The following is a 144,179-nucleotide window of genomic DNA, read 5'->3' on the forward strand; positions in this document are numbered from 1 at the left end:
GCATTGAAAAGTCCGAAGGGCATGACCTGATATTCAAATAGCCCATACTTGGTGCGGAAGGCCGTCTTCCATTCATCGCCCTCTTTTACTCGTACCAAGTGGTAGGCTCCTCTAAGATCCAGCTTTGTATATATGCATGCTTTTCTGACTTGGTCCAGGAGTTCAGGGATCAAAGGTAACGGATATCTATTCTTAACGGTGATCTGGTTCAGGGCGCGATAATCTATACAAGTTCTAAGGTCCCCTTCTTTTTTTGGAACGAAGAACAAAGCTGAGGAAGCAGGGGACTTGGAAGGACGAATAAACCCATTCGCTAGGTATTGATCCAGGTATTGTCAGAGGTGAAGATTCTCAGGCTCGGTGAGGGCATAAATTCTACTACAAGGAGGAGTAGATCCAGGTATCAGGTCTATCTGGCAGTCATAAGACCTATGAGGAGGTAGAGAGTTAGCCTGATCCTTCCGGAAAACATCTTGGAATTCTAGGTATTCAGGAGGTAACTGAGGAGCCTCCGAGGAAATTGCTGCCAGTGCAACAGCAGGTCGAGGGTGACAAGTAGAGACACATTCTGGAAACTGAACCGTTCTTGCTCGCCAATCGATCTGAGGATTGTGCTTCTCTAACCAAGGAATTCCTAGAATAATCTGGAACTGGGGGGCCTTGATCACATCGAACACGATCTTCTCATGGTGTCCATCTTGACTTACTAGCGTCACTTCTTGGGTGGTATGCGTTACTGGTCCGGAGGCTATCTCCGTACCATCCACCGTAGTAATGACGTCCTTTACAGCCTTTGGACAAAGAGTCAGATTCATCCTCAAAACCATTTCATGATCCACATAATTGCCGATGGCACCGCTGTCAACGTAAGCTTCAATCGCATGTAATCGAACCGGATGTTCAGGGCTAATGAGGACCATAGGTATCACGAAATGCGAGGTCACGGAACTGGTTTTAACGCTCGGCAAGAGGACCTCTATTCTTGTCGGGCGAGGTTGTTTCCCTGCTCAGAGTTTGTGACCCTGGTAACTGCAGCTCCTACTGCCTTCTTGGCTGGTTTCACCGGACAGTCTCGAAGAAAGTGCCCCGAGTTTCCGCAATAGAGGCATAATTGCAGCTGTTTTCTCCTTTCCCGCTCCTTTTGTGTTAGTGGTCCTTTCAGGCCCCCTATTTGCATGGGTTCCCCGGAGTCTACTCCTTTGGTAGGAGTTGGTGGTTTGGAAAATACTCGAGCATCAAACTTGGAACGATAGGCCTTCCTGTTCTGCAGTCTGTGGTCAATTTGAACGACTAAGTCAATATAGTCCGAACAGTCTTGCGGGGGATTCACTACTTGGGCTAACACATCTTTGAGCTCTCCACTTAGACCTCTATAAAACAGCGTAATCCTTTTGTTCTCAGGCCATCGAGTTTCCACTATCAGTCTGTTGAAAGACGCAATATAAGCCAAAAGGTCTTGATTACCCTGTCGCAATGAAAGGAGCTCATTGTCTAAGGCCTGCCCCTGTGAATGTCTTGCAAACAGTTTTTCCATACTGAGCTGAAAAGCTTGAAAATCATGGAGAACCGGATCATCTTGATTAACTAGAGGGATCGACCAGTCTGCCGCATTGCCACTAAGGTACGAAAGCACGAAAACTACCTTAGCTTGATCAGTTGGAAAGGCTGCTGGCCGGCATAAGAAGTGCAACCGGCACTGATTAATAAATACTGCAAACCTCTTTGGGTCACCAGAAAATCGTTCGGGCGGAGCCAGAGGTACATTCCCAGGTAGGTTGATCTGCACTGGGTTCGTAGAGGATGTTGAAGGAAGATTTGTCCCTGATGCGGGTAACGGAGTTTGTCCGGCTTGTGACTGTAGCAATTGTCTAGCGAGATCGTCTGTTCGCTCCTTGGAAATAATCAGTTCCCTTCTTAGAGCATTCGTTTCCTGACGGGCTGCATGCACTTCTGCTCTTAGTTCCCCAAGTAACTGGGCTAGCTGGTCGGTATCCGAGGTTTCCATAGCGCCTGGGTGGGAGTTTTTCGATAGGCTTTGCGTTCTGTAACGCTCACCTGATTCCCGCAGAGGCGCCGGTCTTGACTGGGTGAATGCCGTATCTTCAAAGGTGATATGTAACACACGGTTGGCTCTTTGGGCTGGACCTCTGTGCACTGTATGTCTGACTCGAAGAGTAAGATGTCTGCAGACAGAAAATATGGGATTAATGAACTGGGGTTATTGGGTGCCTCTCTCCTCTTCCCTTTCTCTTCTCCTGTAGAACCCCAAAGGTTAACACCCTCACCTTAGGTAAGTGAACGCCGAGCTCTCCATCTGCCTCGGGGCAGGGTGCCGTAACCAGTTTCTTCACTGGATAAGGGTGCAGGCCTCTTGACCTCAGAGGACTGCTGTCCGTCGTTAACTGCACGAACGGTAAGTTCTGGGCACTTCAAATGTCTTAAAAGTCTTTTGTAATGATATCTCTTGTTTTGCAGGGTTCCGGCGATGGCGGATGGCGGGCTGATGAGAGTTGAGGATCGAACCCGCGTGAGGAATAGAAGCGCCTGGAAGCACGTAAGTAAGCGCTTGTAGCCTGCTTCACGATGCGCACTAACTGTCCCTTCTATCTTGCAGGTACAAGTTCGGAGCTTTAGAGAAGCTGAAGGGTGCTGGAATACCCACTGGATTCGGCGTGGGAAGGAGTAATGGCACGTGAGTAATAAAGTTGCCCAATGTCTTTAAACGCACCTTCTTTTGTCTTTCAGATGCGGGATGCAGCGCCGAAGGCCTCCGGAGTGTGCGAAGAGCTGGTAAGCTTTTATCTTTCAGATGCCGGAATGCAGTGCGAAGACCTCCGGAGCATGCGAAGAGTAGGTAAGCCTTTGTCTTTCAGATGCCGGAATGCAGCGCGAGGCGTTGTTGACAGCCGATGGACCAGGTAAGAGATGCGCTGACACTGAAGACCGTAGTGCTAACCTGTTCTTTCTTTGTCTTTACAGGTGCTGCTGAAGACTGGATTCCAGGATGGTAAGCCTTTGTTCCCTTAGGCCCAGGATCAGAAGCAGAAGACACGATGAGCGTTCTGCTGCAGAGAATGCAGAATAACGCAAAGCAAGATTCATCCATCGGGTGTGGTTTAAATAGCCTCCTGTAGTGCTTAGGTGTCTCCTTCCACAGCCACGCCTAAGAAAAGAGTTCCTGCTTTCCAGAAGAGTTCCAGTGTTCTGAACCTAGGGAGTGGCTCCTGCCCCACCCAACAAGAAAAGTAGTCCCAAACAGAAGAGGATCAGGGGTTCAACTGGCAGGTAAGTAAGCAGCATGGTCTGCTGCAGGTAAGTCCACCCAAGCGTTATGAGCCCGGCGCTTCCAGCGCTGGGACTGGGCATCTTTATGAGCCTGGTGCCACTGGCGCCAGGACAGGGTCCAAAAGGTCCCAATTGGGACTGGCTGGCACTCGGAACCGGGGTTATGGGTCTGCTTCCAAGGGAGTCGGGCAAGTCCTGATCTTTTGGAAGCAGAGATCATGACAGTTCTACCCTCAGGGCTTCCCTCTGGCCCTGGGACTCTAAAGAAATGGCTTCCCGCAGAGTGTCCAGGGCCGCCCGTCTGTCCCTGTTGGACGCCAACATGTCCTCCCTGAGTGATTGGCAAATGGAGTCTGTTGCCTGCTGTAGTTGCTCCATCTGCCTTTCTGGGGGGACAATGGAAGTGGCCACCCTCTCCATTGCTTGAGCCATCATCTCAGATGATGATGCCTGTTGGTTTGCCATACCGTATATGGATTGCTCCCATGCGGTATTGCCTGGTGGCGTACGGCCACTGCGTTTGTGGGCACCACACCTGTCTGGGGTAAGGTGAACTGTGCCTTGCTGTGTCGGCACTGCTTGAGGCTGCAGGACTGCATTCCCCCCTCTCATCTGCTGGCCCAGGAACAGGATCAGATGTTGCGGAGTGTGGCCCTGCATCCGTATTCACCAAAGGCGGACCTACCAACACTGACATCCCCATAGTGGGCTGTACCCCTGGTGTAGGTGGGTCGTACAGAACAGAATCCCTTCCAGAAACACCTACCTGCGAAGCCACATAGGTCTCATCATCCGAATAAACACCTGAATAGAGGTCTGGGGAGGTGCACCCAGAGACGCCCCTGGAGGGAACGGTCTGCAGCAAGAGTGGGTTCTCACCCACCACCACACCCCGTCCCCCACTGGTGCCCGGTCGTGCTTGAGATCCCTCCTGGGTCTGCACCATCTCCTGACCCTCAACAGCAACAAGTGCGTCATCCCCTGCAAAAACATGAAAGACAAAAAATGGAAACAGGCATTAGCACCATGGCACACAATTAGGCCTGACAAGCTTCAGAACCAGTACTAGATTGACACATGTCCCATCTGACTATAACCCTCCCATGCATGCACTGTCACTGAGTTTGAAGGGGAGGAAAATGTCAGACACTGATGACACCAAGATGGAAGAGCAACACATTAGCTGCATGCTGGCTAGCAGTGACATCACACATTGGCCTGTGAGTGGCATGTCCAATAAACATACATGACACATGCCATCACACAGGTGGCATATACCATAGGCATGTCACATATTGTTTGACAATAGGGCTGAGAACTGCGTAGTGAAATTGTGGGAATTGAAACAATCAGCCTGAATGAACACTGAAAAATACGGAAAAATGTTGTTGCAAGATGCCACTCCAAGGGCAACTGGCGTGATGTTGCACACAATCTCTACTGTGGGCAGAAGGGATACTGTAATACCCAAATCCTGGGGCGCAGAATGTTTTGGATGAAGCACATGGGTGGCCCAAACCACTCAGGCACACACACCCTCACCTGGCACTCAATCAGAACCCCTCACACACACAACATACACATGGATCACACACACATGCATGTGAACTCACCGGACAATGCCTCGTAATCTGGCAGTTCTCCCACACCTTGGATCTGTTCCTCTGTGACGGAGGTCCCAGCAACAGACTCATGTACCGTGAGTTCAATGTCCTCTTGTGGAGACCCACCTCCAGTCACCAGAGTAGCGGCATGACTTGAGGCCAGCTTTTTCTTTGCCCTGCGCTTAAGGTCATTCCAGCGCTTGTAGCACTCACCAGCTGTGCGCCTCACAAATCCAAGGGCACTTATGATGTCCGCGACGGTCTGCCAGTGTGCCTGACGTCGAGCAGGTGTGGTCTTGCTCCCTGAAGTGATCAACATTTCGCTGTCATGTGCGGACACATACTGCACAAGTGTATCACGTTCGGCATCATTTAAGCTAGGCTTCCTTGGCGTGCCGGACTGCGTAGCCATGTCTGAGGTATCAGCCTGTACTGGACGAGCACTCTTCCTCTTTCTTTTGGAAGGTGGTGGGGATCCTGAGTGGCCTACGCCGCTCTGGCAACTAGGGGCAGGAGCACCGGTGGACTGGGTGGTTGGAGTGTGGGAATGCACACTGAGCATGGGACTTGGTGCAGGCATTGGCTGAAGTGTGACGTAGTTGGGGGGAACGTTAGCAAGATGGACTGGGACCAACACTTCCCTGGCTGGGAGAGTCAGAGCAGGGGTGGATGGAGCTGCAGCTGCCCCTGCAGCCTCCCCACCCTGCCTACTCGGGGCAGCAGATGACAAATCTCCCCCTGATCCACGTGGCCTGGTGACACCAACTTGCACCGCCACACGTGGCCTAGACTTGGCGACCTGGAAGTCAGCCTGGGAGTCACCCTGTGCCAGGTCAGGTGCCACAATGGGCCGGTCCAACAAGGGCTGAGCAGAGATGGTGTCAGCCACGTTTCCCTCAACCATGGGGGGGCATGGGTGTCCCTGACTGGTCCTCCACAAATGGGGGGCTAGGGGTACCCTGCAAATCCTGGCCACGTCCCCTACCGCGCCCACCACGCCCCCCTCTTGAGGCTCGGCCACCTTTGCCACCCTTACCGCTTGGTCGCCTCCCAACCATGGCACTGATGATGTTGTGAGTATGGGAGTTGCAGTAAACTATTGTCCTGGGCAATTGGGGGTCAAAGGGGTAGGATACTAGATGGAATTCGTACCCTAGTGCTCTAGCAAGGCTGTATGTGACCCCTGTGGAAAGATGACGGATCACGCAATACACAGGCACCCCAAAAACAGAAAATAACGTGCACGCAACCCCTCGTAGACCACGTGCGTGGAAAAAAACCTGCACTACGCTGTGGCACCCAGAAACACAAAAATTAACGTACGCGTGTTACACGCAGCCTACAATGACATCTGAATGGGTACGCGACACAGGGGGCAAGCACAGTTGGTAAATACGTGCGCGACTCACCGTCTGCCTGTAAAAAGAGCGTGAAAAATACATGCGTGTGCGTGTTGGCAATACCCCCACCAAAAGACGAATTGTAAGCTGTCTGAAGAGACAGGACAAAAGAAGAACTGAACGCTGTTTGAGAAAACAGGCCCAACAGAAAATCAGAAAAAGCTGTCAGAGGTAACAGGGAGTACGAACTAGAAACGCTGTGAAGTAAATTGCGTGTGAACCGACAAGAAGTACAGAATTCACCCACTCGCTCTCCACGAAAAGCACGTACAAGGAAATGACGTCCTACACGCACCTTTTGAATGCTAAGGCCCTATCCTCCAATTACACGAACTGACACTCGGACGTGCAGTTCTTGGACATGTAACATGCACCCGGGTTCAGGGAAACGCCCGCGCACGCACGTCACAGACGTGCTTACGCACTAAGGGCCTTTGGTCCAATGAAATAGCGTATGCGTGCTGACGTGCTTATGCGCTAAGGGCCTTTCCTCGAATTACACGCTGACGTGCAAGATTTTCACGTGCCAAATCACTCCGTATCAAGCTGGCCACGCGTTCGCACATGGAAGACCACGCTCCTGACCAGAAGGCCGAATTACTGCCCCCCCAGACCCCCGAGCACGCTCCCACCTGCCATCTGCTGCTGCCTGATTGCCTGCTGCCCACGTGCCCTGCCATTTGCTGCCTGCACGTCAGCCCGGGGTGCTGTTGCTTGGACCACCCCTGCTGGAACCGAAGACTCCCGACTGCTATTCCATCGCTCCACAGCCCAGCCCCAGGACCCAGTTGCCCACCCACATCTGCCTCTGGGGTTGCCATGTCGGGCACTACACCATCTGGCACCACTGGCAACCCCCAGCCAGAGAGGCAGAGGGCCACCAGCTTCACTGCCACTGAAGTTGGTGACCTGGTGGAGCATGTCCTGGGGCATTCTGATGCCCTCTTCGGAACATCACGCGCCAATAAGGAAGGACGGGAGAGGATCTGGGACGACGTAGTGGTTGCCATCAACGCGGAGGGGGTGGCAATCCGCGACATCAAGCACGTCAAGAAGCGCTGGGAGGACTTCAGGTCCAGGACCCTCCACAAGGCCCGGCGCCTCGCGGAGGGTGGCCGGGCATGCATGAGTAACATCCAGATGAGGGTCCTGGAACACGTAGGCCCAGCGCTCCACGCCCAGATCCTTCGGAGGCAGACCCGTCTGGAGTTGAGCGGTAAGTAGCCAAGCATTGCTGTGTGAGACAGGGCATGTTGCAGTGTGCTGGTAGTCTGATGCTTGCCTGTATGTGTGACATAGGCCATGTATGGATGTGTGTGTGCAGGGACATCATGGTCATGCATGTGAGACCAGTTATGTGTGAACCACATGGTTGGTGCATGTGTTTTAATGCAACATGGGGAGCTCTATGTGGAATGCACACACGAAAACATGGCTGTCTCTGTTCCTGGACATGGAGGGGGGTGAGGAATGGGTGCTGATGTCATGTACATGTATGGTGCACATGTGTGTGTGTGTGTGCCTGAGAAGTGTGTGTGTGACTTTGAAACGCCATGGTTTACAGGGGCCCTTCTACATGGATGTTGATTGCAGGCGCCAGGACTGTTTCTGCATGTGTGTTGTGTGCATTCACCCATGTGTTGTGGAATGACAGGATGGAAGTGACATTTGACAGTGCCACTCATGTGTTATTGCTTCCTGTCTAGGGTAGGGTATTTTGTACTGTACCCTGATGCTTGTGTTCTATGTCTCCCTCTACGCAGCGTCAAGTGAAGAAGAGGGCGCTGTGGAGCCAAGCGGCGGGGATGCCTCCACTGGGCGGCGACGCAAGGCCCAGCCACCCTCCCAGGAATTACCATCATCCGGGAGCGAGGGGGCTGGTGCTGCGTCTGCCACAACAGCTGTGGCGGAAGGGCCGGGTGAGCCCCCACAGGGGCTTCCAATGGCGGAAGAAGGTGTGGAGACATCCAGGTTGGTGGTCTCCACAGAGGAGGAGGAGCCCGCTACTGAGCCGCACATGGGGACTGGTGGGGGTAGTACCACTGGTCCAAGTGGTGCAGTCCAGCGCCAGGGTCAGGAGGCAGCACAGGTCACCGCGGAGGGGCCTGTGCATGTCACTGTCCGTGACCCTGTGACTGCACCATCATGCACCAGCAGGGAGGCCCCGTCCCAGGCCTGTCCGCAGGTAGGGGAGAGTGCCATATCACCTGCCTCTCCACTACCTGCGGGCGAGGGGTCCCGTGACCGTATGGGATCCGTCCTGGTGGGTGTCGCGTTGCGCACGCGTGTCATTCGGAGAAAGCACGCCATCACGAAGAGCAGCGTCGTGACGTGGCACTGCTGGGAGGGGCCCTGGTCGGTGGGTTCCTACATGTGACGCGCACTCTGGCGGACCTCTCCTCCTCTGTGGAGGCTATGCGCCGGTCGTTCTCCACATCGTCTTCCGGCCCAGATTCCACCAGGGCCCCCTGTGGACATGGCCTGACCAACACATGCCTCTTCATTTCTGTTGGAACCCTCCATTTCTTGGACTGACTTTATGTCAACATACTCGGGTTTATTCTGAACCTCTTTCATGCACTTTTCACCAAGTTCAATTGACCTGGCTATATCCAGCGCTTGTTCTAGCGTCGGATTCTTGGCTTGCCATAGTCTTTGCTGGATCCTGGGATCAACTACATGCAGGACAATCTGGTCTCTCAAATATTCTTCTGCAACTCCTGTAAATTCTCATGTAGATATCAGACCTCTGAACGCTGCAACATATGTATCTACCGATTCATTCTTGCCTTGCTTCCTGGAAAATAATCTGTACCTCTCAAGTACAATGTTTGTTTTGTTCCCAAAATGTATGCTCAATTTAGATAAAGCTCTCTCATATTTCCTAGTACTGCTAGCAGAATCACTTGTCCCTTCCTCCGCATCATTAGGATTTGGCAAAGTTCTGAATATCCTCAAAGCTTCTGCCCCCACACAATTGAGTAAAGTCGCCTCCTTTAAATCATCATTAAAGTTAGCCCCTCCAATTGCTCTTAAATAGACTTGAAAGTTATGAAGCCACTGCTCCCATTTGCCTACTGGACTCCCCGTCAGTGCAAGAAACTTTACAGGGGCCACAACGTTCTGCATGGCCATAGCAGCCTTTTCGTTGCTGTGGTGGGATGTGTGTCTATTGATACAGTAACATGTCTTTATTAAGTGTCTGACTTCAGTTTCTCATTCACTTTAACCGATGCACATCATCCGCAGTCCGGCTTATGCACGTTACTGTTTCCCAGTACTTTTTTTTTATGGTCCAAACACGCTCCTCACGTGTTCACAGCATGGCGTGTCAATTTTCCCCGTAACCACTAGCTTCCTGCAGTGTTTGCAGTGTCTGTAATGTACTTCATGCGTCGATTCGTAACACAACACTTTTAATATATGCCGTTACTATGGCACCAAAGTCACACAAGATGGCGGCACGCAGCGCATGTACCAAAGTCCTTTCCTCTGTAGTGAGCGGTCTGCGTACGCGATGATGCGCCGATTCACCACGCGTTCTCCGCAGCTCCTGTAGACACCAGCTCGCGCACCTTTTCAAACAATGCCGGTCTCCTTCAGGTAACAGCTCGCGCACAACATTTAAACAATGCCGTCTCCCTCTCTATTCCCTCCGGTGAGTGTTACTCATTCACCACAGTATATATCAAAGTCTGACCTCGTCCTCTGTGAGGCGCCGTCCGCATGGGCTCAGCTGTCTTGGCTGGCACTGCAACCCCAAACTTCACACTATCTTCTCCAGTAGTGTACATTTCAGCTCGCATTAACGCCCACCAACACACATCCAGGGACTTCCTTAAGCAGCAGCTCCTCATCGCCAATTGTTCTGTAGTTTCACCAATAACGATGTGACACTACTAATGAGTTTCATAGGTTTATTATAAGGAAGTCCCTCACAGCATATCTTACTCAAACTGCATCTTCTTCTTCGGTGGTTCTCAATCTCAATCTAGATTCTAGAATCACACAAGATGAACACTCTAATAGAATATGGAACATGCATAGTGTAAGTCCTACATTATAACACCCTTGCTTCCCTATTCCCACCTCCCCAGCCCTCCCACCTCCTCTGATTGTCCTGATACTTCCCCTGCTTCCAGGGCCTAGCGGCCCTCCTCGCTCCCTGCCCGCACTCCCCATCGTGCTGAGCAGGTGAGCACTCCATAGCAGAAGACCCTCTGGGCCTTTTGGTAATTTTCTTTGCTTTTTTCTGTGCCCCCAGGCCCGTGTACAGCCCTCTCCTTCCCAACCCGTTACTTCCCTATTCCCGCCTCCCCAGCCCGCCCACCTCCCCTGATTGGTCCTGATTCTTCCCCTGCTTCCTGGGCCTAACAACCCTTCTCGCTCCCTGCCCGCACTTCCCATCATGCTGAGCAGGTGAGCGCCCCATAGCAGAAGACCCTCTGGGCCTTTTGGTCATTTTCTTTGCTTTTTTCTGTGCCCCCCAAACCCGTGTGCAGCCCTCTCCTTCCCGACCCGTTACTTCTCTATTTCCGCCTCCCCAGCCCTCCCACCTCCCCTGATTGGTCCCGATACTTCCTCTGCTTCCTGGGCCTAACGACCCTCCTCGCTCCCTGCCCGTACTTCCCATCGTGCTGAGCAGGTGAACGCTCCATAGCAGAAGACCCTCTGGGCCTTTTGGTCATTTTCTTTGCTTTTCTATGTGCTCTCCAGGCCCGTGTGCAGCCCTCTCCTTCCTGACCCCTTGCTTCCCTATTCCCGCCTCCCCAGCCCTCCCACCTTCCCTGATTGGTCCTGATACTTCCCCTGCTTCCTGGGCCTAACGACCCTCCTCGCTCCCTGCCCGCACTTCCCATCGTGCTGAGCAGGTGAGCACTCCATAGCAGAAGACCCTCTGGGCCTTTTTGTCATTTTTTTTGCTTTTTTTCTGTGCCCCCCAGGCCCGTGGGCAGCGCTCTCCTTCCCGACCACTTGCTTCCCTATTCCCGCCTCCCCAGCCCTCCCACCTCCCCTGATTGGTCCTGATACTTCCCCGGCTTCCTGGGTCTAACAACCCTCCTCGCTCCCTGCCCGCACTTCCCATCGTGCTGAGCAGGTGAGCGCTCCATAGCAGAAGACCCTTTGGGCCTTTTGGCCATTGTCTTGGCTTTTTTCCTGTCTCCCCATCCCTCCCACCTCCCCTGATTGGTACTGACACTTACCATTCGAAAGTGGCTGAGCAGGCGAGTGGTGGGCCTGTGAGACCCTCTGGGCCTCTGTTGAAATCCTCTGTGCTCCGTTGTGCCGGTTAGCCTCCTCTCCCACCCCCCCGCTCCATCGTGGCTCCTTTCCCCTACCCGCCCACCCCCTGTGATTGGTCCAACTGCCCTTCATCACCAGTCTCCCCAGGGCAGCCCCTCGGCTAAGGGCGGCTCCTACAGTAGCGGCTCCACAAAGTGTCTGCAGGTGTCAGCAGGGGAAGCCAGTGAAGCCAGCAGCGAACAGACACCAACAAAACTGTAAGTGTGGCATGGGTGGGGTGTAGAGCAATCACTCTACTCCGGAAAGCCCCTGCCACTCTACCTTACCTTCCCATAATGTAAACTGCCAAAGAATTACACCATGCACACCTAGAAAGATCCGAGCCTAAACCTAATTCAAGACTGGAATGTAAATGTTGTCTGCATAACATTCTAACATACTTGCATTACTTACAAGTGCCACTCTCAGAGACAATAGTGAAAATTAGCCAGCTTCACATTGAGACGGGTGTAACAATGTTAGCATTTCCCACTCTTAGCTTGTATTATGAATAATCGCTTGTGCGACACCTGGGTGGAACTGCGAATAATAGCATGTGCCTCTCCTGGATAGAATTATGACTGGTAGCATATCCCTCACGTAGGTACAATGTGAATGATAGCATGTCCCATTCCCAGTTGAATTGCGAATGTCAGCATGTGCCACACTTGGACTGAATTGTGAAAATTAGCATGAGCCACACTTAGACTGTATTGTGGAAAATAGCATGTGCCACATTTAGACACAATTGCGAGAAATAGCTTATGCCCTAATGGCGTCACTGTGTTAACGTTGAATTTAAAGGGTATTCCCAACATCATTGAGTGTGCCCTAATAGTGTCACTGTGTTAAAGTTGAACTTAGAAAGTGTGCACTAATAGCGTCACTGTGTTAAAGTTGAACTTAGAAGTGTGCCCTAATAGCGCCACTGTGTTAAAGTTGAATCTAGAAAGTGTGCCCTAATAGCGTCACTGTGTTAAAGTTGAACTTAGAAAGTGTGCCCTAATAGCGTCACTGTGTTAATGTTGAATCTAGAAAATATGCCATAATAGCGTCACTGTGCTGATATTGAATCTAGACGGGATTCCCAACATCACTGAGTGTGCCCAATAGCGTCACTGTGTTAAAGTTGAATTAAGAAAGTGTGCCTAAAGCGTTACTGTGTTAAAGTCGAATCTAAAAGGTATTCCCAACATCATTGAGTGTGCACTAATAGCACCACTGTGTTAATGTTGAATCTACAAAATGTGCCCCATTAGCATCACTGGGTTAAAGTTGAACTCACAAGGTGCGCTCTAGCAGCGTCACTGTTTAGAGTTGAGCTTGGAAAGTGTCCCCTAATGGCATTACTGTGTTAGAGTTGAACTTAGAAGGTGTGCCCTAATATGGTCACTGTGCTAATGTTGAATATAGACGGTATTCCCAACATCACTGTGTGTGCCCCAATAGGGTCACTGAGTTAAAGTTGAATTTGGGAGCATGCCCTAATAGCATCACTGTACTAGAGTTGAATAAACATGGTATTCCCAACATCAATGAATGTGCCCTGAAAGCGTTACTGTGTTAAAAGTTGAACTTAGAAGGTATTCCCAACATCATTAAAGGATAGTTCCGGGACTTTTTTTTTATTGTTCCTATGGTTCGGCCATGTGTTTTTAAGCATAAATCGGTAGATCGTAGAAAACTTTCCTATGGACCTTACCCGACTTTTCGTCCATTAACGCACTCGAAAACATCCGCCATTTTATGATAATCCTCTCACTTGCCGCATCGCCCTGGCTCACCTGCTTTTGCGGCACTAAATCAAATCCCCCGCCCCTGAAACAGACTTGATCAAAACATTCATATTCCCCGCCTCTATCCGTGACGTGACTGAGCTGCGTAGGCAAACGCGCCCAGGCGTCTTCTACGCGACTCCACACAGAACCAGGAAATCAACACAGATGAGCTCAAACAACACAGCGCGCCACAATTGGGAATATGAAACTGTACTTTTAAATTAAACCGCAAGATTGTAAATTTGGTAAAGTACATTTATTTGACATCAAATGTTTTGAGAATATTCAGCGATTAGCATTTTTATTTGCTCACGTTCCAAAAAGTTCGTTTCGAGGCACACGATGTTCCTTTGCTGTACACAGGGTCTTAGATCATCTCACAATACAGCGCCACAATTCGGAATATGAAACAGTGGTTTAAAAGCAAACGGCAAGATTGTACATTTGGCAAAGTACATTTATTTGACATCAAATGTTTTGAGAATATTCAGCGATTTGCATTTTTATTTGTTCACGTTCCGAAAAGTTCGTTTCGAGGCACACGATGTTCCTTTGCTGTACACAGGGTCTTAGATAAATGAATTTTTATTTGCTCTCGATCCAAAATATTTCGTCTTGAGGCAAGCGATGTTCGTGTGCAGTAGACAGGGTGTTGGTTTACGATAAAATAAGCTCTTCGGTCGCACTGATAATCGCATGGCTATTCCAACAACGAGGCACTAGGGCACCACAACGGTCTGTATGTTGCATCTAGCCGTTAGTACCGCGTAAGGGCATACTTGTACTTGGCGATCGTCCCACAAAATGGTCAGGGTGCTAACGTTGTTCATGCGGAGAAGCAACTGGCGATTATAGAAGCCATCCGCCGGTGTCTGGTACTCGTGACACAGACAATAATGGACGATGTATCTATTTGAAAAACATAAAAAAAGGAAATTAGTCTCACCATCAGATCTTTATTAAAATGATTCATTTTATATATTAGGTCTGGAAATTATTTCATAGCTAGGACAGTGCAACTGGGTTTTATACGTCAAGGGGGGCTGTAGGATACTGAGACAGTCCCCCAGTGCAGGGGTTGACAGGGAGTGCAGGTGGAGAGTGGAAGGGCCCAGGACCGAGGTTGCAGACAGTGGACAAGTTGTAGCAGGGGAGAGGGAGAGAGAAAGCAGAAGCAAAGAGGAAGGTTTGGAGGTGCTTCCGTAAAAGGAGACGGTTCTCCCCAAGATAGTGCGCGGTACAAAACAATATGTCACATAGAATGAACAAGTACAACTTAACCCGTCTTTAAAGCTACTGTATAGTAATTAAATTGCGGTATAAACTCATCTAAAGAGTTACTTACATTATATTTGCATTTTCCATTGTGTCTGTGCGTAGGGCAGCCCCGAAATACCACTCCTTCTATGCCGACGTTTTATTTCTTCTAATGAACGAACATGAAATGGCTTTCGTTTCTGAAATTATATTCATTATCGTTTCTTACGTGGTCCCGGCCTGTCAAGGTCAAATAACAATAGAAACTTATACTGAGTCGTGGGCATTCTGGCACCCGAGAAAAAATCAAAGCAGCTGACCTTCACTTTGAACGAACACACATTCCTAGTTAGCTACATTCAGTGTAAGGCCGTCTTACAGGACTTGAAATTTACACTCCATCTTTGCATTTTGTCTGCGTGCTTTGCTGCCCCACAGAACCATAAATTCGGAGACATTCTATATTTTTGGAAAAATCATTTATATTACTGTTTGGTTTAATTTAATGCGCAAATGAACAAGGTTGGATATATAAACATATTCAATGGGCCTGCGACATGAGGAGACTCGAGAGAACAGACAATCAAATTACAATCATTTAAACCGTGATGTGTATTTCTCAATGAGCTCTTCTTTAGGTGGACATGGAACAGAGGCAATGTTGGGTGGCAATGCAGTTGTCACCTGCACAGGTTCGTTCACAACTCCATTTATGTGCCTATCTAGGACGTCAACAATAAGTCTCTCAATAAACTCATATTGCATATCCTCAAACACTGGTTTGATCACCCATTGTTTACTTCTTTTAGTGAAGGCCTTATTGTAGCGAACCGTCCCTAAAGTTCCGGTCGTCCTACTTTGTTGACGGACGACATTATGGTTATGTGCCAAGACCGCTAAAAGAGTCCGATTTATCATGCCCTCCATGCCAAAATGCAATCGTTTTGGCCTGTACTTTAGGCACATATTGTGGAACACCTCCAAATCTCCTGTGTGGCAGAATTCCGTGAGTCCCCTCAAAGCTTTTGTTATAGTTTTATCAAATACAATCTTTTCAATGGCTTTGTGAGTGGGTGATGAAGGAATCAACCACTTCTTCTTCCGTGCCTCCTCTGTGGACAAATGGCCATGTTCACAATTGTGGAAATGTTGGTTCGTGTTCCAGCTGTGCACGTTTGTACAGTGTAGCATTACTGACCGCCATTTTTCCAGTAGAATTTCCAACGACCCTCCACATGTTTTTGAGCTCCACCAAAGATGGTTGCTGATTGACTTGGACCACTGTGAAATACCTTGCATATCTTTTTTTTTTTACCTGCAGCCGACAATTTTTTATTGATTGTTTTTGCAAGATGCCAAACGTCAAATTGGTGATTTATATTTTTGTACTCTTCTCTCATTGTCTTGGCAATTGAAACGTGTCTGTCCGTGGCTATCAGGTCGATCACCATTCCCCGCGATTGTAGTTCTTGCAATGATGCTACAAAGCCAACTTTCTCCATGGCCACTGAGGATGTACTTTGTGACACCTGCACAACCACCGAACTCACAATTTTCTTACTTTCCATGTCCTGAAAGTGGTAGGTGCAGTACTTGGCTGAAAATCCTGGGCTGTCGCACTGTCCATCACCGGCTAGCCTGAACCGTTTGCCCGCGAATGTACTATCAATAGACATTTTTTCCATTCTCCAAGCTTCGCTAATGGCTGGAAATAGATAATCGGTTTGGTATTTGTAGAACTGAGTTTTCGCAATGAAACGGATTCCCAAAAACTGAAAGAAAGACTCTAATTTTTTAAAACTTGAACCACTAAAAAGTGCAGCCGCTGCACAAAGTAGATTGCCTGCTGGCAGTTGTCCCAGCGTGGGTTGTGCAGACCATGAGAAAGGATGATATTTTGTACAGGTGGCATGTATTTTAAGGTTAGTGCCTCGAATTGCATGAGTCACATTAATCAATGGCTCCCCACATACTTCCCCACCTACCGAATGCCCACATTTCAACCGAATAATAATATCAATCAAACAACTATCGAATACAATGAATTTGGCCTCTTTCCTTATACTGTCACTCTGCATCCCAGCTGGTTCGGCCTGTAACGTTGAGGACATGTCACTCACATGAAAGGTAGAATCTCTGATATCGTCTTCCGCTATGTTCAGTGATATTGAAGGTGTTTCATTGTAGTCCACTTCATTCTCTTCCATTACAACATCTGTTCCTTCTCCGGCAATGGGTGAATAGGACAATTTCTTCAACTTTCTCGCGGTCTTAGTTTTTGCGGGTGTGGATTCTGTGAATTTATCTCCAACTGCATCCGAACTACCAGGAGGACATTCACTATCAATGGCTGGTGGTGGTATAGCTCCGTTATCAATCACTTCATATTCTTCCCATTGGCACGATGCATCTCCAGTCTCAAGTCCCTGCCAAAAGGTTTGACAAGCAACATCTCTTGTTCGCTTCACTGTCTGTGTAGATCTAGTTCGTACACCCACTCACAACTAGAGGACAGATTGGAAAAGGGATGTTCAGTTTAAACACAACTTACAGTATTGAACTATTAACAGTGAAAAACAACATAATATAGTGACCAGGACACTAACCTTCTTTTGCTTTCTTTTCTTTGAAACTTTCTTGCCTCGAACTTCAACATCAGGACGCTGTTTCTCCGACTCGTGTGTGCATGTCTCCACTTCCTCTTGCGCTGCAACGACTACATTTTCATGATAAGCACATCCATCACGCACTAACGCTCCATCGACTCCCTGAAACATAGAACTTTCATTAGTATGTATAATAATATCGAAAACATAAAATATACTTGGGGACCAATACCCACGTACATCTCAATAGCAAAACACGAATGAACGCTTTGTGTAGAACATTCAAACGACAATTATTCACGCATTGTTGATCTAGTTAGATGGAACTGTCAAGATCCATACCTCGGGCTCCTCATAGACTTCCATTGATGATATTATTGAAGATGATGCTTCAGTGACTCCCTGAAACACAGTAATTGCATTAGTATGGTTTTCTATTTTGATAAAAAGAACAGAAACTTTGTGCAGGCGTGAACGGCTCATCTAAATAGACCTGCACAAATGATCAGTTGTCTAAAATAAATAATGGATATGTAAATATGATTCGATTTGCTTGATCGTTGGAAGTGTCACCACCCAGAGATCTGCATCAACTACTAGGGGTGATGTTCTTGTAGAAGAAGCTCCGTCATCTCCCTGAAACATAGTACTTGCGTTAATAAAGAAGGAAGTATAGCGGATGTAATCACGTCATATGATTTCGCTTGATCGAACTGTCAGTATCCATACCTCGAAATGCATAAGAACATCAAGGGACGATGTAACTGCGGTGCACACTTCTGCAAGCTGTTGCGCCGACCCGTAACTGCATGCTCCCCCTTCTTCTTGGACTAATGCTCCATCGACTCCTTGAAACATAGGACTTTCATTAGTAATGAACACAAAATTGAAAAAAGAAGACACATAGGAACTGTCCTGAAACGTACCTCAAGCATCTGAGTGACATCAACGGTAGTCGTCAATACGTTGGACTCCTCAGCATCTCCCTGAAAGACAGTACTTGCATTATTTTGGATAACAATAATTATAACTGAAAACAAAGACTAGAGGACGAGTACAAGGGTGTACCATTAGGTAACATAATTACACGATAAATTAAAACTATTGATTTACATGCCTAAAACAAGTCAGTGGCAGAATAGCCAAGTAAGATTACCCGATAGGCGCTTGAAGTGGCTGATGACTGCAATAACGACACGGATGGAGAATCTTCCGCCTTCATATTGAGTGGATACATAAATGGGAAATTATTGTTAGCTAATGCTACACACTACCGCAAGGCCAAGAGATAAATACGTAAACTTGACTCACCAGTGTAGGGATGTGGACGAATAGAGTGGGAATAGCGGTTGAGAGCAATTTTCGCCTCGCTCGCGGTGTGTTCTTCTTTATTAGCAATGATGTGGAGTACATGTCAGAGGTAAAGTGCCTGCTGCAGATGCGGTATCGATCACCCCTCTTGTCCGCAAAGACCTCTAGGACTCTACTTTCAAGCTCAGACGGTGGATATCCGCAATATCGGACCCATTCTCTTATCTGATCTATTGTCTTAGGGAAAACATGCATTATAGTACCTTCAGATTTATTATGGGTCTTCGAAGGGCAACCGCCAATGGAACAGGCAGGCATTGTGGAAAGTTCTGAAAAGTAAAGATCAACAATTCTCTATGAATACCAATGTAAACTCAGAACATGTGACTAGTTCCTTGCATGTACTGTCTTGAACGAAAAGAAATTGGACGCAAAATGATTATGGTACATGGCCTTACCTTGACGAACAAACAGTTAGATGCAGGGATCAGAGTAGTTTCTTGTCGTAGAACAGGGAGCAGTTCACAGGTTGCAAACTGACGAGTTTCCTCGAAGTGGTCACGGAAGTTCACAGAGACGAAGAGCAGATAACCAGCACCTTCACGGGTTGACTAGCAAAGCGCAAAGAAGTGCTCATTAGAAATATGAAGTGGGTTATAAAGAATTCGAAACAGGGGTGTGTTTGTGAATGAATGACGTGTATATGTCGTGGCATTATGTGGATTGCATGGGGCCGTCCAGCGTGAGGGGGGATGCTTGGCAGGAGACACGGGGTCTGGAGGTAGACATGGGAACAACAACCCATGCTCTATAGACCACTTTGAAGTGTACATGGTCTTTGGCACCTCTTGGCCTTTATCGCTCCCTGACTGCTCCAGTTACCCCGGTGTGAACTGCCTTTGATAGGGCGGGGGTGGATTGGGGCGGTGGTCGTGCAGACAAGACTCGTTTGCCGCAGGGCCTCACCAAGGAGAGGCCATCTAACTGCATGTAAGAGGCTGGCTGCAGGATCTAGTACATGGAAGGCAGGGGGGTGAGTTTATAAATACCTCACCCTCCCAGGAGAATATATGGGTGCAGTTCACCCTGGAGACCCTGGATGCCTAGGCAGTTAGTCAGCAGCAGGCTGGCCTGTGGTGGCAAGGCGGCACGGGCCAGAGGTGGTCATCTCTGTACCCGGTGCCCAAAAGGATGATTTATTATGATCAACCATATTTACCTATAACCATGTTTTGTATCAATAAAATACAACGGCCTTCCTTTTATTGCCAACGCTTGAACAAATCAAAACAACCATTGTTAAAATATATATTGGGTTTTATTTTGGATCTTAATTTCAATTGAACATAAATAATAAACATTACACATTGTAAATTTGCGGTTGCAGCACATCCAGGGAAAATCCGCGGTATTGTCCACTGTCGCTGGGGAAATGTTGTCTAATGGCAAGTACCGCACAGGCAGGTATTACTCTCCGAACGCGGTGTCCGAGCCTCCCGTGAAGCCACCAAGTGAAGCAACGATAGGCCACCAGCCTGTACCACCTGTGAAAATGAAAGATGCAAACTGTATTAAAATGACAAAACTTTCTTATCACTGTCGATTCAGGTAAAAAATGTCATTCTGCTTTGAAAAAAATTCTATCTAGCAAATGCACAATATGGAACCAATTTACATGCATTCGAATGATATGTAGATGTAATTTTATATGTGGGAGACGACCATGACATAGTAGTGGCATCACTGACATCACAACCAGAGTATACTTACTCGTTACTCGGATTACGCGGACGAACAGTGCCGCGAAGTTCGTGCATAAGCACCATCATCATCCTCAACACGGTCCGTGAGAGGCAGGCTTCCCTGAACTCTGGCAGCTCAGTGATGCATTGCGGACTTGGCTCGCCTTCCGAAATGTAGGCCAGGCATCCCGAGTTTTCTCGGCAGCAGCAGTTCTCCTCCTCAGTTGGCATTAGCTCGCACCGATTGCACGTGCACCAGGTGGAGACGCCGTCCATGCGACATGGTCCAGGCTCTTCATCCGTTGACTGGTCCTCCCAACTGCCGTCCGAATCCCCATCGTTTTCGCGTGCTTGCCTTTCCAGTAGTTCTTCCTCGGTGTACTCGGGCTCGTACATATACGGCATTATTGTAGCCATTATGTGGTAAAGAAAGTAAAATAATTTATAGCGGTGGTACTGGTATCTGTTCACACGGGCTACAATCAACGAAGGTAGCTGACCAGAGCACAGAAACGAGTCACAGAATACTCAAAGTAACACAGAGGGAGGAATGGATTCGAAAATCTGCTGCTGTGTGTTGTGAAACGGTCTGTTTATACTTATTGAGGAAAGAGGCGTCCTGCCATTTCCATGGCGACACTTCATTAGCTGAGGCGCAGCGATTGTTGACACGAAACGGGAAATGGGCGGTACGCGTCTGCTGATGTCGGGCTCAGGGGCGGGGGATTTGATTTAGTGCCGCAAAAGCAGGTGAGCCAGGGCGATGGGGGGAAATGATAGGATTATCATAAAATGGCGGATGTTTTCGAGTGCGTTAATGGACGAAAAGTCGGGTAAGGTCCATAGGAAAGTTTTCTACGATCTACCGATTTATGCTTAAAAACACATGGCCGAACCATAGGAACAATAAAAAAAAAAGTCCCGGAACTATCCTTTAAGTGATCCTGGTCGCATACACTTTACTGATTACCACAATATCACACAACTACGCTTACTCTCTCCTATACACCACCATTCAACTAGAACACAGCAGTACTATGACACATTCAGTAAAGCTGTTCTCATACTAACATGACTCATCAAACTACCCATCATCCTAATAAAACACAGCTAGCTAGCACATACCGGCTAGCTTAGGAGTCTCCTCAGGCCTAACGCAGCCAGAACTCAGTCTGGATGTCCACCCTCCAGGCTGAACACATTCAACTGATCTCCTCAGCACACCACCTATCGCTAATAAGCAGCTATTATACAACAACCACATCAGCTGCACACATACCTAGTGCGCCCATGCACTTTATGACACTCTCTCTCTCAGCTGACTTGAAATGCGGTTCCCGAGGGCGTTCAACCTACCAGTGCCTTGAGATCATACCAATGATACAAATGCAAAATAACATAACATAAACATATACATTGTCCCACACGCACGTCTAAACATGTGCACATTATAGCAGTGGCTCTCGGGTCAGTAGTATCAGACGGAAGGTGATTGGCCCAATCTAGTGGTTATAACTAAGGAGATCATAAAGGCTCTGCAATGGTGGACAAGGGAAAACCTGTTAAAAGGCAGACCATTCAGACAACTGCCAATCTAAATAACACTGACCACAGATGCCTCACTGCTGGGGAGGGGAGCACATTGCCAAGAACTAACAGCCCAGGGAGCATGGTCACAAGAGGGAAGGAAGTACCACATAAACATAGTGGAACTCCTAGCCATCAGGATGGGATTACTATCCCTTTAGACACGGTTAACCAACAGCAGTGTGTTGGTCAACGCAAACAACACCATGGCAATGCCCTACCTAAAAAAGGGGGGAAACACTCCATAGCTTTGTCCAGATTTGCACCAAACATATGGAGCATTAAAAGAGGTGTTTACATTCAAGTACATGTTTCTGGGTGAATTACTCCCTAGCAGACAACCTAAGCAGGGTGTTACGACACAATCGCGAGTGGGAGTTAAACACAGACACACTAAAACAGATCTTCAAGAAATTGGGTCCTTTTCGCAACAGCACAAGTGGACCTTTTCACAGCAGCCCAATACCCGAAGTTCACAACAGGGCATCCAGAGAAAGTTTCACTAGGGAATGCACTATGGATGAATTGGTGAGGGACATGTGTTCACAGTTTTCCCCCGACCCCACTCCTATGCAAAGTGGTACCCAAACTATTACACAAGCAGCTTACCATCATTCTAATCGCCCCAATGTTGGCACAGCAGATATTGCAACCACATATCCTAAAAATGGGCAAAATTCTAATTGTTCATTTATAACATGCTTAATACCAGCAACTGGTTTCTAATACAGCCCCCCAATTAAGTTACAGAGCAGACACAACTTGCTGACAGAACTTCAAGGGCAACTTAATGCATCCTTGCCCGCATACTCTGAATTTAGCAGATTGGCTCCTGAAGTCATAGAGCTTTGGACACTTGCAACTCCAAAGCAGATGCATGAAAATTCTAAGGGAGGCAAGGAAACTTAACACAAGACATTGCTACTCCAACAAATGGAAGTGTTATCTCGTTTGGTGTAAAACAAGGCCCATTGACCCCATCATCTGCACACCAACAAATATAGTAATATATCTATTACATTTACTGGATTTAAGGGTGGGTGTACAACTCTATCAAGGTACATCGCGCAGCACTATTATAATGAAAAGGTTGCCATCACAAATTAACCTGTTGGCGAGTCCAAGTTGGATGTTGTTGATATTTGTCTATTGTCAGCAAGGCGAATGACCCTGTATTGTGGCTGTCCAATAATTAAATCTAATTATATCTGTATGGAGACAGAACACAACTAAATGAAACTCAATTTGTGTATTCACAGGGCATGATTAATCTATTCCACCAAAATGTTATCAGGCCCTACACAAAATTGTGTGGTAGGAGATGTCCGTATTTCTTGATTAACATGCTTCTCTTTCCCTCCTGAAAGGGAGGTGGCTGAGGGAAGGGCACTTGTAGTAACATTATCACCTCCCGGTTTACGGTCTGGGGTAACAGCCCCTGTGAGGTCCAAATTAGATATCTGAATGTCCAATTCCTTATTTATAAACTTGCGAGGAGTAGCCGCACCATAGATCTCATCAGTGTCAGGGAGAACATATGTTTGCACATCTTGCAGCCTCTGTCTCCTACAATTGCTGAGGGCCAGGACCTCGGATAAGCGGTCCCTATCGGCAGTTGGTGACATGACCACTCTACTGCCTTCTGCAGATGTCAGCTCAGGCACACTGCTTATCCTAAGGGTAGGGGGGGTTTTAACAGCACATTTTTTTCTTTCCGGCATGTTACACACTGGTGTCCACAAGTTAGGAGAAAGGAAACCCTAGTTAATAATAGCCAAAGTCAGGGCAACACTTATCTTGAAAAATTAAGATCAGCCCATGTGCACTAATAACAGCACAAACTCACCGGGGTAGGAGGCCAAAGATGGAATCAAGGCCTCCGAACATCAAACATTCCTCCATACTGGAGTCAGTGCTGGCACTTCCCTGAACCGGGCCTATCTCTGCAACAACTGGCAAACGTCCGCCTGACTGCGCTTGGGCGATCAACCTGTCATGACATGGAGCATTGAAGAGTTGCAGTAATTTGTGGCTCTTACCTGGTGGTGCCCAAGGTGAGGGGCGGGCCTTCAGTGACCAGCCGTCTGCCCTTGGCCCTCGGGGTGCTGAAGAAGGTGGCAAGCAGTTGCACCATTGTAAGGCACAGTGCATGAGAAGCCAAAAGAGCCTGTGGTGGTTGCCGGCTGGCACAAAATTGTGGGGCTTGGAGCAGATGGGAAGGAGTGCCGGAGCTCCGTTCATACGGGGAGCAGGAGATCGTTTGATGAAGTCCCTGGAATGTGACAGGGCAGCACGTCCCCAAGGACGTTGCGGGAAAGAGAAACGGGCCTTGCTGCATGTGCTTACGTTGCACTCCAATCCAGTGAGGTAGGAAGTGCGGAGGTTCACAATGGAGCTGCCGGAGGGCAGAGTGCTGCACTCAGCAGGTTTTGCAGGGCAACAGGTTAAGCTCCACTGGTGTTCCTTCGGGAGTTTAAGGAAATGGAGTTTGGTTCCGCCGCATCCCAACTCTGTAAAAGGAGTTTTGCTTCGTCGCACTCCAGGTCTGGGGGTGCACTGTACATTGTAACCAAGGTACGGTGGGCTATATGGCCAATATTTCCCTAGTTTCAGAATCATCATAGGTCATGCTTGACAGTACAGATTCCTGTCAAGATTGTTTTGGCATTAATTGTAATTGGAAATGTGTTTAATTTTTATTGTTCTGTGCTGGCGTTTGGGGGATTGTTGGTTCCACTCGTGAGACGCTCTGCTGTCAAGATCAGAAGTATGGCACTGGGTGCGCAGTACTTAATGTTAACAGACGGTAGAAACAGGGTTTCTCTCCTCTTCAGTAAATTTGAAAAGGCAAACAATAGTTTGAAGAATTGGTGGGATAAGTTGTCAGCTGAGGAGAGAATTCAGCCCATGCGGAATTCCCAGACTTATTAGTCAGACTGGGACAGTGGGATACTGAAAAACCCGATTGTATACAGAGACGGTTCACCTTGTATAAGAGAAAGAATGGGGATAAAGATAAGAACCTGAAAAAATTTGAATTTCGGAAAGCGATCAAACATGCTCTGATCTCTCGTGAGAAGAAAGAGGGAACGGAAAGAAGTGGCTGAAACAAAAATATAAAATGTGGCAGAAGAACTCCACAATTACATTAGTAAGAATCAGGATATTTTTGGGAAAATCATCAGAAAAGATTCTATGGGTATTTGGTGGATTCTTAAAAGTAAGGATTAGAAGGGGCATGCTATATGTAGGTTTCTTAGATCTGGCCAAAGCATTTGATTCTATCGATCGTTGTCTTCTCTGGAATAAACTCCAGATATTGGGAGTTCCTGCCTCTCTATTTCAACTGATTGTCCATCTGCACTCTGACACCAGTGGCTCTGTTAGAGGCAATCCAAGAGGCGGCCCTACACATGTGTTTTCCACCAATAAAGGTGTTCACCAGGGTTGCCCATTGGCTCTGCTTTTGTTTATCATTTTTCTCTCAGACTTTTTGTCTGCCTCACATTTGCCAGGCCTATTTCCTCCATCTTTGAATGGGTAGGCTGCCGTACTCTTTTCTATGCAGATGATGCTATATTATTAGATCTGACCCCAAAGGGACTTGCTAGCAGTCTGAATTATGCATCAGATTATTTTAGAGACAGCGGTCTGATATAAAATATGAAGAAAACTAAGGTTGTTGCTTGTGGTCAAAAAAAGAGAACAACTATAACTGGTACATGGATAATGTGAACCTAACTGGTTGATTCATATTGCTACCTGGGAGTTATGTTCTCAAGCAACTGTTTATGGTCCGCACATCTAACATCTGTTGAAAATCGCCTTAGGACAAGTTTGGGAGGGATTAGGAGATTTTACCAAAAATTCAGAGGGTTTCAATTTGATAAATGCATTCAGGTGCTGGAGGCTAGGATTTACTCAGCCATATTGTATGGCAATGAGATCTGGGGGAGTGTGAGTTGCACCTCCTTCAATCGCATCTTACACATTTGCCTGAGAATGTTGTTGGGTGTGTCACCCAGCATGTCGGGATCTGCCCTAGCGTTGGAGTCCGTGGTTCCAAATATTGGTGTCCAGTCTGAACGCAGGTTATCAGAGTATTTTTGTAAATTACATTCTAGCCCAGTGGTGAATCCCAATATTGTGAATGCAAAGGAAGTATTAGCAAATGCAGCAACATATGTTATTTACCTCTGGTATAAGAAGGGTTCCGTCTTGTGCAGAAAATGGGGTTTTGTTTTTGATGATCTAATCAGTGGCCACATTACAAAACGTTATTCGTTTATGAAAGCCAGAAGGAGAGAATTTGACTTGGTGATAAATGGCATGGAAAATGTATGCTCATTCGGCCACTTGTCGAGGGCTCATCGCATTTACTGTGAGAATTTCTCGCTGAGTGTCATTCGCTCTCCGTTTCAAAGACGTACCGTTGCAATAACACGTCTGAACGTTTTACCACTGAGGGCTCGGATGACATGGGAGTTTAACACAAAGTTTTGGATCTGCGGAAGTGGGGCAGATGAAGATCTAATTAATTTTCTATTTATCTGTCGACATTTTTTAGATTTGAGACGCTTATGGCTGAGGAGACATTTTCATATTAATGTTAGACAAGTCAAAGAGGCAATGAATTTTGTTTTGTCCCGTGTCAATGCCTATTTTATTAACGATTTATCAGAATATATCACAGAGGCTTTCAAACGTATCGTTAGAAAATGTTACGTATTTAATAGGTTTTTATTGTATATTTTAACATGCCTTCTTTTGAACTATGAATGTACTGTATTTTACTTGGGGTTAATGGTGACCTCTTTGTATTTTGAATTGTACAGTATTTTATTTTATTCATGTAAATGGTGAAAACCGAATAAAAGTATTTATCTAAAAGCAAATCCCAATAAAAATGTCAATCCTGTTGTGTTGCAGAAGAAGAACTTTTTTTCACAAACAAATTCAAATGTAATTAAGCCCCATTAGTATCACATAATAAGGATAGAAGTACATCAACTATGCAGGCCTTCAGATTCGAGAGGTTGGATATTGAGACGGCCATCAACAATTTGAAGAACTCACAAGCTTGTGACCCGGATGGTGTGGTGAATGGTATCTACAAGTGTAGCCCCAAGATTTGGGCTGGCATTCTGTTTAGATTCTTCTCACACATTACTGCAGACGAGCAATGTCCTGAATCTTGGCTAGAAACGACCTTAGTACCCATATTTAAGAAAGGCAATTTTTCTAATTGATTGCTTCTCAACATTTTTTGCCACGTTGGTATTGAAGGAGCTTAGGTTTTGGCCAGAGAAGACCCACAGATTTCACCCGTTGCAAACAGGTTTTTGAAAAGGGGTGGGAACGCTTCTGAGTGGTTTGGCTATTTCGGCCTGCACCTTGGACATCAGAGGGAATTTTGGTCAGTCAATATATGTTGCAGCAATAGACATATCAGTGGCTTTTGATAATGTTAACATAACACTACTATGGAACAAACTAAAGCATTGGGGCTAGACTCAGGCCTGGTACACATGATACAGATGCTTTACTCCGGCAACTCTGCTGAAGTCTGACTAAACACCCTGGGGGACCTGTCACACAGTTTTTGTTTAGAGAAGGGAGTGCACCAGGGGTGCATCCTTGCCCCAACTCTGTTCAACCTATACTTGGCAGACTTGTGGGACGTGGCTATTCACCCAAGTGGTCAAATTTGAAGGTCAACTGCATTCCTTATGCAGACGACATCATTTTAATGGACTACACCCTGGCGGGACTCCAAAGACTGCCAGGCGGTATTGAGACTTACTTTGAAACTAATCACTGGTCATTAATACAAGTAAATCTTATATCATGACCTGTTCGAATCAAAGTAAGTCTCTTGTGGGGAAGTTGAACAATATAAATATTTGAAGAGTCAATTCACTGTTATTTGGGGTTTGTTATTGCCTCAAAAAAACAGATGTAAAAATGTAAAATTAGGATGGAGGCTAAGACGCGGTCATGTAGATCCCTGATGAAGATGGTAAAAAGTAAGTTGTGTGCATACTTTTTGAAACCTCTGACCAAATTCCATAAATTAAAGGTGACAGCCATAGTTTATATGGGATTGAACTAGTGAATCTTAAGAATAGAAAATGTTTGGACGTGCTGGAGGGTAGAATTTTAAAATACATGTTATTGATACCAATATCAGTCCCAATCAGTGTTATTGGGTTAGAGTTGGGGCTGACCTCATGGTGGACACAATATGTCATCAGGAGTGTCTCACTATGGAATAAGTTAATGAAGGCAGAAGATATGAGTTTGGGCTCCCATCTAAAAATATCTTTTACTGAGGGGCTTCCACCCCTGTCTGAGAAATTTTCAAAAGAGACATGACCTATGCTCTAAGATGGTGGATATAGAGGGCACGGAGCCTGACTATGTGATAAAGAATAAAATAAAAAGATGGGACAAAATGATGGACATCCAAAACTTGGGAATATTGATCCTATACAAGGACAAATAAATTGTCTACACTCCAGCACTGGACCAAAGAATGTATTTCTCGCAGGTGTATCGGGCATGGGGGACTGGTATTTCAAGTTTCGCCTAAACCGTCTTCCAACGCTAAAGGTCATAGGACCTAAATTGGATGTACCCAGAGAATTGTACAGGTGTTGGATGTGTGGTGTGGCCCCGCTCAAGTCTTTATTTCATTTGGTAATGGAATTTCCCAAGTTTGGGAACGATAGGATTCGGAGATTGGGACTATTCATACATTCGACGGAATGGGTACTAATGGACAGCTTATGGGAGAGGTCTCCAATGTTACGGACTTTGTTGCTCAGTGCAATCGGCTCGATTAGAGTAAGTATCTCGTTTTCCATGCCTTTGTATGCTCAATTTGCTTATACTTGTGTGGTGAGGCCCTAACTTTTGTATGTCTTGTTTTGTAAAACCCAGCCTGTGGCATAGCAAACCACTTGTTGGGTTTGTTGAGGCCCAACCCATGTGTGTATGTGTTTTACAGTACAATGTCCGGTACTGGGCTTGAACTGACTGTGAATGTTGGTGGTGCAGTGTCTGCTGGAGAGCCTGACCTGGCCATGGGCCGTATGGGTTGTTGGACACCCAGCAGTTTAGTGGTCATGGACCTGTGCTTCGTTGTTTATGTAGGTGGTGGGGTGTTTGTCACCCGCACTTGGGGGGCTTCCTGCCTGTGCTCCTGGGGAGTTGGACATCTGTAACCTTGAGAGGGCAGTCATCTCCGCCAGTTAGTGCCTCGAGTGGGTGCATGTGCCCTGTGCTCTAGAACATTGTTTAGGATTACATTAGCATTGTTGTAGTTGAGGGGTGCAATGTAGTTCAGTACACCGCAGCTGTTGGTGGTGCGATGCTTGATGGTTCCATTTGGGGTTTTGGGGTTTTTAGGTGAGTTGTTGAGGATGGGCTGGTTCCCTTGATCAGAGTGTCTGTTTTTGGCCAGCAGCTAGATTATGAGTGTACTTGTGTGGTTGCCTGGGTACGTTTTAGGCTGTTGAGGTGATGAATTTGGTGGGAGCGTTGCTCCTTGTTCTTAGGAATGTAGTGACACGTGATGGGTGTTTGTAGGTTGGTTGGAAGTGCAAGAGAAATGGAGTAGTGGGCATTCGAGATGTCAGTTTTATGATGCGGATAGGAAAGGAGGAAGTTGTAGCGTGATTGGAGCAAGGTAGACAGAGGTGAGAAGGAAGAGCAGCAGGAGTGAATGAATAATAGGTGAGTACCGCAGAGCGGAGAGACAGAACAGTAATTGTCAACAGAGGCGTTGCTGGGGGGGGCTGAAGGGGCTATAGCCCTGGGTCTTTTGGTTATAGCCACGGATAGAAGCTCAGGAGCTACAACCAAAAGACTAGCTAGCCCAGAGTCTCGACAGTCCTGACATTAGTGTAGCCCCAAATCTTTTCCAGACCTAGCAACACCCCTGATTGGCAAGCTAGGTGTACTTGCATGTGCAGCAGGGAGTAAGGCAAAAGCAAAGGCTCATAGGTTTCACTGTTCCGCCCTGAACTGAGGCACCCTTGGCTTGATGCCCATAGGGAGTTCGCAAATCATGTCACACGCTCTTGTCACCTAGACCAGGGGTGCACAACTAGTTTTGCCAGAGGGATGAACATACCTTACAAGCTGTCTACAGGGGGCCGGAGAGTCTGTGTGGGGTAGCCGGGAGGGGCATGTGGTGAATTTATGACCCCCCTCCAGACGCCCACCAGACATTTTTAGTAAGCATGTGGCGGAACAAATAATCTTTTTGAGGTTTACTTCTTGTCTTTATTGCTATTTGTGCTTTCAATTCTGCATCACATTTATCAACCAATATAGTTTTTCTAGTGCCTATTTACATACTTCACAGTGCTGGTGTTTACCATGCCAAAAGAAAAACTGATTTGGCCCTGAGCTTGAACATGTTATCTATAGTGTGAGAACAAAATGATCCCCATACCCCCAGCAGCAATAACCTAACAGAGAGCTAGCTGTCCTGCAGGTGAAAAAGAGCTGTGCAGATGTGGCTGACAAGTGATCTGCCCACATTAATAACTACTTGAGGAAATGTTGACTCTGGACCTTAGAGGAGAATGCAGCCTCTAACCCTTTGCACTTTACAAAATTGTAGTATGGGCAGACTGAGAGGCCACCGGCAGCATAGGACACCATCACATTTCAAAAACAAAAAACTTTAAATTTGCATCCTCCACACACCACCACTGCATTTAGAAGCACAGCCACAAAATACTACAATATCCACTGTCATACGCAGATAAGACCACATCACCACGGCCCTCATTGAACTTCACTGGCTCCCCCTGCATGCACAAATCACCTTCAGGTCTTGCTGCATCATCTATAAGGCAGTCCCCCTCAAGTCACCCAGCTACCTCGTGTAGAAACTCAGCATCTCTGTTGGACAGTGCACCACCAGAACACAGAACACATGCAGACTTCAAATCCGCTGTGCAAAAGGAAAGGACCACAAAACAGGCCTTTTCTGCCTACACTCTAAGACTATGAAACCTTCCCCTGCCAGCATCAGACTTGCCCCCACGCTCGTCCAATTCAGAAAAGAACTCAAGACTCACCTCTTCAAGGAGTCCCTCCTCCTCCTCCTAGGAATCACATCGGCCCTCACACCACCTGACTCGCTAGACGCTGCCTGCCCCTCTCCCCCACACCACCCGGTACAGCTGTTCCCCTCCTCTACGCCCCTCTGCGTCCTACCCCCCAATGCACCTGTACTGTTGTATACCTCTTTAAAGCGCTCTGTTATGTATCTGTATTGTTGTATACCTCTGTAAAGTGCTGTGTTGTACCTCGAAGCTAGCTCCGCGCTCAATAAATACCATAATAATAATACAACAAAGGTGGTGTGCACAGGCCATGGAAAAAATATATGACTGATATAGTTTGTTTTCTATACTGCTTATTACCTTGCTTTACAGCACTGGTGTTCGTAAAAGTATGTACTAAACCCAGAAGAAAAGAGTTGTTACTGAGTTGTTACTGAGCTTGAATATTTCATCCACAGTGTGAGCACAAACACTCCCTGGCACCCCAGCAGCATGTACATGACACAGCAAGCCAGTTGTCCCACATGTGAACAACAGCTGTGTAGACCGCAAGCATGAGTGAAAGGGGTAATGGTGAGGCTCTGTATTTGGGCCTTCCAATTGAAATGGACCCCACACATTGGGGGGCCCTTAATGACTTGGACAAATACATTTTTAAGTGGTCATTTAGGTTTTGACCACCCCCACTGGATGCTTTCCTTTGCTCTGTCATGCAGGGGATAATAAACCTGTTTGGTGATACTCTGCAGCTGTTAACCCCCTCTCTGCATTGCTTTATCTCGGTCAGATCTTTGCCACAGTATGAAGTCCTAGGTGAGGCTGGTGGTATGCACATATTCTCTGAGGAGGCTTCAGTGTTCACAAACACATGGCTGTGTCACTTTAAACATCCATTTGCTGGCCAAAGACAGACATCTTCAGAAGGTATGCAATAATCACAGACGCCTTTTACCCTGCTTTCTGCTCTTTGGTGTGAAACAGTGAGTATAATTGGAAATTGGCTATTTTGGGATTGTGTGTGTGTGAGATTGTGTGGAGTTTTGCCTGTGCATAGGTAGTTACCTGGTTCCATGTTCATTGAGACTTGTGTAGAATACTATTCGATTTGATCATAAAAACTACTTTCACACCCCTCTTTATTGCGCTCGCGGCTGATGAAGGTCACAGTATTTTTTATTATTTGCACATATACAAAAGGTACCAGCACAGTGAATTTAAATCTCACATAAATATGCAGATCCTTTAATAGTATTTTCAAACTGTGCCAAAGTTTAAAAATCGGTAAAATATGAATCCATCTGTTAAGAATTCTATAAAAATTGATTAGTCAAAGTATTATCTGACATGTAGTACTTTGACTTGGTCATGGACTGTGGCACTCAGTAGAGAGCTATATTAATTTACAACCATCCACCTCCCACCCACCTCCCATGATGTTCAAATAGATGTGAGCATGTCTGCACTGTGCAGCACAGCCTGAGCTCCTCTCCGCACCCCCAACCCTCCAGCTTCAGCCACAGGCAGGTGAGGGCAGACAGTTAAAGCATGCTATGGAACAAGGCGAGACATGGAAGGGTCTTCCATTCTGTTAACAGTATGTCTGGAAGAGTCTGTTTACCCAATCCCAGCTGTGGTTCTCACATTACTGGTCCTCTATTGGCTGAGCACACGCACTATGTGAATCATTAGACATCCAGCTATGTAGTGCATACGCTGTGCCAATAGAGGGTCAGCACTCAGTGGCATCACTAGCAAACAATCAGTATTAGGGGGGTGGCACATCAAATAAGGCTCAACAGGCCAAACTGGCTTAAGCATAACTATATTGTACCAAACTGGTTAAAGAAAAGTGACATAAAGCATGTTCAGAGTAGGTTTAATGCAATAAAAGTGAATATACATCCTAAAAAGTCAACTCATGTTCAACAGCTGTGTGTTGCAAAAATGCCCTATACACTCAGCAAGAGACTGCATTCTTTTAACTCAAGCAGACAACACTCCAGCACAGGTTCAAATAATGTGTAGTTAGAGGTGGTATTTGGCAGTAGAGCCATCACTTAAGCTCCGCTTTAAATAATAGCCAGTCAAAAAGAGTCTGTTTAACAGAAGAAATATCACTCATATCTCCATTTCAAATGAAAGTCAAGAAGAGTCTGTGTAACAGGTGAAATATCACATAAAGGAGCTGAGTACAGGGAGAAAGGGACAACTGCTCCATTGGTTCCTCGGGCCGTACATACCAGTGGCAGCTCGTGATTTTGTTTTAATTGGAGGGGTGTAAATATTCCCCCAAATATGCCAGTGTGATGGAGCGTAGCGAGGGAGTCCGAACCAATCAAGAGGTATTGGGGGGCTTTCTCCCCCCTCCCAAAAGCCCCAAAAGGACATTTTTAAAACACAAGCATGCACACATACATGCACGCATTTAAATTAACGCACCTTCTACCCTGGTCCTGATGTTTCCTCCCAGTGTTCCAGCTCTCGCGTACCACGAACAGGAACCAGGAAGCAAAGAGCGCTGCGTGGTTCATGCACATGCGCGCAACAGACTGAGCGCTAATGACGAAGTGCCCTGCTCTGTTTGTGTGTGCATGGAGGCGCAGGAGTGCCTCCCTCACACATACAAACATGCAGTTCCTCGGCCAGCATCCCCAATGGGCCATGCAAGGTTGGGGACACAACGCCCCCGGCTTTGCATGGCTCCTTGGATATGCAAGGCTGAGGAACAGAACTGTCAAACGGAAACCGCGTTTCCCTTTGACCGTTAAAGCTAGCCGAGAAGAGCTCCCTCAGCCGCATAAGGCAGCTGAGTGTGTGCTCAGTGTTTACAATGGGCTGGCTCCTCCATTATGGGTGAGGTTGCCCGTGGGTCAGTGCAACCATGTCCATTATGGAGAAGCCACCACTGGTACACTTTCAATGGATGTATGCACAGTCAGTGTGGCTGGAGATGAACTACTGTTGATTTTGAAGTTATGTACACGAACTGCACTGTTGGTAATTAAGTGATTTTTAACACATTAAGGGACCCATAGACATGCCCTACAGTAGAAGGCTACCAGGGTAGATCAGCAGGTTCAGGGACTGTTGCTAAGATGTTATATATTTAAAACTGGCTGCAAATCCTGTGACTTTCTTTTTGCAATTCCTTATAATAAACAAGTGCTATCAAATGTGTTCGGCCAGGGGGTGTGTTGGGCTGGTAGCTTGCTTATATTCAGGGCAAATTTCTGCACCCTTAGGGAAAATCAAAAGCTGGCATCCATGGACGCACGGTTTAATTTCCTAATAACTGCTGTCAGCACAATAGTTTGACAATCATATAACAACTTTAGAAATATACCCTGTGAATAAACACAAATAAAGGGACACAAAAATCACAGGGTATTTTTGTGGCAGTCCGACCTAAAAATAAACACATTTTAAAGAAAACTAGTGAATGTAAATTTAAGAAGCATGTTTCAGTTTTGAAATGTCTTTTGTTTTTTTCTAGACAAGTGTAAGTTGAATATTTGGAAAACAATACTGTGCCCACCATGTAGGTAGCCTGCTTTTAATAGTGATGGCTCCCACCCCAGTGATATTCATGTACCATTGATTCCTGTGGTGTCCCTTTCAGGCCAGAAGAAAAAAAACCGGCTAGGCAAAAGTAAACTGCAAACGTCCGAATGACGGCTGGAGGAAGCAGCACCTTTTCAGGCTCCTGGAAAGAGTTATTTTCCAGAGAGGGGCATGCCATCAATTAGTGGGGGCAATTGTCCCCCTCTAGGTATCCCTATGTCAGCAATTTTCTCGGGTTAGAAAGACTTTCGTAATGAAGTGCGACCCCAGGGCTCAAGTCGAGGGTAAACGTGGGTGGACATAGTCCACCCACTTTTTTTCAGAGGGTGGACTCCGCCCACCAAAGCTGAAATCAGAAACATTGAATGCCTTCTTTGAATTTAAGAACTAACACGGACCTCGAACCACGGTCGTTGGCTTCACAGGCCAGAAGCTTCACCACTGCACTATACAACTTGATGAAAAATAACAAACAACTAAAGGTAATATGTCCCATTTCGATACTGCATGTTCCATGGAAAACATTGAGATTGGTTCTTGGAGTTTAAACATGCCCACCTTTAAACGTTTTTTCAAAAACACTATTACAAGAAAATATCCTCTCTTGGTTGTGTGTGTTGATTTTATGAAAGGCAAATGCCATTCATCCTGTGCAATTCGGGTGGTGATGCAAAGCCAATTCAATGAATTGTGCATATTTCATCTTGATATGCTAATTTCTGGCGACATCACATCCCATTGCGTTCGTTAATGAGCTCCCCACTTCTTTTTTTTAGGACTTGCCCCTGTGCGTCCCGCTTTGTTTCCCATTGCTTCAAGTGGACCGCACTTCATTATGAAAGTCCCTCAGACAGGGGGCTGCAAAGCACAACATGGCAGGCTGCATATGGCCTGCGGGCCTTATGCTGTGCACCCCAGACCAAGACCATCAGTGGTGGGTCTCTCTAATTTTGTCCCTGGTTTTGCTGGGATGAGGCGACTTCTTCCTGATTGGTGTTCCCGGAGGAGTCTCTTGTGGCCTTCAGCTGGAGATTGGGCTGACTCAAGATAGCCATAGGCATAGGAAGTGATGTCACTGATCCAAGGTGGCTGCAGGAACTGATGCCACTGACCCAAGATGGCCACAGGAATTGATACAAAAGCTCATCGAATCATATTGGTTAAAAGCCACCTAAACTACCATACTATAAATATATATTTACGCAAAGTGCAAAAACCATACTTTGGGACAACGCACCCCATGTGTTATTGTAGCTTAACTAAATAATTATGATCACCTAAAAGCGAATTAAAGCATCACCATTATAAAACCAATGTTATGAATTGGGCAAAATTAAAGATCTTAGACACATTACCTTATTACACCTACTTGCCAGTTCATTCTTTTTCATAATGCTCAAACCACCATGCCTTTTCCAAATAATTAGAAACAGCAATAGCCACATTTTATCTGAAACTAGACTTGCAGAAAGCTTCGGTCTGAATAAATTTCCTGAGCTGATAATTATTCAGACAGATCTTTAAACCTGACCGCATATGTGGTCAAGGTGTGGACATAACAACATAAAATGCTGGACTGTGAGTCTGATACATCTCTGTTCCAGGTCTTTAAAATTAATGCTATTCTCACAACCCCTATGTGGGGCTGGATAGGTAGAGCCCTCTTAAATGGTGAAAACAAATAATCCTTCATATACAAGAGTCGGTTTCCCCATTGAATAGGAGTTCAAAAATAACATTCTTGATTCATGTATCTCATATATTTCTTAGATTGTATTATTATAGCTTTGCTTCAATGGGAAAATGAACCTTGCATTTGCGTTCTGAAGAGTAGGAACCCGGAAGCCGGGTCACAAAAGCGGGCGCATAGGAGCTTGATGTGCTGTGCGTCAGGCTTCCGGGTCCGGGTTCATGCTCTTGAGACCGCGAATGGAGGTAGCCAGAGCCCGCATCAGGTGACAGGGGGGTGGGTGGGGCTTGGTGAAGTGTGCCGCGCAGCATAGGTGCACGGGTGTGGGAAGACCCCTGAAAGAAAGCAGGAGAGGCTGTGAACAAAAGACTAACCCTCTGGTCGCAGCCCAAAATCTGTCCTACACGGCTTGGGCATAGATTTGAATCTGGTTTAATAGACGTTGGGTTGCACAAAAAAAGCAGCATGAGCAAAACCACGAAGCACTGATTGCACATGTAGAAAACAGGTAGGTTTGCCACTGCCTTCCTGAGCAAGAACATCTAACATGTCTTCTCTATGTGTAGCCTATTGCGAGGCATGCCAGTACTTTAGCCAATATTTAACTGGCTTTAGCGCTTGCACATCATCGATCCTAGCCCCGTCAAGTTCACAGTGGTTGCACACGTTGGGGTTGTACTCCGAAAACCTTGCAACTGTTATTATCAGATGTACCTAAAATGTTTTTATCACAAATGAACGGTACTAGGAGAAGAATTTACAAAAAAGACAAAATGCTCATCTTGCTGACAGAACACACATGCAGACTGTCCCTACTAAGAACACCCTGACCCTATAAGGGTTATCTCTCCCTAGGGGTCCGGTGATGCACCGCCTATCGAAAAGGGATAGCGAGGAGACTCTCCCTAACCAACACGTATACACATATACCTAAAAAATGGGTTAAAAAGGCCAGACACAAGTATATAGGTACTATAGCGAGACAGTGTACATTAGATCTGGTCTCCTCCATGTGGGACAGGGGATGCTAACTGCCGGGAATTTCTTTATCTATTTTTTAATCACCAATAAGCCAGTGTTCCTGTCGCACCGGAACTGTTCTGAGTTTCTGAGCTATTAAAACACAAGACCCTCAGAGAGGAGGAAAACCTAGAGGCCGAAAGCCTGTCTAATATAAGAAGTGGTTTGAGACGTGTTCAAGCTTCATTAGTTGGACATCGTTGTGCTCATATTGGTCGACTGGTTTCGATAACCACAGTTATTTTGGTAATCTTAACATTATGCTGGCCACAGACATCAGCTCCATAAACAGAAGCGTTCTGTGCTTGCATCCGGTATATTCGCAGTGCTGGGGCCACCAAGCGATTTCCTAGCTCTCCTACCCACCTACCCTAAATTTGTGAATACATTCCATTTGTCATGCCCCCTTTGTTCCCTATGCATTGCTGTGGTTTATCTCCAATCCCTTAGACTCACACATACTTACAAATAAATGAAGCTGTGCTTTTTAAGCTATTCAGGGTCTTTAGATTACCACAGAGTCATTTGTAAAGAAGAGTCTGGCCATATGCTTGCCATCCGGTGAAGGTGCATCAGTGGGCAAGGATGCAATTGCTGATGCAATTTCACTTATGTGTAATGAGAGAAGCGCTGGGGCAAGAACGCACCCCTGTCTAATGCTTTTTTCTATATTGAAAGGTGATGTACAATCACAACCCAGGCACCATTTAACTGAAGCTCTGTGGTTTAAGTGATTATATGTTAGTTATAATGCACCTATACACAAGTGTTTCAAGGCGCAACCAGGCAAGGGAGGGAAACAGGGGAGAAACAAGACAAACGTTCTTACTAGGCCTAGTATCATTTAGATTGTGCACGTGCGCAGACAAGAAGTGCAGGGGAGGGGAAGGGGAGAAGTGCACCCAGACCAGCAGGACCCTGAGTTAAGTGTGAGGAGGGCTGGGCCTCTCTAGAGAATCACACCCAGCTAGTGCATGGACGGCCAGGAGGCAGTGCAGTAAGGCCAGGAGGCAAGTGTGAGGGACTAGACTGGGGGTTGGGGGGAGCTTTGTGTCCTGTATGAATCAGAGGAGCATCAGGCAGCCAGTCAACATAACTATGCAGGAGGAGGGGAAGGTTAGCAGAGGAGGGGCAGAGAGAAAGGAGAAGGGGAAAGGTTAGCAGAAGAGAGGCAGAGAGAAGTAAGAGGAGAAAAGTCTCTGGAGGATAGCTAAGGGGCAACGTGCTCGCCTTGGAAACAAGACGACACGGAGCACCACAGGTTCAATCCCCGGGTCCGCGCTTAGAAACGACTGGGTATTAAGCGTGTTATAAATAACCTATCATATCATATCAAATGGAAGGTCTTGGGGAGCTTCCGGAACTTAAGGAGATCCAGTTCAAGGCAGAATGTGGCCAGGAGGCACCTGCAGAGGAAAGCAATCTACCACCTAGTCTCTGTTTGGAGAAGCAGCTCACCTGCAGATAATTGGAAGTAGACGAGCGGAGGGCTCTGGTGGGGAGGTACTTAGGAAGAGAGCGTTGGACACAGTATGGGCCCCTGCACCAGAAAGCCTTGTGGATGATGCAGAGGGTCTTGAACTTGATCCTTGCAGCCACCTTGAGCCAGTGGAGGGATTTCAGAGCCGGAGGGATGCGGTCCCTAGGCTTGAGGACCAATTATAAGTCTTGCGGGCCTGTTCTGGATGAGTTGAAGAGAGTGAAGGGTAGAGATGGATAGATTTTGAAAGAGGCTGTTGCAGTAGTGCCGAATAGAGAGAACCAGGGCTCTGGAGACAGGGAGCTTCTGGGGAAAGGAGGAATATGTCTGAGGAGGTGCAGTTGGTGGTTTGACTTCTTAGAGACGTCAGAGATTTGAGGAGAAAAGGAGAGTGTGGAGTCGAAGATGACTCTGAAGGTTCTTAGCCTCACAGGTGGGAGAAGGAAGAGGGCCAAGGGAGGCCGACCAGAGAGTGAGAAGAAAGGAGGGTGCAGGTGTGCCAATGAGGAGAATCTCTGTCTTACTGACATTAAGGCAGAGATCGTTGGTGGCACAATACTCCTGGATAGCAGACAGACAGTCGGGGATGAGAGAAGGAGAGGAAGAGGCAAAGGTGAGCCTGAAGACGGGCTGAGTGTCATCCACATAGCACTGAAAGTTGGAACGGAGAGCGGCAATGGGGTGGGCAAGAGGTGCCAGGTATTGGTTCAACAGTCAGGGAGAGAGGTCAGACCCCTGAGGAACACCACAGGTAGAGACTAAAATAGAGGAAAGGAAGGACCCGAGTTGGACCTGGCAGAGCCAATCAGAGAGGAAGGAGGTCAGCCAGGCAGGAGCCTGATCGGTGATACCCAGGTTATCACAGAGACTATTGAGCAGGATGGCATGGTTGATTGTGTCAAAGGCAGAAGAGAGATTGAGTAAGATAAGGACAGAGGGGAGATTATAGTCAAGGTTAGAGAGCAGGTCTTCATGGATGTTCAGGGGAGCAGTTTCTGTGCTTCTGGCAGCTCTGAAGCCACACTGATGTTCCTGGAGACAACCAACAGATTCAGTGTGAAGATTAAGCTGGGTGATGGCCAGCTTTTCCAGGAGTTTGCGCAGGAAAGGAGTGATGGAGATCAGGTGATAGTTAGCAGGGCAGGAGGGGTCAGCTGAGGGTTTCTTGAGAAGAGGGTGCACAAGGGAGTGCTTAAGGGGGGGAGGGCAGGCTCCAGTGGGGAAGGAGTGTTGCAGAAATCAGCCCGGGTAGGAGCGAGGGTGTCAATGTGTTCCTTGATGGTTTTGGAGGAACAAGGAAGAAACTGTTTTGACGTGGCTTTCATAGATCGGACTTGTCTTCAAACCTCGTCGGGGAAGAACAGAGGAAAGGCAGAGAAGGGAGGGGGGTGGCCACATGGGGGCCAGAGGAAGAGGAGAGACTGGAGGGAGAGGCAGGAGCAGCTGAGAGGGTGGACGGGATGTCTTGGGTTTTAGAGATGAAGTGATAAGCCAGGGCAGTACAGAGGGCCTGTGAAGGAACAAGAGAGGTAGAGACTGTGTCAGAGAGTCAGTATTGCATTAGGGGCAGGCGGCATGCCAGTTTGTCAGAGGATGTACAAGATGCCAACCATTTCCTCTCGGCCACCCTACACTTGCGTTTAAGGGTGACAAGATCTGAGTCATACCAGGAGTTGCACTTGGCTTTAGGCTTCATCAGATACTCATGACAGGAACAAGTGCATCGAGAGTATCGGAGAAAGCAGAGTGCAACATGGAGAGGGCTGTGTCAGGGTGTGAGTCAGCCAGAGGTGCAGGAGGGGGAGAAAAAGAGGCAGCGAAGGCATCAACTGACACATGCTTCATGCGTCGAAGGACTGAGAAGGTGGGTGGCAGTGTGGGGGTAGGCTTTGCCTGAGGGGTGGAGAGAGAGAGATGGGAGGAGAGGAGAATGTGGTCACTCCAGGAGAGAGGAGTGGCGAGAGGGCTAGAGAGGGGGAGGTCTGAGGAGATCAGAACATCCAAGGTGTGCCCTGCATAGTGAGTCGGGCCAGGGGAAAGAATAGAGAGGGAGAGAGAGTCGCATAGGTCGCAAATGAGTCCCGTGGAGGGACAGGAAGCGTCCATGTGGATGTTGAGGTCTCCAAGGAGGAGGAGTTGAGTGGTTAAGGCCAGGAGGGAGGAAGCGAGGTCCGCCCACTCAGAGAGGAATGGGCAGATCTGACCCAGGTGGCCAGTAGATAGTAGCCACTGTGAGAGAGTAGCCAGGAGAGAAAGAAAGCCTACAGACCATGTATTCAAAGGAGGATTAGGACTGCATAGGAATGATAGAAGCAGGAATCCACTCTGGGAAGATCAGGGCAACACCTCCACTGGAAACAGTTAGATCTGGGAGCAGAGAGGATCTTGTAGCCATCAGGAAGGAGAGTGTCAAACCTTGTGACAGAGCTTGCCAAGAAACCATGTCTCGGTGAGACCAAGGACATCAAGGTTGAGTTCTTCCAGGAGATGGCAGATGTCAGAGGAGTGTTTGACGGCTGAGCGAAAGTTAAGAGTGGCGAGGTGGAGAAGGTTGCCATCCTTGAAAGACTTCCGGGGAGGGGTATGAATCAGAGGTACTCCCTGCGGAGGTGTAGAAAGGGCCTGAGGGAGGGCAAAGGGGGTAGGAGGAGAGGGCAAGGAAGACGAGGCGGTGGCAGAGGGCACCAGAGTAGTGGCAGAGGGAGGGGACAAGGAAGCCGAAGAAGGGAGAGAAGGGATAGCGGGAAGGATCTATCAAAGAGGAGGAGGTTGGCCTGAGGGCCTTGGATCAAGACGGTGCCATTGAGGGAAACATTGATGGTGACCTTAGAGGAGTGGAAGGTAGACAAGAGGGCCTCCCACTGGGTGCCACCATTAATGGGAGAGGAAGTGTAAGGAGAGACCACAGAGACCACATGAAGAGTCCATAGGTCTGGCGAAGGAACGACAAAGAGGATGTCATGAGGGTCTGTCTGGAGGAAGCACTAGTGTAGGTGTCGGCGATAGGGAGGCCTAGGTTAGAGATCAGGATATCCTTTTTGAACTTCTTCCTGCCAGACTTAGTGAGAAGAGTAGGACAGTCAATAGAGAAGCAGTTGGAGAAGATAGGAGAAACTGAGAGAACCATAGGTGATGTGGAAGAAGGGGGAAGAGGAGAGAGATGGCTGGCTGGAGAATGCCGGAGGAGCGGAAGGGGCGCTGGGGACACTAGAGGAGAACACGGGGGAGTGCAAGCAGAAAGACAGAACAGGACAGATGAAAACACAATGCAGCCATTGGGCACAAGCAAATTCAAAATAACAGGGCAACTGGAAAAACACAGTGAGCCACTAGGCACAGCTAGTTGTACTGAGAGTGGAAGTCCAGGTAAGAAGAGGATGATGAAAAGGAAAGTCAGCTGTGTATGGAGTGTTCATAGGTAGGCGACCAACTTGCAGGAAGCGAGAGAGCCAGTGTCCTCAGTGGGCTTGTAGGTGCATGGACAACAACCTCAACGGGAAAAAGTGGGGTGCAGGGGCAGGCACCCAGGCAGCAGACAGAGAGCAGATAGGGCCTTAGATTGGCTAGGGCCAGCTCCCGCCTACCGGCCGATTTGTTTGGGCAATGTAGCAGCAGGTAGGCAATCCGAGTTGGACAGAGGCCCAGGCAAGGGGATGGCTCCAAGCCCTATGAGAGGGCAGCCATCTTGGAAAGGCCGGGACCAGCCAGCAAAGAGAAAGTATTTTTTAAAGAAATCAGGAAGTAGTTGTGGCACTGCAGGCCCCTTCCCTTAATTGTGCTCTCTGTGTAGATCGAGGCACGTATGGCGCAAAGTTAGCAAATATTGCAGTTGGTAAAGCAGTGAGGAGCACGGGCGCCGTGCATGGTGATTTTTAGCCCAGTAAATGGGTCTTATCTCCGGATGGTGCAGGAGCAGGCAGGGGTGCTGCAAGGCACGTAGAAGGCAGGATAGAGACGGAAGACGGTGCTCCAAAGCAGATCCCAACAGGGGCCTTCACATTCCTAACCTATCGTGGTGGCGCGGAAGAGGGGATCAGCAGCAGCTAACCCAGTGAGTGCTCACCAGCAGATGCAACAGTGGCCAGCTGTTGCACATTTTGCCAATGAAGAGTTATTAGCAAGAAGTGATTCTTGCAGCTCTCCGTACATGAGGTGTTGGTGAAGTGGGGGCATGCTGGGGTGTGGTTTCGCCTGACTGGGCTCTGGGTGGCACCCGCCACCCAATACTTGTGGTGCCGTGAGGCTTGGGCCCAGGTTTTGGAATTGTATCGAGGCATCTTCCATCATCGCCATGGCAAGCCTGCCCCCGGTGGTGCCATAATAGTTTGTGTGCAGGGCTACTGTTACGCTCACCTGGTTCCACGGGGGCGCCACCCAGCAGTTGGGGTTCAGATGTCCTTCCTTGCGATGCCCAGATGCGACCAGCGGAAGAGTCCTGCCTGGAGTACAGGTAAGCTATCTTCAGGACTGGGCAACTGGGGTAAACAGCCTCCCACCTCCCTGTAGGTCTGCAACCCTTCTGGACTTCTCCTCACCTTGTTTTAGATGTTGGCGGGTTCTCCGTCCTGCTGTCTTGGCAGGGGCGCATTGAGCTTGGTGGGCAATGGCGATCGAGTTGCTTCACTGATGCCAGCCCGTCTTGAGTCTTTCAGGTAGGTCTTATTGCTGTAAATATTGCTGTTCTTGCATGCCTTTTAAACAATGTCTTTTTCTTCCTAGGTATGCAGAATTCCAATATGTAGCAAGGCGGAATCTGTGTTTCGCCGGTAAGTATGGGTGTTTTTGGAGCACCTTGATGCGGTGAGTAGGCGCTATGTGCTGCGCTTAAGATGCCTTGCCTTTGCTAACCTGTTATTTTTTCCTCTCCACAGGTCGTGGTACTCAGCCGGAGTATGGAATTTCCGTCGTGATGCTGATTGAGGAGCGGCCGGCGAGGTAAGCCTTTCGGCACAGTTCGTTAATTGTACAATGTCTAATGCCTTGTTTCTTCTCTTTTACAGGTCCGTCGATCCGGGGGAGCGCTGGTTCCAGGATGATGGTCGGAAGAGCTGCGGACCGCTGGCGATGATGTTCAGGTAAACTGCTGCCTTTTTCTCACAATGTCTTCTCCTTTCCTTTGCAGGTGCTGTCCTTACGAGGTTCGTGGCTGAAGCTGAACACAGAGAGCATTACGTTGCAATAATGCAAACTAACGCGAAGCGTGTCAGTCTTTTCGGGTGTGGTTTAAATAGCTTCAAGAAAGAAGTCCAGGTAAAATAGTCCCTATGGTACCACACCCAAAAACACGACACTGCAAGCCTGGTTTCAAGGAGCAGGTTATGAGGATGCCTCCACATGACTGGCACTGATGAAAAGTAGTTCCCAAGCACAAGTCCATATTCAAACATGAGCCTGGCGCCAAAGGCACCAGGACTGACCCCAAGAAGGCCTATGCTGCAATTTCTTGGGTTTAGTGGGGGCAGGAATCAAGACTCTCCCTGGCCCATAGGTTGGCCAGGGGTCTTCAGAGTGTGGGTTGTGACAGCTACGGGGGGCCTGAGGACCTTCCATTGCATTGCTCTCTGCAGGCTCCGGAGTCCGTAGGCTCCCAGTAATCTTCTAAGAAGGTCGGTGGGGCAACAGGCCTGAACCGACAGGTACTGACCTCATCAAGGGGAGCAGTGTGGGGAGAGTAACAGACCATGGGAATGGTTGCCGCTAGATCTGCCTTGGGGTGCACAACATCAGGACCAGTGCCACTGGCATACTTTGACGCTAGTGTGGTGAGGAGTTGTTCCCTTCGCTTCCACAGGGGCGCCTCGACTGTCACTCCTGCAACACGGACCCCACGGGGGCCCTAGTGGCACATTCCACAGTGGAATCCAGATGGGTGTCCCCTCCAGGGAAGTGCCCCTACCTGCACAGCTCTGTCTGCATGGTGTCCCCCCCCTTTTGGTTTGTTTCAGAACTGGGGAACCAGGAGGTTCAATCACCTGCTGGTCTTCCTCCCTGTTCTGGAAGAATCCCCTGACTGCAGCTGAACCCAGACATAGCGCTCTGTAGGGGGGCGCACCCAGAAATAGGTGGCAGCAACTCTGTGAGTGGTAATCATAACCTACAGCCACCACAAACAGGGCTTAGGGGGCCCGTGTAGTCTGGAGAGACATTTCTGAATTTAGGGCCGTCCACACACACACACAGACCTACCTGCAGTCGCCTATCGCGCTTGTCCTGGGGACCTCTGTGATGATGTAAAGTATCTCTGGGAAACGTGTCCCCCAGATCAGAATATTCTTGAAGTGCTGGGATCAAGAAGACGCCTCTCATCTTCTCATGAACTGGAACGAGTCCCTCCAAAAGTATACATTTGCCAATTCCTCATATACCATCCAAGGGGTGACTCCTGTTCTGTCCCCAGCAATGGCAGAAGATGAGATGTCCACAAAGAAGGACATAGCAGCGTTGTTGGAAGAAATTGGGGGCATCCATTAGGACATCAGCCACAGTCTGGACGGCCTTGACATAAAAGTAGGAAACATGGATGATAGACTTCTAGGGTTGGAAGCCAACCAAACCTGTCGATATTCAATGTGCAGATGCAATGCAAATGGATATGAGACTGTCGGAACTGGAAGGAAGGGAAGACAAAATCACACTTAAAATGGATATCTTTGAGAACCGTGAACGCTGTAAGAACTTAAGATTTTTGGGATGCCCAGAAAAAGAGGGTGAGACCGAGAGAGACAACATAAGAGCGATTAATTAAGTCATCAAGAAGATTTTTAACGATAACACCACTGAGCCAACTATTTACAGAGCTCACCGAGCTGGAGGAGAAGCCTGGTGGTCCGTGGCCATTACTGGCCACATTTCATTACTATTCTGAAAAAAGGGGAAATCCTTGATAGGTTTAGGAGAGTGGACCCACTGGAGTGGGGCACTGCACAGATTGCTATTTTTCAAGACCTATCTACGTTCACGTTGTCCAGACACAGGCTACATGGGCCCCTGACCAAATGGCTTAACTCCAAGGGGCTGAGATACAGATTGGGGTTCCCCTTTTCACTGGCATTTGAAAATGAATGGTCCAAATATAAACTGATTATGGACGAAGACATCCGAAGGGTTTCCAGAGAACTACTCTGGGAAGATGATTCAAGACACCAAGGCTTGCCTGCAGGCGATATAGATAAAGAGATCTCAAGGAACAAAGGAGCAAAGGATAGACGTGAGTCCCTGGCTCCCATAAATTTAATAAGTTGACCAATCTGCCACCCACAAGATCTTAACTTTAGGATCCCGCACGGCCAGTGAACCGAATATACCCGACTGTTGACGTGATCAGTTTGGAGTGGTTCTTCCATGATATGGATTGTTTGATAGCAGGGCAATATCCCAGGAGTGTTTATAGAGTGGGGTAGGTGGGGAGTAAATCTCAGAAGCTCTTCTGAGGTGCCCCTGATGGGGCACTGCTACGCTTATTGTGAGTTTTTTGGGGGTGTTATTTGGGGGTTACTGAACTTTGGGTAGTTCTTAGGGTGCACACAGGGACTCAGGGTGGAGACTTCTTTAGAATAGGAATCCGGTGGACCGATGGTAAATGGTGGCCCGGTCCTATAGTGATTTGTACACCCTCACGGGATTGGACGCTGATGGGGCTGCGGGTGTTGTTACAATTAAACATGTGGGGAGTAATTAGAAGTTTAACAGTTATTAAGCATGGTATGGTTGTTTGACAATTGAGAACAAGGTGAAGAGAGGCAAATTGATGAGCTCAAGTACGTACTTGAATAATAGGGGAGAAATTCTACTACCCTGGGGAGGACCAAATGACAGACTTAGATTCTGCTCTTAAGGAGGGCTCCCTGAATGTGCAGTGTTTAAATTACCCATTTAAAAGATCTTTAACGGTACAAGAGTTTAATCAATTTAAATTGGACTTGCTGTTCCTACAAGAGATGGTATTACCCCAAAATCTCATATCCAAAATAATGAGTCAACCATTATTGCAATTTTTACATCACACAAATGATCGTATCATCCAAAATTGCATATCCTGTTTTACGCCTCTTCATGAAATAGCTTTTTATTCCTGCACACACCCCCAACATCCATGATTTGATCACTACCCGAAATCTCGACCTCCTTGCAACCACCAAAATGTGGCTACAGGCTGCCTCAGTCCCTGCCCTGTCCATTAAATTCCCCCTAGGTTCATGATCTTCTGCTGTGACAGATATAATGCCAGGGGTTGAGTTGTAGCACTCATAGCAAAAGACTCCCTAGTCATTAGAGTATGCAACTCCACTCTCTCAGACAACTGTGATATCCTGTCCGTCAAACTGACCACCACAGACTCCAACACCATTACCCTCCATACCATCTACCGCCCCCTAGGACCGGCACCCTCCTTCGAAGAGAAGCTCTTACTCACTCTGGGTATTAATATTAAATCTACCTCCAAAATGATTCTTCTGGTAGGTTTCAACCTAGGATACAACAACCCTTCAGATATAGCTGCTTCCTCAGTCGCCAGTTCACTGACGGCACTAGGTTTTCAACAAACTGTTACCTCCCTTACGCACAATAAAGGACGCATCCTAGACAGGATTGCTGACATAAATTGTCAGGTGATGGCACAGATAGTGGGTGGTGCACATGGAATCTGTTAATGTATATAAAACTTTTAAAATCTTATAAGATTTTTCATTTTGTTTATTAATCAGTTCTAAATATTGGCTTTTCCACATCCACAGCGCTCCAACCTTCTCTTGGGGTCCTGAAGAAGGCAGCAACTTTTTCCCCCGCCGAAACGTCCACTCTGAACAGCTGATACGCCCCACATGTACAGGGCTTGGGCTGCTCATCTTTGGGACGTGGACCTGGGATATGTCTATAGGCCAAACTTCAACTTGACCATTCACAGCCTGCCAAGCCTTGGCCTCTCCATTCCTCTTTCCCCCCCTCCATCAAGATTGAGCCCGACTTGGGAGTATGAGACATGATATATGACTCACTGTATATTGTTCTTGTCTCAGTGTAGCTTGGTTTCTACACAGAATGATGTTTCTACACAGAATGATACACTGTATTTTTGTACTTATATTATTAACTACTACAAGAATGTTTTGAGGAAATTGCTCTTTAATTCAGTGATGTGTGTTCCATACGTCAAATTTATTGTGCTTATTGTTCCATATTGCAGAACACATCGTTTACATATATTGTTAAATTCATTCTTTGTTTTTCCCTGAGAACATATGCAGTACATATTGTTTACTGTTTATGCATTCTTTGTCTTTGCTTTCTTATTTGTGGAAATTAAATATTCCATATTTATGTAGGATCTGCAAATCTATAAATAAAGAGTTATAATTGTAATATACCTGCTTTTTTCAATGTTGGATTAATTTGATTTGATCTTAGCCCACCAGAGCCACCCTCTTCATTGCATGTGTGGTTCGCAAAATTAAATCTTTAAATGGTCCATTTGGGGACAACCCCTCTTTGTTTAGATCTTCATTGCTCATTTATCCCCTAATGCCTTTGAGCCTATCCCTTTGGATATTGTCTAAATTGCCAGGTCAACATCCTTACAAACAACCCTTATCCATAGTTGGATCATACCTTTGTGCACTTTACCATCTCACCTTCAGCCCACTCCACACTTATTGCCATCCCTTTGCCCCTACCCTAGCTTGCAGCCCTAAGAATATCACCAAAGAGCATATTGCCCCTCTGCTTAATTCTCCCTTACTGGAGTCACCCTCTGCTACAGACCCTAACACACTTGCTGACCTGTGCCATAGGACTTTGACGCAGACTATTGACACTATTGACCCGCTCAAACCACGCAAACTTGAACCCTCTGCACACAGGAAATCATGGTTCACCCCCAAACTGCAAAAACTTCACTCACAAAAACAGCTTGCAGAAGCCGACAGGAAAAAACCACCCTCAGAAGCCAAGAAACTATTGTTCTCCCTGGGGGCCACAAATTATTTTAAAAAGCTATCATCTGCGCCAAAGTCACTACCTAAAATGTCTGCATTATCAATGCAAAATCTAACACTCGTGAGTAGTTCATCATCCTGAGGGAATTGAAAACACCCACTAACCCCCCAGTCACCATCTTGAAAGATGATGCCTGGTGCACCCATTTTCAGAACATCATGCTCTGTAAAATTCAAACCTTACACAGAAAGATTAATACTAAGCAAGCTTTGCTTAAACTCTCGCCATCTCCCACAATAGTTAGTACTACCCCCTATACTGCCCAAAAGATCTACTGACGTTTTACTTCACTAATGTCTCAGAAGCCGATGTTAAATTGATTTTAAAAGGCCTTAAACCTTCTCATTGTAAAGGCGACGTCTGCCCTGCAAGCCTCATCAAACATTGTGCTGAGATCTTGCCACCCTTCATCGCCTCCTTCATTAATGCCTCCTTCACCACTGTCATTGTGCCGACCAGCCTTAAAGAGTCCTAGGTTCTCCCCCTCATCAAAAAACCCTTGCTGGACTCTGTGTTTCCCACAACTACTGCCCAATCACTACCGTCCAAAATTCCAATCCAAAATGATCTAGGAGCAGAGCACATCCTGGGCCTCCGTCAGTCGGGTTTCCGCCCTGGCCATGGGACTGACTCAGCGCTACCTGATCTAAATATTCAGATTGCTGAGATTTGGGATAATGGAAAGGCGGCACTATTGCTACTCCTAGATTTGTCTGCTGCTTTTGACTTGGTGGACCACAAAATCATAGGTTTTCACCTCTCATCTGCAGCAAACTTTTCCCCTGAGGCCTCATCCTGGATTGACTCTTTCCTAAGCGACAGAGCCATCCGAGTATTTGCAGAGAATGCCAGCGCCCCTGCAGCACCCATCACCTGTGGTGTACCGCAAGGACCATGTGTATACCCCACTTTGTACAACATTTTTACCAAACCACTCTTCATACTCCTAGACTCAATCGGCATATTTTACACAAATTATGCTAACGACACACAAATACTACTCCCCCTCGCCGGCAATTTTCTTCAAGACTCTACTACCCTAAACTCCATCTACTCGTCTATCCAGGCATGGATGGTAACCCACCGCTTGTATTTAAATGACAAAACAGAAATGCTGCTGGTGGGCACCCCAGCTATGATCAAGAAGCTCGCTCCACCATACTGCTCATTTAATATTGACGGAGCCACGATACCAACTTCACCTTCTGCGAAAATGCTAGGAGTGTACCTGGATGATACACCATTCCTCTCACGGCAAGTAAGTGCTATTGGGCCTCATAATGAGTTGGGCGCAAAGGGATACGGGGCACTGGTAAGGACACCGGTACCGGTAATCCCTTTGCGCCCCATTCCGAGTACCCTTAGCGGGTCCCTTCCTTAACGCCTGGTTTTACCTGGTTTTACCAGGCGTTAAGGACGGGACCCGTTAAGGGACTTTAGAGCTAATAACGGTACCGCAATTGCGGTACCGTTATTAGCTCCATCTCCATTCCCATTGAGCCCTATGGGGGCTCAAATGGGAATGGGGAATGACTTTTTTAATGGGGACTTACCAGTCCCGCAAAGGTTGGAATAGACCGGTAAGTCCCCATTGAACCAGGGCGGACTCGATACCGGTATTGGAGGTAGTATTACCTCCAAACTCGGAATGAAGCCCATTGACTCCTCAGCCGCCTACACAACAAAATTGATCAATTCATCCAGACCATTCCTCTCCCCAGATAGCTGCCAGGGCCACAATAGGACCAAGACTTGACTACTGCAATGCCCTATTTGCAGGTACCTCGACCAACAACATCCAAAAGATGCAGGTTATACAAAATAACGCTAAGAGCAGCCTTGAACATCCCTAAATTGGAGCATATCACAGCAGCAAGGGCAAGAAGCCCACTGGCTCCCTGTGCACGAGCTGATTCTCTTTAAAACACTTTCCATCACTCACAGATGCCTTTCCAATGATGCCCCACTCTACCTTGCACACAAATTTGCAAAAGCTGTCTCCTCCAGCCCGAGAGCTGCCTACGCTGATCGTCTCCTATAACCTAAAATCAAATGAGCCAAAGTGGGCTCCAGCTACACTGCCATTGCTGCCAAACATTGGAACCTTCTCCCTCCTTCCATGAGAGCTGAGAATTCCTACTGGGCCTTTTGCAAATAGCTAAACACACTTCTGTTCACCTAATTGGCTGCTGTCTAATGCTTGCCTCAACACATGGACAACGGCCTCCCTTGCAAAAGACAATAGCAGCCTCTTTACTTGGAATGTACAACTATGATATCTCATGTATTACGCAGTATGTCTGACCTGTAACTTGTCTTGTAACAGCGCCTCAATGCCTCCAGGCTTAGCGCGCTTTATAAATGTATAAATAAATAGATCCTTCTTCCGGCAGGACAAGTTTACATCCATTTACTCGCGAAATAACTTCACAACTATTTACTTATCATGTTTTCCTTTCGTTTTCCGACCGCGAGATTGCAATCCATTTTGTCTCTGTTTTCTAACGACTGCTGCCATTTCCTGACAATCAACGTACCTGCAGCAGAAACCAAAAGAGCAAACTCAATTATTTTGCAATCGACTAATGTGATAACATGTTTAATCCCATATCCATGATTATCATTCAACTTCAAATAAAACACAGAATAAGTTCTGAAGGATTCAACAATAGGGATTTTAAAATCCTTTAATTCATATTCTTGCAATAAAAAGCTTATAACTTTCTATCTAATATGAAAAAAACGTATGTTCATTAAACAATTTTTTTCACTGATTGGTTATGTACAATTGAGCTATAATTTCACCAGTGATTTCAACCCTTTTTAAATTACTTACCTTCCTTTCTTTTCAACGGATTTTGTTTAATAATCTTATCGCACTGTTTCCTGTATGTTTCCCTTTCCCTCACAACGCATGCGCAGTTTTCTTTTCTCTCTCCATGCATCCCATCTTTACAAATTCTGCCATTAAGACTGTGTGAGGTTTACAGCCGTTGGACTGTTATTGTATTCCCGGAAGACACGCAACTAAAGATAAGAGAAATTCTACCCTACAATCTTTTAATGTAGATCCCAAGAGACACATTAATTGGGTTAAAGGTAGAGAGCCATCGGTGAAAGTGAGAACCGTAGCCTCAATTTACCCTGCATCAGACTCATCCAAGAAAAAGGGGGTAGCTATTATGGTAGCAGACAAGCTAGGCTTGGTGGTAGAAAGTGAACTTAAGGGAATAGGCTAACGGTGGGGTCTGTCTATTGTCTGAATGAAGGCCAAATTTCATTTTGGGAATCACTAAAGGGGAAACTACAATTGGGGGGAGACTTTAACATGATCCTGGACCCGATTAAGAATAGGAAGAAATGTAATGGCTCAACTGCATCACAGAGGCAGGTAACACAATCTCTACATTTTAAAGAAATCCTTGAAGAATTGGGGGTAGTGGACTTCCTGGTGTAGGTGGGGGAGGGCGATCTGCCGGTCACATACTATTCACGGGTTCACGACTCCTATTCGAGAATAGATCATATTTTTATAGACATGTCAGCTTGAAAAGGTATGTTACAGAATCAACTACGGCGCAAACACCATGGTCGCACCATGATCTAGTTAAAATTGAAATTTGAGATTGGGTGAAGGACATACGCAAGTGATGATGGATTTGTAACGACTTCCTCTTGAGCGATAGAGAGATTGCGCAGGGACTGCTGACCAGTATAAAATAACACTTCCAATTCAACAACAATGGTGAGGTGGGAATCGCAGGAGTGTGGGAAGGCTTCAAGGCTACAATTAGAGGAGAACTCAAGAGGGTAGGCACCCAGAAAAAGAGGGAATGGCATAAAAAGGAGGCAGACTTGAGGGGGAAAATTGAGGCATTGCGACTAGGGGGGAACTCTAATAGACAGATGTCACTGGCAGTGTCAGAAAAACGTAGAAGCTACAAAACCCAACTGAAGGCCCTATTGATGTATCAGACGGAAAAGCAACTGATGTTTCTTAAAATAAAATATCACAAAAAAGGAGATTGGGCGGACATGATAATGGCCTGGAAGTTGCAGGAGTGAAAGAGAGCTAGAATGGTGGCAGCTATACACCCAGAGCGCAAAGAGGCAGTTCATGACGACGTCCAAATTGGGGAAGAATTTAGAAAATATTATGGACACTTACATACAGCGGAATACGCGGGGGAAGGTTTGCACGTAGACGATTTCGTAGACTGTTTACCCATCCCGAGCATCACACAAGAGAGGGTAGCTACCCTTGAGACCCCGGTGTTGGTTGATCAGGTGATCCAAACCATAAAAAATCATGAAAGGGGGAACCTCCCGGGCGATGATGGCTTCAAAGTCCATTTTTATAAAGCATACCTTTCCACCCTAGCACCATTTTTTACAAACTTCTGGAGGGAGGAGTGCTCCCGGACTCCATGCTCGGAGCCATAATAGGGGCGAACCCCAGGGAGGGTAAAGACCCTACCCTATGTGCCTCATACAGACCAATCTCCTTACTGAACACAGATGTAAAAACTTTGACAAAACTGCTGTGGAACAGACTTGACCGAGTGCTGCTGACCCTCATTCATGGGGATCAGGGTGGTTGCGAAGGGTTCTATAATGTACGCAAGGGATCTAATGCATCATGACCACGAACAAGATTTAGATGAATGTCTGGTATATATTGACTCCGAGAAGGCATTTGAGCAGGTGGGATGGGTGTATATGGGAAAAGTATTGTAGAAAATGGGGTTTGGGCATAACTTCCGACAGTGGATCATGTCCCTGTACAGAGCCCCAACAGCCAGGGTACTGGTGAATGAGATACTATCTGCCCCTTCCATCTTACTAGAGGAACGAGACGGGGATGCCCCTTTTTCCCACTATTGTATGCATTGACTATGGAGCAACTAGCAATGTCTATATGAGAGAATTCAGGGATCAGGCGGATCCAATGTGGGGAGGTGAATTTGAGATCATCCTTGTTCGCAGATGATATCTTGTGCTATCTGGACAATTTCCATCATTCCCTCCCTGGACCTCTGATGCAGATAGACTCCTTTGGCTTCTTTTCTGGCCTAAAGATTAATGTTGCAAAATCCAGTGTCATACCACTGTTTCTCACTGACTCTAATATACAGAACCATAAGAAGATCAGGGGTAGGAGAGTTCAGATGGAGACGATCTCCTTCCTGGGAATTCACCTTCTGAAGCAGTTGCATACACTGGCAAAAATAAATATCGTCCCTATGCTAGCAACAATATGATAAGATCTGACTCTGTGGGCACCCCTAACCCTTTCGTGGTACAGTAGAATGACATTGGTGAAGATCAACATTCTGCCATGTCTGCTGTACCTGTTTTTGGCCCTCCCAACAAAGCTTCCAGAGTCTTTCTTTAAAAATGTAAATGCTATGGTGGCTAAATTCATCTGGCGTGTAAGAGACCCAGGGTCAAGAGGACAACTTTTTACACTGCCTAGAGACTATGGGGGATTTGGGTTCCCAGACTTCCAAATGTTTTACAAAGTGGCCCAATTGAGGATTATTTTGGAACATATGAGGGATGATCTGGGCATGTACTGGACATATTTGGAGAACATGTATACCCACCCTAAAAAAGTCAGAGATCTCCTATGGTCCCCGATAAAAGCAATCCCATATATGATAAAAACTCATCTGATCTTGTGAGTATTCTGGTGCCTATGGAAGAGGGGAGGTATTAGTAACAGACTCTCCTCCTGCCCGTCACCTATGAGCTCATTGTGGGGAGTATCTTTGGACTTGGGAAAACAAGGATTCCGATACACACAAATATTGTCGGACAAAGGTCTGGAGAGAGCAGGACAACCTTTCACAGAGGGGGTATTTCAGGAATATAAGGTGGTAATTGAGATGTGGGTGCTTGAGACGATGAGTGTGCTGAAGTACATATGACTAAAAGGAATTCTAGCAGACTCTAGATGGGGTGTTGAGCTGCCACGCCCCCTTAAACTGCTTTGAAATAGCCACTGATAGTGCAGTCTCCAAAGCTATACAGGATTTTGGTGACTGTGGATACCATGGGGAGGCAACAATATAAGGAGTACTGGACAACACAGACCGGGATGGATATCTCAGAAGAAACTTGGGAAAACATTTACAAGGTCACGTTCCACCTCAATCTCTTTACAGCGGTCATGGAGCACAATTTCAAAATATTACATGGCTGGTATTTGGACCCCCCTAAAACTCTCTAAAATGCCCTAGAGCCTGTAGCCAAATGGCATACTCGTTTCATATATGGTGGTTATGCCCAAAAATTCAAATGTACTGGTCCGAACTCCTGAGGTGGATAAAGGAAATAGTGGGGGAACAGCTTACATTAGATCCACTACAGATACTGTTGGGTATACCCGTGGGGAACATGGAAGAATATTGATACCCCAGACTGTGGGAGGCAATGTTCTGTGCCGGAAGATTGGCGCTGGTCCAAAAGTTGAAATGTTTGACCATTCCAACTAAGGCAGATTGGATGAATGAACTTTGGGGCTTATTTTTAAACGAAAAATGTAAGTTATGGTTAATAAGTGTATGGGCTCTTTCCATAAGGAATGGGGCCTTTTCATACTGAAATTGCGATTTAGTAAACCTTGTATCAAGGCTTAGATATAGGATGAACTCTCAGTAGCCTAACCTAAATAGTATAGCTCTTTGGGAGCCTGGAGCCCCGTGGCTCCTCCCCAGCAGAATGATCAGACCATCAGTGGAAACTTAAAAAGTGGAAGGAAGGGAACCAGCCCCGGGTTTGTGGTATTGTAATTATTCCTAGCCATGCCATGTTAGAGCAGTTGTATGAACAGAAGTGCACAAGTTTTATTGTAGGGTATGGGGGGGCAAGAAGGGGGAATTTCTTTTTTTATCGGAGTAGAAATTGTATGATGTTTGTAACCTTAAGCAAAATGTCAATATAAATTAAAGATGGGGGAAAAAAGTTGGAGACGAGGCGTGAAATTAGGATTCTTCAAAAGAACGGTAAAGGACCTCAACTAAAGACGCTGGCAAAAATTGAAAAGGTTCAAAATAAATATAAAAATTAGCTCAAATTCTACAAACTAACCATGAAGATACAGGATAGCCAAAAGATGGTAAAACATGTTGCCAGTACAGACACCATAGGTATATGGACTATACTTAATGATGGCCACACGACTCAACACTTATTGCAGGTGGCTTCCATTTCTGAAAACATTTGGGTAGTCCATTTACACAAAGTATATTGGATCAATAATGCAGCAGCCAACAGCAATTACAGCGAGCGGCCACCCAAGTGGGATCTAATGTTTGGTGTGGCTGATCTACAAGAAGTAATTATGAAACTTAAGAACTGAGGAGCAGGGGGACCTGATGGGCTCCCCAATATGCATATGTTTTATCGGGATGCACTCACTACACTACAATCACCTATGGCTTATGTCAAAAAATGTCAATCACCCACGGAAAGGGTGTGGCTTTTAAGATTTCATTTTCATGTATTGCACACTATGGAGGTTTTAGGCCCCAGATTAAAATTACGGTTGACTGAGTGTACATGTAGAATGAGAGAATCCAATCAAGTTGAAACTTTGTATTACCTGATAATACAATGTCTGATGCTGGTAGCGAGGCGGCAATTTCATTTTGAAAAATTCATACACTCCCCTCGTGCGGTTTGCTCCGATGCCCTGTGGTCAAGAATCATGGCCACAAGCCAACTTAGCTCATCCTTCGCTTTACTAGATTTTTTAAAGTATATTTCTAACATGTTGAATGAAGGAGTCAAGGAAAGGTAAATTTGTGCTCTTTGCACTATGAATATTCTTGTTGTGACTAGATGAATTGTAATTAATGTAATTTTGTATGTTTTTTTTATTCTTGTGTTTGCCAAAATGTATTCATGTATAAAGTTTAGGATTTTTAACCAACCCACCATATAATAATAAAAATAAAAAAAGCAAATGCCAAGCTGATTTTGTTTACTAAAAAGTGTCAACCGGATTTTGGTCGCCAAATCTACAGATGTCTACAATTTTGAGGCATCATTTATAAATACCCCAAGAAGATGCCCTTCAAAGGTTGGCATGTACAGAACTTAAGTTATACACATTTTTGCTTTGGATGTTTTTGCAACAGAAATACCTCTGAAATTGAAAAAGCAGTTCAAAGTTGCATAGTTGTAAGAGGCAGAATATAATAAAACATATAAGCCATGTCTAGGTTTTGAAATGATGGCTTCTGGGGTTATACAATTACACAGTCACAGGCATTTGATGTAATTGTATTATTGACCTGGTTGACATTGACTCATTCCTATCATGATCTGTGTGGATTCAGTTTGTCTGTACTCGGTTTCCCCCATAACAGCTTTTTGGGTGTATCCGGAAACCATCCTTTGATCCCTCTGAGAAGGTATGGCACCTTCTCTAGAGAGAAGGACGTTCCCTTGGGGGTTAGCTGGGGATAGGAGCTTCAAAGACAGCCCTGTCAGTACAATAGATAAGTCACATCCGGGTGCTGATGACTGGAGACCTTTTGATGCTGGCAGACAGAGGAAAGGGCATATTTAGCGTAGACGACAGAGGAGTCTCACCATGTTGCTTTTTTCTAAGGCTCCCAACCTCCTGCACTCTCCCCACTTCCTGCGGACAGGGCCCTCAGGGTATGACATCAGCAGGCAAAGGATACAGACAAACTGCAGCCACACAGATCATGGTAGGAATGAGTCGCTGTCAAGCAGGCCGATAATACAATTCCATCAATTGCTTGTGGCTGTGTAATTGTATAATCCCAGCAGCCATCATTTCAAAACCGAGACTGACTAGCAGCCATGCGGCGAAGACTCAGCATCACAGGAGTAAGGACACTGAATGCAGTGCAAATAAGGATTTAAAAGCACATTGAACTCAGAGACCTCCCTGCTCCTGGATAACATACTGAGTCTACATATTGGTTTGCAGAAGCACTAAGGGAAACTCCTATGAAAATTAAGTAATATAATACATAGGACACCAATACAGGAGCAGACTAATCTATGCTCTATATGAAAAGGAGCACCCAAGATCCTGGCGAAAGTGGCAACACCGACATTAGCCACTGAAACCGGTCAGCCAATACCATCAAGGGATTTCCCAGTAGTAATGGGACACCCCATGTTGAATTCTTGTGTACCCTCATGGTCCACAATTTTATAAATCATTTTAAACTTGGAGTTCTCTTAAGCAGGAAAATTAAAGGAATTGTGGTTCCTGCCTTAACTTCACACATGGACACATCTCTATGCGTCTCATTGTTGTTTTTTATTGTATTTGAGAAATAGGGTTAGCCTCTCTCTGTCCCCTCACTTTAGATAGGCGGCACACCAGCAGCACCTAGTGGCAGAAACCATCCAGAGGGCTCAGCCCATTTGGTTGGAGCGTCAAATAGATTTTGTAAAAAACAAATGATGAAAAGGAAATAGTTGACCATACCTGTACATGTTATGTGTGAAACTTCTCTTTTCCTGTCTGCCAACATCAAAAGGTCTCCAGTCATCCGGAACTTCCTTCTGCTCACTGATGAGCCCCAACAAGGGTGAAACATGTTTGGGGATGCTTGTGGTCTCGTGCAGAAGGGATGTGACCTAGCAGTTCGGGCTGGACTTCCCCTTTTGGGGTGGGGCCAAGCCTGATTTGCATATGGTCTTTCCCCTTTTGTAGTGGCTTGGCAGGTGAGGAACGATGGTCTGGAGGGTTGCCCCGAGCAATGCCAGTGGTTAAGAATCAGTCTAAACCTTCCAGCCATCACCTCTTTGTTTTTGCTTTGTCGCCCCGAGTGGGACGGGTATGCCCAGACGTGGGTCCTGTGCCTGCTGGGCCTAGAGACCCAAGCTACTCCTCACTGATGAGCCCCAACAATAGTGAAACATGTTTGGGGATGCTTATGGTCTCGTGCAGAAGGGATGTGACCTAGCAGTTCGGGCTGGACTTCCCCTTTTGGGGTGGGGCCAAGCCTGATTTGCATATGGTCTTTCCCCTTTTGTAGTGGCTTGGCAGGTGAGGAACGATGGTCTGGAGGGTTGCCCCGAGCAATGCCAGTGGTTAAGATTCAGTCTAAACCTTCCAGCCATCACCTCTTTGTTTTTGCTTTGTCGCCCCGAGTGGGACGGGTATGCCCAGACGTGGGTCCCGTGCCTGCTGGGCCTAGAGACCCAAGCTACTCCTCACTGATGAGCCCCAACAAGGGTGAAACATGTTTGGGGATGCTTGTGGTCTCGTGCAGAAGGGATGTGACCTAGCAGTTCGGGATGGACTTCCCCTTTTGGGGTGGGGCCAAGCCTGATTTGCATATGGTCTTTCCCCTTTTGTAGTGGCTTGGCAGGTGAGGAACGATGGTCTGGAGAGTTGCCCCGAGCAATGCCAGTGGTTAAGATTCAGTCTAAACCTTCCAGCCATCACCTCTTTGTTTTTGCTTTGTCGCCCCGAGTGGGACGGGTATGCCCAGAACGTGGGTCCTGTGCCTGCTGGGCCTAGAGACCCAAGCTACTCCTGACTGATGACGCCCAACAAGGGTGAAACATGTCTGGGGATGCTTGTGGTCTCGTGCAGAAGGGATGTGACCTAGCAGTTCGGGCTGGACTGCCCCTTTTGGGGTAGGACCAAGCCTGATTTGCATATGGTTTTTCCCCTTCTGTAATGGCTTGGCAGGCTGAAAAACGATGGTCTGGAGGGTTGCCCAGAGCTTTGCCCGTGGTTATGAGGAATTCAAAACCTTCCAGCCATCAACTTTCTGTTTTGCTAAAGTCACCCCGAGTGGGACGGGTATGCCCAGACGTGGGTCCCGAGTCTGCCGGGCCTAGAGACCCAAGCTACTCCTCACTGATGACGCCCAACAAGGCTGAAACATGTCTGGGGATGCTTGTGGTCTCGTGCAGAAGGGATGTGACCTAGCAGTTCGGGCTGGACTGCCCCTTTTGGGGTAGGACCAAGCCTGATTTGCATATGGTTTTTCCCCTTCTGTAATGGCTTGGCAGGCTGAAAAACGATGGTCTGGAGGGTTGCCCCGAGCAATGCCAGTGGTTAAGATTCAGTCTAAACCTTCCAGCCATCACCTCTTTGTTTTTGCTTTGTCGCCCCGAGTGGGACGGGTATGCCCAGACGTGGGTCCCGTGCCTGCTGGGCCTAGAGACCCAAGCTACTCCTCACTGATGAGCCCCAACAAGGGTGAAACATGTTTGGGGATGCTTGTGGTCTCGTGCAGAAGGGATGTGACCTAGCAGTTCGGGCTGGCCTTCCCCTTTTGGGGTGGGGCCAAGCCTGATTTGCATATGGTCTTTCCCCTTTTGTAGTGGCTTGGCAGGTGAGGAACGATGGTCTGGAGGGTTGCCCCGAGCAATGCCAGTGGTTAAGATTCAGTCTAAACCTTCCACCATCACCTCTTTGTTTTTGCTTTGTCGCCCCGAGTGGGACGGGTATGCCCAGACGTGGGTCCCGTGCCTGCTGGGCCTAGAGACCCAAGCTACTCCTCACTGATGAGCCCCAACAAGGGTGAAACATGTTTGGGGATGCTTGTGGTCTCGTGCAGAAGGGATGTGACCTAGCAGTTCGGGCTGGACTTCCCCTTTTGGGGTGGGGCCAAGCCTGATTTGCATATGGTCTTTCCCCTTTTGTAGTGGCTTGGCAGGTGAGGAACGATGGTCTGGAGGGTTGCCCCGAGCAATGCCAGTGGTTAAGATTCAGTCTAAACCTTCCAGCCATCACCTCTTTGTTTTTGCTTTGTCGCCCCAAGTGGGACGGGTATGCCCAGACGTGGGTCCTGTGCCTGCTGGGCCTAGAGACCCAAGCTACTCCTCACTGATGAGCCCCAACAAGGGTGAAACATGTTTGGGGATGCTTGTGGTCTCGTGCAGAAGGGATGTGACCTAGCAGTTCGGGCTGGACTTCCCCTTTTGGGGTGGGGCCAAGCCTGATTTGCATATGGTCTTTCCCCTTTTGTAGTGGCTTGGCAGGTGAGGAACGATGGTCTGGAGGGTTGCCCCGAGCAATGCCAGTGGTTAAGAATCAGTCTAAACCTTCCAGCCATCACCTCTTTGTTTTTGCTTTGTCGCCCCGAGTGGGACGGGTATGCCCAGACGTGGGTCCTGTGCCTGCTGGGCCTAGAGACCCAAGCTACTCCTCACTGATGAGCCCCAACAAGGGTGAAACATGTTTGGGGATGCTTGTGGTCTCGTGCAGAAGGGATGTGACCTAGCAGTTCGGGCTGGACTTCCCCTTTTGGGGTGGGGCCAAGCCTGATTTGCATATGGTCTTTCCCCTTTTGTAGTGGCTTGGCAGGTGAGGAACGATGGTCTGGAGGGTTGCCCCGAGCAATGCCAGTGGTTAAGATTCAGTCTAAACCTTCCAGCCATCACCTCTTTGTTTTTGCTTTGTCGCCCCGAGTGGGACGGGTATGCCCAGACGTGGGTCCCGTGCCTGCTGGGCCTAGAGACCCAAGCTACTCCTCACTGATGAGCCCCAACAAGGGTGAAACATGTTTGGGGATGCTTGTGGTCTCGTGCAGAAGGGATGTGACCTAGCAGTTCGGGATGGACTTCCCCTTTTGGGGTGGGGCCAAGCCTGATTTGCATATGGTCTTTCCCCTTTTGTAGTGGCTTGGCAGGTGAGGAACGATGGTCTGGAGAGTTGCCCCGAGCAATGCCAGTGGTTAAGATTCAGTCTAAACCTTCCAGCCATCACCTCTTTGTTTTTGCTTTGTCGCCCCGAGTGGGACGGGTATGCCCAGAACGTGGGTCCCGTGCCTGCTGGGCCTAGAGACCCAAGCTACTCCTGACTGATGACGCCCAACAAGGGTGAAACATGTCTGGGGATGCTTGTGGTCTCGTGCAGAAGGGATGTGACCTAGCAGTTCGGGCTGGACTGCCCCTTTTGGGGTAGGACCAAGCCTGATTTGCATATGGTTTTTCCCCTTCTGTAATGGCTTGGCAGGCTGAAAAACGATGGTCTGGAGGGTTGCCCAGAGCTTTGCCCGTGATTATGATGAATTCAAAACCTTCCAGCCATCAACTTTCTGTTTTGCTAAAGTCACCCCGAGTGGGACGGGTATGCCCAGACGTGGGTCCCGAGTCTGCCGGGCCTAGAGACCCAAGCTACTCCTCACTGATGACGCCCCAACAAGGGTGAAACATGTTTGGGGATGCTTGTGGTCTCGTGCAGAAGGGATGTGACCTAGCAGTTCGGGCTGGACTTCCCCTTTTGGGGTGGGGCCAAGCCTGATTTGCATATGGTCTTTCCCCTTTTGTAGTGGCTTGGCAGGTGAGGAACGATGGTCTGGAGGGTTGCCCCGAGCAATGCCAGTGGTTAAGAATCAGTCTAAACCTTCCAGCCATCACCTCTTTGTTTTTGCTTTGTCGCCCCGAGTGGGACGGGTATGCCCAGACGTGGGTCCTGTGCCTGCTGGGCCTAGAGACCCAAGCTACTCCTCACTGATGAGCCCCAACAAGGGTGAAACATGTTTGGGGATGCTTGTGGTCTCGTGCAGAAGGGATGTGACCTAGCAGTTCGGGCTGGACTTCCCCTTTTGGGGTGGGGCCAAGCCTGATTTGCATATGGTCTTTCCCTTTTTGTAGTGGCTTGGCAGGTGAGGAACGATGGTCTGGAGGGTTGCCCCGAGCAATGCCAGTGGTTAAGATTCAGTCTAAACCTTCCAGCCATCACCTCTTTGTTTTTGCTTTGTCGCCCCGAGTGGGACGGGTATGCCCAGACGTGGGTCCCGTGCCTGCTGGGCCTAGAGACCCAAGCTACTCCTCACTGATGAGCCCCAACAAGGGTGAAACATGTTTGGGGATGCTTGTGGTCTCGTGCAGAAGGGATGTGACCTAGCAGTTCGGGATGGACTTCCCCTTTTGGGGGTGGAGCCAAGCCTGATTTGCATATGGTCTTTCCCCTTTTGTAGTGGCTTGGCAGGTGAGGAACGATGGTCTGGAGAGTTGCCCCGAGCAATGCCAGTGGTTAAGATTCAGTCTAAACCTTCCAGCCATCACCTCTTTGTTTTTGCTTTGTCGCCCCGAGTGGGACGGGTATGCCCAGAACGTGGGTCCCGTGCCTGCTGGGCCTAGAGACCCAAGCTACTCCTGACTGATGACGCCCAACAAGGGTGAAACATGTCTGGGGATGCTTGTGGTCTCGTGCAGAAGGGATGTGACCTAGCAGTTCGGGCTGGACTGCCCCTTTTGGGGTAGGACCAAGCCTGATTTGCATATGGTTTTTCCCCTTCTGTAATGGCTTGGCAGGCTGAAAAACGATGGTCTGGAGGGTTGCCCAGAGCTTTGCCCGTGATTATGATGAATTCAAAACCTTCCAGCCATCAACTTTCTGTTTTGCTAAAGTCACCCCGAGTGGGACGGGTATGCCCAGACGTGGGTCCCGAGTCTGCCGGGCCTAGAGACCCAAGCTACTCCTGACTGATGACGCCCAACAAGGGTGAAACAAGTCTGGGGATGCTTGTGGTCTCGTGCAGAAGGGATGTGACCTAGCAGTTCGGGATGGACTTCCCCTTTTGGGGGTGGAGCCAAGCCTGATTTGCATATGGTCTTTCCCCTTTTGTAGTGGCTTGGCAGGTGAGGAACGATGGTCTGGAGGGTTGCCCCGAGCAATGCCAGTGGTTAAGATTCAGTCTAAACCTTCCAGCCATCACCTCTTTGTTTTTGGTTTGCCCCTTGATCTGCCTTGAAGAGCCCCATGACTTGTGAAAGCCCTGTCTCTCCCTTTTAAAATACATCTTTGTTGAACTTAAACATTTGCTCCTGAAATTCTTGAGTCTGTACCCTGTTTTCAAACCCAAAGGGCCCTTTATTCCAAAGTCTGCAGTATTTTTGTTAGTACTGTGTATATTTAGTTTAATGTTTTGTATTTTTATAGAAGCTCGATTTGGCATTTTTTATTTTGGTACCACAGTGCTATTGCTGTTTTGGATACTTCTGTGGGAGCTCATGCCCCTTCTGAAGTGTATAACCCGCCATCAGCTTGAGCTACCCTAAGAGGCGAAGGAGGTATAACATTCATGTTTTACCTTTATGACTGGGATCACTGCTGGTTGAGTAGAAGTGTGGGGCTGAGTAGACACTTTAGTCACTACTCACCTCTTTACTCCTACAGAGCTGTGGTCATTTTATCACAGCTGTTATTTCAGGTGGTTAATGGTGAGTGCACTCGCCAAGCATGTATGCTGCTTTTAAAACGGCTAAATTGCCACAACTTATCATGAAAACGGAATTAATGGTTCTTCGCAATTTTACCCTCTAAGGTTGGAGGAGGGTTTTGCTTCATAATTGTGTTCCAGAATTAGAAACTAATAAAGCCATTATTCATAGGATACAAATCCTCCAAAACAATGCCATAAGAGCTGCACTTGGTGTGAACAGAAGAGTACACATCTCTGCGACTAGGCGCCAAAACAGCTGGCTCTCGACCCATAATAAAATCCTTCTAAAAACTGCATCCCTCACCCACAAAGCACTAAACAATGCTGCCCCCAGCTATCTCACGGGTAGACTACACAGGAGACTATCCACCAGACATATGAGACTTTGCAACGCCAATTGCCTCATTATACCCAGATTGAGGCTTGCCAAGGCTGGCGGTAGTAGCTTTCCCGTGAAAGCAGCCAAACTTTGGAACTCCTTGCCACACCCTCTTAGAGAAGGTCAACCTTACTTGAACTTTAGACGCAAATACATTAACTTGCTCAAATCCACGGATCTTTGGGATTGATTGCTGTACTACGTATACATAGGTGATGTACATGTATATTCCTTCAAAGCATGTCTGCTGTATTTATGTATCCTTCCTGTTTACAACCTGTATATATGTTTTACCTTGTACATATCCTGTAACTCTGTAAGCTTTGCACTTTTTGCTGCGCCCTGATACCTCCGGGTCTGGTGCGCATTAGAAATGAATAAAAAAACAAACAAACAGAAACTGTGCACAATCCTGCCATCTAGTGGTTAAGAAAGAATTGCAGTAGGAGCTTTAAAAAAAAAAAAAAAAAAAATAGCAAGCGTCTATCGTGTAAGTAATGGTACTCGTCTGACATCGACTGGAATAAAACCCTCTCTTATCCAACCTTTCACGTCATCGCTTTCTATCTAAAGGTCCATAGTTCTTAACAGAAATAAAGATTAAAAACAAAGCAATGGAGCGAATTCCAAAAGTTATTGGCAGCCACTGAGTTGCTTTGGGGGTCATTTCCAAAACAAGAAACTTAAGTATTACTGGATTTGTTTTGGATAACTACGACTTTCTCGGTAGAGCAGAGGACGTGGAACCCCAATTTCAGTGTAGCAACACACACATGTTGTGCGAGTAGTATTTGCCATGGAAATTACAAAAAAGCTGACTTACCCAACATCCCTATTGAAAACTGTAAAGGTTTGCAAAGCCATGCACTTGGAAATATGGCCCGAGCTGCACTTCCAGGGTTGAAGACAGCAAACGAGAGAAAATGAAGGCCAATGCCAGAGCTGGCATCTATCTGTGTGGTATAATCCTGCCACGTGTGTGTTGCTGTGAAGAATCCTGCTGGCGATCCAGTTGCGGGAGCAGGATATCAACAGTTCGCCGCCCCGTTTGATAGTTTCGCGTGGTCTTGTGGCTATGTGTCTCGCCTCACGACCGCACAGCCACAGTTCGAGACCTGGACAGTCCCGTCAGCGGATTTGCTCACCCGCCTGGTCCCTCTACTTCTGCCCTGCCCTACCAATGCTACCACACACTCCAGCCACGCCTGCCATTCCATGGATACAATGGAGTACAGTGAAAGCTTTGTTACCGGACGTTCTTCTAACCAACATCTCGCATTGCTGTTAATAGAATGGTTTTGGATATACAAAAATAAGTCGCGTGTGAGAAATACCAGAAGAAGATGGCGAGAAGCTAAGAGTGGAGTATGCATGAAGGCACTCTGTTTATGCACACTTCGCATGCTACAGGTGCGAGATCCATGGGCACAAGGTGCGCAATACTAGCTCCCTAGCCATGGGGATGACATGCCCAAAGGGCCGCAAGGGAGGGCCGTTTGGGGAAACGTCCCAGAGAAGGCAGGCCAGGCTGGTGAGGAGCAGGGGAGAGAGTGATGAATGCTCTGGATTGCCAGCAACTCTGTGTAAAGGAAATTGAACTAAGCAACAAAAGTGAGAGGCACTCTCAGAAGGAGAAAGCCACCCTGTGAACGAATTATAGGCGGCCAAAAGCTCAGGATAATATTGGAATGAGGAGTTGGCCTGACATCTCCAAAGAAATGCACAAGTCTATGCAATGGGGAGACAGCCAGTGCAGACTACACCCCACACTACATCGATCTTTGGGATGTACGAAGGTTACGAGATTTGATTTTTCTTCTACATCAAATGCGAATTCCAGTTCAAGGACAGGAAGATAAGAAAAGATAACATTGCAAAACAAAAGGGAGCCAAGTGCTGGCATGGCCCGACCAAGGTGGACTCAAAGGAAAACCTGACCCCGACGCAAGGTAGCCAGTGATGGCTGTGAGTTCAGGATGCCACCACAACATTCTGGGAACAACAGAGGGGTATTTCAGCCTGCCATCTTGACCCAGAAGTGCCATGTTACTCCTACACATCTCTAAGAGCATGGTAAATCGGCAAAGCACAATGGCGGCAAGTGTAGAACTTGAGAAGATGCTCAATGAGTCTATCAGAGATAACGTGTTTAAATCTGTGGAGGCTGCACAGAATGGCTAATCCTGATAATGTTGAACCACAAGACACAATCCAACAAGCTGTGGTTACGTGTAGACCTGAGAAGAACTCAACACAAGTGATCTGGGACCATTTTCTGCTGCCCAATGTATCGCAGTTTCTACTGCCTCTGAATGGGGCATATGTTTTTTCCAAGGCTAGAGTGCATACAATCAGCTAAATTACACCTAGGCTGTAACAAGCCATTGTTGTTTGGACTCTGCTCTGCAGCATTTGTGTTCCAGAGACTGGTATCCCATACCTTAAAGGGCTTCAGGAGGGCGGGGGGGGGGGGGGTGGATTGGGGGGCAGGGCAGTCAAATATTTCCAAGACGGTACCCTAGTTCATACAAATAGACAAATAGAGACGAAGAACACAATGTTTACTTTGTAAAAGGGACTCGCCAGATTGCCAGAGTGCAGCACGTGACAAGTGTTATTTCCTGCAGTCACAGCTGGACTATCTGGGGTACTCCATTTCTGAAGCTGGAGTACATGCAAAGAAACGTCTACCACAATCAAGAGCTGAAGGCCCATCCCCAATGGTCAAAGACAACTTAAGTCATTCACGGAGATGGCAGAATACTAAACAAAGTTCAAAGAGAATTTCTCAGTGAACGTTACTATTGTGAAAGGAGTGTCATACGAATGGTCCAAAAGACACCTGTTAGGGTGAATTCTGAGAACCCCAGCAACTTTGCTGGATTTTGAGGACTTTAATTTTTAACCTAGAGAGAGTGAGACCCTTTTCCCCACTCTATCATGTATTTTAATGTGATTTTGAACTCTGTGTTTCTTTTGGTTGTGGAGTCTGACAATCTCCATAGGCATCATCTTTTAAATTGTGACACACTACACCTTCAGTGCAGTGGCACAGGGAGGTCTTTCAGATTTCCCAAAGGTTTAAATACCTTCTCTTGGATAAACTACTGTTTCCCAGAGCAGTAAAGTGAAATTGACTTTATTTACACTTGTAACTTTCTAGACCCAGCACACACTATCTTACAATAGAGTGCTGGAGGGGTTACTTAGTATCCCCTTTGTCTAGCATATTATGTAACAATTTTGTGTTACCCTTTCCTCGATGAATGGCTGATGGTAGTGGTTTACTTTTAACTACCGTGGTGTGCGTTTACCGCGGGCTGCGTTCACAGCTGCGGTAAAAAGCATCCAAGGGTGCCATTTTTGTCACAACGGCCCCGGTCTTCTTTTTTTGCTATTTCTTTGTGGAAAGGTCCCTTTTGAGATTTACTCTGCGTGCCAAACCAGGTTTAGTCCCTTTGTTTGTTTTGCCTTTGGCGGGATTCACGAGTGAAGACAGCCTCTGGCTCCAGGGTGTCTGCCGGGGGCAGAAAGCGAAGGAGGGGCCCGAAACTACCTGTGCTTAATCTCCTAGGAGACAGGAATGCACTCTTAGGTGATTGGCCTGCTGGCTGTCCGGCAAGGACAACCACTCTCCTGGGTGACTGACAGCTAGGCTGGAATGAATGGGAGAAATATGCATAAAAGGCAAGGCTTTGTGGCTTTGAAGGCAGAGTAGACCACTGGACAAAGGAATCGGAAGAAGAACTTGAAGAGGACACCTGCTGCAACTCCTGGACCGTTGGTTTGCCTGGTGAAGCCCTGCTGCTGTGCTGAAACTCCAAATTCGTATCGACAGAGAAGCCCCTGCACGGACGACTTCTCCCTTTGAGTTGGTGGGACCAATGAACTCCAAAGTAAGCCACCTGGCCATCCTCTCGCAGCTGGTTGAATTGCCACTGCAGTCGCTGCTGGAACCGAATAGCCAGGGGGAGGAACACCAGATCGTGTGCGTTGCTTTTAAGCTGGTCAAGAGCTCCAGGAAGATCCCCCAGACTCCCACGAAGCAGCACTGACCGAGCCTGAGCCCCCTCAACAGAGTGCGGGACCCAAGAGTAAAGGAAAGCCCATCTCGGCAGCCAGCAACCGTGGTGTTGCTATTTGCGGTAGACGTAAGGAGTTGAAACACTGAAGTGCCACTTGTTTAAAGATTGCCGGTTGCAGTCGTTGACCATCCCATTGCACTGCAGGAGTCCCCAAAAGTCCTCCCTCTTGTCCCCACGACTGAGGCCCAGGAACACCAGGATCTTCAGAGTTGCACAGGAACAGAAGTCATCTGCTGCACTTTTCTTCAACCTAAATGTACTGTAAAGTCTGAGAGAACTTACCTCTTGTTGTGCCATCTTGCTTATCCTCGTTGGAGACTTGTCTCAGTTGCCTCTGTAGAGTTGCTGCCAGCTTCTTTACCTCACAAGCCTAATCAGCTTGTGGCCCTACTTTGATTTCTTCTTATTCTACAAAGACTTCTACAACATTGTGCAATACTTTTACTTAAGTGCTTAATTTCACCTTGACTTTTGCTGACTTAACATTGGCTGGCCTGGCTCCCTGAATGACTCTTCTCTCTTCTGCTCATGTGTTTTGCCTTCCTTCCAGGAAAGGGTTAACTAACTTTGCATTGAGGGTTACCAAAAGTACTTACCTGCTTCAGAATATTTGTGTGATCTCTTGTTCTGTTCTAATAACGTTTTTCCTTCGACATACTCCTAAATCTGATTCTAAATGCAGCAGTGATATATTAATGTCAACAGAACCCTAACTATTGAAGTCACCTGAGGGTGTAGGAAGTGTCTGTGTGCCATCCCAAATGGGTATTTACTGATTCAGAAACTGAGAGTGTGTATTTTTGAAGTATATTTGAGTGTTACTATTATATTGCCCCTTCTAAAGAAGGCTTACTCTAACTGACTGATAAATAAATTAATAATTGTTTAATCAAGAAACCGTGTGTGTAAGAGTTTATTTGAATACCTGTCACTGTGAATCTCTGTGTAACTCCCCTACAGCTCAAATTGACCCCTCTTGACATAGGCCTGGCTGTTCACCACGCTACTAACCTGTGTAGTACAGACTTATACCAAAGGTTGGGTTCCTATTGTCAGGAGGTCAGGTTTGTTGTAGTGCACCCAAAGGGTACTGCATACAATCTTGCCTAACAATGCCAAATAGCCATTACAAGAATAAAGAATGAATTTGCTAACACACTGTGCTTGACCCCATTCAATACAAATCTAGAAATTGTGTCAGTAGATGCCAGTGCATAAGGCCCTAGGAGATTGCAACCTTGCATGTACCATTGTTTTTCCATCTAAGTCTTGGCAGAGTTGGAAATGCAACAATTGGTAATTAAAAGAAAATCTCTGTGATAGACACCTATGCTTCCAGGCAGACAACAAGCCCTTGGTGAACGTACTGGGGTGAGACAACTGAGGAGACCATGCTCACAGACTGGTTAGACTTGCGCACAAATGCATGAATAAAATTACATTATGTAACTGAGAAGGATTTACATCTGCAAGGGTATGAAAGCCATTGCTTTTTTGTTTTTTATTAGCATACAATGATGCAGATAATTCTGTTTTGGAATGGAGATCGGCTAATCTGTCACTCCCACCCGTTCAGAAAAGCTCCTAGCCAAAAGTATAGTGTGCATGTGCCCTTACAGTCTCCTGCCATCTACACCCCCAACTCTGCAGTGGTAAAGAGCAGGTTCAAGAGTCATATATGCATTCCTGTCTGCTGCTGGAACACAAAATTCCTACATGCAGAGGTAGCTTTTTAATCTTCTGCACCTCAGATCTAAATTATAATAATTATATTGCCCTTCTGTTTTTTTCTCTGTTTGATTTAGCTGTACATTTTATTTGTGTAAGGTACTATGTGTACTTATAACACAAAATAATAAATAATCAGCCATGCCTGGTTGTGGCATGGAGACTAAAATGTGCTCACAATTATAAAGCTACAGCAATATAGCACATCACACTAGTGCCAACTCTGTGAGTAGGGTTCAGCTAGGACAGGACTGATGTATATTGGTGTCTGACCTGACAGTCTCCACGGCTGATTTATATGACAATGGGCAACATTCTACCTCTTTTGATCTCTTTTGATCTCTGTGCAGGGAAGCAACACCTTCCGAACAGGGCATATGAACTGCTCCCAATAGGTCTCCTGGGAACCAGTGCTTTAGAGGCAGCACTGACATTAAAAAGCCATTCCCACACCAGGATGCTGACCACTGGAGTCCCTTTGAAGTCAACAGGGTTGGAAAAGGGGCAGAGTTAGAGTAGCCAGAGAGGAGTGGTGGGCTGAGAGAAGAGTCCCACCATCTTGATTTCTGTTAGGGCTTGCTTCCTTTTTCTGTCCCCTCCATTTCCTACAGGCAAGGCAAGGTACTCTGGAGAGATGTCATAAGGCATAGGTTGCTTGTTACAATGACCTGGAATGGATCCCTTACAACAGGCTTGCTTTGGAACAATCCCCTGTGATATTTTGCATTTAAAGGAGAGGGGAACCCCCTCGTTCATTGATTCATTTTTGGATTATCAGGAGAAGGATACACTTTTGCATCTTTTTTAGCAGTGCAATCTATTCCAAAGTTATCCATCAGTATGGTGAAGGCAGAAGGAATTCAAAGCACAGGTGAGCACTGTCCCCTAAACATCTCCAGGGGGCAGTGTGGGTGACTGCTGATGGAGTAAGGCCTCTCTACTAGCTGTACTGGAACCAGGCCCCTCCTGTTCACTGGAGATGAAGGATCCTCTGTAGGTGCCAGCCAAGCTTCCTGGAGTGGGAGCTGTGGCGGGTCGGAAGACGTCAGGCACTCTGAAGACATTTTTCAATTGTTTTTTTTTAACTCTCTTTATTAAATCACTTGGTTCAGAGCTTTAAATAATTCACATGCAAGTGACATACAAACTATTAGTAAATATAGGTGCATGCATACATTGACATTGTCCTTGAGGTGAAAACCAGGAGCAGCGAGAACAGCGACATACATGAGTGAAGGCGGAACAAAGAGGGTGATGGTAGCACAACAAAGAGGGTGATGGTAGCATTTCGGGAAGCCATTTGTGGTCTATATTTAGTCAGATAGAGGGTCCTTATGAGTGTGCACCAGGTAAGCCCTGAAGGGGAGCCAAATGTCTTTCGGGCGGTTTCCCCACTGGCTGTATAGTGGGCCATTGTTCTTCAGTGTTACTGGCCCAAGCAACAGTCCTCAGCCATTGATCAGTTGATGGTACAGTGGGCACAACAAACATTGCATCACAAGTAGCAAGCATAAATTCACCAGTTTTCACCCATCCATTCCAGACTTAGGCCAACAGCGTGCAGTTGATTGGGAAAAGAGTTTCAGCCTTGCCAGGGTATAGTGGTATCTGTGTAGGACTTTGAATTGTATCAGACGAAACCGGGAGTTATAGGAGACTTCGAAGGTTTGTATGCACATGTCCCCACCGCCCCAAGTTTCATCTGTTATATCAAGATTCATATCAATCGTCCATTTGGAATGTAGCTTAGCTAAGGGCATCAACATTCTGCCTTGAATTAGATTGTACAGAAAGGAAACCGTACCCCAGGAACCATATGCCTACATAATGTACGCAAGTAAGGAGTAGTTCTCAGGCTCCACTGAGAAACCCTCCCACCAACTCCTAAACACTTTACGAACGCCAATGTATTGAAGCCAGTGCGAAGACTTATATTGCATGAGTGCAGGGATGTCATTAGCAGAAATAAAACTCCCATCCAGAAACATGTTTCCCAGCACACTAAATCCATTGGGGGCCCAACGCCGCTCAGTAACCCTATCTACCCTGGGAAACGCTGAGTCGCAGTTCCATAGCGGCAAGCTACCGTGACAGGGATGGGTGACTCCCTTCCGTTATATTTATTTATTGTTTGCTTGTTAGGTGCTTATACAATAGGAATGTACTGTTTCAAAGCGCCGACCGGGCAGGGAGCGTGCGAAATACATTACAAAACAATATTAAGAGCCGAGGAGGAAGATGAAGCAGGACAAACCTTCTATGCCTTGTGGTAATTCAGAACGTGCATGTGCAGAAAGAAAGGGGAAGAGGGGTTAAGTGCTGGGGGGTCCGTACTAGTGGTAAACCATGGGCGAAGTGCTAGGAATGTTGAGTGCTGCACGGTCTGGGCCGCGGGTGGTGTAAGTGCGAGACTCAAGGGTGGAAGGTGTGCAGATGCAAAGTGCTAAGGATAGACAGTAGCTGGGAATAGTGGTGTGGGAGGGCAAGGCCCCGAAGATGCATAAGGGCCAAGGACACCAATTCAGCAACTGAGGGATTAGCCGAGGAGAGAAGGAGGGAAGGAGGAGGAGAAGGGGAAAGTCTTAAGGAGCTTCTGGAATTTGAGAAGATCCTGCCCAAGGCACATGGGGTGGGGGAGGCTATTCCAAAGGACAGAGCCCGCAGAGGAAAGTGAGCGACCACCTGCCCTCTTTTTTAGCAAAACGCTTTACACACAAAGAATTGGTGCCAGGGGAGCGGAATGGTCTAGTGGGGGAGTATGTAGTGAGATAGAGTTGATGATAGTGAGGTCTCCGGGCCCACACAGCCTTGTGGATGATGCAGAGGGATTTGAATGTAATCCGTGTAGCAACCGGGAGCTAGTGAAGACTTTTTAGTGCAGGAGAGATGCGGTCCCTGGGCTTAAGGCCAAGGATAAGTCTTGCTGCTCTATTCTGGATAAACTGAAGGGGTCGCAGAGTGGATGAAGGAAGATTCAGGAGGAGGCTATTACAGTAGTCAAGTCTAGAGAAAACTAGGAACTTGAGTCACATTGAGCCTCCGAGGGAAAGTGACTCCTCGCCCTGCACTAGGCCAGGGAAGTGACGCTCATGGGATCGAAATGGCAAGGATTTGCCGACGTAGGGGGGCACCACTAAAGACCTAATGTCTCGCTCTGCAGCTTAGTGTTTTTAAAGCTTGATGTGTGGCATAGCCACAACCCCGGCAAACCAAAAAGCTAGAGCTGCCAGCCAATGTATCTTGAAGTCAGGAGTGGCAAATCCCCCTTGCGCATGAGTTCTGGTCAAGGTGTCCCATTTGAGATGCACTGCTCCGTAGTGCCAAGCAAAAGTATTAATGGCAGCCACCAGTTGTCTGAAGAAATTCATGCCGGGCCACAGAGGTACATTTTGAAAAAGAAAAGAATTTTCAGGAGGATCGTCATTTTGAGCAATGCTATTTTTCCCCACAATAGACAGTGGCAATCTCGCCCAAGTAGCAAGCTGGAGTGCTCGGTGCACCAAGTACTTAGCATAGTTACAGTCCTATAGGCTAGTGTGATGCCTAGTTATTGTGATCCTCAAGAATCGTACTGCAGCTGGAGCCTGGGGCCTTCCCAGCAGGCAGGGCATTGAAGGAAGGCACGCCCCTGAACGCTCACGCCAGAGAAAATACATCCCGCTAGGGAAAAAAGGCCAAGAGATTTCTTGCAAGCATAATAGCACAAAAAGTAAGGATGCAAGCAAAGACCTCTGCTACTCGAGAACGTGCTGCCGAAAATTAGTACAAGCAGAAGGTTATAAGGCAGCACATCATCATCATCACATACCGTAAAAACCTGTGTGGCTGGTTGGTGACCAGGGGCCTGCTCCATAGGGGATGCCAGGCTGCGATTGGCCACAGCCCCGTCCGTCCATCTGTCTTCCATCACGTGGTGTCAGGTGGGCTTGTCTCTCCAGGGACTGAAGGTCGTGTTCCTCATAAATTACTATTGCAAGACAATGCTACTCATTATGGCGTGCACCTGGGAAACTTTGGGACTGGCACAGGGGGAGGATCACGATCATGCTGACCCACACCTTCTTTGCTCAGTTCATATTGCACTCTCTGCACCCAAGGTTTCCACCCTCGCTTTGGACTATAATTTATTCCACCCTGTGTGAATCTAGAAATTACCCTCCCGTAACATAGGCGATGTATTTCGTTGGCCGAAAACCAACCGCCTCATATGTTCATCATTATTAGTACAGACTCATGAGCATGACCAGAGAGCGTCCGTTTTGGAGGAATAGAATTCGCCATTTTGACTAATTTTCGCTTCTTGCTTTCTGTTCAAACTGCTATGCTGTAAGCGTATTCTATTCCGTTATTGCTCATGCATAGAGCAAGGCCACAAGTTACATGTTGAAACGCAGCTCAGGCAACCCAGACAGCAATGCCCGGTCTCCTCCCTCACAAGTCCTTGGAAGTAAGCAACAAGGCATTTAATCACTACACAGGTGCCAGCTAGTCTCGCTGGTGCGGTAGAAACTGTAGAAACTAATTATTAATGGCTTGAATTATGCTCTCTTTTACGGCCTCCCCTTCACTGAGCCCCTGTAGATCGAGCTGACCTCTAGCACACAAATAGAAACTAGAAGATAGTGAGGCCTGGACTGTGTCTCTCCCCTGCACGCAGCTTGCTTGTAAGAACAAGAGCATTATGTTCCCTAAAACAAAGAATCGTGTCTGCAAGTCCGTAAATTGAAAACTGTTGCTGAATAAATGTCTGAAGGTGTCATATTCATCATAATTGTCAATCATCGAAACCATTTCAAAGGAACTACATTATGGGCGGTATTGAATATGTCACTACTGATAATAAGATGTTCGTTTTATATATATGTAACGGTTGTAGAATGCTCGCTCTCTTGCGCCCCACAGGGTCTGGAGACGCACGTTGCGGGACATGAGACCCAGTCAGCCGACTGAGACTATTTGCTATGCAATAAACCCTAGATTTTGGGAATTGAAATTTGTGTCTGGTGGATCAGTTCGTTTGTGGTGATTGTGCCTTGTTTCAATACGCGAGGGTCCCCTAGGGGCCCAATAAAAATGGCGCCCGAATAGGGACCCTCCCCCACTTGTTCCATTGTATACATTGTAATAGAATGTATATATAGAATGTACATTAGAAGGCGAGAGGAGAAAACAAAGCGAGGACGAGACGGTCGAGCCGGGATCAAGAGGTGTTCGGGGCGCCCCTGTGAAAGTGATGAGAGACTCCTTTGCAGATCTGTACACAACTGATCCCTGATCAACGTGTCCGGCCAGAGAATAAGGATGCGAGGTTCCCGTAACGAGGCAGAGTGAGCCAAGATACGCAGACACGACGATTCTTGGTTGCGTCAGTATACAGACGAATTGCATCTTGAAAGACGACTTGGTTGATCAGGTGAGTGGTGCCCCAATTCTAAATAACCCTGATATTGGTTGAGAGTTGCTCTTGCAGATCAAACGCCCAGGGTAAGGTTAAAACATGCCTGGGGTATTGTCTTCCTGCCTAGTGGGATTTTTCCACTGTGGTAGACAATCTTTGGAAACTGGCCAGGCTGCGCCACTCGTAGGGTCGCCGGCACAGGAGATCTACGTAAAATATGGTATAGGGGCAATAATGTTTTGTGAAATTTGGCATAGGCAAACCAGCCACGAAGAAGATTTACAATGGCCAAAACATGGGCGTTATGAGATTGCACGGATAGATTATTTGGAATCAATACTGTTAAAGAAGACAGCGCGCCCTGCAACATTTGACGTCATTAGGGACTGGAGGAAGGAAGCTATGCTACGTTGGAAAAGCAGAGAGAAAAATGCGCGCAGGCACAAGTCAAGAACAGAAAGAGTGAAAGAGCAGGATGAAAAGGAGTGGGATGATAATTTAAGAAAGACAGACAGATGTCTTCAGATGGGAGCAGACAAAATATATCCACAACTAGAATTGCATTCACCATATGAACTAATTAATAAAATATTAACTGAGAAAAGACAAGAGCGCCCAAAAAAGGAGACTGATAGAATTACATCAGTGCCCATTGCCCAACCCCTCCCTGCTGCCCAGTCCCCATTACAGCCGCAGGTCTTACAGCCGCAGCAACCACTCCCCCTTCCTGATGTTCCATCCGCACCAGCACCTCCCTCCCAAGACATTCCCCTTCCCCCTCCGCCCATTGAACTTGAATTCATGGTAACAAGAGAAGATGGTACGGGAAGAGAGGAGACGGCACAAAGTGAGTGTACTAGAGTAACCCGTAGTACGGTCAGCAAGGAGAGAAGAAAGGAGTTGAAAGAACAGGCAGAGATGTATACAGATGGAAATGATGAGACATCAACGCTGGATTCGATGTATGATTTCAGGAAGATTAGTGAAAAACAGTTATTGTTGGATTGTATGGGAGAATATTTAATGGAGAGAGCGAAGCAGTTGATTGGAATGGTACCGCCGCAGAAGTTGCAGGATTTGAATGCTTTTGCACGGTTGAGAGAGAGACATGCAGAAATAAAGGAACATGTGGACAGGCTTTTTGAATTTAAAACTGAACTTGATGAAGCATATGCTGAAATGTTTTCCATGCCAGGTTATAGGAACAAAGACATAAGAAGGGAAAGGAAAGAGGCGGTACCTTATGTTCAGCAGCGATTTCTTCCGCCGTCAAGACAGGCTAGTGAGAAACTTAAAATATGTACACGAGAGGCGCTAAAATGGATTACAGACCCTAGTGTTCCCACGATGGAAGTGCACGAAATATTTGATCAATATACATTGCCAATGAAGAAAAAAACACTACAGGTAATGGTTGAATAATTGCAGGATAGAGATATAGAAAATAAACAAGCTAGCCCCCCCGAATTATTGGCAATATATAAGAGAGCTATTGAACGTGAAACAGGAGAAACAGCCTTATCGCTAGACTTAGCAATAGTATTGCATATGAGGGAGGGAGGAGGAAAAGTAAGTGCTGTATTTCCTATGAGGGAAGTTCCACCTACTTTTGTGCCAAATGTAGAAATTCCTGCAGTGGGTGATCAACCAGCACATGTAACAGAAGCGCCTTATACAGCACAGTACGTACATGTTCCTTTCTCCAGACAAGAGGTGAATAATATAAAACAAACGATTCCTGACTTAGGGAAGAATCCGGCGGGATTCTATAAAGAAATAGAGTCCTATTTGAGATTGTCCATTTTTACTATGAACGATATTGACCTAATATTCCCAGTAATTTTACCAGCAGACATATGGAAGCAAATAAGAAAAGTAAATGATCAGGATAGTTTTGGTGACACATGGGAGAATCTAGCAACAGAAGATGCGGACAGGAAAGCAGGCGAGAAACCATTGCCAAATATGGCAGCATTACCAGGATGAAGAATCCAAAAATTGAAGGAGATAGTTCCAGAAAAAAGAATTGTATGGGACAAATTAACTGCATGTGTTCAAGGCACAGATGAGTTAGCCACAGATTATTTCAATAGATTTGAGGAAGTATTTACAGATTTCAGTGGGCAGGATGTAAGCACTGGGGCAGGGAAAATACTATTTGTTGATAAATATGAGGGGATTAATACCTCCAATTCAAAATAAATCTGATAATGACATCTGAAAGTGCATGGCAAGCAAAATTATTGAGTGAAGTATTACATATGGCCCAGTATTATGAGAATAGAGTGAATACAGAGAAAGAGAAAGAGGCGAAGGATAGGGTAAATTTGAAAACGAGGGTGTTACTCCAGCAGGTAGTGGGTCACAATAGAGGAAGAGGAAATGCGCAAGGGAGGAGTAATTCCAACATGCATGGAGGGCCTCTGGGACTATTGTAGGGAAGAGGGTAATTGGCAAGCGTAATGTCCACACTTGCAAAATAGAAATGGGTATGGTCAGAGAAGACAGCACAGGGGACACCCGGGGACAAATGGACAGAATAGAAATAATAATATGCAGCAAAACCAGACTAGTCAAGGAAATGGTAATCAGAATCAGAACCAGGATCAGAGTCAGACTCCTTACAACCAAAATCAAAGTGAGCGAAATAGAGGCAGGAGCGGAAACATTTTTGACACACAACCCAATACATATTATTGTGGTGACTACACCTCGGATGATTTATTGTTTCCTCAATAGGACAGCCCAAGACAGGGGTCGGAACCAGTGTCTATTCCCGTGAATCAAAAAGGACCCTACGTAGAAATGAAAGTCGGGAATAGAGAGCACAGCTTTCTCGTAGACACAGGTGCACAAAAGTGCTCAATAGACCACCACTTGGTCCCGGAAATACCTCTGTCGGGGCAAAAGAATATTTCAGTAGGGTTTGCAGGTACGCAGGTAATCAATCCAGTGTCCCAATCAGTACGTGTAATATTAGGACCATTTACCGAATATTGTCCATTTCTCTTGACAGAGAATTGTGGGGAAAATCTATTAGGATTAAACTTATTGAAGAAATTGAGTGCAGTTATCCACAGCACTCCTGATGGAGTGTTCTTGACAATATCACCACAGAATATACCAGTGTCTGAGTTCCTATCCAAACCTTTACCGGAGGAGTTGAGTGAAGTACCATCTTGTATATGGGCAATGAATGATAATGATGTGGGATGCTTGAAGATAGAACCAGTGAAAATAGTTTTGAAGGAAGGAGTAACTTTGCCACGTATTCCTCAGTACAAGATTTCGATGGAGGGTGAGAAAGCATTGAAAAGTATTGTTTCAGATTTGGTAAAACTGAAGGTAATTGAAGAGATTACAGGTAGCACATGTAACAGCCCCATTCCCCCAGTGTATAAGAAAGGAGGTAATGAGATACCGTATCGTTTCATAATTGATTTACGCGCATTGAACAAAATGGTTGATCCTCAATTCCCATTGGTCCCAGACGTCACCACAATTTTGACAATGATACCTGCCTTCGGCAGCATATTTTAGCGTGATAGACCTTAAGAATGCATTTTTCAGCATTCCAGTACACACCAGGATAGCAGATATTTATTTGCTTTCACGTTAGGAGGATGGTCATTTACATTCACGCGCATTCCACAAGGCTATACAGAGAGTCAGAGTATTTACATTAGAGCATTGAAAGAACAGTTAGATATGTTAGAACTACCGGCAGGTTGTGCATTGTTACAATATATAGATGATTTGTTGATTGCTGCTGATACAGAGGAAATTTGTAAAAAGAGTACAGTTTTGTTATTATCACACTTAGCAGCAATTGGCCATAAAGTGAGTTTGAAGAAATTCCAATATTGTCGAAAGGAGGTGGCTTATTTGGGCTACCTACTTTCGAGAGAGGGGAGAAGACAGACACCAAAAAGGATAAAAAGTATCTCTGGTATGCCTATTCCAAAAACGCAGAAAGGAGTCAGAGCCATAATAGGCATGGCTTCCTATTGCCGACAGTGGATAGCAAGTTTCACAATGATTGCGAAACCAATGGTGGGATTGACAAAAAAGGATGCCGTGATGCCTTTGCAATGGAATGAAGAATGCCAGAAAGCATTGGATCTGCTCAAAACTGCATTGTGCTCCGCCCCAGTTTTGGGCACACCAAACTACGAAAAAAATGTCAGATTATTTGTGCATGAGAATGAAGGCTGCGCGTTGGCTGTTTCAACACAGGAACAAGGTGGAAGGAATAGACCATGCGGCTATTTTTCTTCCGCGCTGGACCCTGTAGCATGCGCTTTACCACGTTGTTTGCGAGCTGTTGCAGCGGCTGCTGCGTCAGTGAAACAAACTGCAGGAATGGTGCTGGGGCACACCTTAATTTTAATGGTGCCACATGCCATAGACGTTCTATTAAATAGAATGCAGACGCAACACCTCACGTCCGCTAGATTGACTAGATATGAAATTGTCCTATTTGCACCACACATTCAAATTATGAGGTCTAGCGCTTTGAATCCTGCAGAATCAATGCCACTGCCCAGTGGAGAAATAAGGGAGAATGAATCACCTCCCCATGATTGTTTAATGGTTACTAAGGAAGAAACGAAAGGAAGAGTTGATTTAACAGACACCCCACAGAAAGAGCCAGATGGAGAACTGTTTTGTGACGGCTCCTGCTTCAAATTACCTGAAGGCACATCAACTGCTGCCTATGCTATTACGACACAAAAAAGTATTGTAGAAAGCAAAAGAATCCCCTACAACTCTGCACAAGCCGCAGAGATAATAGCGTTAACCAGAGCATGTGAAATTTCTGAAAATTTGAGTGTAAACATATATAATGACAGCCAATACGCCTTTGGGGTGGTACATAACTTTGGCTGACTCTGGGCTGAGAGGGGTTTCTTGACATCACATGGAACCAGGATTCAACATGGCCCTTGGATTGTACGATTGCTGTCTTCACTTACGTGTCTGAAGCGCCTAGCAATAGTGAAATGCGAGGCACATAAAAAAGTAACATGTAAAGTGGGAGAGGGGAATGCATTTGCAGACAGGATTGCGAAACAAACTGCCACTGATTTGAGTATCAAAATGTTAACAGTACAGTCAGAAGAAGTGCCTTGCATGATAGAAAATGGGATTGCTACTGTCAAAGAGATGCAGGCAGAAGCAACTGCTAATGAAATACAAGAATGGGCTTTGGGCTCTGCAGAACTAGATCTAGAAGGTTGCTGGGTGGACAAGAAAAGTAGAAATTGGATGCTGCCCAACTCCTATGTAACTGCAATGGTCACTATGGCCCACAGTCCCACGCACATTTGCGCAAAGAAAATAATTCATCACTTAGCTATGGTATGGCAGAACACACACATAAAGAAAAATGCAGAAAGACTAGTACAGAATTGCATAATGTGTTTGCAACACAATGTTGGAAAAGGAACAGCTACTCCAACAGGTAGCTTTGCCCCCCCCCCTCTACGCCATTTGAGGTGATCCATTTTTATTTTATAGAGATGGAAAGCTGTCAGAACTTAAAATATGTCCTGGTGGTTGTGTGTGCGTTCATTAAATGGGTAGAAGCATATCCACTGAAGGATTGTACCGCCATGAGCACTGCTAAAGTGATGTTAAAGGAGTACTTTTCGCGGTTTGGCTTGCCCCGCGTCATATGGTCAGACAACGGCCCGCATTTTGTTGGCGCAGTAATATTACAGATTTGTGCAGGTCTTCAGATCGATAAACAATTCCATTGCGCCAGACATCCGATGAGTGCCGGGCTTATTGAGCACCAGAACAGCATATTGAAAGTCAAGATTAGTAAAATTTGTGCAGGAAACCAGTTACGCTGGACAGATGCATTGCCCCTAGCTTTGTTGTGCATGCACACATCTGTGCAGGCAAGGACTGGGTTCTCCCTGTATGAGATTGTTATGGGGAGGCCTGCTAATGTTTGGTGTGCGCCACAGCCAAGGCGATTGAATGAAGTAGAGTATCCTGTGCTCGGTACATACTGTAACCTGTTAATGCAGAAATTGCATTTGATTCATCAGCAGGTGCAGGAGGCTTTTCCCATCAGATACACTGGTCAGGGGTATTCTCTGCAATCAGGCGACTGGATCCTGGTGAAGAATTTGAAGAGGAAGTCATTGCTTGCACCGAGATGGCGTGGACCCTACCAAGTACTTTTGGCAACACAAACAGCAGTCCGTGTGGACGGTAGGAAGGCGTGGGTACATGCCACGCATACGAAGAGAGTTCCATCGCCATTGAAAGAACTGCCTGATCCAGACGACCAGAGAGAGACGGCTGCCTCTGGAACGAAGGAAATTGTTGCCAGTTCTCTGCCGCAAAATCTGTCTGATCCTGAAATAAAACCTGGAAATATTGCTATAAAGAAGAAAGGGCTAAGAGTGCCCCAACGTTGCCCAGCAGAATCTGCATCGCTGCTGGCTGACACAAAACCTTTTGTTGCGCTGCAGGCTGACTCTGAGTCTGGAAGTGCACCGCACTATTCATCGATCACACAGTACCTGGAGCAATGCAGTATAATCTACGGCCTCGAGACAAGAAGTGATCAGATCTTCGTTTGATTTTTCTTTGTTGCCTCTGTTTCCCATCACAGATGAAGTGGGAACCGGTGGCCTAGGGGAGAGAGGCGTGGAGTTGTGCAAATCCGACAGCTCAGGAACACAGCTCCCCGGTGCTATCTTTGAAAATCCATGTGTAGATCACCCCTCATGGACAAGAGGGGCTCATATGGTACAAAGGCAATTGATAACTGCACTGGAGTTCTTTGAGCAATGTGCAAAAGCATGATAATCTTGCCCAACGTATAGCAATCCAGGCTGCTGAGAACTGTCAAAACACTTTGTTGACACTTCTGAACTTACTAATATTCGAACAAGTGCAACGGTAAGAGGTATTCACGACGAACATTGTTGGAGAAGAAGAATCAAGAAAAATGCCTGCACCAGCTTCTGCCCCCTCCAGCACCAATGCTAATAATGTAGTAAATATAGAGACTGTAAAATTGCCTAAAAAACAGCGCCAAAAGAATTGTATGCTGATCTTAACAATAGTCATGTGTGTTATGAGTATACTAGCACCGATAATGACAGTACTGATATTATGGTATCTAGAAGAAATACATCCATTGGAAGTGTTCTTGCCTATTAAAAATATTTCCGCCACTGAAAGCCTGGTCCATGTAATTTCCTATACTTTGTCCCCAATGGAAAAGAGACACAGGGAAGGATATGGAAATAACACATTACTTCTGATAATAAACATGACACACTCAATTCTGAGAAAAAACAATTGTTGGGTATGTACCCACTTACCACAACATGGTGGTAAGGGAAGAGGTTGGTATGTGCAGACAGTGGGCCTCATTACACGGTAGGCGGTAGGGATTTAATGTTACCGGTAATGGAATACCGGTAACGTTAAATCCCCATGCGGATCACGACCCGGCTCACCGCTATTAGAGGCCAGTCCGCGTGCGCGCGACCCACCATCCCGTAAATAGCGCCATGCCGCCAATAGCACACTATCACGAGTCAAGCGGCCATGCTAATAGCGGCATGGTAAAGCACCTAAAACCCCTTACCGCCATGGCGCTAATACCGCCATCGAGAACCACCCGTTAAGAGAACTGAGCAGTGTTCCCACCTGCCACAGGTGGACAAAATCAGCACAGGTGGAGGCAATGGAGACTGTGGCAGCTCCAAAGGAGCACACCACACCCCTTCTCACACCAAGATGGTTCCAATATCGGCAGCATTACATGGCCTGGAGGACCTCATTGCAGTGCATCTCCAACAACAACAGGCAGCACAAAGGAGACGCAGGAGGAGGAGGGCAAGACAGGCACAGCAAGCACCACCACGGCACCCAATCATACCACAGAGGCACCTACCAATCCCCAGGATCAGAGCCAGTCCATTTAACCTAACCCCTGAGCAGATACACACCCTGTACCGTCTGGACAGGGCTACCATCACCAGCATCGTGGACATGATCCACGACGACATTGCGAGCCTCATAGACATCAGAACTGCCATCCCCCCCGCTACTGAAGGTGATGAGTGTGCTGCACTTCCTGGCCACAGGCACCTACCAGCATACAGTGGGACAGATGCATGGCATCTCACAACCAGTATTCTCCCGCACGCTGAACCAGGTACTCGATGCCCTCCTGAAGCATGCACCTGAACACATATCCAGGCCACGGACTGCCCAGGAGATTGCAAACACAAAAGTTGGCTTCTATTCACTGGCAGGCATCCCAAGTTGCATCGGGGCCATCGACTGCACCCATGTGGAATTGGTGGTCCCACATCACAATGAAGTAGTCTACCGAAACAGGAAGCAATTCCACTCTATCAATGTCCAAATGGTATGTGACGCCAACAAGATAATCACACATTGCTGTGCACGATTTCCCGGATCAACCCATGATTCCATGGTCCTGCGGAACTCAACTATCCCACGCTACATGGAGCAACACACCGGACAACGTTTGTGGCTACTTGGTGGGTAGCAGGGCAAGCACATGGCAATGTGACTGGGGGGGTGGAGAGATACGTACTCCAACTGGGTGTGAAGGGGGGAGAGATATATACTCCAACTGGGTGTGAAGGGGGGGAGAGATACGTACTCCAACTGGGTGTGAAGGGGGGAGAGATACGTACTCCAACTGGGTGTGAAGGGGGGGAGAGATACGTACTCCAACTGGGTGTGAAGGGGGGGAGAGATACGTACTCCAACTGGGTGTGAAGGGGGGGGAGAGATACATACTCCAACTGGGTGTGAAGGGGGGGAGAGATACGTACTCCAACTGGGTGTGAAGGGGGGGAGATACGTACTCCAACTGGGTGCGAAGGGGGGGAGATACGTACTCCAACTGGGTGTGAAGGGGGGGAGAGAGATAAGTTCCCCAACTGGGGGGGGAGATACATACTCCAACTGGGTGTGAAGGGGGGGAGAGATACGTACTCCAACTGGGTGTGAATGGGGGGAGGGGATACATACTCCAACTGGGTGTAGCCTGTCGTATGTGGGCAAAATGCACATACAGATGTACGGCAATGTCCATCTGGGAAGGCGGCAACGTACTTGAGATGAACCGACATGCAAGTATAGTCTACACAACACAGATGACATTCCAGGTCTAGTAACATTAAACATCCATCCACATACAAATTGCACAACATTCCACGCCACAAAATACAAAAATTCCACACATGCCATCAAGATTGCATCCTGAATTAGTCCAGCACAACATCAATAATGCAATGTGCCCTATAATGCATGCAAAGGGATCACCACTAGCCATAGCATTTCCCCACGCACCTATTCCACCACTAAAGAGATGCCTCTCTGCATGGCAACATCAATGTTGGAATGGCAGTACACCAGCAGTGTGGAAACATATCTGCCTGGGCCCAGGGACACCGAAGACCTCGCATCACCCAGGACATGTCAATTACTGTTTGAGGCATCAATGTGGCATGTCTACTTGCAGGGTCAACCTCCCCCTTGCACGTTGCTGTCACCCAGACCATCTGCATGTATGCTGTCAATTGTGTAATTGAATCACAATGCAATATCAATTTGTGTGATATGAACAGGCCGCTCTTGAGGTGAACAGTAACAGGACCCTGTTCCTTCCCCCACACAGGTGATGCGGGCTATCTCCTGAAGACCTGGCTCCTCACACCTATACGGAACTCACAGAACAGGCATGAGGAGGAATACAATCGTGCACATACCCGTACCCGCATCGTGATCGAGCAGACTTTTGGCCTTTTCAAGTCTCGGTTTAGGTGCATTAGCAGGTCTGGCGTTGCTCTCCTGTATGGACATGAGAAGGTGGGCAAGATCACCACGGTATGTGTCATGCTGCACAATATGTGTATCAGACGGAATGTGCCACTGCCCCCTGAGGTTGAAATGGAAGCACCTGATGAGGATGAGGATGGTGATGAGGACGGAGGTAAAGGGGATGCAGGTCTTGCAAGAGGGGATGGGCAGGAGGGACGTGCTGTGAGACAGCATCTGATCAACCAAATATTCTGAGGAACATGTTTACGTACTGTCACATGGATATGCGTATCAATGCACTGGTGTATGTTTGGGAGCACGCAATGGACCCTGTCGCCAATAAAGTACACATACACAATGAAGATGTCCAAGCCTGTGTTTTGATCATAAACCAGTGTATTGAGAAACAGAAAGGTGTAGAAGTGCAAGTAACAAAACATCCCACCACCCTACCCCCCACCCCCCACAACAGACCCATAACACCCTACGCCCCACCCCCCACAACAGACCCATAACACCCTACCCTGCACCCCCCACAACAGACCCATAACACCCTACCCCCCACCAACAGTCCCTCATGTGTCTGGCATGTTTGCCCTGGCCAATGCACACAGAGGAATCTCCATTGACACCCTATTTGCCATTGTCTTTGGCAGCATCTTGGGGACGATCAGTCGTGCGCCTGGTGGTGCGTGTAGAACGCCGGAGAGGGCTTGTCTGTCTCGACCCCGAAGATGATGATGGGGCAGACTGGGCTGGCTGTAAAAAGTGGCGGTCCATGGTGTCGGCCATGTGAACAAGGACCTCCCTGAGCATCGCTATCTCGTTGCATGGCCTGTCGGTGTTTGCATCCATTCTCTCAGTGGAGTGCCTCACCGTCTCCACAATGTTCTCCCTGAGTCGGGCAGCCTCCTCGACATGCTGGCCAACCAGCACAGTCAGCTCATGTTGTCGCTCCAGGATGCTGGTCAGTTGGGGGGCAGTGCTGGGTGACCGTGCACTGGATGCTGTGCCCTCTGATGCACCCACTGCAGCAGGTGAAGGTAACATGGGGGACATAATTGCTGGGTAGTTGTCCTCAACAGTCACATCAGACCCAGGGGTCTGGGTTGGGGCTGACTATGGGGCTCTAGGGGGGCTTGGGGTGTGCATCACCATAGGCTCCACTAGGGTGTCCTCCGGATCGGATAGGGGGGCAGTGGCGGCTGCCTCACCAGCGGAGCTTGCCGCAGCTGATGGTGGGCCCTCGGTGGCTGGCATTGGTGCAAGTGGGTTCTCCAACGGTGGTGGGGCTGCAGTTTCTGGTGCAGCTACTACTGCCCTGGCAGTGGCACTGTGACGATGTTTTCTGCTCATCAGGTGTGGCCTTCCCCCCTTGCCCCTTGATGTTGTTGGGGTGTCCCCCGGCTCCTGTGCCCTTGGCCTCTTGCACGTAGCTGGTGCCTGGGATGCATCATTGGCATCCTCACCATCTGTATGTGAGCCTGTCAGGGACGAGAAGGGGGATGGCATTGGTTGCGTTTCAATATACTTAATGCAGATTACATAAATGATGCAGTTGTGGCCATTGGGACTTGGTAGTTTTGGATGCAGGTGATGTGCCAGTTCAGTGCCTCATCCATGCATGGTTGTGTTTGGAACTTGTCTCTGGTGATGTGTGCATGTGTGTGTGTTTGGGTCTGACACTGACATGGTGAGGGATGGATGCATGTGTGGATGTGTGTCCATGCATGAGAGGAGTCTGTGCTCACATATGGGGGGGACAGTACATTCACATCGCATCCTATCATGTGTACACTCACCTCCATCTGAAGTGGTACCCACGCCGAACTCCATGCTGCCCACTCCTTCAATGGATTCAACGGCAATCAGGTTTGAACATGTCTCCTCCCATTCCTTCATTCGGATTGGTGAACCATCTCCACCGGCACTAGCAATGCGATGGTTTTCAGCCAGGATGCCCCTCACCCGCAGTCTGAGGTCGTCCCACCTCTTCCTGCATTCACACAAAGTGCGCGTGCTGGTGCCCAAAGCACTGACTTTGACAGCTACCTCCTCCCAGATGGCTTTTTTTTTTCAATAAGGTTGGCCGGCGCATGTCATTAGCAAACACTACCTCGGCATTCTCAACCAGGGTCTGTGTTAGCATGTTCAATTCCGCTGGCATATATTTCCCCTTGCGCTGCCTGTCGGAGTTTTTTTTTAGTGCCTTGGGCATGATGCAGGTGTCCCAGATGATTTTGCACTGCTCACAACTCGAAACAGGTCCTGGGGGCAGAGGATGGCAATGGATTGTGTTTTTAAAGATGGCCGCCGTGCTCTTTCCCGTTCCTGTGCGATGACACTATTTCTGGTTCCGCAATTTAACGGTCACCGCTAATAGCGGTGACCGCTAGTTGCATGTAGCGCGAGGGCAGAGGTGCTATCTGCACTTTCGTGCAAGCCAGTGAGGGACTTTTAGGGGACTTTACCGGCATGGCGGTAGGGACATTAACGGCATGGCGCTATGCTCGTGTCCGCGTACTCGTGATCGTGCGCTATTAGCGCCCTCTTGCGAGGGCGGACACGTTAATAGCGGCATGCCGCTAATTTGCGGTTTTTACCACACAACGTGTAATGAGGCCCATTGCCATTGAGTTCTGCATGTTACGCGTCCTTAAGTGCATTGTATTATCGGAAATGGAATGAGTGAAACGGGTCAATTAGATAAAACAAACATGGATGAATTTGAGGAGGTAATAATGAAACCTGTAGGTTGTTTTATATTTCACAAAACGAGACTAATAACACTGGCAGTTATGCCACAAGATAGATTATATGTCCCATATAAATCATCTGTAATCACGTTTCATATGAACCTAGAAGGAAATAAAGATACAGTGCCCCACTCCTATACAGTAAATTACAGTCCACGCTCTGTTCCATTTTGCTTAAAAAAGAAAGGCTCCTATTCAGTAGGGACATACACACACCAAGTGTATGAACATTGCAATCCTTGAGAGAGAGGAAGAACCGGTGTACGTAGGTGACCCTGTCTATTTCATATGTGGAGAAAAAGCTTATCCCTGGCTGCCTAGAAATTGGGGAGGTACTTGTTACTTGGGGATTCTGTCTCCGGGGGTGTTTCTTTCAAAAACAGCAGATATAGCCAAACTATCTAGATCAAGACCACGACGAGATGAGGAAGGAGGATTAATTGCAGAAGACATAGCAAAATCATTTATACCATTTTGGGGCCAAGCAATAAACTCCTATAACATAAGACAACTGTCCTGAATATTAGAGAAAACGATAAATGGGACAACGGATATATTATACAACATGACGGAGGAAAAAGGGATTAGATTGATGACACTCCAAAATAGGATGCCTCTTGACATAGTTTTGGCTGGTCATGGGGGAGTTTGCAAAATCGTGGGATCATCATGTTGCGTATTTGTAAGTGACTCCTCCCCTGCGATTTTTGAAGCGACAAAAAAGTTGCACGTTTTGAGCTCTGACCTCCAACCCCAAGAAGGTAGTTGGAAATTAAATATAAGCTCCTGGTTCTGGGAAGTATTACGCTCATGGGGATGGAAATTAGTTGCAATCCTAGTAGCAGTGCTCGGAATATTTGACATGTTGTTGTTGCATACACTGTTTACCAATAATTTGCACTGAAGTAAGTGAGGAGTGCATACACATAGTAGCACAAAAGAAAACTCCCAGATTGGATACTAAAATGAATCATGAAATGAAGACAGTAAAAGAATGTATGTTAATTAATATTGATGACAATGATGATGATTATAGTAGTATGCAAAGTTTGGAATCGGATACCTGGTCAGAAGAAGGTGCAATGTTTGGATAATGTGCTTGGTTTACGGCCAAGAGGAGGGTTTGTGAGTCTAGAAATTACCCTCCCATAACATAGGCGATGTATTTCGTTGGCCTAAAACCAACCGCCTCATATGTTCAGCATTATTAGTACAGACTCATGAGCATGACCAGAGCGCGTCCATTTTCGAGGCATAGAATTCGCCATTTTGACTCATTTTCGCTTCTTGCTTTCTGTTCAAACTGCTTTGCTGTAAGCGTATTCTATTCCATTATTGCTCATGCACAGAGCAAGGCCACAAGTTACATGTTGAAACGCAGCTTAGGCAACCCAGATGTCATGTCACGCGGGAGACTGGGGTCTGCCGCTCCCATTTCCTCCTGGCGAGTCTACCCGCGCGTTCGCGTCTGGGGACTCGCCGGGAGGGGAGCAACGGATTACAGGGCCGGCGGCCTTCGGCGCATGCGCGGAGGTCCTCTCTCTCGGTTCCGCGCATGCGCCGTGGGGGCTTGCCTTCCAAGCCTCGTTCTGGGTTCGCCGGCGCCCGGAAACGGAACGGTTTGCGTTCCAGGCCTTTGATGTAATCAAGTCACCGAACTACAAGATGGTTTTGGGATTACCTTGGTTGCAACACCACAATCCTTTGATAGACTGGAGAACCCAGACCTTGACCTTTTCATCCGAACGGTGTGCTCAAGAATGCAAGCTACCCGTTCCCACCAGGACCGTCTCGACTTCTCTAATAACGGACAGCAATGGGGTTCATCTATGTTCCACGTCTCTGGTCCCACAGGAATATTCCGAATTCAAACATGTGTTTTCTGAACCTGGCAACATACCCCTTCCTCCACACCGTTCTTTTGATTGCTCCATTGACCTGCTACCGGACCACGTTATTCCCCATGGGAAACTATATGCTTTGACACGTGACGAGAAGCTAGTTCTTCAGGAGTATTTGTCGGAGAGTCTAGAAAAGGGGTACATTGTGCCATCGAAATCGCCTGCAGGATTCCCCCTGTTTTTTGTAAAGAAAAAAGAAGGTACATTGAGACCCTGTGTCGACTACCGGCAGTTGAATGACATAACAGCCAAGGACCGGTATCCTTTACCCTTAATTCGCAGCATCCTTGAAACCCTGCATACTGCGCGAATCTTCTCCAAATTGGACCTCCGCGGAGCTTATCATTTGGTGCGCATCAGGAGTGGGGACGAGTGGAAGACAGCTTTCAAGACATCTTTTGGGCATTTTGAATACAGGGTTATGCCTTTCGGCCTATGTAATGCTCCCGCTGTTTTTCAACGATTCATGGACTACATCTTTGGTGACCTGTTAGGGTTATCCGTTTGGGTTTATCTGGACGACATATTGATATTCTCTAAATCCTTAGACGAGCATGTGGAACATGTTCGTGAGGTCCTTCATCGGCTGTCCGTCAATAACCTGTTCGCCAAAGCGGAGAAATGTAGCTTTCACCAACCCAGCATTGAATTCTTGGGATTTGTTATCAATCAAGAAGGCATTGGGATGGATCCCAAGAAGGTGCGAGCCATACAAGAATGGAGACATCCACACGATATCAAGGCTCTCCAACGCTTCCTGGGATTCGCAAACTTTTACAGGCGCTTTATCCCACAGTTCTCACAGATCTCGGCGCCCCTCACCAGGCTAACCAGCAGCAAGATCACGTTCGAATGGGATCTCGTGGCTTCCCGGGCTTTCGACGTATTGAAGTCGGCCTTTATGGCTGCCCCGATCCTGCGCCATCCCCAGGAAGAGTTGCCTTACATAGTGGAGGCCGATGCTTCCAGCTTTGCTGTAGGGGCAGTCCTTCTTCAGAAAGATCCTATCACGTTGGTAGAACATCCAGTAGCCTATTATTCTCGCAAGTTGAGTCCCAGCGAACGAAACTACGCGGTGATTGAAAGGGAACTGTTAGCCATCAAGACCGCATTCGAGGAATGGAGACATTTTCTCCTCGGAGCACGCTTTTCTGTGGAGGTGCGGACAGACCATCGCAATCTGCAATATCTTCGCTCTCTGCAATGTCGGACTCCTCGTCAAGCCCGGTGGGCCTTCTTCTTCTCTCCGTTTGAGTTCCACGTTACTTATATCCCGGGAACCTCCAATACGAAAGCGGATGCGCTTTCCAGGTCCCTGGAAAACGTAGATGGGACGCCCTGTCCAGAACAGCCACTGATTTCTCCTCGCCATTTTCTGCTGGCCTTGTCCTCTCACCTTAAGTCCATCGCGGAAGCCACTCGGTCGGATCCAGAAAGAACGTCCCTTCTTAGTCGGCAACTAGTATCAGAACGAGACGGACTGTTGTTTTTTCAAAGAAGACTCTACATACCCAGAGGAGCCATTAGAAGGGGCATTCTACACGGATTCCATGATTCACCCATAGGAGGACATCGCGGGGTCAGAGCCACTCGAGAGTTGATATCCCGACAGTTCTGGTGGCCTGGTTGGGCGACCGAGGTCCAGAAGTACATTGACAGCTGTCCAATATGTGCCCAGTGCAAGGTTCCCAGAAGACGACCATTGGGTTTGTTAATGCCCACCGAAGTGGCTCCCTATCCATGGCATACCATCGCCACCGATTTCATTGTGGATTTGCCTCCATCTGAAGGGTACACCTGTATAATGGTGGTTGTGGACAGCTTCACCAAACTGGCCCATTTCATCCCATTCCGGAAAATCCCTACAGCTACTCAAATGGCTTCAGCGTTTCTGCACGACATCTACCGGTTGCACGGCCTACCGGAGAAAATCATATCGGATAGAGGTACCCAGTTTCTTTCATCATTTTGGAGACAGGTGTGTGGTCATCTGGGAATACATAGAGCTCTAAGCTCAGGCTATCACCCACAGACAAATGGGCTAACCGAAAGGACCAATCAGACTTTGGAGGGGTACCTCCGCTGTTTTGCCAATGCCACACAGTCTAATTGGAAAGGTGGGCTAGATCTGGCCGAAGTATCCTACAACAACACTGTTCATGCCTCCATTGGAGTCAGCCCATTCTTCTGTTCCACTGGTCTACATCCTCGGTTAATGCCTTTTCAACCAGTTCCGTCTAGTACTGTTCCCTCTGCTGATGGTCTGGTCTTACACATCCGGGAACAGCAAGAACTTGCACACAAGATCTTAAGTGAAGCCAAGGATCGGATGAAGAGACAGGCAGACAGGAAGAGGAGTGCAGAACCTAATTTCCAGGAGGGCGACAAGGTGTGGTTGTCCTCAAAGAACCTGCCTCTCCGCAATCTGCCCGTCAAACTGGCCCCTCGATATTTGGGACCCTTTGTTATCACCAAACGGTTGTCCTCTGTAGCCTTCCGTCTTCACCTACCCTCTTCCTGGCGTGTACATCCCGTTTTTCACGTGTCCCTGTTAAAACCCTATGTGGTCGATGATTATGGCCGCACCTCTCCTCGTCCGGCCTCTGTTTTGGTACAGGGGGGCCCTGAGTTTGAGGTACACGAGATCTGTGATGCCCGGTACCGTAGAGGGGTGCTCCACTATTTGGTTGACTGGAAGGGGTACCCGGCCTGTGATCGTACCTGGGAACCGCGCCAGCACGTGCATGCTCCCCGGCTGATACGTGAGTTCTACGTACGGTTTCCCTGGAAGCCTGGGGCCCCGGGTCTTCCTGGGAGGGGGCATAGTGTCATGTCACGCGGGAGACTGGGGTCTGCCGCTCCCATTTCCTCCTGGCGAGTCTACCCGCGCGTTCGCGTCTGGGGACTCGCCGGGAGGGGAGCAACGGATTACAGGGCCGGCGGCCTTCGGCGCATGCGCGGAGGTCCTCTCTCTCGGTTCCGCGCATGCGCCGTGGGGGCTTGCCTTCCAAGCCTCGTTCTGGGTTCGCCGGCGCCCGGAAACGGAACGGTTTGCGTTCCAGGCCTCTCGGGCGCCGGCGGCCCATAAAAGAGGCCGCTAGTCAAAGCTGCCCGCGTCTCAACGCGGTTTGCTTCGCTTTCCTCGTTGTACCTGCCTCCAGCCTTACCTGTGGCCTGTCCTGGGCCTACCTGCCTCCAGCCTTACCTGTGGCCTGTCCTGGGCCTACCTGCCTCCAGCCTTACCTGTGGCCTGTCCTGGGCCTACCTGCCTCCAGCCTTACCTGTGGCCTGTCCTGGGCCTACCTGCCTCCAGCCTTACCTGTGGCCTGTCCTGGGCCTACCTGCCTCCAGCCTTACCTGTGGCCTGTCCTGGGCCTACCTGCCTCCAGCCTTACCTGTGGCCTGTCCTGGGCCTGCCTGCCTCCGGCCTTACCTGTGGCCTGTCCTGGGCCTGCCTGCCTCCAGTCCTTACCTGTGGCCTGCCCTGGGCCAGCCTGACTCCAGTTCTTATCCGGGTCCTGTCCTGGGCCTGCCTGCCTTCAATCCTCACCTGGGTTCGGCCCTGGGCCAGCCAGCCTCCAGCTACTACCTAGGTTTTGCCCTGGGTCAGTCTTCCCTCAGCCCATTCCGGAGTTCTGTCCTGAGTCATCATTGTGTAGAGGGGACTTATCCCACACTAGCCTGCATTCCCCCTGTTCCATCTTGGGCACGTTCCTACAGTTCTCTAATTGGCCAGACAACTAGTTCCAACTGTCCTCACTCTTTCCTGTCTTGCCTGACTCCGAATCTCATCCTGTGTACCATTGGAACTATCTGCACCAGCCAAGCTCCTTTGCCTACTACGAATACCTTTCTGCTACACTGGTCTATCTATCAACTGTCGCTGCACTGAGGTTCTTGGAAGATTCATGGTCTGGACAACAAGCTCTACCTGGACTATGGTTCCCTCCATCTGAGCCTACATCCTCTTGTCACGCTTACCTGGGAGAGTGCCTTTGTGACATTGGGGGTTGGTCCATCCTTCACCCAGTTCCTCATTTGGGTGGTGGAGAGGCTGATTCCTCGTGCCGCTATCTCATCAGTTCCTGGACTCCAGACTGGCGACCTCTGCGAGACCAACCACCAAGACTACAGGTACGCGGTCCTCTCGGGCCAATCAGCTTGACACCAGACAGCAATGCCCGGTCTCCTCCCTCACAAGTCCTTGGAAGTAAGCAACAAGGCATTTAATCACTACGCAGGTGCCAACTAGTCTCACTGGTGCAGTAGAAACAAACAATTAATGGCTTGAATTATGCTCTCTTTCACTGCCCCCCTTCACTGAGCCCCTGTGGATCGAGCTGACCTCTAGCACACGAATAGAAACTAGAAGATAGTGAGGCCTGGAATGTGTCTTTCCCCTGCACGCAGCTTGCTTGTAAGAACAAGAGAATTATGTTTCCTAAAAACAAAGAATCGTGTCTGCAAGTCCGCAAATTGCAAACTGTTGCTGAATAAATGTCTGAAGGTGTCATATTTGTCATAATTGTCAATCATCGAAACCATTTCAAAGGAAATACATTATGGGCGGTATTGAATATGTCACTACTGATAATAAGATGTTTGTTTTGTATATATGTAACTGTTGTAGAATGCTCGCTCTCTTGCATCCCACAGGGTCTGGAGACACGTTGCGGGACGTGAGACCCAGTCGGCCGACTGAGACTATTTGCTTTGCAATAAACCCTAGATTTTGGGAATTGAACCTTGTGTCTGGCGTATCAGTTAGTGTGTGGTGACTGTGCCTTGTTTCCATACGCGACGGTCACCTAGGGGCCCCATCACCTGTTCCTCGTATTACAAATTGTGTCATTATGGCATAAGGTGAAATGGTTGTGGTCTTTCAGATCTTTTATGAGCACTGGTTTTTTGGTTGGTGGTCTGAGGTCATCTACTATCGCCGAATTCAGGGATCTTGGACTGGATCAGTTGTGGGTGTCATAACTCCTGGTGGGTTGTGTGGGGATTGGAGGTCTGCTGGTGGCCTGGCTGTAATGAAGGTACACAGCGAGGAGCCTGGTGCTGTCTTGCGTCCTTGCAGGGTGCATTTCTTTTGGGATAACAAGTAATTGCAACAGTTAAGGAAAAAAGGGAAGTTTCTGTGGGAATTAGCAGTGCAGGTCCTTCTACCATCCGTGCTTGGGCCTGTCAAGGTTTCTTCATCTGGCCTGTGTTTCCCACGTGGCCATGTAGGACTGAATGTATCTACCATAACTACAAAAAATGGTGTCTCTTTATATGTGCGCACTACGTCTATGCATCTGTATTTCATGCAATATTGTGTTTGTGCAGGGTTTCTTAGGATGGCCACATCATCCCCCTCCCCCGGTACATCGCACGTCTATCTATGGCACTCGCCTTACTCTAAAGTGCCTAGGGGGTGCGAGAAGTTTATTTCCTTCCCAACATTCCCCCCTTTCATTACTTCTACAGTAACAAATTCCTCTGCATATTTGCTTTGTTTCCTTTTTTACTGTGGCTTCATATGGTGGAGTTCACTTAATTGGCATCCATGTCCTACATATATCCTGCAGGCTTTCCCCTGCTTGTTAATATTCTTCAGAAGTACATGTCATATAGATACATCCCCCTTCCCAAGTCTATCCATTCTTCCTTATAATTTTCAGGGTCAGGGGTTGGAACAATTATGGTATGGTACAGTCTGTCTACTTCATCGCCATAGGGTATGGGGATCATGCTGGAGATAGGGTGGTGGTCGGTTTCTATTTCTATCTCTTTTGTATTATGATGTATTTTGAAACACCAATTGAAACCATGGTCATTGCGCTACTAGGCATTGCTTTGGCACAACATCGGTGTCCCACTTGGTACATGCAGAAAAGAACCAGGATGAACACGATGGCAGGAACCAGCATCCTCACAAGGGCTCCTAGCCAGGATGGTGCCCATTCAGAAATGGTATCGAACTAATCACCTCCTTGGATACCAGCTGCTTTGCGCACCCCCAGGTCGTGCATTGCTGCTATTATGTGGGCCAACGATCCATTTTCTGCATCTTCGGAAGGTATGAATGTGGAAGCATAGCTTGTAGTTCTCCTCTCGGGGCACTTTCACTGGCTTTTCCATTGCTGCACTCCATGTCAGTGTTGTGACATGCTCTGTCCATATTCGTGCACATGTTTTCCCTACGAACGCCACGGTTTTCTCTTCGTATCCCAGGAGGCCTTCAGCTTTGCATCTGTACATAGTTTCTTGCCACTTGTTGTTTACATATTTCGCTCCATCAATCATTAACCATGGCTCTTGTAAGCAGTTGAGGTTCTTCGGGTTGTTACTGCATTTCAGGGCATCTGGATCGACAAGCTCTAGTTGCATGCTGTGTGCTTGGAAGGCACCTTTTAGTCTACATAGCACACGATGAACCAGGCATTATACCTCTCTAATTGGAACTTCCTGTTGTACTAAAACCTTGGGGGCTCCCGATTGTTCGGCTTCCTACCACACTCATGTCAGCATTGTGTGCTCGGGATGTCCAACATCCCCAATAGCATGGTATGCATTATATTTGGGCCTATGCGCTTGCCTTTTCATTCTGTCATGGCACGGTACGTATCTTCTTGTTAATATTTTACTGCTAACATCATTGCTATTATTACTATTTGTGCCACAAAAATCTTTTTAATTGTGGGGAATAATATTTCCAACATTCTGCTCATGCACACACTGTTGACACTATTATAACCTATTTGGGAAGTATTATACATATGTACAGTTGTGTTGCTGGTTTCATTTGACAGTTCAGTTGCGTTTAGTGGTGAACTTCTATTCATGTTCCGCCTCCCCCCTCTTTTAGATGGCTTACCCAGATAAAAGATGTACTCCAATAAAGTCCTTGCACAATCATTAATAAGGTAAATAGGATGGAAGTGAAGTGTAGGCTACAATTGTAAGAAAATATTCTGGTAGAACTAATGGTATATCTATCATTATTCTGAACATGTAATGAACACATTGACGTTGAGCCTTCCATGTCGTACACTCCTGCCGGGGAACAAAAACAGGGAACTGGGGGAAGAAGAGAGTGAAAGAGAGATTTTTATTTTAGTTTAAAGTGCTTATGCTTTTAGCATGAATGCATGTTTTATTATATTTTTTGGGACATGCATTTACATTATTAATTCTGTGGTAGCCATTGTGAGGTAGGTTGGTTGCTTTCTTTAGGGTACTGGTGAGGAGTTTGGAGGTTTCCTAGGAGCATCTGAGAGTTGTATCCAATATTGAAGCCCCTTCATTTTTACTGTGAAAGGGGTGGAAAACACTACTTCATACTGGCCATCGAACCTATGGTTATTCCATTTGCGTAAAAAGCTCCTTACATATATCATGTCACCTGGCAGCATTGGTTGGGCTGGTGTGGCATTTGTGGTAGGTTGCTCTGTAGGGCACTGTGAGCTATTTGGGTGAAGTGGCGCGATTTGTCGGGAGACATATTTGATCGCACGTGTCAAGGTTGTTAAATATTCTTTAAATTCCTCCCCCAGAACCACTGCAGCTCTATAGGCATCTGACGCCTTCCTGAGTGGGGAGATGGGTGCGTGCATGCGCCTGCCAGTTACCATTTTGTCTGGTGAGAGGTAATGGTCTTTACTTGGCTGAGTGTTCAAACTGAAGAAGGCCAGGGGCAAACAATGCACCAAGTTATTTTTTAAGGCGATGCATAGTTTGGAGGGTTAGCTATTGAGAAGGACGTTTATTTGTTCCACAATGCCATTTGCTTGGCAGTGGTAAATTGAGCACATCGGGTGTTTAATGCCAAGTAGAGCTGTTATTTTTTTAAAGAGGTAATAGAAAAAATGGTTGCCGTTGTCAGATTTCAACGTATCACACACCCCCATTGAGGGGAAACCTTGCACACATTTAGCCGTGCATTTGGCATCCGGATGTGCACAAAGGACCAGCCTCAACCCATCATGAGAACGGGCACACTCCAACTATCGGGTATCGCGAGCCATTGCATCTTTCTCCCATGTCTACGTAATCAATGTGTAGCTCATGGAATGGCCCAATAGGGCGAGGCATTGTGCCTCATATTGTCTGGAGTGGCATGTCAGTGCTGAAGGTTTGGCAGGTGGTGCAGTTTACAATGAACGTTGTGAGATGCTCATGAACGTTTGGTATGAACCAATCCTCCTGTATGTCTGAACTGATGTGGTGTTTGGAACTTTGGGATGGGTGGTGTAACTGGTCGAATGCTAATGCCAGGAGCTCTACAGGCATTATTGCCTTGCAAGTGTATTCCTGCCTCCAGAGCAGGTCAGTGGGGGACTGTTTACACCCTCACTTGGACCACAGTTCTTTTTCCTCACTTGGACTTTTCCCTGCAGTTCAATCAGTTGTGAGATGGGCAGTGCTGTGTATGAAGCTGGTTGTTGATCACGTGGTGGGGTTGTTATGACGTATTCTGAAATTAACAGGATAGGAAGGTAGGCTGCCATTTTGGCCACTGCATCTACCGCAGCATTTCCTAATGCTATTTTGTCAGTGCCACCCGTATGTGCGGCGCACTTGATGACTGCTACCACAGAAAGTTGTACTAGTGCGGAAATTAGAGTGTCTAGAAGTGCAGCGTGTTGTACTGGGGAACCATCTGCTCAGCAGAACCCCCACCTTTTCCATCGTGACAGCCCGGCATGCACTGTTCTAGTGACGTATGCCGAGTCTGAGTAAATGGTTGCGTAGCATCCTTGTGAGGCACTTAACGCCTTGATGAGTGCTATGAGCACTGCCGCTTGTGCTGAATAGTGCATGGTAAATCTCTTCATTACTAATGTTTTGTAGTATCATCCTTCGAGGCAAACTACTACTGTGCCCGTATGTCTTTGACCTGTGTCCTGGTCAATTGTCGGTGACCCGTTAGCAAAGAGTACTTCACCCTCCTCTAGTGGACTGTCTTTTGCTTTGGGGATGTCATGTTCCTCGCCTTCATATGTGGCACAGTCATGTCGTTGCAAGCCTTTGTCAGTGCACACTTCTGTTAGGAACATGGCAGGGTTTAATGTTTTGCATCGCACAACATGAATGTTTGGGCTTGAGATGATGACCTTTTAGGCTGATGCTCTCTGGTTGATCAGGGTGGATTTCGATCTTTCTAAAATCGCAAATACTGAGTGCCTGACGTACAATGTTAATGAGCATACCATCACAATTGTGGAGCTTTTCTCAATGGCGGAGGCAGCTGCAGAGTGACCTTGTTCGCATGCAAACTGTTGTTGCATAACTGAATCTAGTGTGCCACTGTAGTAGGCCAATGGCTTGTGGCTGATTGCACTTTTGTGTTAGCACGGTGGTCATGAGTGTTCCATTTGAATGTGAAAAGATATAGAATTCTTGTGTGTAATTTGGGGTGGCGAGAACTGGGGCTGTGGAGATCACTTCTTTTAAATCATTAAAATTCTGTATCATATCTGCTGTCCATTCTAAATTATGGTTGCCTTTTTGTGCCTCTTTGAGACCCTGTAAGAGCGGTCTCGCATATGCTGCATAGTCCAGAATCACAATAATTACATAACCCAAGGAATTTCTGCATGTCCTTTACTGTCACAGGTTTGAGAGTGGTGTGGCACAATGGCTGCTCTGTCTGGCATCATACTTTTGCCGTCCTCTGAGATAAGCTGTCCTAAGTAAAGCACCTTAAGCTGGCAATACTCGAGTATTGCCTTGTCGACCGTGTACCCCTAGTGGGCCAATAGTTGTAGGCTAATGGAAGCTTTACGACAGTTCTGTTCACTGTCACTGCAAACTAATAAGTCGTCCATGTACTGGATGACCGTGCTGTGCCTAAGTCTTTGTGTAATATTCTGTTGAATATTATTGCTCTCGCAATACCATTTGGGCAAACAACGGTGCTCATAGCGATTTCCGCCATGTGTGAATGCTGACAGTCAGGGTGGAAGGGTATTGAAAAGAAGGCGTTCTTTAAGTTCTATAAGATTCAAGAGTACAACTCAGTGGTGCCCACCTCTTCTCCATTTCTCCATATTCGCACCACCTCCATTCATCCAGGCCGACCTACAGTCCGTGCCAGTGCAGTTATAGACAACCAACCCAGATGACATAGGGCTACTTAAGGAAGGGACGCCAGTACAGATCACACTAAAACCTGGAGCAGTATTACCCCAGGACAAACAGTACCCACTATCAAGGGAGGCAGAAGAGGTGATAAAAGACACAATACAGGCTCTACTCCACCAAGGTATCATAGTGCCAACTACCTCACCTTGTAACACTACCATATACCCTGTCAAAAAGACAACAGGGGGTAATTGGAAATTTCTTTTAGTTCCGAACCTGGCTACCATTTTGTGCAGCATCCCCAAAGAAGCAACACACTGAATCTTAATTTTACATCAATCATCTATCATTACGTCGATTTATGTTTATATGTGGAGCCCCCAAGTTGAAAAATAACCCACTGACACCAGGGCTATGTATACTTCAAAACCGAAAAAAAACAGTATGGAATCCACCCTGTAGGCCCAGTGCTGACTCCTTGCTCCTTAAAGGAGCTAAATTCCTTTGTTTTAATTTGATGAGAATGTACTTATTTGCACTTTCATTCAGTTTTAAAGCAACAACAAGTATTTAAATCTTTAGTTGAATTTCAAAAGACATTTTTTTTTCACCAAAAATATTTTTTCAAGTAATTTGTGTTTTAATCACACTATTTTTGAGGCGAAAAAAATTGCTCACGAAAACTAATCTCCATTCAATCAGGTAAAAGCTTCTGCCAATGCATTTCGGTGCATAGAGCCATCTTCAGGGCTTCGTTTTTCAAAAAATGAACATCATTACATTTAGAATCCATAGCATTAATGCAAATGTGTTTATAAATACATACCACCATAGCAATGATGAGTGTTTCAATTCGTTGTAACAGAGGGGTAGAAAAACAAACAAACATACAGTGCATCTATTAGTTTCCTTTGTCATATCCTTTTAACTGTATATAATGGTACTGCATATATCGAACTGCATCAGTATAATGACCTTAGCCTTTAGTCAATAGTACTCTTCCTTGCCTAACACTGTAGACGTGTGTCAAGGGAAACCTCCCTGTGGAAGTAAAGATGGTCATGACTATTCAATAACGTTACTGTTTTCTGCCACTAAAAAGGAGCTGCCTAGTAACTAGAACACCTACCTTTCTCACACGGCTGCTGCTCGCTCTCATAAACAGGTAGCGAACACTCGCGTCCGCGAGAGTTTCCTGTTTTGATGGTGGCCATGGCGATCGAGGCATCGTCCGTGGGCCAGGATTGGTCGTGCTGGAGGCGCCTCCCGTCCCGCTTCCCCGTCGAAACGGGTAGGCAGGACGGATGATCGCCTAGGTTACCACACGTTCTTCAAAGCTGTTTGCTGTGGCTCTGTGTCGTTAGACAAATACTATCCCTCTATGTGCGAATGTCTTGTTTTACATGAAGTAAAGTCACTGTTTGCTAATGTTTCTACAGTATGTTATTGAGTGAATCCATTTCATACATTCATACATGGATCTCTACTCTTACGGATGCTCCGGCCGTGCATGACCTTGCCCAGACATATCTTAGAGGTAATAAATGTTTCACATGCGATGTGTAGTGCGAATTGTTAGTTTGACGCATAGCAAGTAAACTGAACTTAAGGCAAGCGAACATTAGGTCACCTCTGTTTTTTTCTATGTACAAAACAGATTTGCACCTAGCAAAATAAATTTGAAAGAAGTAAACACAATTTAACGCATTGCGAGATAAAAGAAAGCAGGCAATAATACATAAATAAATCTCCCTTGTTGTCTCTATATCCAATGTCCGTAGGAAATGTAGTTCATAATGAATTTTAAGGAAACAAGCAAAAGTGTATCTCCTCATTCAGTCCTTACTATCGCTGAGCACCCCTCCTTCTCCTTTGCGCTCCTCTGTATCCTCAAACAGTTCCCAGAGGTTCAATATTTCCCTTCTGTTCTGCAATTATTTCCTTTTGTACTTTGCTGTCAGAAAGATAAACATGTGTTCCAGAATACCTTTGTCTTAGGAGCCCTGCTCTGGCCCTGAGCGGGGCATCCTCCCTCCCCTAGTCTCAGTCAGCCAGCCACTGGTTGCGGTACTTCTTGATCCTGTCACAGTACAACGGCAGGGCCTTGCACATGTATTCTATGGGCGTTCCTCCCCCCATGTTCAGATTGGTCACGCGCTTGCTGGTGCTACGCCTGTGCTAATGCGCTACACAGTTGTATGTTTTGTCAAAAAATTGTCCACCTCTTTTTTTTCACCAAACAATAAAAAAAAAAATGTTCTTCACCCAAACCCCTGCTTTTTCCTTTCGGTTGCTCACACAAACCACACTCTCTACACACGCACAAATCACAGAGCGCCTCTCCTGGGCCTCTTCCCTGCACAATAAAATACACAAATAAAACAAACTAAAATAACAAGGTAAAATAACAACCACTACTATTCCTGAGGGTTTATAGTGACTTTTTCGGTATTACCCAAATTGTTAGTTTACAGTTGTTCGAATGAACAATTGACCGAATTTAAAGGGTCACAATTGACCGTATATATATATATCTAAATATAGATATATATATATATATATGTATCTGTTTGGTAATATATATTTATTTATATATATAGGGGTTTTGGGGGTTTGGCGTTAGGTGGGGGGCTGTGGGGGGTTTCCCCCCACATATATGTTACAATTGACCTTCACAATTCGGTCAATTGTGAAAAGGTCAATTGTAATTCGAACAGTTGTAAAACGAACAATTCGTATACAACCACTTTTTCGAATGCCATATTTTCGAAAATGCCATTTTGTCGGCACAAAATAGCCGGAATTTTTTTTTTCCAATGTTTTTTTGTTTTTTTAAATGGGGGAGGGTTCCTCCCCAAACCCCACTTTTTTTACATATGAAACAAAACAAAAAAAATCTAAAATAAAAAATAATACATTCGAAAAAAAAAGATTTCAGCAAAATGTTTTCGACAAAATGGTATTTCGAAAATATGTTTTCAAAAATATGACCGGATACCATTTCTGAGCCCTCTAATTATAGGGGGTTCCTCTGTACCTCCTCTTTTCTTCTTAGTTAAACAATATGAGTGGTGCCACCTTCTCCCCTCACTCGGGGAGGCTCGCTACACTTCTGTTTTCCTTTCCTTATTATTCTCCTTAAAAAACTAGCCACATACAAGCCACACTTCCAATTCCAATCTCTGCGTGTTCACACTTGCCCATACATTTGTCCCCTGCTTGTTATCCCTTGCAAAGCTGTACTCACATGTGCACGTTCACCTGAAATCCTCCGTCACAGGGTTCCAAGAACACCGGCCTGCACTTCTCCTTGGGGTCGCACCCCGCTCCAAAGAGCAGACAGGATTGTGCAAAGACGGCTCCTGTACGGCCACTGGGAACTATATGGTTTTGGGGCTGGTTGTGACCTGAATTCCAATTCGTCGTCCTTCCTGGTAACAATTTGGACTTGCTTAGTTAGGGTAGCTACATAGGTATTCAGCCGGGAGACGTCATCTTCCACCACGTCTACCCTGTCCGCTGCCTTTGTAAGTCGCAGATCCGTTTTCTCCAGTTTTGCCTCCAGCAACACTAGGGAAAGGCAACCTGCAGAGCAAAGGACCGTAATCCAATCTCCAATATCTAGCAGGAGAGGTAAGACCCTGACAGAAGTACAACATAATGCTTCACCCAATTGTAACTGACAGCAGTTCGGGATAAATGATTGAGGCTGGGGCAATTCTGCCCTCCCCGCAATAACTAAGGGGCATCCAGAGACCAGCCACATGCAGTGCCCCCCCTCCAGAGGGCAACATATGTGCAAATGGGGGCGCCCCACGCCTCCACGAAGCTCTCCAAACAAAATGCAGGGTGAGAGGGTTCTGCACAGTAGGAGCCAGAAAGTAAAGGAACTTCACAGCGTTTCTGTGCATATAAGGGAAAGGTATAGACCCAGTCAGAGATATCCTTGCAGACCATAAATTCAATGCTTCGTAGGTGCCACACAAAGAGATCCATCCAGGAGGGAGTCTGCTGTAAAGAGAGCAACAGGATACCTGTACTCGAGCTCAGGTTCACTACCCACAAGGATTCAAACCTATACAATGCGTCACAAAGTGCCATACAGCCAATGAAGGAGCCTGTAAAAAGATTGAATAGCTACTATCCTGCACTTGCAAGATAATCTGCAAAAAAGGTAATCATGGGGTCTCCTCGGCACCACAGGGGTGACTAGAGGGGGAGTAGGGCCCCCATTGTGAAGACTACACTACACACCTAGAGCAGTCCGTCCATCTTGACTCGTGCGCAACAGGGCCCCCATTATTCAATTGTTTTCATGAAAATTATAAGTAGAAGGCCTAACTTGCCTTATCATTAAAGGGAATACCCTACCTATCTAAAGAAACTAAAGTTGCTCATCCATTGTGATGAAGTCCAAAAGAGTTTGGCAGTGAGTTCAGTCTGCCCCAGATCCTGTTAGTGTGAGGAGCTGCAGCGACTGTTTGAATTTCTGCTGGACTAATCCCAATTTGGTTGCTGTACCTTTAATTCCTAAGGCCAACCTTCATAAACTACTGCCGGGCGCAGAGTTCAGTCTGCACTAGTCCGCCCCAGCTTCCGCATCGGCATAATGACACGGTTGTCACCGCTGCCACGGCACCCCAGAAACAGTTTGTGTCATTGTTATCTGGCCCCCAAACGCGGCACAAAGTGCTGCAGCATCGTCGGAAATTGAACAATGGCGCAGAGTCAGAGGTAAGCAACAACTCTATTCTTGAAATACATGTTGCCCCTTCCGCTAATTGTATTCCTGCAATACCTACACTAAAAATTTTTAGCAACAGTGGTGTCAAACAAGGCAGACCCCATTGCACCACAGGATTCCCAGGATACACATGCCCTAGACGTACAAACGAACTACGACTCTCGACTCCCAGAAACCGTGAGAGCAACTTTGACTGCTCTACCACGCGGGCTCCCGGAGACGAGAAAAACACCCTCGGCTCCAGTTTTACCGTCGCCATCAGTGTACATCGATGCCAGCGAGTCTCCTTTCGATGTAACTGACTCTGAACTGCTGCCGCTGTGTCTGGTGAGTGAGCTCAGCGCTGAAGAAGCCGCTGCGACGCGTACCGAAGTTGCGGACACTGTCGGCATCCCTCATGCCCCTTGGCGTCCAAAAGATGTCCTTGTAGACGACCACCCGCTCCACCAGGCTGCGAGTGGGCGCGTGATCAGCACTGCAGGCCAAATGATCGAGCCTGATGTTTTCATATTCCCTCAAACCTTGCGCTCTAATGATTTGTTTCCAATGACACAAAAAAACATGGAAAGTAATGAAAACCTTTCTCTGACTCCATCCATTTCGAAAATCAATGTCGAATTGATTGTCGATCCAAGACCCATAAAACGGCCGCATGCCGATGGACTGAGGCCCAAGGATTCACCCGCAAAAAAGCTTGCGAGGTTTGATACAAGTAACGAAACGTCAAATAAAGAGGAAACTGTTTTCGGAAGCCCTGCAGCCCCGGTGGTCACAAACCCAAAAAACAAGGAGCTGCTTGCACCCGAGTTAGCCACGAGAGAAGTGCGCCTAACTGAAAGATTAAAAGCGGACTTCCTAACGATGTGAGAACAACTCAAAGAGAGCTTCATCCACAAATATGGAAAGGCTTGTGACACGACCAACTCTGACAACAGAATGGGTCTAAATTCTTCGCTCTTAAAGACAAGTACGCCCCAAAGGAAAACACCCGCTGGAGGCTAAACTGCCAATGATGACAGAAGGAAAACAAACCCATGTTCAAAAATAAATGAGACTCCCAAAGTGAGCATGCAATTCTCCAGCGCCTCGGTTGCACATGAGTGACTTAGATATTCAATCTAAGAATAAGGCCCATCTATCCACAGCTGCCGGCCTGCAAATTCATAACAACGTTCTAGCTGCGACATCAATTGCCAGGCTACCATTCATGAAGTTGTATGAGGCAATGCATGACTCCCTAAATGATCAGATCTCACGGCTGGCTACAATAAACAGCAAACTGAGCAAGATGGAAACATTGTCGCAAAATATCACTCAGAGACTAGACTATGAAGCCGACGCCTCACGATGCTGGCAATCGCGCTTAAGCGGCATTGCCAGACAAGAATCCAACGACAAAGCTGACCTCATGGAGGCTGTTATAGAATGTACAAAATGGATGAGGCACAACATGACACCCAAGCATGACACCATGGCCGTTCTGACACACAGATCACCGGAAAGAAGGCTAAGAGGAAGCCAACGTTGAAATCACATGGGACAAATGACATCTGTAAAGAGCTTTCCACTTTTGAGATCACCGCTTCGCAAGTCGCAATAAATGCATCTGTTCCCAACTCAATGCCAACGAAACAAGTGACATTAACGGCTGCTTCAACCTTAAAAGAGAGAACAGATCCACCGTGTGCAGAGGGGATAACCTTAGAGCAAGTTCCAACGTGTGTTGCAGAGAGTGCCCAACTAATAGACGATATTGAGAAAGTAAATTCAAACGAAACAGAACCAAACATGAGGGACTTTCAAGCACCTCCCGATTCAGGCCTGCAAGATCTGACCACCAAATTATCATTTGGAATATTTAGAGGCGAAGCAAAAACGATAAAAGCCCTAGACAGGCAAAATATCCAGCCTGGAACAAAAGCAAAGGCAAAACCCCCCAAAGTGAGACTTGAACCGAAAGCAAAGAGACCAAGAACTAATGAGGCAAAAAGATTCATCAGGAATATTTCATCCCACCCTCCCATCAGCATGTTCAACCGAGCGACAAAAAAGGGAAACATCTCGAATGAACCGACAAAAGTCAACAAATTGAATATGGTGGTTGCACCACACACTAAGAGAACAAGGGCAGAGCAAAATGAGGAAGAAGACGCAGAGAGCGAATCCTCGATCGATCTCTGTGATCTCTCGACCTATTATGATGATGAAGACGATTCAACAACGATGAACGGGGACAATACAACCAGCGAAAAAATGGTGGCAAAGTTGATCGACGTGAAATCTGGAAAGAGGTCACAAAATTTGCTTTGAATAAATGTGGATACAAGAAACAAAACCATCAAAGGCCCAGCCCTAGTGGAGAAACGCCATAGTGGCAGACACAGATACTTGCTGAAAAGGCAATAATGTGAGCAATAAACAAACCGTACCTGCAAATTTAAACCCAACACAGACAATGGCCCAAAAGTCCAAATGCCTACAACAAAATAAAACTACCTCACATCAATCCGTCAAATCTGCAAAGACCAACAGTTGGAAACTACAACTCGAACATCCTAAATGAACAAAATGATGTGAACTTAAACCGTTACAATATCATCAAGCTTCTACACAGCATACCTATGCTACATACAATTGAATCCAGTGACATTGCAGTCGTCGAATACATGTCAGAGGCGCAACTAAATTGGGTCACTCTTCATCTCAAGTCGAAACTAATTGTTAAACAACTTCTCAACGCCAAAGAGGACCTGATGTTCTTTGGCTTTGATGTACAGTTTTTAGAGGAAGGTTCATCTCATCAAAGCAGCTCGAAATCAAGTCAGCTCGTCCAACGGAGCGATGAACAAAAACATGCAGATCTCCGAGATAAGTTGAGAGCTTCTCCTGCGCCTGTCCAAATATGCACCTCATGCTCACAATGGAAATCTCAAGTGCAGAAGATAAGTGACCACTAGGATAAGATCACAGAAAAGACCTCTACCCACCGTCTGGCATCTTGGAACACATGAGGCTTTGCCCACCTAGTCATAGAAAAATGGCCACAATTAAATGAATGTACGATCGTATGTCTACAAGAAGCCTGGCTGCGGCACAAACCATCAAGTGACGGATACACACTTTTGTTCAATGCTGCTGGAAAGAATGGGTTTGGTCGCCCATTTGCCGGGCTAATTACGATGATTTAAAACAAGCTAAATTGGACCATCGTAAAGGCTGTAAACCCGAACTTGTTCACTCAAGCAACCACAGTAAAACTCCCCAAGACCAACAATGGTCCCGGGTGCCATCTGCTAATAGTCAACGTCTATTGGAATCCAGCGATGATCTCCCAAAACAAACTAATAACGACTGTCACTGCATTCATTGATGAATGCTTAATTGCCTTTAATGATCTGGCAATAATCATATGTGGTGACCTAAATTACTCTTGGTTCAAGGAGCGAAGCTCACTTCACAAAACAAACATTCTGACAAATACTCAATCATTAGACAGAGGCGTCCGTTGGATGAAGGAGATGACGATAAGAGACTGCACCATGTTAAATGGATGCACGAATGGAGATATCCCTGCTGCACCCACATGGCATTGTGGTACTAGTTTAAAAACCTTCGACTATATTTGGGTGTCAAGAAATCTAAAAAGCAAAACCACTCACTTGACAACAGCTAAAATTACAAAAAGCGACCATGATGCATTAGTGATGACGTGGTATGAGATGGAGAAGCCGAGCTCCGATGTTAAATATATGGGATTTATAATGACAAACCATTCAGGATCAAGGTTGAGAATCATCACCAAACAACTGAACACGTTTACTGAAAAATACGTGACAATCCCAACACTGGCATCAAACATTAATTACAGCTCGCTGTTGATGCAGTTCAGAGTGGAGAAAACAAATAAAAAGATACATCAAATATCCAATAGACATTCCTTCAGTGCAATCCTTTGTCAAGCAAAGAAACAAATGCACAGTGACCTAATGAAGTTAAAAAAAGGTAAAGGTATGAATTGCGCCATCCAAATGAAAAAACGACGTCTCCAATACAGAAATTGGCTAAAAGCTTTTAACATCAGGCGCGACCAGGAGCAAGCTGAAACTATGTTGCATCTCATCACGCTGAAAGACACCAGATCGCTATGGGAAATAATCAACACCGGCTCAGTAAAAGCAGCCTACGACATGGCAAATGGTGTAAATGACGCAAGATGGGTTTCCTACTACACAGCGTCTTTGACTCAGAGAGTACCACATGTCCAATATCCGATATTGAAGGAACTTGTAATTGGCCCATTGTCGAAACACTAGAGGACATAAAATGCGCCATTCAAAAACTAAACAACTCCAGAGCAGCCGGCCCAGATGGTGTTTCCAACGTAATGTTGAAAACAAATAGCTCCTTATGGGCCACATTGTTTGAGAGGATCGCAGCAAGCAAGACCCTACCTGAGTCCTGGAGTACGGCAATAGTCGTGCCCATTTTTAAAAAGGGCAACCGTAACGATCCGACAAATTATCGTCCTATCACGCTTCTCGATACAATAGGAAAAGTGTTTTTCGCTTTCCTTCAAAAGAAACTAGCGCTCTGGGCCGAGCACTCTAAGGTTATTGAAAAGCGCCAAACGGGTTTCACCAAGGGGGTCGGCGTCGAAGTGAATCTGATCATCCTAAATACCATCAAACTGGAATCCATGAGGAATGGTAAAAATGTGTTTCTTGCCTTCATAGACTTGAAACAGGCTTTTGATACCATCAACCGCCAGAAACTATGGGGGCAACTACTATCATGGGCATGTCCTATTGCCGCCTATTATGGCATTAGATTCTAATACCTCCTTTTGTGTAAGATTGAACTCAAAAGGTGATCTCTCTGGTGTAATCTTCACGAAGAGGGGAGTCAAACAAGGCTGCCCATTGGCAGCTTTATTGTTTAAACTTTTTATATCGGACCTACCCATCGCCTTAATGGAGCCAAGGACATTCCCCCCAAAGATAAACAATCATCATGTCTCTTGGGTCACATATGCTGACGATATTGTCCTGTTGGATACCACACAAATTGGGCTGCAATGATCGCTAGACGCATTACAAATGTACTGCGACAAAAATGAACTATTAATAAACACAAAGAAATCAAAGATCATTTCAATTGTCAGCGGACGATCACTAAGTAAAAAAAACTTCAGCTGGTACTTAAACAACGAAAAACTGGATGCTACAAATTCCATCCGTTACCTAGGAGTCCAATTCAACGTTTCAATACGTGAATGGAACTGGACTCAAGAGCTGTTAACGCAAATTCCAATGTTTGCCTTGCAAGGACTCAAACTTCATGCTGCATATGGCAAATTCACGTTAAAACCGTTACTCTCCTTCTACTTACAAAAAGTTGTACCGGCCATTAGGTTTGGCAGTGAAGGAGGATGGAACATACCTGCAGACATTTGGTGTAAGCTACAGGGCAAATTTTGGCGTAAAGTACTGCGCCTACCACAGAACCTCCCAATAACAGTGATTCGCTATGAATTGGGCATAGATTCACTATATGGTACAGTTCTGTGGAAGTCCATTTCTGCATGGCGTAAAATGAGAATGGTTCCAGTAGCTGGCCCTTATGAAATCCTACAAAAAAGCTCTAACACCAACATGCCGGATCTAATAAGCATGTGGGAACAAAAACTTCTTGCGATAATGTGATGTGCAGATCTGACGGATGGGCTTGTTATAAAAAGGCCACAAAGAGCCAAAATAAAATTGAGATGCTGGAATTGGATTCAGAATAAAGACAAGCAAAAAAAGTTGACATCTACACAAGATCTGGGAACTTCGTTGCATGGCCTTGACGAAACTCCCAAGTACTTATGCAAATTCCCTTCGCGACATTATCGCAATCAATTCATGAAATTGCGCTTCAACCTTTACAAGACTAAAGCAGTTCTAATGTTGAAGCGTGACCCTGACACCGCTGACAATCAGTGTAGATACTGCAACAATGCAGTGGAATCAGCTAAACACCTGATAATCGAATGCCCAGCTATTAAAGTCCAAAGGTCGCTGCATCTCGCAAGCTTTGCGCCAATAGATAACAACTTAGATGAGTGGTGGAGCTACTTAATCACTGGAACAAACACACGGCTGGCTTGTGCAGTAATCAATTTTATGGACTCCATACTGCCAGAAAACTGACGATGTTTTGGTTAGACTTCACAAGCAGCAGCATGAAGAACTGTTAAGCAAAGGATACATGTAATTGTGTAATAAAAAGTTAGTTTTTCTGTAAATTAAACTAAAAATTACAATAATTTTGTTTTGAAACAATATAAATATATATACATGACCTCCGTCCTCTATCTGGCCCAGCCACTAATGTTAACACACTTAAATAGACCAAGGGAATGATTTGTCTTCGCCTGGTCTCTCCTCCAGTTCATTCAATATCTTCTTGAATATTACGACCTTTTGGTAGAACAAATACCCTCTGCGATCAACTCTTGTAGTTCCTCCTAAAGACCACGTTTTTCTTTCTTGTGCTTTATGTAGTATCCTTTTTAAACTATTCTCCAATGTAAAGTTTCCTAATACTCAGGTTCTTATTCGTAGTTTCTTCCCAGTCTTTCCCTCTGGGAGTACTTGGTTGGGTTTTCTTCTGCCCCTTTCTAAACTTCCATTATCATCAGTAAGTCTGTCTCAACATGCCTCTGCCCTGGCTCGGGGTATCCCAGCCGTATTGATTCATTGCGTCTCTTCTAGGCTTTTCACCTCTGGGCTGAATATTTCTTTGCTTATTGGTTATACCATTATTGTGTGGACTCAGCCCTTCTCTCCCAGGCCTTTCAGTTCTTATTTGGCTTTGTTGTATAATAGATAGCTAGTTCTTTGTATTGGGATGAGCTGACAGCTTGATGTAATAACTCTCTTTCCTCTCTGTCACTCGTTATTTATCTCTAACTCACATCACATAACTTTAGCCCTGCTTTCTCGTTCGTTTGACAGGGGCACATTTTCTGTTAATGAGATTGATATGCCGTGGGCCTCCCGCTTCTCCCAGTTCCCCAGGTACCTCTTACTTGGTAGGGGCTGGTGCTTGGGCTTGGCTCTCACTCAGAACTGTTCTCTCTTTCTCTCTCTTGGCTTATCGTCTTCACGTTCTCAGGTCCATGTCGGACTCCTGCCACGAACTAGTGCTGCTCATTGGAAGCACACCTTGTTTCCTTCAAGGGTGGTATCAGCGCTGTTCTTGGGGCTTCCTGCCATCACTTACAGCTCGCGGTCACACCACCGCTGGACTGCTTGCTTCTCTCCCAATTGATCCAAGACTCTTCCTGCATCCATGCTGGCTCTCCGGCATCTCGTCCTTGCGTTCTCTCATTCTCCACAAGCCGCTGGCTCCAGGACTAGCTTGTGCTCTGCCTCTTGCCAGCGTAATGTTGTCAGGGGGATTGCCCTGCACATCAGGTTCCTCTCCCTCTTCCTCCTTGTCACAGTTAAATATGTGCCTCAAGTTAAAGAGACATCCTCCTTTTCTCATGCCATTGAGTTTACTCTTGCATTGCCTTCAGCCATAGACAATGATGCCTGATTCTTAAACTTATCAGATAGTCCAATGTATGCCATTACATTCATTGGCATAGGAAGTTCCCCACAGGAACGGGAGTCCTTGTCCCAAAAGGGAAAGTCCCACGTGCCTTGATCCCTAGGGAGGGGGTTGCAAAGTGGGCTCGCCTACCTATCCTCACAGGGAGGGGCTTCCCTTTGGGGAGAAGGGACAAATTCTATAGATTCGTCAAATGCACCTCGCGTTATATCTGTGGCTTCCCCGTCTCTTTTTAGAAGGTAATTCTTTCTTTCTGTTGATCGAGTGTGTGGTTTTGTTCTCACTGGGTCAGGAGGTCTGAACTCTCCCCAGTTCCATATGGGAGCATCTGGAAGTTCGATGAAGGGTTCCCAAGATTGTAAAGGAGAATGTGGAGGGTTCAGGTTTGGAGTTCTCAAAGGTATTAGTAGTTTGCTAGAAATTGAAAAGTGTGTGCCTATAATTACTTCTTCGGGCAGACCAGGTACTACTGCTGTTATTATAGTCGTGGGCTGGTTTGTAACTTTTAGGGGCAAACATACCTTAAGATGTGTCTCCACATCCCCAGGTACACATGTAATTTGTATGGGTTGACTACCCTATATGTCCTTTGGCTATAGGAGGTCGGCTCTGACTGCAGTTTGTCAGCTTCCTGAGTCGATAAGTGCATTAGCCATATCCCGTTTATCTGTACTTTTTCATGGGTCCGGAAAGGTTGGGACCTGTAGTAGTATCCGGTTCTACCTTTGTTTCTTCACTTCCTTCTTCCCATGGCTCGGCTGTTATTGCCATAGGCTCTTCAGGGTTATTCTTGAGACAAAACCTACCGATGTGTCCCTTGTCCCCACATGAGAAACATAGAGGTGGCCCAGGGAAGGTGGTTTTCATTTGCCCTATATCGCGAGGTGGCTTGTGAGATTTAGCTAGTGACATTAGGGAACTTCTTCTATGGGGCTACTCCTTACTTACGTTTTCTTGCGGAGGATTATTCCCAGCTCTTAGACATTTTTCTAGTGACACAAAATTTGGCCTGAGTTTCATCTCTTTCTTTACTTCTGACTGTTTCCCTATCTGTTTCAGATACTGGGATTCTTCTGCGTGTGCTTAGGCTACCTGAATGGCTATCTCAAGTGAGGGTTTATGTGGTTGTAGAAAGAATGCCCCTTTGCAAAGATGGAGGATGAGCATTAATAAATTGCTCTAAGGCTAGTGTTTCAAGGACTTTGCATAGTCTCCCCCCCAGCCATTGGGCAAGCATGTTCTGTACCCATCCCGCTAACTTTAATGGGCTTTCATGGGACAGAAGATGGATTTCGCTAAACTTTAATCGATAGAAGGGCTCCATCTGTCCCACCCGCTCTTATAATGCATGTTTAATTTTGGGAAATGGAGCAGTCCCTAATGGATTAGCCTTTTGATATGTAAATCTCCTTTGAATAAAGGGGCTAAATAACATGTTTTTAAACCCTCATCCCAATTAAATTGGCTAGCCAGTCATTCAAAGTTCATGAAGAATGCAACCAAATCCTCCCCCTCTTGGTATGGTTGTAATAATACACCATGGGGAACCATGTGTGGTGGAGGATTTAAGCTTACTTGTTCCAACCCTTCCTGGAATCGCTGATCCACTTGGTTCTGATCGGCTACTAGGTGCTCCAGGAGGGTCTCGAGAGTACTCATGATGGGGTTGGAGCCGAAGATCTCGAGGTCTCCGAACCTTCGGTTTCAGCCTCCTCCCACTCATCCGGGTTCTGAGCGACTTCAGGGTTACTCTCTATTCCTTCCTCTGGTTCTGAATCATCAGGCAGTACAGTGATCAGTGGAGTGGAGTAGGAGGTGTTCTTTCACCTGGGATAGAATGTTTTCTTTCTCCTAACAAAGGTTTTGTACCTAACAATCCTATGGGGAGAAGGATATCAATAGGTGTGGCAATATACAATGGGAGGGTGGGAGTTGTCTCTATCTCTGGACTTTAACATTCCACTTCTGACACCATATATGGTGGATCAGAAGAAGGACACAGACATTCTGAGGACATTTGCAATGTGTTTTTATTTAAGAATAAAATAATGCCTATCTTTACCTATCATTATGGGGATTCGCTACCCATTTTACCAACCAAGGTGCTCGTCAGCCATGGATAAATGTCCAAAGAAAACAGTCTGCCATCCAAAGCTAACCTAACTGACCCTACCACTTCTATATTCAACTAAGGTCAAGAGAATGACTCCCTTCTCCGGTTGATTGTGCTTCTACACTTGTCTTTTCTTCTTACTCTCTTCCTGGTTAGTATACAATTCCCAAATAGTCTCTTGTGATACCTTGGATTAGTTGGTGTAACTCCCTGATGGGATTGATAGTCTTTCTGTCTCCTTTTATTAATATATGGTTGGTTCTGTTCGGAATCCTTTTCTCTTTCCTATAGGATTCTGAGATTTCTGATGTAGTGTATTTTCCTCTGAGAATTTGGATTTTTAAATAGTTGTGATTCAACTTTTCCTTCCCAGGACTTTTTTGTATGCAGTCTGTCCTAATGACCACTCAGGTCTTTGGTGCACAATGATCTCTCTCTATTGTGTTCCAATTTGTGCTTCTTCAAGTTATTTCCCCCTTTTCCCAGGGTATTAATGTTCCAGTTTTGTTTCTCTGCCTCTGTGTGTATTCTAGGCTTCTTTTTATCACATGAATACAGTTCCATTTCATAATTTCACAGTTTCATCATTACTACTGGGACGAGCATCTCTGATCCTATAAGGAGTCCCCTTTTCCTTCCCGGTATTCCCGTTTTTCCCTTTAACTTCAGTCTCAAGGGGGAATGATTCCAGTACCCGTAAGTGTGTGGGACCTTCGTTTTCCTTCACTTCATTTTTGTGTTAGTTCTCCATGACATCTGCTCTGGACACTTTTCCTCCTCCTTCCCGGCATCTCGGTATCGTTACAGCTACTCGGCCCATGAGTCTTTTTGTCGGTGTGGTGGTATCAGTGTAGTTGAGGGGACAGCCTGTCCACCATGCTGCCTGCGCGATCACGCCTTCACTAAGCTCTTTGTTCCGGCCTTCCTAGATTCTGCATCCTCGCACACGCTGACCCACCAGCGTCTCTTGCTCCTTTCCGAAGCATTTCTGAAACACACAGGCTCCATGGCCTGCGTTGGTTCTGCCTTCCTCAGATGTTCGCCATACAGGGGACTTCCCCTGCATGCCCCTCTCTCTCTCTCTCTCTCTCTCTCTCTGCCTTGTCCTCCTCTTTAAGATTACTCAGCAGAGTTATTCTGAATTTCTCACTTATAAGAGATAGGCTCTTTTTCTGTTTGGTAATGGTACAAGTCCATTTTCTCTTCGTCCCTGTTATGGAACTTGTGCTGATTTGGAGTGCTCAATAATTCCATATGAGCCATCACATGAAGGGCATCAGTCTCTTCCGGTGAGGTCCCAATGACCTCGAATGCTAGGGGAGGGTGTTGCGCAGCGGGCTCACCTCCCGAGCCTCACAGGAGGCTCCTCAGGGAAAAAGGAACAAATTCCCTTGAGTCGTCACAGAAGTCAAATTGTCATTCAGTATCTTTAAGCATTCATCACTAATGCCCCCCGCCCCTTGTCAGCAGGTCTGATGGTAATGTTGTGACCTCAAATAGAGATTTGATGATAGCTATTTCGTTTCTTTTCAATTTGTTATATTTAGGTGGTCTGAATGATAGATTCTCAGATCAGTCACAATGTATTTTTCAAATATGTCAATAGTGGGCATTGTAACTTAACAGGAATCGTAAAAGGAGGAATGATTCTGCTTTTGGGTTTGAATTCAACATATTGATCCTTAGCTCCATCCTCTTCAAGAGTTATCAATTAATCATCATTACAGTCTAGTACAGAGAAAAAACAAGAATTCCTAGTAAAACAGAACAGATCAACCTTAGTTTGAAATAAAGTCATACTGTAAGTGGGAATTCAAGCCAAGTCTTTCTGCAGGGTATCAATCTCCATGTTGTTGAGCTCACGAGCTGATAATGAATTTCTAGGTTCTCTTGCTCAACTGTCTTGCCTGCAAACTGCAGTCATGACTTGAATCTCCTCCTCCGGTGTGTTCTCTTTCTGTGCCTTTTCTTCATGAAAAACAATCTGTGTAACCAGGGGATCTGCTTAGGACCAATGATCCACTGGGTTCTTTTGAATTTTTAGATCTATTTCAGTCCAAATTCACTATCTAATGTCTAATGTCCTATTTATAGACTCAGTAGTTTGCTGCAACAGTCTGGACTCATAAGGATGCTGAGTCTGTGTTGTAAGTCACTAATCTCTTTATTCAGACAATCTATGTTCCTGGCTAGTTCCTGAATAATATTGTGGCAATCCTGTGCTTGAACACCTCTGTTCATCAACCCATAGCGCCCTTTTCACAAAAGTCTGCATTCTCTGTGTTCTTTACAGAGGAGAGTTTTCCTGGAGTTTTCTGATTAGTTTGTTTTCATTTTATTGTTTGGTTAAAAGTATATATTTTTTTTAGAATCTTGATTGGACATTCTTTTACTTTGGACTATTGTAGTTAAGTTGTGTTGGTTGCTACTGTTAATAGCTCACACCCTCCTGTAGGGTAAAGCCTGCCCTCCGCCCATGTTACCCCAAAGGAAAAGAAGGTATAGCTGCAGGGATGTCTTTTTTACCTCTATGATGGGGATACGCATCTCTGTATTTCTGCATAGCAGTTGTTATTTCATCACAGTAACACCCCTGGGTGGCAAACCATATAAAGTGCAAAACATGGAAGCTAAGAGAAAGTGTGCCTAAAAGGAGAGTGTGTAGTGGCCATCATACACAACATGCATTTCCAGACCAAGCAATAGCTAGGAAGAATGGAGTGACTACATGGAAGTATATACCATTCTGATTAAAGTAATGGGAAACATGGCTAAGGTATGGCTAAACAAACTGAACCTAGTGGCAAATATACAACCTTACTGCAAAGTAGCAGCAACATTACAACATTACAACATTACACCTAAATGAATGAAACATTTGTGTTGTGATTTATAAGAAAAGTAGAAAAACAACAGAGATCATCAATAAATCTTCATTCAAATGCATGCACAGACAATTTTATTTATTTGCTTATACCGCGCTGAATAGCCCGCATGCATCTGGGCGCCAACATATAGACAAAATGCTTATCGAACCTTATATGAAACAAGACACAACATAAAACGTAAAAGCACTAACAGAGAGAGGCTGCACTTACTCTAGATCTGATATTACTTGAACAGGTGAGTTTTAAGTTTCTTACAAAAGATGGTGTATGTAGGCTCTAATCTTAACTATATAGGTAAATTGTTCCATTTGGTTGCAACCTTTATATGGAAGGCTCTACCCAGTCCGTTTGTTTTCTTGTGGGAGGCCACCATGATATGTCCCTGTGTTTCTGATCTAAGAGCTCGACCAGGTACATAATGAGCAATTTTCTCTTTGAGGTATAGTGGTGCTTTCTCATGTACACACCTATGTAAAATTGTCAGAGCCTTAAACTGGATTCTGTCTGACAATGCAGGTGGTCTCTTCTGTCTTCACTAATGTGTTCTTTCTTCGTTTTCTTTTTTATGATTCTCACTGCATTATTCTGAATCCATTGGCATTTTGCTATCCACAATTTATTTGTCCCTAACAGTAATGCATTACCATAATCCAACAGTGACAATATGGTTGCTCTAGCGATGAATGCACAATTTTTTTTATCTTATATATTAAATTCTAAAAATGTTCTTCCAGTTGATTAAAACAATCTAAAATCATACTTAAATCAACATACAGGGCAAGTGCATACCATTGTAATACTACTGATCATTACATTCCAGCAATTAATGCAATTTGTTTAAAAGTCCACACAAAGTTAAAATCAAATATGTTTGACAGTCCACAATAAATTGTGCCCAAAGCTGTTCTTCTGCCAAATCTGAGCAGGAGTGCGTGAATATTGAGAAGTATAAAGTACGCATCTCTAAGGTATCTTTGCATTCTGCAGCTAGCCAAATGATTCAGTGACTCCTGCACATTTTTATCTTTGCATAGTCCACAAAAATGCAGCATCTCAGGCCCATAACTTCGCGAGTTGGAGCTAGGCTTACATAGAGCTCAGCATTTAAGGTGTTAAACAAGGAGTATTTGCTCAGGGTACTCCCTGTATAGATCCAGTCACTTTCATTCAACATTTGGATTGAAACCTTCTAAATCGACTTCAAACTTGGACAAGATTTTGTCATTTACATTGCTTAAATTATTAAGTTACACAATTTTTATTATTTTGTAAAATGGTTCTTGAATCATCAAACAAGGAATTTTTGACTCAATCATTAATTTCTAAGTACAATTGAAGCCGTTTCCAGATACAAATAACTTAAATAGTGATATAACTTATATAGTGAGAAGCTGAAGTTCAAATCTGATAGAGCTGTTTGGCACGGACATCCTGAGACCTAATAACTTCTTCCACATTATTCCTTCACAGGCCTTTAGGAAAGGCCTACTACTAAGGCCTACCTACATTGCCTTCCTTTCCAGGCCAGGCCAGGATATTGTTCAAGAGTGTATGTATAATCTACAAGGCATATGCAAAAAATGATCAAGGCTGCCATGTCACACAAGACCAACCACATTTGCTCTTCAACCAAATTGAATTAAACATATAGTTGTATTTATCACTATATGAAAAAGTTAAAACTGTGGAAACAAGGTGTAGGCAACTAATTAAATACCCCCACATATACACATACCCCAAAAGGAATTTCAAACATAGCTAATGGCAGAAACAAATACACATCCCTGCCAAAACCCCAACTTATTTTAGTTACAACAGAAATACATCTGCAAATTATACAAAACACAAAAAATACAAAAGCTTGATGATTGACAGATCTAAAAACAAAAAATGCACATAAGTAGACATGAAAATACCCCTCTCAACCTGGGGGAAGAATCCTAGCTAACAATTGTTATTAGGACCTGAATTTATTTAGCAGTGTATTGATTTCTTCAACATATCGTCAATGGTTTTGTTTCGAACGATCTCTGAGCAGATGTTGTGCTCCAGTTATATGCAGCCTTCATCAGGACAGAACCAATACTTCATTTAAAAAACCACCCAGTGTGTTCCTGTGGTCTCATGTGTCTGTATAATAAATAATAAATCCGTCAAACAAATGTATTCACTTCGACAACCAATGTTAAGTGAGCTTCATACCTTCTGTGTGTAGCCTCTCTGTAGTTGAATATTTATTTTCAACTGTGGCTGCAACACCTTCTTGCTTATGGATCCAGCCTATGAAATTAAAGAGAGAGACTGGTTCTAACATTTCCACTCCCCATGGTCATTCAGAGTACACTCTTTTAAGGACACAAGCAGTTACATATAATGCTTACCTCCCTTCTGGATACTGCTACCCTCTGTTGTTTAATGTGTTTAATGTGTCCAACCATAAGACATCTTTATTTCAAGGAGATCCTACATAGAGGACAGCTCATTTTAAACCCATTTTAAAACCCGTTTCTATCAAAGTGCTCTCCTAGTTAACAATTTCTTTTCAGACAGGTAGCCTCATCTGCTGGAAAAATATATAACTCCATCTATTAGGGACGGCCATTCTGTGCCAATACAGCAGCTCCTCTCTCCAAATGGGGAACTTATCACTCTGGCCCCATGTTACTTGCTTCACTACGGAACTGTAGCTCTGTAAAATACAACCAAGACTTGATGTGGGCAAATGAATGTGCCCCGCTTCCCTTACTAGAAACTAAATCAGAACAAGCGCAAACACTCTGCTTTTCCACATTTGATTTCTCTCTTACTAGTGTGGCTGTGCCGCTACTTGGCACGTAACACACTTGCCTCCCATATTACTGGCAGTGTGCATGATTAGGATTGCTGAAGCACGTTCCACTTACCGCCGCTAGGACTTCTTAATGTCTCAACCAAATCAAAAGAATTATTCAAAAGTATTGGCACCTGGTGAAACAACAAGGTTTTATAAACAAGAAAGCTCTGTTTGCTTTTAAAAAGAACTTTAATTTAAGGCAGAGATTAGTACAGACCTATAAGGTACTAACAGAAGCTCCCACAGTGTTGTCATTGTGGGGTATGTCCCCAGTATTGGGCCACCACAAATGTGGCAGTTGTGTTGTTTGCAATTTTACTAATGTTCGAATGGAATAACCTGATTTTAGATTCATGAAGACCTACTACCTAAAGTCTCATGTTGCTGGCAACAGAAATAAGGGTGGGTAATACCTATATGGCCCATAAATAAGAAAAAGAGTGACCAGTGTCTCCAAGTGTATATGGTGAATGACTACGGGGTGTGAGGGGTAAGTAATGCGAGGCAGACAAATGCTTGTGTTTTTATCCAATTTAAACATTTTATTAAAGGAAGAAAGTGTGAATTAATCCTCACTAAATCTACTCTATAACAGAGTTTACTACCTAGTCTAAGGTCTAAGAGGGTTACTCCTAGCATCACCAAAATTGGCCCTCACACTAAACAAAAAAACATTCAAAGTAAAGCATAAACAACATAAATGAGTGAATAACCAACAACCAGTAATTTGGTTGACCTTCACCTGTCCTGCGTAGATCCCTTTCCCAGGGTTGCTCAGGGTCAATTTCTCTTAAATGTTCAAAAAGAAAAGTAAAGTCTTAAACCAGTTCTTGTAAGTTCCAAATGAAATAAAAGTTCACCAAACAAAAATCTACTGGTAACAGTTCTGCAGCTTTCTGAAAAGTTCCCCTTCCAATTCCAGCCAAGAAAACTGCACCAATGATAATCCTGCATAACTGTGAGAAACCAGAAGGTATCTCTGGAAACCAGAAGGCCAGTAAAAGCACTAATTGATTCGGACAGCAAACAGACCGCTATAAGGGCTGATTTGGTGACAACAGCAGACCTAGAAAATGCAAGTCTAGTTAGAGTCACATGTGTACACAGAGATAATGAAATCTATCCCAAGATACCTGTGTACATTAATATCAGGGGAGAATCACGACTGGTGTCATCCGCCATTATGCCAGGACTTCCCGAAGAACTCGTCGTGGGAAGAGACTTTCCTGCATTTTCTACTTTCTTACAAGATCTCCCAAATTGTCCTAGAGAGTTTGTACCCCAGACTTGTTGGCAACCTGACTGTTGCTCCCAAACCTCTCTGGTGTGGGAGTGGATGGAAACCAAATTTCAGGAACCTACCATTAGCCAAAAGGTACCTTTTAAACCTCAAAAATATCTAATAACAAAATCACCACATCGGTAGCAATTTGTAGGATATCTTCGGGAGGCAAACACAAACACCCTATATCTAACAGACAAGAGGAAACTAAACTCATGGAATATGCGAGAGCACATGGATACATATTTTCCTTGTTCTCTCCACGGTCCTAAATTTAAAGGACCTCTGAAAAGACCAAGCATATCCACCTTGCATAGGGGAAGGGTATGTGAGAAACCAGAAGGTATCTCACCCGCGAGTCCCCTGGGACTCGTCATCCAGGTTGTCGGGACACAGCCATCACTTTTGGATCCAGTTGCTGGGGGTGGACCAGTTCGGGAGGATCATCTGGGTGAGGGGTCCTCAGGGAGTGGGACACCAGATGGTGAGAGGCGGTATCCCTCTCCTCCCTCTAACACCTTTATCCCATCCTACCCAATGGGATATTTAGAAACTCAACTCCCCCGCCCCCTTTTCCTGCATGAACACTTTTACACAGACAGCTTGCTCTGGTAGACAACAGACTCACACCAAGCCGTGTACATGACTTGTCTCAATACTGTGGTCAGGCGACATCAGGCAATTATCAACAATCACTTGCACCTTACTTCCATTACACTTCCCCACACGAATAAAAGGTGGTGCATGAGAGCACACTCAGAGCGAGGCAAAACACTGGAAGGTACAGCAGTTTCGAGTTGGAAGCTGAATGAGAGGAAAAAGACGGCCAGGCACAAGAGGTTCACGAGAGGGGCAACACTCTTAAACTTTTTGACAGGAAGTCGTTACTTTCAAGAAACCTTCAAGGCAGAAGTAAGACCAGGAAACAAGGCTGAAGAATTCTGCATTGTGCGTCAAAGATATTGAGGGTCCTCCCGCGTAAATGACCAAGGTGGGGAGAAGCAGCAGACGCTGTGTTATCGTCCTTGGCTCCAAGAACAAATAAGCAACAGAGAACAACACGCCCGGTGAATTGGGGAGACCGATGCCAGACCGGTCTGCGTTGAAGTCAAGGTTGCAATCAGCAATATTGTAAAGTGAGCGCTGGAAGGAACATTGTTAAATGCATGTGATGAAAGACATGAGTGAAGCTAAATTGCTGGTGAATATTTGAACATTAGAAGAAAAGATACAATACCATTGACAGAGTGGTCCAGCACTGTGAATGTGCTAATTCAAATGTCTCGGTACAGTATCCTGACAAAAGAAAACAAAAGCAGAAGATCGATGTGAAGTGTAAATTGTGTGAAGTAAATCCAAGTGGCCCTGCAATAGTTTAAGTAAAACCCATTGCACGTTCAAAAGTCTTTGATGCTTGTATCAAATGGGGATCTGAGCCCAAACGAGGGAAATCCATGGTCCGAGCCTGAACGAGGGAGACCAAATTGTGAACATTGTGGAAAAGAGGTCTGACCCCAGACGAGGGCGACCCGTGGTCCGAGCCAGATTGAGGGGGACCAGTCGTGAACTCGTGAAAGTGAAACACTGACAAAGGAAAGGAACCTTTGTGTTTTATTTGCTGCATCCGGCCCTCTGCAATAAGAGACTGTCATTGTGAGAGAGACTTTGGCGGAATGCCCAGATTCCTATCTGTTGAACTGTTACCTCGTGGCCAAGAAGCTAGAGTGTGTGTGAAGCCTGCACGTGCCGCCTTGCCCCGTTCTGAAAACGTGTGGTCCTGTGGGAGGACCAGATTGCTGCTCTGGATCCCCACCTCGATCATTTGCAAATGTCTACCCTTTACTATACTACTTTGACCATTACTGTCAGTCAGATTCTGTGTTTAAGAGGTTCAGGTGTCCGACAAGTGTCCCTCCTCTTGTGGGGGTGAATTGTCTCTTATTTCAGGATACAGTTCCTTTGCTAAACTGTGGGAAAAATCAAATCAAATAACACTTCGGCAAGTCCTTTTACTGTGCATGCTCAACGTAGGTCAGCTCCCAGTCCATGCCTCGGATTTGCTTCAGTCCTGAAGACATTTTGTATCCTGGTCGATATGAAGAATAGAGAAAAATAACAACAAATGGAAGAATGGGAAACCCTTGACACTGCTTCCTCGATCTGTCCCTAGGCAGAAAACTTTTAGAATCTCCTCAGATAGTTCTGTTGATGGTTCGAGAGTTCTATTTGTAGTACGATTCCATGCAACAGCATGCCCATCTGTGCAACATTAGCTGGATCTCTGATGAATGTGAGGACGTTCAATCAGTCTCCCCACTAGCTCTGGAAAGTCAGTGACTAGACAAAAGAGGACATTGGTAGCCAACCTGCTGTCTTCTAGTGACAGGGTCATTCGTCTTGTCTTGCTGAGTTTCGGGATTTTATGCTTTCTCTTCAATGTAAAAAATGTCTGCACTGTGCGTTCGCGTGGAGTGCAACTAAGATCACAATTTTGTTTAGGAGTTGGCTTAGATGTTCTGTATTTGCTTTTAGTTTTCAGGATCTTGAAGAAAGTCAGTGATACTGGTGAGCCTTCTCACCAATGAAGGTTCTGATCTTAGCAGTAGATTAAAGTACGTTACCACGTCTTTGGTGATGTCATTACTGTGGGACACCATAAGTAATTCCGAATAGGGTCTCGGTGTGGAATGAGTCTGGATACTGTATTTTCTTCCAATGTATGTGTCCTCGATCAAAATTTGGCATATTCCTTTTTTGTCAAGGCCTTAGGTGTGTCTCAGCCCAATGTTTAAAGTTAACAGACTATGTTGTGGTTTATGTGTGCAATTTTCCTCTTCACCCTGCAACTAGGATGCAAAGAGTGTCTGATTTTATGTCCTTATCCACTTTTTGCTTAGAGGAAGTATCCAATTTAAGCCACAATTTACAAACAGTTATTTATCTTTGTCTGGCTGGTCATGCGTCCTTTTTCTTCGTCATGGATCTTGTCTGCACTTGCTGTGGTTCTTCCCTGTCGCTTGTAGACTCCTCTTGTTGGGGTGCAGGCAGGGGGCCTTCTCCGATGTAGGGTTTATCGCCCAGGAAAATCCAAGCTCTCCTGCCTTGTAGTTTCACTGCAGAAGGAGTGCAGTCCTCCACTGTGAAGGGACAGTTGAATCCTGGCTCATCCCACTTTTTTTTTGTATGGTTCCTTACAAGGATGATGTCTCCAGGGAAAACGGATGGCACACAAAGTCCTTGAGCTGTGTCAGTAGTAGTATCTCCTTCTGTGTTCTGTGCTACCCTGCACCCCTTTCTTCGTCACTGCAGCTGGTCTGAAATTACAGTAAGGCAAGATGTCATGCAGTTCAGGTAATTTTGCAATTCAGGCCCTAGAATTTCTCCTGTTGACTGGGCATCACATCTAGCTCTATCTCGGGGTGTCAGAGGAGTACACATTCTTCTTCCTGTGGCTATCTCATGTGGCATAAGATGATGATCGGCACCGGGTTGATTCCTAAGTGCATACAGTGCCAAAGGAAGGCAGTGCAACCATCCCTTTCTTAGAATAAGCTTTACCTTGGCTATCCTTTCCTTTAATAAGGCATTGAGCTTCACACAGATCCCGTTACCTTGCGGATGATACGCCGACGGGAACTTGTGCTTTATACCAAGCAGCAAGCTAATCTGTTCGAACATTGCATTAACAAAGTGAAGGCCATTATCTGATCTCATGACCTCAAAAACCCCCCACCTGGGGAACACCTCTCTCCCAAAAAATGTGGCCACACAGGTAGAGTCTGGGTGTGTACAAGGACCTGCCTCCATCTGGAGAATGGACACACCACAACAATTAAGTATCTGTACCCGTTACATACTTGAATCATGTCGACGTAATCAACATGCAAGTGCTGAAAAGTCCCATTTGGCCTGGGGATGACTCCTCTAATTACTTTTAATGTGTGCCCAGCTGTGAATTGTTGGCAAATTATACAGTTTACTATAAAAAATGCAACGTGCTCGGTTAAATTCGGTATGAACGAGTCTTCTGCGAGTGTTGCTGATAGATTCTCTTTTGTCATGTGTGCCGGGTAATGCAACTGCTCCAGCGCTATTTTTAATAGGGCTACAGGCATCAATGGCTTACCAGTGCTGTCTTGTTGCCACAACCTGTCAATGGGGTTTAAAGAACACCCTCAACGTTTCCAAAGATTCTTCTCTTCCTGTGGTACCTCCCCTTGGAGTTCCATCAACTGGGTTTGCCCAAAATTGTTATATCCTTCAGGTGTAGTTTGTGCAACCATCATCCTTTCATTGATAGCGAAGACTTCCACTTCCATGATCATCTCACTTTTGGATGCCATACGCTTGACCTCTGTGTCTGCTGCGTGATTTCCGCATGAGATAAAATCTGTCCCCTTCGTGTGGGTGGCGCATTTCACGGCCGCTATGCCCACTGGGAACTGTAGTGCCTTGATCAGCCTGTCCAATAAGGCTGCGTGCTGCACTGGCGTGCCGTCTGCTCAGAGGTAGCCCCTCCCTTTCCAGCGCGCTAAGCCTGTGTGCACTGTCGACATCACATAGGCTGAGTCACTGTACACCATCACTTCCTGGTCTGCATGATTCTCAATGGCGAGTATCAACGCCAACAATTCTGCAGCCTGTGCTGAATAATGAGTTGGTATTTGCGCGCTAATAAGTACTCGGAATTCTCCATTTGCTGTGTGCTTCATCACAGCAACGCCTGTATATCTTTGTCTGTCACTTTGATCGATCCTCAAAGAACCGTCAATAAAGACGATCTCTCCTTCTGCCAAGGCGTTTTCTTTTACCTTGGTAATTTCGTCATAGAGTTCTTCATAGTTTGCACAGTCATGTATTGGCTCTCCTTCAGTGACTGGCTCTGCTATAAACGCTGGGTTCACTATTTTAGATCGGACTGCCTTAATCGATGGATTTGATATGATCACTTCATAAGCAGAAGCTCTCTGAGATGTCAATGTGCCCTTTGGTTTCTCTAGAATGGCAAATAGTGTGTGCTCGGCATACAACGTCATGAAGCATCCCATCACAATGGTTGTAGCCTTCTCTATGGCGAACACTGCAGCAGCTAAACTTTATTCGCATGGCAAATGACCTCTCTTTACTGGGTACAAATTTCCACTATAGTATGCCAGGGGCTTGTACCCCAATGTGGTTCTCTGTGTGAGTACTGCCGTCATAACGCTGCCATTCGTGTGTGAAAACAGGTAAAATTCCTCTGCATAATTGGGAATCCCTAGAACTGGTGCTGTGAAAATGCTTTTTTGAGTTCAGAAAATCCTTCCTCCATGGTCTCAGACCATTCAATCTTTTATTTTGTCACTTGGGCCTTCCTTAGGGCCTCAAGTAAAGGCTTAGTGTAAGAGCTATAGTCGAAGACCCATGCTCTGACATAGTTGCATAGGCCTAAAAAGCTCTGCATCTGTTTTATCGTGTGTGGCTTAGCCATCTTCAGTATGGCTTCAGCCCTTTTTGGGGTCCCTCTCTTTCCTTCATGTGAGATCAACTGGCCTATGTACAGCACTTCCTGTTGACAATATTGTAGCGTCTCCTTGTCAACCTTATATCCTTTCTCAGCTAGTATAGTCAATAGCTAAACAGAATTGTGCCTACATTGCTCCTCTGTCGTGCTGCAGATCAAGATGTCATCCACATATTGCAGGACAACACTTTTTAATGCAATATTGCTTAAGTCCATCTGCAGGACTCTGTTGAAAATAGACGGAGACTCACAGTACCCCTGGGGTAGCCTTGTGCTTTTCAGACGCATCTGTCTGACCGTGAATGACGTCAGATCTTATGAGTCACGGTGCAACAGGATTGAGAAAAATGCATTTTTCAAGTCAATCACTGTGAAATATTTTGCTTCAACAGGTATATTACATAGGATTGTAGCCGGGTTGGGGACTAAAGGGAACTCGGCCTCAACAATATCATTTATTGGGTGTAAATCCTGGATTAGCCTCCAAGACCCTCCTTTTCATTTCTTGATTGGATAAACCGCAGTATTGCATGACGACTCTGACGTCACTATAATGCCTTGCTCCATCATAGCCGAAATTGTCTTAAAAATTCCTTCATCTGGGGGGCACTGTTGAGCAGCCTAGAAAATGGCTGCTTAGCTGTTGAGCTCCGTGCCATGCCAACTGAAATCCTTCCAAAGTGGCGATATCGCTTATCATCTGCCCCCTCGGAGAAGACCACCCGTAGATAAAGGTGGAGTGCATCTCCGGCCCGAATCCTGGAGTAATTGGACATCCTGGAGCGGAGAACGGACCCCCTGCTACTGATCTGAGCAGGGGCGTGCTGGCTGCAAGGTCTTGAGGCACCGCGGCTGTTGGGCCGTGGGCGTGCCCCACGCTAGCAGCTGGGCCATCGCCTACACTCTGCTGCCAAGGCCAGATACCGCAGGGCTCCTGCTGTGGAGGTTCTCCAGCTGTCTACACCCGCCGTGAGGCTGAGGCCGCTGAAAGACTTCTGCTGGATCCGCGGTGGCTGAGTGCTACGGAGCTGTGACGCCATTGGCTGCCCGCGCCTGCTCTTCGTGCCATCTTTGCGGCTCCGACTATATCCCCTGCCGTGCATAAGGCAGCGAGACTGGTGGGCCGGACCTGTCTTCCATGTGCTCTGTGTGCACCCCTGGACCTCTAGCACTGGCATCACTTCGAGCGGCCCTGCCTAAGAAACGAGCGCTGCGGCGGGGTCCCCGCTGAGTGCGGGCGGCGGGCTGCGCTGGAGGTGGTCGCCCCACTGGGACACATCAACGAAAGCAGCCAGCCACACCAAGTAAGTGCGCCTGGGGGGAGGCCCCATGGACCCCTCTAAACTCTGGTGTGGCGCGGCATGGGGGGGTGGTGCGCAGGGCACTTGACTCATCTTTGTAGAGGAGCCTGTCCAGAGCAGCCAGGAGCTAATTGCGCATTACCAGCTCCGTGCGGCCCCAGCGTGGGGCTCCCTCCCGCCCTGTGGTGTCACCCCACTGGAATAGGCTATAGATGTGCCAGCCCCGCTGGTTATTGCTCACCGCTTGCACCCGATGGCTACAGAGCACAGGAGGCCACACTGCTGGCCCGTGGTAATCCTTTTGTGGCTGGTTGCCACCGCGGGCCCCAGGGCCACATAATACCCATCTCTACTACCTACTACCACACTGCCAATTCGTTTGTGCCCTGCGTGAGAGCAGCACACTGCCTGATCAGTACCTTGAGGTTGTCGGAGTGGGCTGGCTGGGCAGCTAGGCACCGGAGCCTCCTCTGGCACTCCACTCTCCTCCCTAGGCCAGCAGATGAAGTACACACCTTGCGATCAAGGCGCCCCGAACCTGAACGCCACATACTTCAGCGATTGCGCTCCTATCCCTTGGCGCTAACCACTGCATGCAGCTCTAGTGGATACACACCATTGGGACTAACCCCATCTCTCCTCCTGGACCATCAAAGGCTTGCTCTAGATCTGCTAGTCCCTAGGTACAGCTCTCCAAGTCCTGAGGCTCCCAGCGCTAACACCTCGGGTCCCGTGCTGTGCCCATGCTGCCTAGTCCTCCCGGCTGCTGAAGAGGCCGGGGATCACCGCCATCAACTTGGGCTGAGCGGGGACAATATATTGCCGCTGTGGATCTGCCATATGACCCAATGCCACTGGCCTGACCCCTGCTGATCACCCACCAGATCAACTCCTTGCCCACCCTTGACCGTCCTGTGTGGGCCCTGTGCATTGCCCCCTGGCCTGGGATGTACCAGAAGTCACCTGAGATCCCATATGACAGTGGAGAGACCAGGGTCCGATACTTCAACACAGGCACAGATCTGTCCCTTTAGAGAAACCTGTAGGGGCGAAACATCTGGGAGCGGCTCCGGTGCCTGCTGGGCTTCGGCTCCCACGCCAAGCTGTTGTCTGCACATGAAGTGAAACGCAACAGGGCACTGCACTCTGTACCCAATATTGATCTCACCCCTTGAACATTTAATTAGTATACCATCGTTGCTCGACACATCATCCTCTCCACTCCTGAGCTACTTGAAAGAAACACTTTGGCCTTGGGGACTCTCGGGGGCTCTGCCTACATCCAGGATGTCCAACAGATCCTGCAGCACTGGTAAAACTGGAGCAATGGACACATTTGCTAAAGCCACAGTTGGCTTCCACCCAGGATGATGCAGACTTACAAGTGGACCCCCCTGGCCCTGATCTCGCCACCATGATGGAGTCCATGGCTAAGAACTTTGCCTCCTTTCATGAAAAATTAGACGAGACAAATGCCAATTTAGCGTCACTCAGATCCAAACTGGACCAACAGGGCTCCAGAATTACGGAGGCAGAAACTAGGATCAGTACTAATGAGGATAGTATTGTAACACTGCAGAACACTGTGTCTACCCTAGTACGCGACATGAAATCAGTTAAAGCTAAATGTGATGACTTGGAGTCCAGATCATGGAGGAATAATATACACATCGTTGGGGTTCCAGAGAATGCACTCAAAGGCCAACTTGAACTTGCAACAGAAATCCTACTCAAGGACCTGCTAGGTGCCTCTGATCTGTCCCCCTTCTTCGCAGTCGAACAAGCCCACCGAGCACTAACCCCACACCCTAAACCTGGCGACTTTCCAAGGCCAATTATAGCAAAAATATTAAGCTTTAGAGACAGAGATCAAATACTTTGACTTGCGCGTGAAAGGGGTGAACTTAGATTAGAGGCACAGATCATCAGGATTTTCCCGGACTTCTCCACTGGGGTGCAGCAGGAACGTCGGCAATTCCTCGGAGTAAAAGAATTGCTAAGCGAGAGAAGCATCCGCTATTTCAAACTGTTTCCAGCTCGCCTGAAGTTCACCTTCAACAACAAACTGTACTTTTTCACGGTGCCGGATGAAGCAGTGAAATTCATTGAGGCGCATATTCCTCTACAAGCTCCTACTGATAACCTAATGGAGGACAACTGAGTTCATAGAGGCGCTTGGTTCGCGGTGGTAGCCACACTCTCTGGCCCATGCTCACTGCGTCCCATATCTACCTAGTAACCGAGATACAACCTGTTTGCTTACATCACTGATCAAAACCTAGATGTCCGTTCTGGATGTCCCCATACTGAAAGCCTATAGCATCTCCGCCAGGTTAAAGGCCCACAATGTATGTCATACGTGGAACCTCCAACTTCATACTAGACATTCCGGACCACAGTCACTACTTTGGGCCTCATTACGAGTTTGGAGGTTGCCATGCCCTTAATACGGGCATGGCTGCCTCCAAACTCGGGTCCGGGTTCCTTGAGTGAGGAATTACTGGGTCATTCCAACCTTGGAGGACCCGGTAATTCCTTATTCAAACAACCCATCCTCATTCCCATTTGAGCCCTTATAGGGCTCAAATGGGAATGGGGAGGGAGCTAATAACGGGCCCGTTATTAGCTCCCTGGTCCCCGTGCGGGACCCGCAAAGGACTTCTGGTCTGACCAGACGTTCAGAGCGGGTCCCGCAAGCGAATCTCGTAATAGGGCGGAATGGGTATACCGGCACCATTAAACCCATTCCGCCCACCTCGTAATGAGGCCCTTTATGTCTAAACTTCCTCATTCCCATCATCCAGCAATGTGGTCATCTGGCTCCTAATCTGGGAGGGGAAGGGTGATACCCGATAGCCACGAATGCTGCAAGAAAAGTACTGGAACCCCCCGGTTACCATAAAAGTTGGCCACATGGCAACAGCGCACCTCACTGCGACTGCACTGTTCATTATTGTGTTTTTGCTGCGCGCCAGCCCCTGTTGGGCTGCCACTGGAGCTGAGCCATGTTGGATACGGCTCACATGTGGAAGGGAGGGAGGGTGGGATGATCACACTGCCGATTGGGGTTGTGCAGTGAGGGTGGGGGGACGGGGTGGGAAATTCTCAAAAAAAGGCAGAAGGGGTATGGCGTTGTACGCATTGAGCAGCCCACTGCGCTTCTTCGTTACCAAATATGAGCACACACACATCCACACATACTGGGATGTCCACTGAGATGGTGACAAGGTTACTCAGATGATGTCATGGAATGTCCGGGGAATAGAAAATTACACTAAAGCCCGCAAGATAACCGCATACGCGCAGAGATATGGTGCGAAGATACTTCTTTTGCAATCAACGCATGCACTCGGTCACTTTGTATCATGCCTGGCACACTCCTGGGGTCCAAATAGGTTCTACACCACATACTCCACACAATCTAGGGGAGTGCTAACACTGATTCATAAATCCGTGAAATTTGCACTGAAGAAAAGCCTTATCGACACTGAGGGGAGATACGTCATCCTTCACTGCACACTGGCAGGTCGGGAATGCCTGCTGGTTAATACTTATGGCCCTAATGTCAACATCCCTGAATTCTATGATGCAGTAACCGCCATACTGATGGGATACGTAGGGGTCCCTATAGTGTGGGGGGGGGCATGAATCTTATACTCGATAGTAAACTAGACAGGTCAGGCACAGCACCCAGGGTCCTCTCCCGGGCAGTTAGGCGGCTACAGACACAGATGACATACCTCAGGCTGCGGGACATCTGGAGGACCTTCCACCCCAAGTCGCGGGAATATACCTTCTATTCCTCGGTCCATGATAGTTCATCTAGAATATACCTGTTTATGACTACAGGCTACCGAATTGGTAAGGTCACAGATACTTGTATATTATCCTGCACCCTTGCGCCCCTCTCGCCCCCTCGTAACGCCTGGCGCTTCAAATCTGAAACACTACTGTAGTGTTTAAAGCTGAGATCTTCTCTGATATCCAGACCTTCTTTGATTGCAACCCACAGCAGAGCACCACTGCTGGGGTCCGATGGGAGGCCTTTAAAGTTTATATCGGGGGCATGGCCATCTCACAGGAAGCTGGCGTCTTCAAAACCATTAGGAATGACCTACAATGCTGCGCGACTCAGAGCGCTCCAGCGTGAATGCGCGGCAGACGTGCCTCCCGCTAAACTAGCTCAAATCAGAACGGAACTGGAAACTTTTGGAATCTCATGCCATGCGGGAAATCAAGTACCTGGCGTGACCTGTCGCAGCAAGGAAGTATGGAGAGGGGGAGCGGCCCGGGAGAACTTTGGCCAGACTAATCAGGGCAGAAGGGGGTAGAACCTATATAGAATGTATTAAGGACCAAGTCTATTGGAGGTCTGGGCCGAGGCGCTCCGCGAGTCCACTCTCCCACCATCAATGCGTGAAGCAACTATAACAGTTCTCCTCAAGCCCGGCAAACCCAGGGACGAATGCGGGTCCTATAGGCCCCTTTCGCTTATGAATCTAGACACCAAGACCCTAGCCAACAGGTTTCTCCCTATCATGCCATACCTGGTCCACAACGACCAAAGCGGTTTCGTGCATGGGCGTTCGACAGCGCTTAGCATTAGGAGACTCTTCAATGTCCTCTTGAGAATAGATCAGGGTGTGTAGGCAGTTGCGATCACGCTGGATGCACATAAGGCCTTTGATATGGTCTCTTGGCAATATATGTGGGCAGGCCTGGAGTAAATGGGGATAGGTCCAAAGGCGATCCACTATATTAAGATACTATACACTTGCCCTACTGCTAGAGTCTTGGTCAACTCCTTGGCTTCACAAGCATTTGAGTTAAGGAGAGGCAAACGTCCGGGCTGCCCCTTCTCCCCCATCCTCTTCGCTCTGGTCATCGAACCAATGGCACACTATATCAGGGCACGACACTCCCAGAGGGGCATAAGCCTGGCTAATCCTCCTGAAATAATATTGCTTAATGCGGACGACGTTCTTTTGTATGTCAAGAACCCATCCACACAGCTGGACCCCATATTGAGAGACGACATCAAAGTGGGCACGTTCTCTGGCTTCACCATCAACTACACGAAGTCCGAGATATTCCCCCTTGCCACCACAACCCAACGGCCAACTTGTGAATACCCTCTCCAGTGGTCCCCTAATGGTATTAGATACTTGGGGCTCCAGGTAACACTATCCAGATCCGGTTTAATCACTGATAACTATATCGCTGGTGCGAAATACTTTGAGTCTAAAATTCCAAATGGCGTGCCCTCCCGCTCTCTTTGGCTAGCAGGCTCTCATTGATCAAGATGGTCCTGGTCCCCAAGCTCTTATACATTTTTGGAAATGTACCAGTCTGGCCAGGGCAGAAATACTTTGATAAATTACACAAGATGAGCTCTCAATTCCTGTGGCATGCCGGAGCGGTCCAGAAGAAATGGAAACATATGACCTTACCCTATGAGAAAGGGGGATTTGCAGCTCCTGACCTGACCCTATATTGGATAGTGGCCCAAGCCCAATTTGCCACATACTGGTATAAGCACCCCACTGCCCCCCCATGTCAAGTTGGAACAACTGGCCACAACCGGAGGCAACACCATGACTTTAATCCTTCAGCATAAATATATACGACTAGCGCCCTAGCCGATCCCATCGCATCCACCCTAATTGTGTGGTGAAGCCTCCTAGATATACATCCACTCCTCGCCCGTACTATAAATGGCTCCCCATATGGTGCTTCCCCGGCTGGTGCCCACCCACGGCAAACTCCTCTCTCGACAATGGTCAAGCAAGGTGTACCATGCTCTGACACACCTCTTCCCGGATGGGCAATTTATTACCCCATGGACGTGGCACCCTGGCCATACAGACTCGGCTATGGAAATGTTGCAGTATTATAGGATCCGAGCTGCAGTCTGTGGTATGTGGTCTTCATTCCCAGAGGAACCCCCGGACACCCCCGAGCTGCAATACATCGCCAACTCCAGCGATAGCCGGGGAATTGTCTCTTCCCTGTATAAACTCCTGCTAACAAAGCGCCCCGAGGGGGCTCCCATTACCCGGAGGGCATGGGTCAATGACCTAGATTTGGATATCACAGATGGCATATGGAAAAGGATGTGCTCTCACACATGTAGGGTTTCCCTTAATCCCAGATATCGCTGCATGCAGTACAAACTGTTGAATAGAGTGTACTACACCCCACACAGATTGACCAGATTTTCTCATGACCGGGTGCAGGTCTGTCCGAGATGCCAGGCTGAGAACGCAGACTAGGCACACATGTTCTGGTCATGCCCCGTGCTGAATGGATTCTGGGGGGACGTTATAGGGGCACTATCTGAAATTGTGGACATGGCAATTGACCCGGACCCAATGGCTCTGTTGGTTGGTATCTGGAGAGGAGATGAATTTAAGAAAATGGCTAAGTTCTTGAATGTGGGGAGTAAGGTGGCCAAGAAATGTATACTACAGTTTGGTAACGCCCCTCCCCACCTACCTTCAAGATGTGGCTCTAGACCCTCACCTGGACACAAATATGCGAGGAGGAATACATGGCCTCACTCCCTGTGCAATCTCGCCCTAATAATATTTGGACTGCCTTCTGCAGTTTCCTTAATAAAGAGAGAGATGAAGACTCGACCTCAGCCATGTCCCCATCCTCATGAACAAAATGTATATTGCTTTTGTGTATGCTAGCCCCCGTCTCATAAATTATTTACTCCCGATTTCCAAAGAATGTGCTGTACTATGTATTTGTGTGGCGATGCTTTGTGCTCACTGTGTGTAACTGCCTGCTATCTGCCAATAAAATAAAAGTTTTTTAAAAAAAACATTCCTTCATCTGCCTCTCTGGACATGGGATATTGTCATGCTCTTGGGAGAATTACTCCTGGTTTTAGCTTAATTCTCACTTCTCCAACCCCTTTCAATAGGCCTATGTCGTAAGGGCCTGTGGTCCACACTGAGACAGGCACCTGGGCCATGGCGCCATCAAAATATTCAGGACGGTTTCGTGCCAACATCATTCTTTGAGGCACTTCTCCTTTAATCAAATGGATTCTGGGGGGACGTTATAGGTGCACTATCTGGAATTGTGGACATGGCAATTGACCCGGACCCAATGGCTCTGTTGGTTGGTATCTGGAGAGGGGATGAATTTAAGAAAATGGCTAAGTTCTTGAATGTGGGGAGTAAGGTGGCCAAGAAATGTATACTACAGTTTGGAAACGCCCCTCCCCACATACCTTCAAGATGTGGCTCTCCGCCCTCACCTGGACACAAACGTGCGAGGAGGAATACATTGCCTCACTCCCTGTGCAATCTCGCCCTAAGAATATTTGGACTGCCTTCTGCAGTTTCCTTAATAAAGAGAGAGATGAAGACTCAACCTCAGCCATGTCCTCAGCCATGTCCCCATCCTCATGAACAAAATGTGTATTGCTGTTGTGTATGCTAGCCCCCGTCTCATAAATTATTTACTCACGATTTCCAAAGAATGTGCTGTACTACGTATTTGTGTGGCGATGCTTTGGTGCTCACTGTGTGTAACTGCCTGCTATCTGCCAATAAAATTAAAGTTTTTTTTTTTTTAAATTCCTTCATCAGCCTCTCTGGACATGGGATATTGTCATGCTCTTGGGAGAATTACTCCTGGTTTTAGCTTAATTCTCACTTCTCCAACCCCTTTCAATAGGCCTATGTCGTAAGGGCCTGTGGTCCACACTGAGACAGGCACCGTGGCCATGTCGCCATCAAAATATTCAGGACGGTTTTGTGCCAACATCATTCTTTGAGGCACTTCTCCTTTAATCATTCTCACCCAAAAGGTGAGACTCACTTCCACCATGGTCTCTCCCATATCTGCTTCTTCTTCAAACAGATCGTCATCGGTGACATCAGTCAAACGATATCCTTCTTCAATGGCGATTACTGTGCACCATTGTCGGCCTTCGACGTCATAACCGTCAATCAAGGCCACTCTCCCTCGTACTGCAGCTGTGTGTATCATCAAGGGAAATACTTGTCCCTTCTCCTTGTGCATGAGTATTCTTGGTCTAAATATGAACTCATCTGGGGTTCTCATGGTTCTGTCTGCAAGGCCTGGCAGCCCTGCCATTAGTATGCGCATACAATACGCAAATATTTCTGGCTCTAATGGTATAGCTCTCATAGCTGTGTGTCCTGCGTGTGGTCTGATCATTTCGAATACATTTGAATAGTGCATTCCTGGAGTTGAACATACTATGCCCTCCTCCGTGAATGAGATTGTCATGTTTAACTTTGTCATTAAATCTCTACCCAAAATGTTTACTGGGGTCTGACGAGAATATAATAAAGGCACATTCATTTCACATTCTCATATAGAGACTGGAAGTGCATTTGTGAAGGGAACATGACTTGTGGCTCCTGTGAAACTCTGAGTATTTATGGCCTCGCCGGACAAGGAAAACTTGCCTTCACATACACACGAGCGTGTTGCACCTGTGTCAACTAAAAAGGAATATTCTTTATCCCCTATAACGACATCTACCCTAGGTTCCCGGTGAGGGTCTGGTGTCACTGATAGGATAGAACACATCAGGGTTCCCAGTGAGCTGTCCTAGTCCATATGCAAATTTGGCCCACTGTGTGATTGTGGATTTCCCCCATTACCAGTGTTACTCCTCATCCCAGGGCTTGTGGTCTGCCCTGAGCTTGTTGTTTGCAACAATTGCAGCGGTGACTGGTGGGACTGCACTTGTGGAAAACTCACTACATTTTGGGGCTGTGGGTTTTGCTGAGCTCCTGGTGTTTTCTGTTGAACCGTCTGATTCTGTGTAACTCCCTGCTGTAAAACTGCAGGTGGATTCACCATGCCTGCTCCCATACCTTGGCCGTTTTGCATCATGCCTTGGTTTCTGCATGTGCACGCTGAATGCCCCATCATCCCATACAACCAACATACCGGCGGTGGTTGGATCATTTGCCCATTTGACATATCTTGATTGCCATTTTACATATTCTGGAAAACTCCTTAGTTATTTTGAAAGCCTCCCTGATTACTCTGCCATCCTCTTCCCCTAAATCCTCTTCCCCGTGGGTAAAACCCTGTATTGCCCTGATTATTGTGCTGTGGATTAGTCAACTGCTGCATGCTCGATTCGGCTGCGCTGGTTATCATGGCTCCCTCAAGAGCATACTTTGACAATTTCTTCTGCACCAATTTCGCTTCCTCCCCCTTTCGTGCAGCTTCCTTTTTGTGATTCTTTTCTTGCACCAGTCTGCAATAATGTGCGATGGTCAGCTGTATTTAAGCCCAAGGTTTAGCCTCAATTCCTACCAATTTCTTGAGCTGTTTCTGTACCGGCTCTGGCAGCCCTTGGCACAATATATGGTAGAACACAGGTATAGATTTCGTCCAAGATTCATGATTCTTAAGTACCCATGCGTCTTGAAAATTCAGTATGTAAATTAACGGATCCTCAGACTCCTTCATTTTTCGTGTCATTATAGCTCCCAGGTCAGAAGTGTCTGGATACAGCACTCATAGCGCTTTCCATACTGCAACTCTACAATTGTTAAATGGAGCTCTGTCATGCACGGTATTAAGTGTGGTTACACCAGGGTAGCCTGCTCGTGTCCACACATCGTCTGCTCTCTCACCAAGTATGGCGATTAGGAGACCCTTAATATCCCCTATAGCTAACATGTTTCTTCCTGTCATTTTTTCTAACTCGTGTATCCACTTTCCGGCTCCCGATGTCAGCATTGGAAGCTTGTTTTTCAAGTTTTCTCAATCCATGTGTGGCCATGGAATATATTGTGGTCTTACTCCCCTATTCTCGAGTAGTGGAAATTGGGATGCATAGCCCTCTCTCTCTACTCTCATTGTTCTCCTGTCTATTGCAGGGGTAATATTCCTGCATCACTGTCTGCCTGGCAATGTCCTGAGCCTGTCGACGTAGGGCAGTGATGACACCCCCTCTGACTGTGAGATACTTCTTTGTATCGGTCTAACTGTGTGGCTGACTCTGATGCCCTCGCTGCAGACTCAATAGTGTCTGACCATCTTATTCCTTTTTCCCTTGGGCGTTGTCTTTCGCTCCGTCTCTCTTCCTCCTTTTCCCCACGCTCTTCCCTTTCTGAGTCAGACATTGTCTGTGCCCACCTAGTGCCACTTTTCGTGTCTTCTTTGTTCCTACTTATTTCTAGTCTATCCATGGATAGTTCTCTATTCCCACTACTTCGGGAGACATCCTCAGTGTTGTATAGCTGAGTGCTCTCCAGGCGCTCGTCTTCCCCCTCCCCCTTGGGGTATTTGTTCTAGCCCCATTTCATCATATATTGTATCGATTGTTTCTCCAATGCTTCTGGTGTCAAAGTCATCTTCCATATTCGCGCTAGACATGCCTGGTACTGAATCGTATGCAGGAAATAATTCTTCTATATCTTCCCAATCTACTACAGGATCAGGTTTTTTAACCTCTCTCCCCAGATATTCAAGATCGCGTGCTCTCTGCCTTCACTTACGTTCTACATCGTCATCAAATTCTCTGCGCTTCCTCGCCTCTTCTCTGACCCTATCTTCTTCCTTCTTCTTTTCATTTCTCCATTCATCTGCCCTTCGATTTCCTCATCTCTTCGTCTCTTTATTCTTTGCTCTCGTATTCTTTGCTCTTCCTCTGACCTTTGCTGCTTCTGTCTGTCTTGATCATTGGCTGCTCTCTGTTTGCGATCAAGCTGTCTTTCTTTCTCTTCGCGATATAGCTGTTCTCACCTTTGTCTATCCTTTTTCCTTATTCTCTTCTCTCACATCCTTCTCATTCTCCTCTCTCTGTATATTGTCTAATCTCTCTTTTTGTTTCGCATCATCAAGGCCTTTACCATCGAGTTTCAATAAAATGTGCCCTCCCATCCATTCGTTCTTTGCGAATGCTATCTCATCAGTTCTATCTTTGTTTCCCTTCCATCTTTTCCCTTCTCTCTCTTTATCGAGAGCTGTACTTGTCTGTGTCTGGTTCCTTCTTTCATCCTCACGTCTCTCCTTGTCCCTTGGGACTATGGAGGCGATATTCTTATCCTTTTCTCTCCCTTGGTTTTCGTCACTACTTTGCGTAGGTGACTCATATGCTGGGTTACTATACCATGTAGCTGCTTTAAGTTCTCTCAGCTGGTATAGCCCCACCTCTTTGTTCTCTTCAAACTTTGTTTCGGATGGGGCAGGTGGCGCAGTAGGCATCTCACCCCCCTCTGTGCATACATTAAGTATCCAATCTGTTGGCGACTCCTCTTCCTATCCCTGTACATATATTTTCCGTAGTTCTAGAACAGCGAGGCGTTTGTCTAACTTTTTACCCGTGTATGTGGCATGCAAATATGTCATCATGTGTTGCAAGACAGCTTTAGATAAGGACCCCCCTTGTGGCCATGGCAAAAACATTTTGTGGGCCGTTCCTTTTACCCACTCTGTACTGTATTTTTTCAGTTTAGGGGCATGTTTCAGCAACTGTTTGCATAGGTGTGTAATGGAGTTATGTCTTCCATGCTTAGATCTATTCTCTTTCTCCTTATATGACACTTGTCAACGCTTCACGTGACTTAAACAACTTCCAACAATATGAGCGAGCACCAAACACTGCAAGCTCCAATCCAGATTTTTTCACAAAATTTGATATCTTCTATTTAATTAAAAAAACATCAATTTGCATGCAATATTACCTCAGCTATTCAATCGCGTACAATTTAAATCAGTTTTCTCAAGGAAAATGTTTCGACTTGTGATGTCACAACAAACAACATGTTAGACAGACGTTTAACAGACTAGACGAACACCAGCTTTTCACAGATATCTCTGCCTCTAATCATTATCTCTTCATGGAGTTTAAACGTACCCCTTTCACAGCGTCTTTAATCGCTGTGGTAGTCTATTTGTTCCCCATTATGTGGGACTCTGGATACACGCTTCTTCTAGCCGCTTATATTAAAAGCGTAGGAATAAGGCGAATACTCTCACTTCTCAGGTGTCTCCCCACGGTAACCTCTCTCTTCTCGGGTTTCCCCCCCGGTAACCTCTCTTTTGTTTATTTATCCTCAAGTCATTATCCTCTTATATATATATATATATATATATATATACATTCTTCTATACTTCTAGCTATGTTTTGTTTTCCCACCTCCCTGCGTTACCTTTTCCCTTTACTTGTTCTAAAGCATTCACTTTTGCCAAAACACTCAATTTCTTTCACTCACCGTTCGCATTGTTCCTCTCTGGACCCTCGGGATCACCGCCTTTGTTACCGCCTTCTTCTGCTTTTCGCCCGCTCAGCTGCCCGTAGGAATGGGAAGGGGTTAGGTGGGTAACACGGGTTCCTTCAGAGCCTGGTCTGCAGACTACTTTTACACTACCACTGTCTACGGGGAACTTCACGGTCTACTCAGCCGAATGGCAAAGGACTTGTGATATTCCCGAAGACCTAGAATTACTTTGTCGACTGTCAACGGGTGTCTTATTCTAGTGAATAATCGATAGTCGATAACAATCAATCTCTGCTACCAAGTGTACTCCAGAGACCCCCGGCTGGCCCATAGATCCGAGGTTCACTCAGAAGTACTTTAAGATGAGATAGCTGCACCCATGAGATGGATGGGGTGCAGATTTATTACTCCAACACCAATCAATAAGGACAACTAAGTGGTTTGGCAAAGGGAGTCCGTTTAATGACAAGTACAAAAAACAGGGAGTTATGGATTTCAGCAGTGATGCGATCATCCTTCTCGCTTCAACTCCAACGAACTTCATACAAAACTCATCATAATTGACGTGTAACACTCAAAAGTTAACATGCAATTCTACTGGTTAGGAAAAGGTAACTTTACTATAGGTACTATATCTTTATATGGCAATGGAGTGAGGGGATTGGGTAAAAACTGTCAGGTGGGCGTCTAAGCCCTTCCTTCAAGCATGACTACTCTAGACGTCACTAAAAGTACAACGTCTCATTGGTTCTGCTAACTATAGGACCCTAGATTATTTGGTCCATTGTGATTGGGTTGCCACCAACCCCATGCATAATTTTCTACTTTGCTTTGCAGCACTCGGAATGGTCAGCCAAGTGTGAGGTGCCCCTTAGTTACCCAGCCTTCCTCCAGCCCTTGTTACAATCAATCATAACTTTAATAGCCATGTGTCAATTAGTACATTGTGGTTGGCCTCGAAAGTGCATCTTCTGTCTGAAAAGGTTGTGATATCTCTGCTTGGTCCGGTGCCAAGCGTAGGTGTGAACCTCTGCTTCTTCTTGCTCGGCTGGTCACGTGCTTCCCACACTGTGAATTTGTCTCGTTTCTCTTAATTTGTGTATTTGATTCTTATTTAGCCCACCACCTGCCTACGTCTTCTTATCTCGACCTTTCAGAGGCAGGATATTCTTTTCTTAGTTTCAATTAAATGTAGCTACTGTTCATAGCTTCTATTGGTATGACCTTGGCTTCGCTGGCACGAGTTGCATCTGCCGAGTTTCGATTCAGCCGTCTCTCCTCGTGTTACTAGAATATGAATCTTCTTGCGTTTGGCCCTTAGTAACCTGGGTTGGTTCTGCTTTTGTGCAAAGTAGAAATATACTTATAATAAGGTGCTTCATTTGAGGTAGATTATGTATAATGGCACTTGCCGCACTACTCTTCTACCAAGCATAACAAGCCGCACTGTTCTCTTAGCTTTCTTGCGGTTCGAAGCATATTTACAGGTGTAAACTAGTTGAATGTCTTCATCTTGCGTACAGCTTGAACTTCTTTGTATTTCAACATTGTTCTCCCCCTTGAGGTTCAATATATCTTTATCCATGGCGTTTCGTCTGTGTGTCATTCTTTGGTTGACATTTCTTCTATCAGTGAGTCTGTCCGGGTCCTCATGACGTCACCATTCGTCTTCCTTTAATGGTTTTTTAGTTTCTTCCGGGACAGTACTTACGCAATCTTCGTTTCATTTGCTGGTAGGGTTTCCTCAATGGATACCTTACTGTCCATGTTTTTCTGGGTACTGGTACTTCAATAGGTGTTGCTCTTCTAATAGGCACTGGGCAGAGCCCTACTGCGTGTCTCTGCTGGTTTATTTGCTCATCATACATCACATATTTTGGTGTGAACGTTCCTAGAACTTCAAAATGGGTGACTAGAGTGCAAGCTTTATTTAGGACCTCTTCTACACTGTGTTTCACCAAACCTTTTTCCTTCGGTAGCACACTGTTTTAAGTTCCTGGCCCATCAGGTGTAGAGACCAACCCACCCAGATTTTCTCCTCCATCAGTATCCAGTTCAGAGGAGTCAGACGACTTTAAAACCCTTTCAGAGGTTGAGACCCTTTTTTTCCAATTCAGAACTCCCCCAGAAGATATGGCCGCCCTTGAAGATGTCTTGGCCCAAGTGGCCGCCCATAAAATGCAGGCCGAAACCCGTCTTTAAGAGAATTTAACAAAATTAGTCGAGTTACTGGCCAGAACCATACCACCTCATGGATACTACAACCTTATCAGGAGGGCGAAGATCTAGGGAATATCTTTTTCTTTTTGAATTTCGAGCAATTAGCTGAGCAATTGGGGTGGGAAGAAAATCTAAAAGAAATGTCATTTGGGATCCCTATTGAAAGACGAGCTACAGACCGCCTACCAGCTACTTAATCTTGCCCAGGGAGCTACCTGTATATACATAAAAGAGGGACTTCTTAAAAGAGTAGGCCAAACCTATAACTTCTATCGACAGAAACTAAGGGCTATCAGATTAAACCCTGGGGAAACCCCCCTCGAATTGGGGGAACGAATTAAGAACACGGTAGCTCTCTGGATTAACAAAACCATAGAATTGGTCGAAAAAGTCATTCTGTCATTCTGGATCAATTCACCAATTCTCCACCAACTTTTTTACAGAAAGCAGTATTACATCTAAACCGACCTACCCTAGTCATGGCTTTTGAAACCGCCCAAAATCACCCAGACTCAGCAAAATATTTTCACTCTGTACACAGAGGTGACGAACGGAAGGATCACAAACCCACATACCATTCTCAATACCATGTACTAGATAGAGGGCTCCCTAAAACCAAAGAATGGACCCCAAAAGAAAGAATAGAAATCAGAAGACCAGACCAGAAGGGTAGAGAGGAAAGCAGGAGAGAAGAATTTAAAGGGATTACACCATCACTCCCTATTTGTTTTTCATGTAAAGAAATGGGCCATCTGACTCGACATTGCCCTAAAAATTTAAAAGAACCACCAATGGAAATAGGGTGTCTCAGAGGGGGATAGTGGAAAAAAACAGAGGCTAATCTAGAAAGCTTCAGAATATGTCTATGCCAGTCTTCAACTAACTTTACATATGAAAAAGCTCTAGTAAATGGAAGGCCAGTAAAAGCACTAATTGATTCAGGCAGCAAACAGACCGCTCTAAGGGCTGATTTGGTGACAACAGCAGGCCTAGAAAATTAAAGTCTAGTTAGAGTTACATGTGTACACGGAGATAATGAAATTCCTCCCTAGATACCTCTATACATTATCATCAGGGGAGAATCACATCTGGTGTCATCCGACATTATTCCTGGACTCCCCGAAGAAGTCATTGTGGGAAGAGACTTTCCTGGATTTTCTACTCTCTTACAAGATCTCCCAAATTCCCCCAGAGAGTTTGTACCCCAGACTTGTTGGCAACCTGACTGTTGCTCCCAAACTTCTCCTGTGTCGGAGTCGACGGAAACCAAATTTCAGAGAACCTACCATTAGCCAAGAGGTAGCTTTTAAACATCAAAAATATCCAATAACAAAATCACCACCTCAGTCTCAGTTTGTAGGATATCTTCGGGAGACAAACACGAACACCCCGCCTCTACCAGACCAGAGGAAATGAAACTCACGGAATATGCAAGAGCACCTGGAT

The sequence above is a fragment of the Ambystoma mexicanum genome, chromosome 3q (assembly GCF_040938575.1).
Source record: "Ambystoma mexicanum isolate Mex_15411 chromosome 3q, UKY_AmexF1_1, whole genome shotgun sequence".
NCBI lineage: Eukaryota > Metazoa > Chordata > Amphibia > Caudata > Ambystomatidae > Ambystoma > Ambystoma mexicanum.